We start from the raw sequence: 118,434 nt of genomic DNA, 5'->3' as shown, positions 1-118,434 counted from the left end.
CGAAATCATTTTTAAAACACAGTGTGTTGGAGTTTATTGAAATAAAATGGTTATTTTTAATGAGCTTAATTTTTTACAATGTTCTAACAAGCAAGTATTTACTGGATACAACGCCCTGTTGTTTGCAAGCTGTATGCGGATTTAATCCCCCAGAGAATAAAATAACGCATTCCTAACTTAACAACTTAATTAATTTCTCTCACTTGTACATTTTGTACGTTAAATGCATTCTCTTATCTGCTGAAAACTTTCATTAATTGTAGAATTTGCGTGTAAATGTAGCCTAATAAAGAAAGTACGTGAATTTCTGAGTGCAAATAGAAAATCATTTTTACACTTTTATTAAATTGTTAAGTAGTGAATACTAGAGTTGTTATTTTACAGAATAATAATTAATTAACGGTAATGGTATGTGTTTTTGTTCAGAACACTTATTTTGATTAAGATCATATAAATGGATATCTAGGTAGAGACTTTCTGTTCAAATTGTATAATTATGTGACCAAATAATAATTTTAACAACTGGATTCAATGTTTGTATTGCTACGATACTCGTTGGTTTTTCTCCTTACATTTTAGTAGGTAATCTACGGCTCACATATTATCTCTTTTAATTGTTGCCACTGTTTATTTAGTGTATGTACGTACTATATAGTGTTTTTATGATATTTGGTTTACGTTGGTTTAAGAAGTTAGTCTCAACTTAAAATGTATACACATTTTAAAATATCTTTTGTAGCTTCCGGCGAAATAGCAGCATCACGATAATAATATTATTCAATGAAATTACAAATTTATAAAGGAATATTGGTTGTAAGTTTGGTTTAGTTGTTAGGCTTATAAGGTTTACTATCTATAATTTACATTGTGAGTGATCACATATGTAAAAAAAATGATTCATAGATAACATATATTTTTTAGTCAATAAAGTCTATAATAATAAATTGAAAATAACTATGTTCTTATTTGCAAAAAAATAGATGTGTTCCTAGATCAATAGAAAGAGTGTTTTGCGCATGACGTTTTATGCGAAAATACGTCATAGACGTCTGACGCCAGTCTGCTACTATAGGGTTTATGATGTCACGTACAAATAGTCAATCACGCATCATAGTGACATTTCAGTGACCTGTTTTTGGTAATTCGACACCTTTACCATAAACGAACGAAACGGAAATCAATAGTTGTTTGGTAAACCAGAAGTCAGCTGCTCGAAGAGTCGTCAGCGGCGCCATTGTTGGTGGCGAATAATCGAAACACAAATGGCAGCCATTTTACCTCAAAGGAGAGTTCTTGTCAATCGTTGACTATAAATGTTATTTTTATATTTTACAGTGTGAATATTTATTATAATCCGTTTTTTATAGTGTTATTTATTTATATGCAGTGAGTGAGTGAGCAATCATGTCTGGAGAACGAGAAATTGCGGCTGAGGATAGCATAAAAGTAGTGTGCCGATTTCGACCACTGAATGACTCCGAAGAAAAGGCTGGAAGTAAATTTATTGTGAAATTCCCTTCTGGCGGCGATGAAAACTGCATTTCAATCGGAGTAAGTTACTAAATATAATAATAAAATTATACTTTCAACCTTAAACGCCACCTCTTCTAAAAGCTTTAGTAGGGTAGGCCTACGGTAGATGAATCTTCCACTTATTTTTAGAAGTGTTCATCAGACAATTGGGTTCATGTTAAAACATAAATTAACTTACTAAATTTAATTTGTTACTAACTTAAGTCCTTTGCATTTGTACGAAAAACTCAAAATAATATGTTTATTTAGTACAATAAGTTAGGCCTAACATTTCTCAGCTCATTCGCATTATTTAATTTTCATTTCCTTCCTACTCCCCATATTTATTGTCTACTCTCTTTTTTATTGTCTACTCTCTAGTGATAAACTGTTGCCTTTACTTCGGCCTAGGCCTATCTTTGAGACTTCCGGCAGTGAAGAGGTTTTGTTTTGCTTATTTGCTGTGGGATTAAGTTACCATCAGCTTCTTATCTAATTACAAGAACAAAATTGTCTAGAACAAAAATATGCTGCCCCTAAGTTAAATGCATCAGACAGAACAGTTAAGTTACGGTACCTAACTTTTATTAAAAGAAGAAAAAGAATAAAAGAATACTACCGCTAATCCTAGTTACGGTAACTAAGTATTAAATTCCATGATTTAAGCTCCTGAGCTGTATAATGTAACTAAAAATTAGGCTTTTTTTACCTTTGTCGAGCAGCTCAAAAGCTTGTGTCGGGTTCAGCTGTTTCAGCATCACAATGCCATCATCAGACACAAATCGTTAGGTAGGCTACTTTGATATTATCCGGAGGCCACTCTTATACAGCGCACTGCTGCGGTTATGTTAGGTTGGGTTTTAAGTTCCCGGTAACGTTTTTAGGACTTTCTGGGTTTCATTATGAATTAAACAATAGGCCTAACTTACCTACCAGAAGAGTCATACTTTTGCTCGCCAAATCCCCTCCAAATAGGCCAAGGTGAGGTCATTGACCGGAGCGTGCGCATCGCCTGTATCTGGTGTGTCAGCTAGAGGTGGCGACGCATTCAACTTAATCCTCGCCGACATCGATGCCTTCTTGGAGGCAGAACTCAAAGGCTGCTAAATGCAATCATGTCAAATTTGGACAGTAGGCCTAAGTCAATTAAAGTAGGCTGCCTATATTCTTTCCATTTATGATAACCCATCCTAACATAACCGCCGCAGTACACTGTTTAAGGGTGGCCTCCGGATAATACAGTAGAGTCCCGCAAACTTGGCACTCGATAACCCGGCAGTCTGGATAACTCGGCCATCAACTGGTTCAGAAAATAAGTGATTTTTTGAGTCCGAGTTAAACATGGACTCAAGCCAGCTCTTGTCAAATCATTCTCAGCTCGTACAAATGATTTGTTTTACTATATCTGATGACTTACTAACTTGTAATATAAATATAAATTAAAGAAGTAGGTACTGTACCTAGTAAATAAGTTTAAAAATTGTATTGTTCTTGTTTTTAACCCTAGTTCCCAATAACCCGGCATTTCACAAAGTCGGCACCCTTACAGTCCACATTACGCCGAGTTTGCGGGACTCTACTGTACCAAACAAATCTTTGCTTAACCTAAACTTAACTTAACAAAAAAAAAGTTTGTGTTGTTGAAGTTAGAAGAAAACATACCTAAGGTGCGGGAAACCGCATCTAAGTCTGAGACACGACCATTTTGTTGTTGTTTCGTGGCTAGCAACATGTGGGCCTACCAATCGGGTTGTGGTATTCTTAAATATGATATCAGGTGCTCTAAAAGAATACTATTTAATACGGTAGGCCTATTGAAAGTTTTAAAATTTGCTACGGTACATACGGTAATCATTGAGTTAGGACATTACTGTACCTAATTACAAATTCCTAACACTGAACTCAGATAAATTAATAGATATTCCAATACCTTCCAAGCTTTGACTATTGATACAACTTCTTTTCTTTATCCAATTGGATAAATTGGATTGATACCCGATTGATTGATTGATTGATTGATACCCAATTCAAGTTTTTAATCATGAATGATGACATTAAATGCGTTGAAAGCCAGCATCGGACACTGCCGATAGGTTTGGGTTTGTAATTAGTACTTTCGTTCGTCACAAGTGTAGACTAGGTACAATAAATTTTGTAGAACAATATTTGCAATAACAATTATTAAAGTTCCCCTGGTATAATAGTTTATCCAGCCCTCCAAGTGTCCATAGTTTAGGCCTTAATGTCCACCTATTTTTGGCGCATTTGCAAGGTTTTATTAAAACGGATCTGAGAAGCTTAAAACAATGTTAATTCTAATGTTCTATATACCATTTTGTTTGGAAAATCATGGGCTTCAATATTATATATAAAACATAAGGAACATTTTTTCAAAAAAAAAATTTTTAGGTAAAAAAAAATATAATTTCGAAAATTTTCAAAAAAAAAATAAGTTCGCGCTCAATGAAATTTTATAAATTATAGGCCTACAAATATTTGAAAATAGCCACTTTGTTCTAAATTTTATGAGGATTACAAATATATAATAATATAAGAAAGTAGATTTGCAAATAAATAAGTTATGGGCAAAAAACAGATTTCAGTACATAGCGTTTAGCTAAGAATGCATAGCCTAACCATAGCTAGGAATCTGGCTGATAATTTACATCAATATCACTACCTACTTCTTCAGGATCATCAACCAGCACTTCAAAACCACTTAAGTCTTCTTATAATGCAACATGTATATCACTACTTTTGATTTTTAATACTAAAACAATGATAAACGTAATAAAACACATCAGTCATCGGTCCGAGGGTAACCTAGCTGTTTACAAATACACGCACACGCACGTCAGCTGTCTGCTACAATTAATTACGATCGGCTCAGAGAAAAAAAAGCGCTGAGACAGACCTCTGGAGAAAGCTTAGAATATTACGGAAAGAACGATACCTAACTCGATCCAGTTCAATCCGATTCAGTCAGTCATAGAGCCTTCGCCGTAAACGATGTCTGCTTGTCGAAAAATCGACAAGTAACACTACACAAAGTGTGCTGCTTGTCGAATTTTCGTCAAGTAACACTGGGAGGGCTAGGCTATATACAAAATATTTTGGGGGGGAGCCATGACCCCCCTGACCCCCCCTGGGACTGCCCTTGTACCCTACTCAATATCAATATATATTATCACAGTCAAATCTTTTCTTGCATAAAATAGATAGGCTAGGCCTAAATCACATTCATTACAATAAATAAATACCGTAGTTGTACAGTTAAATATTTAAAAATATATAAACGTAGGCCTTATAGGTTTACTTCCAATCAACTGAAAATAAATTCCACGGGTAAATTATTAAAATGCTGTCTGTGACGTAACACTTAATCTCAATAACGGCTGAACATATTTTAGCCAATCTTACCAAGGTGGTTTTGTCAAATGTTTGAACAGGTTAGACGTAACCAATTTCAATTTTTGATACGGTAATTCCTATATAGGCTAATTTAAAAGTAGCCTTACTCAAAGTTTCTAAATTTTAACATTGGCCATGATGGTTACAAAATAACAAAGTAAATGTAAACAAAGAATCATAGCATTTGTTAAAATCAAGCTACGACCTAAACACATTACGGTACAAAGGAAAAATTTTGGATGATTTCAACTGATCAAATAATACAGAGAACAGCGAGCACATAATAATAATAATAATAGAGAGGACACGGCGTTTAACCAAATACACTGAAAGTGTGGCCAAATCTGCCATCTTGGTCCGTCATACAGCCTGATTACAAGACCCGTGAGCACAGTTCGCATTAAAAACCCCGCGACAAATACACGATCATAAACAACATTAATAGTTGACCAAAAATTCTGAAATTTTGCACACTTGTAGATCTGATACTGAGGAAAACGATGGTGTTAATATAAAATTATTAGTTATGATAGTAATTGATTTGTAAAAGATTTGTATAACTTAGGCCTATGTAGTTTAATTTTTCACATTCAGACATGAAAAAGTTGTATTGCGAGGAAATTTTTTATTTTTTGGTCAGAGTAATTTCGTCAGCGGGAAAGTTGTGGATAAATAACCAAATTTAACTATCCGATTCACCACAAATTTTTATCGTGCGTGGTTTTCTAAAAATATCAGGTACAAAAGGGGTCCATTGCCGCCGCTCCGCGCCACGCCCGCTGCCCCGCCGGGCCGTCGTCTATAAATTTAGCGTGCAGTGTTTTAATGTTTTATTTATACTGTTGTACTGTAATATTGTATATATTAAAGACATTTTCAAGTACAGAAAGAATGACAATAACTTAAGATTTATAAATTTCTTATTTGATTCTAGACTCAAACGAATTATTATTATTTTCTTCATAAATTATTTAATTATTTTTTAATAAATAATTTACTTTGTAACTTGTAACACTACTTAAATTAAGACCAGTTTTAATTTCTATTGTAGTTTACTCTTTTAATCCGTCCAGAGTACATGCTGGTTATTGTTATTTTAATTTATCATTAAAATAGAGTAATTATGTTTGTGTTTATTGGTAATCCGGAGGCTAACATCAACCTAAACGATTCTTAAACCATTACTTTGGAAATAGCCAAGTAAACTCTGATTAAACGAATTTGTGCTTGTCTAATCAGCTGAATAATTCATTATAGGAACTTAAGGGTAAAGGTTTTCATTAGATAAATTTTATGTCGGCAATAATACAGTAAAAACAATCGATTTACTACAAGATATTTCCAACAATATACTAATACGACAATGTACTTCCAGAAAAACCTAGGCTAAGTAATTTTTATACAAAAGTATTTTTACATTCAAACAAAGCCTATGTAAACAACACTGACTCGAAGCATAGCCGACGACCAGCGCGTTGCAGACGCCGGGACTAGGCTAGCGCCGCCATCTTTGTCCGTTTCGTCGGCTAGTCAGACTGCCACGCTCCTGCGCTCCGAGTAGCGCTTCTATTTTGTTATGTGTTCGCTGACAGAGAAAGTCTTTGGCTTACAAGTCGCAATGGAAACGACCATTGATAAAATAGGTACAGTCATAGATAAAATATATACTTTGTTGTATGGTACAGTATTTTACAGATTTGATTTACGTAGCTAAATGGTTAGGCTAGTAAAAAAACTGAAAGTGTGGAGTGTGGGAACGCTTTGGGGCAGTTGGATTAATGTGTCTAAGATGTTAAAAGGTTATGTGAAGGGAGGGAATCAGATCCACAACGTAGGAAGTGGTGAATGAAGTAGTAAAGGCTAGCAGTGGGGAGTGTGGGGCAGTTAGATTAATGTATCTAAAATACTAAATTGCTATGGAAAGGTTGGGAAGCAGGTCCACGATGTAGGAAGTGGTGAAGGCAGTAGTTAAGGCGAGCAGTATGGAGTATGGGAACTGTCTGTGGCACTTAGATTTATGTAACTAATTCTATAATGCTATGGGAAGGGAGGAAAACAGGTTGTAGGAAGTGGTAAAAATGATTTAGTAAAGGCTAGCAGTTTAGCTATTAACGGAGTTTGTGAACTCTTGTATTTAGTATTATATCTATAAAAATGTTTTTCATTTATTGCTTTATTAAAGACAATGAAACATGATTGCTCCGCTCAACTGGCTTTCACTGCTACGAAAGCAATCCTAATTATTATTATGCCTAGATTTTTAGAGGTTAAAACTGTAAGAAAGAACTATGAGATCCTAAGTTCGCCTCATAAAGAAGGATTTTCATTTCATTTCATTTCAACATGATGATTACCGTAGTTGAAGGCAGAGATGAACGTTGACTAATAGGAACACTGACTATAACACTGGCTAAGGTCAGTTGGATCTGTAGCTAAAAATTATTCATCAAAGACGACTGAAACAAAAAAGGAATCTTGTGTCCACTTAAGTAAACCCTTTCTTAAAACGCTTAAAATAACTTGGGCCTATTGACTTTTTAACCATTAGAGAAATTTATTTAAACTCTACACTAACACTTACTTTGTAAAAATATCTCGTGATGTCCATAACATCATTTACTAGACATTAACGTTTGAATATAGGCCAATATATTTTCTTTTACGCTTGACAGGTAAATTAAGGATTTAACATACCTTATTGCTGCTTTACAAACCTTACAGCAATCGTGTCTGCAGCAAAATGTCCTTAAACTATGTATGCTATCTATTTCACGTATTCTCAGGGTGGTAGGCTACTTGGGAAACAAATGATGACTTTCAGCCGCTGGAGTGTCACCTTGCGTACCCCCAGCTATGTCAGCTGGTACACAGATTCTGCGATGTTAATCCGCTTCTAATCGTAATAATTGATTTTGTTTTTTCAGGGCAAAGTTTATCTTTTTGACAAAGTTTTCAAACCGAACGCTTCACAAGAAAAAGTCTACAATGAAGCAGCCAAATCTATTGTTTCAGGTAAAATTTTGGATTTTTTTTTGTTTTTATAAGTATTCATGTTTTACCTGTACCTACCAAGCAATTGAAAGTAGCCTAATGGTTTTGATCCTCATCTAAATGTCATTGGCCAATAAATCTTTGAAGTCAAATTTTTTACTAAATATAAAAAAATGGCCAATATTTTACCATAGGCCTAACTTACACTCCTTTCTTCCATAATATGAATTTTCATTAATTTTAAATGTACGAATTAAACTACCTAACCTAACAATAAATCAATTGAAAATTATTTTAAAAATTATAGGTCTAATAAAACCAAAGAATTGTTGTGATGATTAAGTAAAAACTTTTCTGTTTTATAAAACAAAACACATTCACACCAATGTTTCAGCTTCTCGCATTTCCTTGCCTGTTGCAATATTAACACAGTCACTGCATTAATCTCTCAAAGTGCAAACTGTTCCACTGTTTCACCTGAGGTACTACCTAGCCGAGTTTTGTTCTGCCGTCTCACCGGCTCCTTTGTATACTTTATTTCCATATGAAAGGAAATTTTTGAGGCACTCTAAATTCTTGATGATCTCTGCAACCTGGTCATTCAAGTCCATCGAATTGACATTCATACTTAAGCTACTATAAATAATTTAACATTAAGTGTGTTAAATGTTTTCACATTCTAACAAGTCACACTTTTTCAATGTTTAACTGGAAAATGCATTTCCAGTTTTTTAGTAGCCCCTTCTCACCATTTCTATTTCAAATATTTTTTATAGCCTAACTGAGATTTTTGGACAGTGGTTTCTTGTATTCAAAAACAGCACCAACCTTATTTAGTGCAAGTTTTACAAAATTGATTGTTACTTGCCAGATAGGTATGAAACAAAATATTTCTTTAGAATAGTAGAAAAAAAATATTTGAGGAGAAATACATTTTGCATGGGTATATTATAAAATAATATTTCATTAATTTAATATTCTAAAAACATTGACACCAAATGTAAATAAGTATGAGTTGCGTCTTAAATGAGGCTCGTTATTAAACCCAACCCAGAGTCAAGTTTTAGACCCTAAGGGAACACTTGGAGAGGGTCGGCTGTTGATTTAAATACTTTGTTCTTTGTTTTGTCTTTATTGTTTTTGTTCCGAGTTTTAACTGAACTGCTGCTTATTTCAAACACAGAAAGCAGCATTGTCACCTTTAGCAAATTTTTTTTATACATTCTTGATACCTGGTTTCATGGTTAAACTTAAACTGAGTTGCTCCTAACTAAGAATTAAGATTATGTGATACAAACCCTATTTTACTAAAAGACTACATTTATGCAAAAAATACTCTGGATGCCTTTCAATTTTGTTGTTACTGTTTATATTTAAAACAGTAGTTGAACAGGGCAACACAGTTTTCTACTTTAAATAATAAAAAAACCCAATATTTTGAATTTTAACTTATTTGAGCCCTTATACTTGAAGGGGGGGGGGGATAGAAAGTGTACCATTTTTATTGATGGCTTAAAAATTGTCTATGGTATTTTAATTTATTAAAACAACCATGAACCAACTTAATATTAATGAATATGTCTCTTTCATTCTTAAGCGTTTTCTAAAAAAAAGTTTTGTCATGTCAATGTAAAATAGGTTAAAATAGTTTGTATTGAGCTACTATACTATTTCCTGCCGAGGCTTTCAAAGGGATACAATACTTGTAGGAAGCTGAATACGGACAAAGCACAACCCTGAAGCTGTCTTTTATCCAATCACATTCAGCATCTAATACACAAACAACATCCTTTCTACATTCACTATTTCATCTTTCTTAATTGGAAAGACACTTTAAGAATTACACTATAGGAGTATTTTTTTTTTTTTTTTTTAGAGAGAAGTAAACATAATTTTTTGTAGGTATCCTTATTTCTCTGTTATTATTACAGTATTAGTAATTTGAATTTAGCTGTGATAGTTCAAACAAAACGGACAATAGTTATCAAAAGAAACCAATTTGAAAGGTTCACTTAAATTAAAACTAGCTGTGTATTTTTACCATTTATTATTTTTTGCTTACTGCAGTAAAATGAATCACATGTTTAGGACTTATCAGGCTTCTAAAGGCTAATATTAGTAGGCGAGTTTTTAACATAATTTTTCTGTGTTTCTAATGTGTTTTCTACTACCCTAAATAAATTTGACATGAATAAATATATGCAGTACATTTTTTTTAAATTTTGAACACTGTATGTAATTATTATAAACCATTAGCCATACAACAATACTAAACTGTCAATATAATCAATGGTTAAACCCAGCCTTTTCTCATGAAGCCTGTTGTCACAGTTGCATGTGTAAATGTGAGTCGCTGTCAAGGCTCTGACTCAGAGTTACTGCAATACAATTAACTCAGACACCGGTGCCTCTCTCTGTTCTTCAGCCAATGCTGTTTGGAAGTTTAAAAACTTACTTAATTATTCAAGTTAATTAAAAGTTTTGCATTAATAAAATTAGTAGTTTTATTAGGTCTGCTTAAAGATATTTTCTTCTCTTTTTTTGTTAAATTTGTCATTTTCACTTTTTAATGTATGCCTACATTTGAAATCATAAGTAGAGTTTTTATTAGACCTACAGATATTTTCTTTTCAAACTTTTTTTGTTAAATTTGTCATTTTCACTTTTAATGTGCCGGTATGCTTACATTTGAAATCATAATATAATTTTAATATCAGAAAACTAACTGAATAATTGTTTACATTTAATTGCTCACATCCATCCCTCAGTTTATCGCATTGTGATGTTGAGCTTGCAATTTATTTCGGAGTTAAAGAAGTTTGCGAAGTTGGGTGGTTGCTATTAAGGAGAGTGTAAAGTTATAAAATGTAAAAAAGTACAAAACCTTAGTGTCTGATTGGTTGTATGAAGTTTTAATGTTTCCAGTACATTTGTTGCATAGAATGTCAGTAACAAGTAAAGTATGTTGGGAGCGGCCAAGCCATTAGGAGATCAATAGATTGACTCCGTACATTGGCCTTCCGTCTGATCCTGACAGACATGGCACATATACTGGCAGAGTTTGTTTTTTTTTCGGCTCGTGGAAAGATTGTTTTCTTACTAGTTAAGTTTTGTAATTTATTGTAAGCTTAATATGGATTTTCTTAGATCAATCACTCCATTAGATCAATATATTTTTATAAGATAAATTATTGTAAACATTTTAATTTTTTTTTTACTAAAAAGTAGGTTGCGTAAATTATTTATTCATGCAATTAAACAAGAATAAATCAATCAAAAATATATATTCTTTGGCAATGAATTAAAAAACGTATAAAATCTAACAATGTTAAAGTAACTGTTTGAATTTTTACGTAACTTAAGAAGCCCTGTTGTGTTTTATATTATTGGACTTAAGTCAATCTTTTAATGTTAATAAGAATTATGATTCTTTGATTCCTAAAATTATATAATTCTATTGCCCTATCATATCTAATAACCAGATCAGTTTAAATATGTACTCAATTGGCTAAAAAAATCTGTAATAACACTTCAATATTGATATTACATATTACATAGGCTAATGTATAATATGTATAAAATAAATATTAAAGTAGGTACATGGCAGAATTATTTGTTTTATTTTGTGCATACTGACAATGTGTAGTGCTGTGATTTAAGAGTTTAAACTTACCCAACTTGTATTAGAATAGGCCTATGCGTTTCTAATCTACGCTCTAAAAAACCTTTATATTGTTTTAACATTTTGAATTTACTACAGTAGGCCTACCCTATGTTTTTTTTACTTAATTAATGTGAGATACAAATATAACAAAATACAAATAAACATGAGAGAAAAAATATATTTGATTTTAAATAATAGCTTGAAAATACGTCTTATTAACCCCCTATTTTTAATTTTGATCATAACATTTCTGCTTTTATGTAGGCCTTGAGATGAACAAAAAGGGACATACAGCTGTATTAATTCAAATTAAATTAATTTAATTAAATTCTTGCCAAAAGGGAAGGAAATCCCTGGAGAGGAAATAAAATACTCATGAGTTTATCTAGAGTCTCCAAAGTTTGAGGTTCACTCTTCTTAAAGTTATTTAATAATTGACTTGATAGAAGTTTAGTTCTTTGTTCTTTTCCAACTAGACAAAACCAGGAAACAAAACTTTGAACTCAACATGTTGACTAAATAATTCACTTGATTCTGTCCATACAATTCTTCAAAGTTGAGTTTATATAATTTAGTGTTATTGGTGTTTGCAGTTTCTTTTTTCGCTGAGATAAACTATTGAGTTAGATCACTCGTGTTAGGCTGTTTTTTTAAGTTCCCTATTGCACAGGATAGCCATTTAAATTTGGGGTAAAATGGACTTTTTAAACTTTTTTGTTTTGACCACACTATATTTTGGAAGATGAGGGGGCTCCTGTTAGGTGTCATAAATATCTAAATTTACCAAATTCTTCTTTCTAACCTAATCTACCTATTTTTTTCTCTGCACATAGATTAGTTAACCTAAATCAATATACAACAAACAGTGAATCTAAAACATAACCATACTTACCTATCCGACAAAGCCTCCAAGCTAGTCTAGAAAAAATACAACATACTCGTGGACTAAATGTAATCCATGTGAAGAAAAACAAATTAGGTAGTAGCTTAAATAGGGTAATTAGGTAAATGTACATATTTAGGTCACAAAAACAAAAGAGTTCCTTATCCCCCGAAACAAGGTGAAGTGAAGCCTATTTTCCCTAAAATATTTTGACTGAGAGGTTCATTAAAAATTGCCCAGTTAACCGTTTACCTTTAAATCACTCGGTTTACTAGTCAATGAATATCCAGATGATTTAAATCACTCGGTTTACTAGTCAATGAATATCCTGATTATTTCAATCACTCGGTTTACTAGTAAATGAATATCCAGTTGATTTAAATCACTAGGTTTACTAGTCAATGAATATCCAGATGATTTAAATCACTAGGTTTACTAGTCAATGAATATCTAGATGATTTAAATCACTAGGTTTACTAGTCAATGAATATCCAGATTATTTAAATAACTCGGTTTACTAGTCAATGAATATCTAGATTATTTAAATAACTCGGTTTACTAGTCAATGAATATCCAGATTATTTAAATACTCGGTTTACTAGTCAATGAATATCCAGATTATTTAAATAACTCGGTTTACTAGTCAATGAATATCCAGATTATTTAAATCACTCGGTTTACTAGTCAATGAATATCCAGATGGTTTAAATCACTCGGTTTACTAGTCAATGAATATCCAGATGATTTAAATCACTTGGTTTACTAGTCAATGAATATCAGGATGTTTCAATTACTTAGTATACTAGTCAATGACTATCCAGATGATTGAGATTGTTGATGTTGTTTTAGACGTGTTGTGTGGTTACAATGGCACAATATTTGCGTACGGACAAACATCGTCAGGCAAGACCCACACCATGGAGGGGGTCATTGGTGACGCCGGCAAGCAGGGAATCATCCCTCGCATCGTCAACGACATATTCAACCACATATACGCCATGGAGGAGAACCTCGAGTTTCACATCAAGGTCTCCTACTTCGAAATCTACATGGACAAAATCAGAGATCTGTTAGACGGTGAGTTTGAAATTAAGATTTTTTGTTTGTAAATTAGTTGGGTTTTGAAAAATATTTTTTTGCGAACCTACTTTTCGTGATTTTTGTATATCTCTTTCTGGTCATAGATTATTTTATTTACATGATCACTAAACATCTAGAACTTTCTTCTGCCGAACCTCAGTCATGTAAAAATACTCTGATCTTAATTGATTGCGTTCATATTTTGAAACCACCATTTTGAATATATTACATAGACCAGACCACCGTCATAGTAAGCTTACGCTGTTGAAAAGAAATAATTTGCTTCTACTGTTAAACTAAATAATTTGTTAAAACTGTATTGTGTTTCGTCCTGTATATTAAATGTTTTGTTGCATTTCAGTATCAAAAGTCAACCTAAGTGTACACGAAGACAAGAACCGGGTGCCGTTTGTGAAGGGAGCGACCGAACGATTCGTTTCCAGCCCTGATGAGGTTTTTGAGGTCATCGAAGAAGGAAAATCCAACCGACATATAGCTGTAACCAGTGAGTATTTAGATAAACAAGTATTTAAAGGCAGGATTTTCTCAAGCCTCCTGTCTTGAAATATGTGGTTTGTCACCGTACAGAGAAATGTATTGTAGGCTATGTGATTGTTAATTATTGTTGACCCAGCAGCCTTTGTCTATTGTGCTGTTGATTAATAATCTTGACAGATGAGTCAGCCTGTATTCCTAGTCAGTAACAAAGGCAAACAAATGCACATCTCACATAAGCTCATTTCTCATCATACTTAGGCTATCAAGCATGTGTCATTATTTCAATGAAATTATAAAGTTGCAACTGAAAGTAGTAAAAAAGTTATGAAAGCTAAAAAATTAATTTTGTGGAATAAATTCTGGGAGCAATCTCAGAATTTATCTTTCTGTGGCAATTCCCATTGGACATATTGGTGTCCCCATCTTAAATAATTGATGTTGATATAATTGATTGATAATAGGTTTGGATTAAAAATCTTAATTCAGATGCTCATGCAGGCATTAAAAATACTGATTTTACTTCTACGGGAAGTCTTTGGGGGAGGGGTAAGTGTTGGGGAGCGAGCTGGTCTAGTGATAGAGCACAGGGCTTCGGTGCTTGAGGTCCCGGGTTCAAATCCCGTCAATCACCAATGAAATTTATCAATGTGATAATGCCGCAACCCACTCGGACTAGCCTAAAGTAGCCTAATGTGTAAAACAGTTTTGGGCTAGAACTAGCGTCCTAGGATGTGTGAGTAGGACATAAAAAAACTACGCTAAGCCTTTTCAAGTTAAAATCAGGCCTAATTGACTAAAAAATCTTTCTTTTTTCTAGATATGAATGAACACAGTTCAAGGAGTCATAGTGTTTTTCTCATTAATGTAAAACAAGAGAATCTCGAAAATGAAAAGAAACTCTCTGGAAAGCTCTACTTGGTTGATTTGGCAGGCAGTGAAAAGGTTGGTGGTTAAATTTGTTATCTTAGCTTAACCTAATACTTCTGTCATGGTAAACTTGCTGGATTAGTGGTGTCATCTTTGCTCTGATTATTGTAAAAAAAAGGGGCAGGAAAATGTATACTTAGACACACACCTGGTGCGAATAACAAGTACCTCAGGTTTGCTATTCTTGGTATGGCAGGAAATTTGCGTGATTTAAAATTATTTACCACATTAACATGTTGCCTACCAGCCGTCATACTCCTCTGTGTGTGAACTCTTGGGTGACCTGGTAGTGAATGTGTTAAATAACAATAAAGCATAGTTTGAAATTCAGGCAGTTTGGCAGAGCAACAATAATTTGGCTTTATTCTCAGTAGGACCAACAGGGGCCTCACTAGAAAAACAGGCCATGCTGCAGAGCGGGCAGTGTAACACTACGTCACTAAAATCTTATCATAGTTTGTACTAAAATCTATCCACAAGTGTGACGTCATGGATCCTGCAGCATGGCTTGTTTTTCTAGTGGGGCCTTGATAGGACATAACAAAATCATACTATTTTGTTTCAGTAATTTTCTTTACGCCACACTACATTATTTTGACGAACTTCCCACGCAAGGATTTAGTCCAGAAAACAGCTGTTTGCCGCCAGCTTATCCAAATGGGGTTTCATTGCGTACTACTGTACTGTAATGAGTTTTGCCGGACACCAATCAGCTGATTATACTATATTTAGGTGGCAATGAATAGTTATAAACAAAAACATAAGAGGTTATGACTAGTGATTTTTAGTTCTTTAGCTGGTGAAAATATATTAGGATTCATACAGATTTAGTAGTATGGCGTAAACTATCGTAGGTAACTCGTCCAAAATGTGTGTACCGGACTCGTATGGTAATCCCGTACTCGACTTCGTCTCGCACGGGAACGACCACACTCGTCCGGTAAACACTTATTTTCAGGACTAGTAACGTAATATACTATTGTTCACAATTACCAGATGGCAAGGAATTAATTGTTTTATATTAAGTGCTAGACTATAAATTACCAAGTCAAGTTATAGCTAATAACTAAAAAAACAAACCGGTTAAAACGCTACTGAAGTGGGTAGCCTTTTATATTGATCTGCATAGTAATGTTGTGTTTTATTGCCGTTTTTTGTGGGAAATAAACTTCTTTTATGACTTTAAATACGTTTGCCTGAGTAATTCTCTTTGTACAACTAACTGTACCCCCAAAATTAATTACGAATTTGATTTCAAATAGTAGTTGGCCAATTTATAAAACCGTATACCACCAAAGATTTTCTCAATTTTTACACGGGATGGACTCTTTCAATTTGGCTAATGTTTGACTGTTGGTGTTTGTTAGGTGAGCAAGACAGGTGCAGAAGGTACTGTGCTAGATGAAGCCAAGAACATCAACAAGTCGCTGAGTGCGTTGGGTAACGTCATCTCCGCGCTGGCCGACGGCAACAAGACCCACATCCCCTACAGAGACTCCAAGCTGACGAGGATATTACAGGAGAGTCTTGGCGGCAATGCTCGCACTACCATCATCATCTGCTGCTCACCTGCCAGCTTCAACGAGTCCGAGACCAAGTCCACCCTCGACTTTGGCCGGAGGTAGGTCGACACTAACATTACTAAGCATTTTTGTTGTTATGCCACTAATTTCAATTCAATTCAAATTCTCTTTATTCATTCACAGTTCAAGTTGTCATACAATGAATAGCGTCAAATAAATTTAAAGATGAATTGTGCCTTACTTATCGCTAAAACAATTATTATCTTTACAAAACAAAGCTTAAGAAGACTAAACAAAATAAAAATTAGTAAAAACATCAAAACTATTTTCCTCTATTGTAATTTTATGTAAATTAAATAAGAATTTTGCTTTATTTAGAGTGACGATGATGATGTCTCCAAAATTTTAGTAGATGTTTGGATTTTCCTACATTGGCGGTTAACAATGATGTTTTTTCTGCGATTGAAGGAGATGTTTACGATTTTGTCGATGTGGTGGGTGTGTCCCTGCGATTGCGGCGTAAAATAACAATAGTTTTGTCTCAAAAATGAAGAAGAAAATAAAAATTCCACATCGTCCTAAAATAAAAGTACATTACTATACTATTATATTCTTTAATGATCCTTGTTTATTTCACAGAGCAAAAACAATCAAGAATGTAGTTTGTGTGAATGAAGAACTGACAGCAGAAGAGTGGAAACGAAGATACGAGAAAGAGAAAGAAAAGGTGGCGAGGTTAAAAGGGAAACTTGAGAAGTTGGAGTTGGAACTGAGCAGGCAAGTACTAGATGTAGCCTTGTTTTTCAGCATTTCAATACTTTACGATCTTGTAGTGCTCCATCCAGATCAAATATTAACCTCTTTGTGACCTTCATAGAAATAAAATTGTGGTCTCCTGGTGACGACTGTGTCAAAATCAACAAATCACTATCGTAGATTTTCACCAGAACAATGTCGTCAACAGAAGACCACGATTCTACTATAAGTGACTGTGGAAGCCTATGCAGGGTCATAGAAATAAGCCGTTATCTGTAAAATTGTTTTCTACCTTAATTTAACTTATCCTATTCCTAGTCCTACTACAGTTTTACATCTACTAGAAAATAAAGTTTAAGGTTTGAAGCCATTGAACATTGTCAAAACTAGGATTACCTGACAGAAGTCCCAGTTATTTCAACCTTTTATTTATGATTTTTTAACCTGGAACAATGATTATCAATGATGTCAGAGATAGAAATGTAAATTTTTTATTAGTTGTGGTGTTTTTATAAGAAACGTCTTATCTTTGTTCCGTGCCCCAAAGTAACTTGGATTGACCTCTATGTGACCTGTGTTTCTGTGGCTAGGTGGCGCCAGGGTGAAACAGTGAACCCTGAAGAGCAAGTCAATTTGAACGAGACTGTAGAGGCGGTGACGCCTGTCGCACCTGCACCTGAGATCAAGAAAGGTAATTGAGTGGTTATAATGCTCACCTAGTAATCGGTAATCAGTAGGTTGCCTGTTCAATCCTGAGAAAAGTGAGAAAACTGATGGTTTGAAACTGGGCCCAGCTGTCCTTCATCAATATGATCCTGACTAATGAAACAGCTGATCTTGTTCAGTAAAGCTACACAGATCATCTGTCATCTCACTTCATTCTACACTCACCATGCGTTATATTGTTTTTAAAACTCGTAATGAAGTATGCGTAGCTGTCTTTAAGAATTGATATGTTTGTTGATTGAAAATTATATTGCAATTTTATTCATTGGTTTCAAAACATAAAGGCTTTGATATACAATATGCATGTTTGTCTAGATAAGTTTGAAAGAATTTTATTGATTTGCTTATGTTAAAGTTGGATCAAAGTATCATGTTGTTGCTGAACTAAGTTTAAATTTATTTTTTAAATGTACCTGAACACAACTACAAACCAAATAAATCTTCAATTAATTTACGAGGAAACTTTTAACCACCACTCAAAAGAAAAAATTTATGAACAGCTTAGTTCAATTAATTTAAAATGCTCTTGTCACTTTAAATTGATTTACCATCTTTCTGTGTTAATAAAATCTTGACTTAAAGGATGAAGGAATGAGTACTCAACTAACTTGGCCAAAAACTTCACATCAAAACTGACTTGATACTACCATTTTTCTAACTTTTATTGGCCGAGATATTTATGTATACATTTATTCTTCCTAATGTATTCCTAAGACCTTACTGCCAATAAATAAACCATCTGTTTTGAATGACAACATGTTTTCTAAGACCGTGGACAATGTCTAGATGTGGTGCTGGGGCCGATGCCAGCCACCCCTGGTGGAGGCATCATGGTCGGGTCTCTGTCCAACGAGGAGAGACAGAAGTTGGAGGAGGAGAGGGAGCGACTCTACCAACAGCTGGATGAGAAGGACGAGGAAATCAACCAGACCAGTCAGTACGTGGAGAAACTCAAGGAGCAGATGATGGAGCAAGAAGAGGTATATTTCACTGTTCTGGAGGGCTTTTAGATTATTGTGTTATGTGAGGGGTTATAGCAGATATTTTTCACCAGGGTAGAGAAGTTTTCACTACATTTTGGTATATGAAATCTCAACCATAACTACTATACTGGTCTCTGTGTGGTTTTCTTTTGTTATTTTTACAGCTTTGGCTGGGGTTGTGTAGTATTCCTGTTATGTTATTGATACATTTTTCATTTTTCTCCTAAAGACCGTATCAGATTGTCCTAAAGCTTTGTGAAAACTATTTTTTTAGTAATGGTAGGTAATAAAAAATCTCTGGAAATATTTCTTAAACAATAAAACGCAAAAATCTTAACAAAAAAATGAATTCCAAACAATATTTACAGCCTACTAGTTAAATAATGTAAAAAAAAGTTTCTTTGTGAATATATGTGTCCCAGTTCCGACAGTGGTAGAAGCTAAATGTTCTACTGCATCTGTAAATCATGTACAATCAATTCAAAATTTAAATATGAAAAATTATAATTTGGAAAGCTTAATTCATCCTCAACAATTTTTTTTGTGTTTTTCACATTCTTTAACAATGAAGCACATTATGTAATGGTGTTTCTTCTGCAGCTGATTGCGTCGACGCGGCGAGACTTTGAGCTGCTGCAGCAGGAGATGGCTCGCATCACACAGGAGAACGAGAGCTCCAAGGAGGAGGTGAAGGAGGTGCTGCAGGCTCTGGAGGAGTTGGCAGTGAACTACGACCAGAAGAGTCAGGAGGTGGAGACCAAGAACAAGGAAAACGAACAGCTTACTGAGGAACTCATGCAGAAACAGGTCAGTAGCCCTCGGTCATGCGTCATAAGGGTGATCACTGATCAGTCATAGAAAAAAATGTGTATTTTTATTCCCATGATGTTTGCGAATCCACATTTTATAAGTTAAGTAGTTTAAGAACTAAGGCTGCGCCTCAATAGGAACCCCTAATTAACAGGCTACTCCTCACTAATAGGCTACATCTCAACAATAGACTACTATTCTGTTACAATCTTGAATTTATTATAGATGAATTTTAAATATCTTAAATACCATCCTAAAACACAGTAATGGTAAATTTAAGCCATTGTCACTGCTATCAGCAACTGGGCTATGGGAACAAGTTGGAAATACAATTCAATTGGGTTTTTGTTGAGTGTCACAAAGTATTTGATACATAAATTGCTACATTGCTTTCGATGGCTCGGTCGTAGCATGAAATGTGTCAAGATTGTTCTGCTTACAAGAGGTGCCATCATTCTGTGTGACATCTATGATCGCCAAACCAATAGGCATGGGACAGGCAATTGGGTTAGAAGAGCGCAAAGGGTGTAAATTAGGGACACTTAGCTGCGTCTTTACATTATCATTCCCTCCCCGCGGTTGACCACAGGGGTGTAAATTTGGCTAGGAGCATTCTATGGTTTGTTATGATTTGTAATTGGCAATGAGTTGTAAATTATTCCGAATCAACTTTTTCATCGATAATTAGGTATTCAAATTTTGACTCAAATTCTTTTATTGAATTTTCTACCCTCCCTGTGCGTGGCCATCACATCTCAACAACAGGGTAGATCTCAACAAGCTACCTCTGCTCAGGAATATTTCGAGCAATCAACTGGCAACATAGGGTGTAGTGTGTTATTAGATGAGGTAGAAATTGCATTTGGTCTTTTGGTTGCGTGGTTATACTCCGAAGAAGGTTCATGGTAGTAATATAGGTTGATAGAGCAAAGGGGAGGTTTTGGTAGTTGTAAGAATTTAACAGAGGATTTAATTAGGATTATTATCAATTGTCCATCTTGATTTGATTTTCCAAATAAACGCTTTTAGTACAAATCCTAAGTATTTCTCTGTTTCATCTTAAAATTGATCCTAATAATTGTTTTCTCTTGGCAAAATTACCATAAAAACTGTAGTCGTTAAAGAAATTGTTAGTCCTTGCTGAGTGTTAAAATGGTCAATATTGAGTACTAGCTTTGTACTAGGTACCTCTTCTGAATGAGTCAATGTAATGTGTGTGTTGGGATGTTGCAGAGCACACTGAACACCACGTCGTCCGAGCTGCAGCAGTTGAAGGACATGTCGACTCATCAGCGGCGGCGCATCACTGAGATGCTCACCAACCTGCTCAAGGACCTGGGCGAGATCGGGGTGGCCATCGGTGGCGAGAGCGAGATGAAGGTATGTCTTAGCTATACAGTAGAGAGTCAAAAATCCATACCAATTGGGACTGGATGTAGTTTGGATTATCTGTCTTGTTGTAAATTCAAACAAAACAAATTTTCTGTAACACACACTGTACATCCAGAAAAAATGGAAGAAATGAAACCTAATGGTCTAACCTTATCTGAAAAACTGGCAAAATTTAACTTGCTTCAGCTTTATGGCTTGTTTTCTGCCAGCCAAATCCTTCACCAAAATCCAAATTAAAGAAGTTGACAACTGGTGTTCGGATTTTAGTATGCATCATGATAAACCAGTTGGTCAATCCAAACCAAGTGGCCAGGAGAGGGTTGCTTTGCTTCAATATTGATTGTTCAAATATATACCAATAAAATTCAAATGCATTGAGATTTTTTTCCCATTGGCAGCCTGTTTGTGAAATAATTGATTCCTTCTCAAGGATTTTTTTTACTTGAAATTAGTTGAACAGACCAACTACAAAAACAATCTTCCAGCAATACTAGCAATTTCATTCATGATAAGTTTTGAATCCAAATTAGACTTATTTAATGCTATCCCAGGAGAAAATATCTAATTGAGTTTTAGATCGTGACAATATCTATCTAACATTGCTGAACATTGCTCTGTCCAACAGCTGGCGAGTGACAGCAATGGCAAGCTGGAAGAGGAGTTTACAGTGGCCAGGTTGTACATCTCCAAGATGAAGTCTGAAGTGAAGAACTTGGTGCAACGCTGTCAAGGTCTGGAGACGTATCAAACTGACTGCAACAAGAAGGTATAGTTAACCTGTAAACATTAGGTTATATCTTTTTTAGGATATCATACATACCTGATTAAGAAATATTTTGGCATAATAACACAAAATAACTTTATAAACTAAAGTTAAACTATTTCACTGTCACTGACAGCATAATTGATAAGGAAGGTTTAAGTTGGGAATAGGTTGGACCTGAAGACTCTCCTTTCCAACTCTCAAACCCTCTTGGTCAAATGCTGTCAGTGACAGTAAAATATTCAAATGTTTGTGTTTTGTTTCCATTTGTTTTACCATCTAGATAAAAAGTCTTCTATCCTAACAAAAATGTGCTTTAATCATTAATTTAGTGTGTATTAGATGGTAAAATTGTGTGGTTTTAAGGGAGTGGGAATTCACATTGGAGGTAGATTAACTCAAATTTAAATCCTGCAAAGCTAAAATGACATTTTGCTGTGTTACAATGGAGTAACATCTACGTGTAACAGCTATGTTATTCATAAAAGAAGTGTTTCTGTATCAAAACTATCTCTCCTGCAAAAAGTGTACTATTCAAACCAACAAACGTGTCATAAACATGTACACAATGTTAACAGATCAGTGAGTATGAGAAGGACCTGGCAGAGTGTCGTCTGCTGATATCCCAACACGAGGCTCGTATGAAGTCGCTGCAGGAGTCTATGAGAGAGGCGGAGAACAAGAAGCGGGCTTTGGAGGAGAATGTGGACGCCTTGCGGGAGGAATGCGCCAAAATGAAGGCTGCCGGTGAGTGGCTGACACAATACAATCAGTTTAAAGAGACACTTTTGCTTATCAGTATTCAGTTAATTAAATACAGAGCACGCATTTAACCATGAGTCTTCGAAACGTAAAACTAACTGTGGATTTTTTCAACCACTAAAGACTTTGGCTGTGAATTTTGTGGTTAAATCTTAAAGGTAGGGATGAGCCTATTGTGATTCCAAACTATATAAATTGCTTTTAAAATTGGTGATATGGAAGAGTTGGAGACTTGTAACATTGTTACTTTGGATTCAATGCAGATTTCAAGGACTCCTGTGATCACGGAAAATTTTTGAATATCTACCTCAATTGCAGGGACATTGTAAATTTCCTCTTAAAGAGTCCTTGGAGTCTAGACATTCTGACTCGTAAAACAATTAAAGAACTACAAAAAAATTTCTAATCTCACAGAATACTAGATATTAAAATTAAAATCACTCTGGTGTTAAACAAAAAATATTTTTGGATGGTAAATAACTCATCAGCGGCTGTTTGAAATAAACAAAATTAACATTGCTCTTATGGCGGGCAAATCCAAGATGGCCGTTAGCTTCCATGGACTCTCTTGGAGAACAATCCAAAACTACAAAGAACATTTATAATCTCACAGTATACTAGATATTTAAATTATAATCTTTATGGTGTTTGAACAAAGATTTTTTGTCAATTAATAACTCTTCAGCAGCTGTTTGAAATTATCCAAGATGGCCGCTAGCCTCCAAGGACTCTTAATATCCCAAGATACCAGTTCAAAAACTGATATGAATAAAATCTTACCCAAAGGAACGATGATAAAAATTTCCTAGATCAATTGTATTCATGCAGATCCCAAGGCCTACTGCTATTTCATAAAAACTATGATTATCTACTGCAATGGCATTGACTTTGTAAATTTCCACTTTAATATCCCAAGATATCAGTTCTGTAAAACCGAAATGATTGAAATGAAATTGAAATACCCAAAATTATGGTGAAATTTCCTGAATTCACCCTAAACTTTGCCTGGCCTCTGAACTTCACTTAATTGCTTTATTCAAACTTGACTGTGAAAACTGTGAATGGATGTGAATTTTGTGTTTTGATTTCTTGAAATGTCAATGAAATAATTAAATAGTTAAGCTTTAGTTTGATTACCAACGAAGATTAAAATTTTTAATTTTGAAGTTGTTTTGTCCATATATAGAATTTCTCTGACATTGTGTTTGTTGTTCAGAACAAGTACACGCAGTGTCTACCAAGGAGAAGGCTGAGGCCACGGAGAAGGCGGCCACCATGAGGGTGGCGCTGGAGGAGCAGATGGACCAACTGAGGGATGCTCACCAGAAACAGGTCGGGGAGCTGAGGGACGAGATCAGCGAGAAACAGTCTGTCATCAACCAGCTCAAGGAGTGAGTCTATCATTAAACCAGTTGTGAAATGTTGAATAATTAAAACAAAATTGTCAGTGCATGCCAAAGTTATGGTAGACTAAAATTTTCAAATTCTTTATTAATGTAAGTTAGGCCCCTTCTAACTTCCAACAATAACTGAGCTGATCAATTGGTCATCATGATAGATTTTTTAATAAGCTTTGAAACAAATTCTTGAGAACAAACTATTGTATTGCCCTTATTATTTCCTGATGTGACAATTTTCTACACTCACGGCAACATCATCATTGTCTCCAACAATTGTGGCATAGGCCTAACTATGAAAATAGTTTAATGTTTTGACTTGGTCCCTGAACTCAAGCTTTGCTTTGCAGGGACCTAATTTCAGAGTGTTGTGTTGTAGATATTCTATGTAATGTTTTATTATAGGGAATAGAATTGATTTGATTTTATATGATTTGTGATTACTAAACAGTGTTAGTTGGTCAAAATTTAAGATACAGTAGTTAAAAAAGTGATAAACTGAGCTGTACTTTTATTACTCTATTGTTTAATTTATGTTGCATCTTTGATAGCAACTTTATTTCAGACTGCTTATTTTTGAATGTATACAATAAACCTATGTTCTATTTCAGCCTCAACCAAAAGTATACTCTGGCTCAACAACAACTACAACAAGAGTATGAGAAGCTGAAAAAGGACGAAGAAGATAAGAGTCATAAGCTCCAAGAACTAATGTAAGTGTTAAAGTAGTTTAATAAACAATTATATATATATATATATATATATTGGCTGAGTAATGTGTTAACGTTAACGACCAGTGAGTAAGCGAGTGAGCGACCTGTCCTATTAAACCCTGATTTCTTCCAAAATTATAAGTAGAACAATACGGCATTGTTCTTAAATTTACAGAATAATTTTCATAAGTTAGGCTAGAATGTCTGGGATTACTCAGTTTACGTGTAAACTATTTTTTAAATTTATAGGCCTACACATTTAGTTCTGACATTTTTTTTTACCACTTCACAACACTGCCAGGTAATATACTTGATGGGTTGGTAACAGTGTTGTGCATTGTTGCAGACTGACCAATGAGAGGAGAGAGCAGGCCAGGAAGGATCTCAAGGGGCTGGAGGACACTGTCGCCAAGGAGTTGCAGACGTTACACAACCTGCGCAAACTGTTCGTACAGGACCTGCAGGCCAGGATCAAGAAGGTAATGTACAACCTTTGACTTATGATTCAGTATTTGAGTCAATGGTACAACACACATAGTGCAACAACTGATCTGTGTGTTTTTGTTCTGCTTTTCATTGTGCTGAGAATGGAGTCAGCTCTAGTAGAAATTATGGAAAGCAATGCATATACAGTAAAACCTCGATAACAAATCTTATTTCATCATCACCATGAAAGACTTCTTATCAAAGTTTACACTTTGCAATAACATGTATTTAAGGGTCGTATGAAATCAATGGAATTAGAACATCTCTCTTATATCAAGGAGCACTTTTTTTATCGATGCGCCATTGAGGATCAAACGCTAATAGTTCATCTGTTCGCAATAACTTATTTTATAAACCAGTTAAGAGTCTTCATCACCCTCGGTGTAGTTGTGTTTTGGAGGTATGGCCTTGGGGGGAGGTGTTGAGGACGGGCGGGTAGCGCGGGGTCATTATGCGCGCCAATCTGAAAACATATTAAACACACGACTACTAAACCGACACGTCGGTAATTCATCTGCCGACTGAGGCAAGTTTTGTAAAAGGCTAGCAGTGCAGTAGCCTCCGACTTAAATAGTTATTTTAAAACTCTTATGCCTCAAAAAATTGAAAATGGAATAAGAAATTATTTTATTAATGTTTTAAAGTTACCTACTCAACTTTTTGTTACTTTTAAGATTTTGTTGTACTCATACTACATATTGATTTTCTTTTAAACTTCAAGACATTATTGTTCTTTCCACAGTTAGACCAGACCAAGTGTGTGAGGAGACGTCACTTTGTCAGAACCATGGTCCAATATTCCCTCCAGTACCTTTCCTACTCCCAAGTATACACTATTTTTTATTTATCCTTTGTTTCCTTTAAGTTTTAACTATACAATATGTTTGAGCTATTTATAAGTAAAGCAAGTAATATGTCTGTTGTTCATTTAGCATCATAAATAAAAAGGTTTGAAACCACCCAGTTCAATTGGTTACACAAGCATATTTTTTATGCAAATTTTACCTTTAAAAAGGTTAAGTTTAGTACTTTGCAAAATGTCAGTGGTTATTAAATTCTTGTTACAGATCTAGTAATTTGCCACACTTGATTGTTCCATTATCTAATTAAATGCTATTCCATTTCATTTTATCAACCTGTAGCAATTTAATATTAATATAATTGTTGATAAGCAAATAAATATAGGAGTGATATCTGAGCGGATTATTCTAGTCAGAAACTAAAATCTGGCTTTATTAATCTCCAACTTAAATCAGCAGATTTTGTGAATTATTCTCGAGGTTGATTGTTGGAAGTAGTAACCAGAACGGTGTTTACAGTCGGTGAATGCGGAAGACAACGAGGACGACGGCGGCTCGTTGGCTCAGAAGCAGAAGATCAGTTTCCTAGAGAACAACCTGGATCAGCTGACCAAGGTACACAAACAGCTGGTCAGAGACAACGCGGACCTGCGCTGTGAACTGCCCAAACTGGAGAAGCGACTGCGGGCCACCATGGAGCGAGTCAAGGTACTCGTAGCACATAGTGACAAGAGTTATCATATAAATTGTAGACTTTGTTTTTTCACAGCTTAACAAAATGAACATAGGTTAGAATGTCTGTAAAACCTTGCAATTCATATAAAATTACTAAGATACACATATAATTGTTTTACTTCTGAAAAGCCCTTGGCTTGGGAATCGGTTTTCAGAGAAAAAGAAAAATGTGTACTTACCTGAATAAAAACAAATGATTGAGAAAAAAGACCAATTGAAAATCTAAGTTTACTTTTATATTATGTGAACGTGAACCTTTCGTGTCTATTAAGTATTAACTCCCTAGTAGTCAATTACACAAGTTACTTGATATTTCGCAGCATAAAGGGGGTGACTTCAAAAGCTAGAAACAGTGGCAGCCAGATTCGTAACTCTGTAACCACTAGTTCTTCTGAGCATACTTGGAGAGGCGAAATATTGAGTTAATTGTAAACATTTTATGTGCTTCTACTGCCTGAACTTTGTTGTAGGAGAATTGGCTGTGCATAAACAATATATATATTGTTCTCACAAAAAAAATTGTATTGATTACACTTTTCATTGTGTCAATTATTGATCAACGCTGATTGTTGTCCAGGCTCTAGAGACGGCTCTGAAGGAGGCCAAGGAAGGAGCGATGAGGGATCGCAAGAGATATCAGTTTGAGGTGGATCGCATCAAGGAAGCTGTGCGGCAGAAAAACTTGGCCAGGCGCGGCCCCAGTGCACAAATCGGTATGTTATGACTTGCATGAAGTTGTGTATGCTTAAAGTGTTTCTCGTGTTGAAAAAAATTAAAATGAATATGAAGGATGTATGTTGAAAACTAATTTCTTGTAGCTAGTTTTAGTGGGGTGGATTGGGAATCATTGACAGTTTTGAGAAGTTTCAAATTATTGAAGTTTTTATCAAACTTTATTATGTTAGGAGAATATAAGCGAATTTCTTATACATTTCTCTATTTTGGAGTACACTGACATACAGTTAGTCCACATCAGGCTTATAAGCAAAGTTCAATCCACTATAATGTTAGGAAGGTTATCACAGTTGTACGAGTTCTTATTCATACACATAGCAGTAAAGCTGTTAGTCAATATTTAATTTATTTTTAACTTGAAGGTTTTTCATTCTTGCAATTGTATAATTTGTTCATTTAGAGTTTTGTCCAGACATAATAAAATGTATAACTTTGCACCTGGTAAGATAAGCACATTGCTATTTCAACGCAAAGGAAGTGTTTGATCAAAATAGAGAACAGACACAAAGAATCAGAATGAAAATAAGACAAATCCACATTGATGTTTTGACATATCTAACTTTTGTGGTCAAGTGAATGGTACTTTTTATTCCCAGCATTTGTACAGCATATTGTGAACTACTGATTGTATTATGTATTTGTGATTGTAGTCTGTCTACAACTGTGTATTTGTGTTTAGCCAAGCCAATCAGAGCAGGCCAGCAGCACCTGCAGAGTGGGGTGAGGCCAGTAGTGATGAGCCCTGGCCGCATTATGGACGACGACACTCCCAAACGCAAGAGCATCATGGGCGGAGGAGGCAACAAGGGTCAGTACATGCAAAGATACTACTTTAAACTTTTATCAACCCATTGATTTAGCTTATAGTGTTGAGCTGTTAACTTGCCTTTTGGGAAATTCCTTCAAATATGTATAAAACGACACAAGTTTTACTCAATCTAATAAAATATTTAAAGTAAATAGAAATTTGTTTCTGCAGGTTTACTGTAGCTGTGGTATTTTTAGCGAATTTCCCTATAGGGAAGTAGCTATTACCGTAGGTCTCATGGTAAGACTTAGGCCCGGGACCGATTTACTTTTTCATTTTGATGTCCCCAGAGGCCAGAAACACCATTCGTTCAAATTTTTATATATGTATATATATATATATATATATATAGATTTATATATATATGTGTCCGTGAACACGATAACTTGAGTAATTTTTATCCGATTTTGATGAAATTTGGTTTGAAGGTGTAAGGCGGGATAAACTTGAATGAGTTCGCGATCCAGCATGATCGGACCATGGGAACAGGATTTTATGGGGGGTTTTATGGGGTAAAAATTGGTTTTTCTCACTTTTGACCCTCAAAACACAAAATTTTCCAATTTTTCTCTAAACCTTCTTAAAGAGCTTAAAAAAACAAACAATTCAGTATATCATAGTGTTTTTGTACGGTTATTGGTTACGAAGAAAACTAAAAAAAAATTAAATTTAAAATTCCCATGTTATTCTTATGGAGAATATTGTAAAATGTTGTAGTTTGCTTGTTTATGGATATCTTTTGATCAAACTTGGCAAATATATTCATTTTATACTAAGCAATAATTATTTTACTTAAAACACACTATTTATTAGTTTCCTTGTAGCAGCAAACCTAGGTACTCGTTAAACCTAATGTTATTTAAATAGATCAATTGAAAATCAATTCAGCCAAATGGAAATTCGCTTAGACGGCAGGTTTGCTGCGGCGGGGGTATTTTTAGTTAGATTTTGAACATACACTTGTATAAGATAAGCCCCAAAATCAACATGTTTGTTTTTTACTTTTTTTGTTTTACCAGATGAATTACTTCTACTGTCAGATTGGCCAGATGTAATGCATTTTGAGGAAACGTTCTGATAAAGTTGCTTTGGCTGTCAAAACTCTCCATTCAAGCACATTTCCAAATTTCCTGCTTCTTAATCCAGATAGTCTGTAAATAATTTACCATGTAATATAATAAAATATATCTATATTATCAACTTTTTCATTTTCAATAATTTTAAGTAGTTCAAAATAAGCAGTTTATTAATTATTCACTTAAAAATTAAAACAAATTTATAAGTTCATTTGAATCTGTATAGAATAGTTAGTTTACAGGAGAAGTAACATTAATTAAAGGTTTTTGTAAAGTTAAAATTAGCCTTAGTAGATTTAGTTTGGGGATGTTTTAAGTATAATCAATTGGATGATATCAATCAAAGAATGTTTTAACTAACTACAATATTCAAAAAACATTCTTTTAATTCTTTGCAAACTATTTGTAGGATTTTTTAGACAAATTTTATTGGAGGTTTTATAATTCTTATAAAAATGAAAAAAATGTTTATTAGAATCAATTAATCTCTGTTTAAATAAGTTTTAGAAGATTTAAAACAACTTAAACCTAACAATGAAGAGAGATGCATCTTCCTTAAAACAGACAGTTGGTGCAAGGCACACTAAATAAACAGGCCTTAGCTCCTCTGGCATGACATCATCATAGGCGACGGCAATGACGCAATGTTTGCCGTTTGTGATCAGCTGCTCGTTTTAATATTTTCATGGAAAACAAAAATATAACAAAAAAAATAACATCAAGTCATCGCCGTCGCCTATGATGACGTCATGCCAGATGAGCATTACGGCCTGTTTATTTAGTGTTGCCTTGATTGGTGTTATAGTTTTGTGTTGTTATGATTCAAGATTTAAAGAGTCTTTATTCACACAGTACAAATTTTCATACATGAATAGTGTGTATTGTTACTTACTACCTAAATTAGCAATAAGAAACAGTTAAACAAAATACTATAGGCAACATTATTTAAAATTGAAATTACTATAATCTTCTATTTTGTACGGTGCAAGGTCAATAAGAATGCCTTCAGTTTCTCCATAAATTTAGATTTGTCTTTTTCGTTTCTTAAAAAGCTAGGAAGCTTTCTAAAAAATAGTTTCCAATATAAGAAGGTTTATTTTTAAAAAGTTCAAGTCTTGGTTTTTCTTTAACTAAATAATTTTTACCCTTTGTATTAGGGGTGTGCGAGTATTCGAACATCGAGCTTTTTCGAGCCGAATAGGACGCTATTCGGCTCGGCTCGTGATTTTCAAAAAGTTCGAAATGTTCGAGCCGAATACTTATTGAACTAGCAAATAAAAATTAAATTAATAAATAAGGAACTAACTTTCATTTAAATTTACTCTCCTCCGTTTCATAATTGTGTCTTGATAAGCACGAACCTCAGCTCAGTCAAGACGCAATGATTATCGATCGTAATTTTGAGGAAACTACCACCTATCGCGTTGTCTTTCTAACACAACTATTCGTATCGTAATATACAACGCAGTGCGAGTGCGTGATTGGCTAAGTCGCTATGACGACACACGGTTGCCATGGCAACCTACAGTGCGCACTGAGCACTGCGCCTTGTGTGCGAGGGGAGATTATACCAACAAACTATTTCAGGAATTCTATTTTGGGACGGATGAAAGATAAGGAAGAAACAAAAAGTGGTCACGTGTGCAAATGTAGTGGGCGAGACAATAAGGCTGTAAACGAGTATCGTCGTGTCGTTGTTCCTTGTTTGTTTACTTTTTCAGATTCCTTATCAAACGCCCCTATCTGCTATCTCTCTTTCTCTCTCTCTCTAACAATGTACTGATTAAACAGATTGTGGTTGACGACTTTTCTACTTATAAGTTTCCCTGCGGTTATTTTAGTTCAATCAATCCCATAACCTTTCTAATGTTTATCAAAATAATTAATTAATATGTTTTGTATTTTATTTCCTTTAAACCAACTCCTATTTACCATCTGTATTTTATAGAATAAAATGTTTGTTTATAAAGTTTGACTGGCCACACAATTTTGTACCTATTTTATTTTGTATAAAGTAACAGTTACTTTGAGGATTTTATATATCTATATATATATCAATAAGTGGCGCGTGCTGTAATGAGTGCTTTTTATTATCAAAATAAGTAATGAGTTATTAATTTTTGATAGTACATGGGTCATTGAATACCATAATGTGATGTAGTTTCCTATTTGTATCTTGCAAATAATAATTGATAGTTAATTCTGGAAATGAAAAATAGTGATCTCATTCATAAACCTGTTGTCAAAACAGCAACGAGGGTGTAAGGGTTTATTGTTTCAGACGCAAGGGTGTTTCAAGGACAAAGTGTTGGGCCACCCGGATTGGGGGGAGGGGGGCGGTGAGACTGTGTGAAGGGGAGGAAACTGGTTTTGGCTATTTATTGATTAGTTCGCCCACCCTTCTAGATAACAAAATTGAGTGACAGTGTTAAATCATCGTGTTCTGCATTTCATTTCTTGTTTACTTTGTGTGTTATTCTATTAATTCTAGTGCTTTGGTCTATTTCCTCTATATGTCAATTATATATTTTTAATATATAAGTAAAACTTGTCTCTCCACCTTTTTGGATCCAAACCAACCATGTTCTTTTTTGATTAATAGGATTCATAAAACAAAAATATTTTGTGCATGGAAAACAACAAGAATAATCACGTGTTTTTAAATTTATTTTGTATTTATTTATACAAAATAGAATTAAATATTCATAGTAGTTACAATATACATATGTAATCGACTTACTAGTTGTTTTGTCGTCATTCAAGGTCGCGTTAATGTTCTGTTATGACAATCTGATTGTCTCAGTCTGCACTGCATATCTCTTCAGGCCTTCAATCGATATCCTTTTATTTCTTGCATCTTCATTTAGTTCAGTTCAGTTCTTATCGTGATTATCTACTATTTGATGTCTTGACAATTCTCAATGTTTTTAAACATATTAAAATAACATTGTGTTTATTTAAAAATTGACTGAACATTATTATTATTATGCACCTTTTTAAGAAAAAAAGTTTAATAATTAAGATAAGGTTACGCTAGGAAAAGCTCGGCTCGAAAAAGCTCGAGCTCGAACATTTTTTAAAAAGCTCGGCTCGGCTCGAGGTTGAAAATCACTATTCGCACACCCCTATAATAATTATGCACAGGTAATTCTTGAGTCTCAGCAATATTTAAAAAATATTTAATTGTTTCAAAAATTTATAATGAAAGATTACAGCGGAACTCAATTTATCTGAATTGATTGAGTCAGTACCACATTTGGATAGTCAAAAGTTCAGATAATTAGATTTTAATCCAAATGTTTGGTAATTTTACGCATGTAAGATGCAAAGATTTCTCCTTTGGAAAATCATCCACTCTTTCGCCATGATTGCCGAGGGTTCTGATGTTTTTGTGACCGCAGGAGACAATAGTGATTTCCCTTGACAGTGGAAAACTATGCTAATGTCTACAAGACCACAAAAAATGATCAAAAGTTTGCTACGAACGCAGAAGACGGTTGTTTACGTGATTTCTGTATCAAGAATAAATACAGCATGATGTTGCCGTGACCACGAGAGATGATGATGTCTACAAGACTGCGGGAGATGTTAAGGATTTTGCTGCGATCACAGCTTCTGCCTTCTTAAATAACGACTCTTATTAATGTAGTTTAATTTTTTTTATTCTTTCTGTAAGCAATTCGGATAATCAGGTAGTTAGATAGCGATCGGTTCAAATAGTTGAAGTTTGAATAATTGGAGTTCCACTATATTTATAAAACATTAAACTACGGTAAATGAGTGTTTCTCCTATTTTATGAGTTACTATCCAAATATATAAATTTTAATTTGTCATATATTAGGTGGTTAGAAGTTTACTAAGTGTGTTGTGTGTGATGTTTCAGATGAAAGCTGAGAGGTCTGCCTAGTCGGAGAAATGCGCTGATTCACCACACTGACCGCCCCATTATAGTTTATTTTCCTTTGTTCGGTGCTCTTTGGTTTGGGGTGCAACGTCGTTTATCTCATTTTGGCAGTACTGATTAAAAAATAATTCCAATATATAGTTATATAAGTAGAAGCTTGTGTGAGTGTGTGTGAAAATCCGTGTGTGAGCGAACGAGTGTGTGCGAGAGCTTCGACTTTCCTCCTAAAACGTGTCGTCGACCAAAGATGTCTTACGAATTTATAGATTGATCCGACGGCATTACTATTTATTTTTGTTTGCGCCGTAAACAATTTTAAAATTCGAGAAAAGAATGCCTTCGTTGGGTATCAGTGCAATAACAGATTTGTATATACGAGCTTAACTAATTAAGCCTAGCTTATATTTCCTTAGACATTTAACTTTGTCTTTCTTCAGCACTTAATGCCTTTCTGTAGTTTGCAATGAAATGATTGTAATTTATAGACTTAGCTAAGCTACTGCATTTTCTCTGGTCGAACGAACATTAAATGTTGTTAATTTATTCGTAAAGATTTAATAGTACCTGCTTGTCTAATAGTGTAAGTCAAATGCAGTTATACTTTTGTTTACATCTGTTCCAATTTTAACCTGTTGTATTTAATGTGTGTAATATTTATTTGCATGACAGATTTTATATTTGTTTTGTTATTAGTGATACTTAACATGTTTGTAGAAGCTGCATAAAAAATATCTTGCATAATATTATATTATTATTATAGTTGCAAATCATCAGACAAACAATTAGATTGTTTTACGATTTGAAATATTTTTTAATTGAGTTTTACATGTTATTTATACATTTTATATACATATATTAAATGTTGGATTGATTTCCGAGCCTCGTCTCGCCTGTGTTGGTACAGTTAAGTTGCTGGGAGTACAGACTTGGGGCATCCAAGTACTAATGTAAGTCCCAGCTCTTCACTTATGCCATACGGTATTAAAATCAAAGTAAATACATATAGATACTCTTTCCTGTGAATTATTTTCTAAGATTTTTACATTTGATCAACATAATAGCAAAGAGGTGACTGCTCAACTGCAAGTTTGTAGAAGGCATTCTTTTCTATTTTCGGTGAGATCGCATGCGAAGATGGAAAATATATTTTGGTGCAAGATGAATTCTCTTACCTTTCTGCATCAATGTGCAGCGGTGATGTACAGATTTAGATTAATAGATTAATTTATTTAACATATTTAGTTGGTCAGGCGACCGAACATCCTAGTGTGATCTTATTATTAGATTGTTACTTTTTTTATTGTTTATAATTAATTATCATTCTCGATCGGGAATAATTGTGGTGTTACTATCGCCCACTGAGCTTGAACATAATTTATAATCGCCTGAAACTTGTTTTATATTTAATTTGAGATTTTAACATCATTAAAATAAAATAACTTTTTAAAAGCTTGTAGCACAGTTACAGAACACTTAACACTGTCAAAAGCTCTGGCTTGACACGCTTGTGTGCAGTCTGGACTTGACAATGTCTTAGTTCTGTCCAGTCCAGTGTCCTCTCTCTCATTTGTCTATCATATTTTTTTATTTATCATTCAACTTAAATTGCCTTTCAAACTTAACTCAAAGTTATCATTTCAGGGCTCTAAACTTGAATTCTTTCAGCAGATCACACTCTGTTCTGTGTTTGTGGACTGGCGGAACTAAGAACACAATCTGTGTATAAATACATTGTATAGCTTGTGTATACATTGATTACGCACTGCATAGTTAGCCCTGACAGTTTTTTATAAAGTGTAACTTTGAAGAGTTTTAAGTTGTGAGGGAAAGAGAATATTTTTGAGACATAATCGCACTGTTTAGAGGTTCTGTACTGCTTGGTTTCGAGGTGACAACAATAATATACAGCTAGCCATGCTGACGAGACTTTTATTTCATCCTTTTCCTGTGCTTGTTACTAAGTTTGAATCGGAATGGAAAACAATAGTTTGGGTCAAGTTGAGAAAGTAAACTTATAAGTTGAAATCTGATTTGAGGTTTTGTAGTAAAATCATCATATTTGTTTGTGGGCCAAGTCGAGTAGAGAAAGTTGTACAACTCAGTTAAAATCTTATTTGAGGTTTTGTAAATCTGTCTTTATATATCTTTTCCTTTGTAATTAGATTTTTATAACCTGAGTTGTTTGGATAGTAGTACAGTATAAAAAGTTAGTAGCTCTTCTGTGGTTTATTTGAGTGATATTAAATCATCTGTTGATGACCCCAAAACCAATTCAGCTGGTTTGAATTATGAAAAAAAAATTATGAAAATTGCAAGGAAACGCTAGTGCATAGAGGCAACTGGCAACTGCATTGAGAGCAAGGGAAAGTAAATTTAGAGGAAGAGAAAATCAGCTGATTATAAGAGCTAAGGAAACAGTTATTTTCACTGATAATAGCTGTTATTATAGAATATTGCTACTTTTCGTACGGACTGTGGAAAATAAGTTAATTCAAATTTATGAATTTTATTAATAAAAACTGCATTACATGTTATAGCCTATCATTCATCTAAATACAGAGAAGCAAAATAACTGGTAGTTCGTGCGTGGCTATCATAAGAACTGACAATTGAGATTAGATTTATGGAAATGTATGTGAGATCGTAATAAATAATAATAGTGTATGTGAAAATAATACACTGTTAGGATATATTTGCTACACTCATGTTTGGAACAGAACTTTCCTAAAGCTGGGTTTTCCTAGACGCGGAGTCGGCCAGCGGAGAGCGGACAACGGAGAGCGGACTCAGCTTGTCTTAGGTAATTTAATGTTACTGTTTTCCTAGCAGCGGAGCGGAATGCCATGTTAATTTCAATTCCGCTCTCCGTTGTCCGCTCTCCGCTGGCCGACTCCGCGTCTAGGAAAACCCAGCTTAACAAGAAATCAGCAAAAGGTTCTCTGTGTACCAAAAAATATTTTTTGAAACCATCTTTTATTGTTGTTTACTAATTTTGGGATTTTTTATGACTAAAAATTACTATCAACGGTTATTCGGAGTTCCACGTTTTCCTTATCGTTTCCGTTATCATTTGTAACGCCTGTATCGTCTTCGTTAAAGGGGATTCGTCCATTTCTTGTTTTTCCAACTCTTCAAGATGGTGGCCCCAACATGATACACCTGGCTTTCCTAGACCAAAAGGAGCTTCTGGCGCTGTTCTCAAATAGTATGTACCTTCCGCTCTGTAAAAAATCAATACTAGGAATAGTAATATTTTATTACCAGTACCGGTACTAACTGTGGCATTTTCCAGGGCTAGCTTAGTTTCATGTGTGAGGCAAAGCTGAACACAGGAATACCAAATTGCACAGAGAAGAAGCCGAGCATGTGAGAGTTATTTTTGCGTGCAAAGCCAATGAGTACAGGTTATGAATGATACTTTTCATCAGCTAGAATACTCATATACAAATAACAGACCTTAGTAAAATTAAAACTATTATATTTCCTAATTAAACTTTTTTAGTATTCAAATAAAGGCAATAGCAAACCTACATAACAGTGAAAATTATAAGTTCTAGTTCAAGGTTATGTTCATTGTTTAGTAAACACACAATACAAGCTAAAACACAGCAAAACTAGCTAATGCATTTTTCTCAGCGAGCACATAATAATAATAATAATAATAGAGAGGACACGGCGTTTAACCAAATGCACTGAAAGTGTGGCCAAATCCGCCATCTTGGTCCGTCATACAGCCTGAATCCAAGACCCGCGAGCTCACTTCGCATTAAAAACCCCGCGACAAATACACGATTATAAACAACATTAATAGTTGTCAAAAAATTCTGAAATTTTGCACACTTTTAGATATGATACTGAGGAAAACGATGGTGTTAATATAAAATTATTAGTTATGATAGTAATTGAGTTATAAATATGTTTAATACTTATGTAGTTTAATTTTTCAGATTCAGACATGAAAAAGTTGTATTGCGAGGAAATTTTTTATTTTTTGGTCAGAGAGATTTCGTCAGCGGGAAAGTTGTCGATAAATAACCAAATTTAACTATCAGATTCACCGAAAATCTTTATCATGTTCGGTTTTCAAAAAAATCAGGTACAAAAGAGATCCATTGCCGCTGCGCCGCCGGGCCGTCGTCTATACATTTAGCGTGCAGTAATGTTTTATACTGTTGTACTGTAATATTGTATATTTTTTTTAAGAAATTTTCAATCATACTGTCTATGTAGAATTTTCAACCGTTTAGCACAACTTTTTAAGGATTAATTAGCTTTCAATATCATCCAAGATAAACTAAAGATAATTCTGTAAGTTAAATTAAACTTCCCAAATATATTTGTAAAATTACACTCAATTTATTGTCCCAGAAAAATTTTATCGAGTGTTAAAATTTTTATTGAGATGTTGCCTGATTTTATTTTTGTGAAGACTTTTGTTACTTATTTTACAGTAGTAGCGAACTCTAACATTGAAATATTTTTGAGCAATAATTTTAATTAGGTACTAAACAAAACTGATTTTTGTCCATATTGTTTTATATCCTGAGAAATATGTACTATTTGGAAACAAATTTACTCCTACACATTGTCCAAGTACTTTGTTCGTCAAGTCCTCAATTACATGGTTTTCCTTTACACTAATATCATTAACTTTATATCTACACTATTCTCATCAAGCATAGCAGACGACTAGCGCGCTGCACACGCCGGGACTACTGTCGGGGAAATAAATATGTGCTTGAGTTTGAGCCTAAATATCTCTTGAGATTAATTATCCGATTTTGTTGAGACAAAAATTAAATGTAAACTGGTTTAAATACATTTTACATGGTAACAATTAAAAAAATTTCCGTTTACCAGAAAAATTTTTATAATTGAAAGATTCTAAAAAGTACCGGTTTTAAGAAACTCTGCACTAACACTGAAGTTTAAAACTTAATTCTAAACAAACCACTAAGCCAATCTTTCTTAAATTTGTATGGCTTATTGGTAGATTTATTGTTAACAGTTCCATGCATTTTAAAATTCTTACTCACGATAGTTTTTATGCTGATGTTTATTTTTAAAACGTATGCTAACATCGTTAATAAGACGCTAAAAATTTCGTTCAAAATACCATCGTGTTTGTCGTGACACAAAAAATAACACCAATATGACAGATTAATAATGCGAACAAAGGTGTTTTTTAAACAGATATATATTTGTAAAAAAAAATTTCTCCCGCAACTGGCAGGCCGATTGGCTCAGTGGTTTGTTTACAATTAAATTTTAAACTTCAGTGTTATTGCAGAGTTTCTTAAAACCCGGTACTTTTTAGGATCTTTCAACAATATACATTTTTATGCTAAACGGATTTTTTTTTATTGCTACCACGTAAATTTTATTTAAACGAGCTTATATTTAATTTTTGTTTCAACAAAATTAGATTATTCATCTCTGAGATATTTAGGCTCAAACTCGAGTGCACATATTTATTTCCCCGACAGGTAGGTTAGCGCCGCCATCTTTGTCCGTTTCGCAGGCTAGTAAGACTGCCACGCTCCTGCGCTCCGAGTAGCGCTTCTATTTTGTTATGTGTTCGCTGATTTTTCTGTTCACATTTGTATTGTTGAACAATAAACAGCTGATTTTATGAAAGGAATTGTAAACAAACACACACACTTAGTTGGCAAACTGGAGTGTGAGAACTGATTGAGAGCAAGGGAAAATCAGCTGATTGTTTTTTTCTTGCTCTAAATTAGAGCTTGGGGGACAATGATAACTGTCTTTGATATCAGCTTCTTAAAAAAATAGCTACTTTCTGTACTGAGTGATAACAACATTATTTAACAAAAATATTGTATCTTGTTGTGTTGGTAAGGCAAAGTACCACCTTGCCAAAAGCCACTGCAGTAAATAAGCAAGGGAATGTAATTTGGTGGTAGACCTGGGCCTAAACTTTAAATTTTCGCTATACCTGGTATCAACTGGATACTTGAGGATAACTTCAGGTTGTCCTCTGCATTTGCATTCCTTAAAATCTGCTTGCGTCCCACACTTGAGAGCTTTTAGTTTGTTGTCTCCAAGAATGATATCAATGAAAATGAAGAATGCTCTTTTGTGACTGCATTTCGGATCTAGAACAAGCAATTAGTTATAAATGACCAGAAAAATTAAGTTTTAAAGTTCTTAAGTTATACCTTTGACTATTAATACAACTAGACATCCCCATGTTAAAATTGTCACTATTTTTTTGTATCTAAATGGCCATAGTTGATGTGAGCCACCAAACAGATAGTGCTGATCTAAGTTGCTAATTTGAATTTCTGCCGCATACACAAAAATTTTTATCAATTTAAACTTGTGAGCTATAGCAACTGTTCGCATCAACTTAGTCAGCAACAAAAAATAAGGTAGAAAATTGAACTTAGACACGGACACATTCTGTGACTGGTTCATACAACTAAGTTCTTTTTTAATACAAAATAGGCGACATTTCATTTCATTGATGGGATGTCTACTTCAGTATCCAATAATAGGGTTATACCAATAAAAAAAAACAGCTGATTTTGGAATTTTACAACTTAGGAAAAACTCAACCTTTTAGACTAGAGGCCGAGTGTGCAACTTTGTTTTCTACTTATTGAGTGTTTAAATTTTTAAAAAAGTGGATTTTTATGAGTATCAATATGAATATCAATTTTTGCGTAGGTACGTCAATACTGTTTTACGTATAAAGGTTAAAAATATATTAAGGGACTTCTCAAACACGCTGTACACAAATATACTAGGGATGGTCTCAAAAGGAAGTCTCGAAATTTCGGGAAATTTTAAATCTCGTTTCTACACGAGACGAGATTTCTTTTTGGCCGAGATTTTTATCAAGACGAGAAATAAAACGCCTGCAGAAAGTCAATGCAATACCCGCAATACAGGAGCGTGTTGTAGTTGCGTTTCCTTTGCGAAGGCGTTCTTATTTAATTAATTCTTTAAATGTAAATATTACTTTAATTATTTTAATAATATTACTTTAATAACATTTGAGAAGTTTTGTTGAGTGTAAGCAGTGTGAGGAATGTTTAATTACTATAAAAAGTCAAAACAAGTAACTATTTTATAAAAAATAATATTGCTTTTATTTTATGATTTATTTGATTTTAGGACAAGTTGAACTCTATACTAACTGATATCACTATGTTTCCTAATCGTAGGCATTTTTAATAAGTTAGGCGTGATTAATAAAAAAATGTTATGCTGATGTTTTTTTAATAAAAGATTGTAAATATTCTTGCCTATTATCATTATTTTTGTATTTAAACAGTCATCTAACAATGTTACAAAATCAGGTAAAAATTTTGAACGTGCATTTCCCGTTGTGTATGAGAAGAGAAATCCCGTTTTGATTTTGTCTCGAAATTTTATGAGAAATAAAAAATCTCGTCTCGTCTCGAACTAAAAATCCAATCTCGTCCATCCCTAAAATATACGTTGGCGGATGATACACACGTGTAAACACTCACCGATAGACATTGCGCATCCAGGCTGACTAAAACCCTCGTTAAACTCAAAGTCTGCTGTCCCTAGTCTCTGGTTTGTTCCGAAGGTAACAGAGTTTGTGTGGTACAAGTGAACAAACTGAGCGTCTGACTTGCTCACGTGCTGCAGCTTCGTCCAGTTTTGAAACCGTGAGTCAAAACCTGGACCAGCTGGGTCAAGTCCTGTAAAATAGCGTTTGAACCAATGGTATTTTAATTTTCAAATTATAATTGGGTCGATTAACCTCAAAAATTTAATTTTTGTTATATTTTTGGATTATTACTATTATAAACTCTATGTACCTACATAGCAAACCTGCAGGCTAAGATAATTTCAATTTGTTTGAATGTTTAATCAAATACAGGGTGTTTTTAAATGCAACTCAAATTAATAGTACTGTGTGACACATTTTAATGACAAAACCATCTAATATGTTGAAATCAGGCCAAGAAGGCAGTCCAATGAAGCTCCTGGAACTCATTGAGCCAGTGATGATGAGACAAGCAAATCTTTAAACAGCAGCCAAGTTGCTTGGCCCACCACACTAGCAATCTGTGTGCCATGGAACATCTTACCACAAAGACGAACAGCCGCGTGAGACCCCAGGTCCCCTCCCACCAATCGTCTGTTTGACCACTTACCACGATCAATGACCTTGGAGTTGTGGACCTCGGCGAACCTTCTCGGTCCCCTACTTCATTTGTGCTGGAGTGCAAGTACTGATCCTTGCTGTATCAGAAGATTTATTCCAGGTTCCACCTCTTGGTGAACGATCACTCATCACCTCTGACGGATTGATTGAATGGCTCTGCACCACTAGGCCAACTGGCCTCAAGGCAGCTCTTTAGACCAAAGAGCACAGTAGATGAAAAAATACATTAGTTCGCACCCCTGAAAGATTTCCTGAGGGCACCCCTCTTTCCAGCACTTTTATGCTACCTGTAGGAAAGCAAGTAAAATTGAACCCATGAACACAACATCACGTACCTACTATGGAGTAAATCTTCCCTGTCACTGCTCGGCCTACATATCCACTCAGCTGAGCTCCCAAACTCAGGCCGACAAGGTTGATTTGATCTGCTGTAATCAGACCTTCCTTGATTGCTCCATTGAACATGTCTGCGATGGATTCACCAAGCATCTAAATTCCAAGTGAAATAGAAGTTTTTGAAGAATATAAAACGAGTTTGAAGAATATAGAACTGTAAAATAATATGTATTCTGGTGCAACAATCATTTTGGCAGTTTGGTAAGATAGTTTGATAGAGATTTCATGTGAAACTTTCTCATTCTATCCATTCTACGTTTCTAATTATTGTTGATTACGTCATGTTACAGATATTTGGTTGTTTATCAAATAAACATATTATTTCCATCATGAACCTACATGGTGGTACATTTGGTAATCGAGGAAGCTGAAGCGTGTAATTATGTTTCATGCGTTAGGTAGGTGCAGACTAAACTCAAGACAATTGCTGTTAGTCACATAAGTTATTTGGTGACAGTAGAAAAGCTCTCACCGGTCTTTTGTTTTTTTGTTTGTTAAAACAACTTTTTTAGTGATTTTTCTTATCATTACTGTTAGGAATTTGTATTAATTCATCCAAAAGATATTTGCTTCTCCAACATTAAACAAAAAATTTCAAAACATGTAAATAAGTTCAGATTATCACCTATTGACTACCCATTATTAGTAAATATCTATTATTCGAAAACACATATCAGTATTTTTATACTTGACTACAGTATTATAATATAGCCTAGCACATGAATGAATCATATGTAATATTAAATTATTGCTATTTAGTAAAACCTTGCTAACTCAACAACTTGTGGAATCAGAGGTTGTCGGATTATCCGGAATATTGAAATTTGTAATGGGTTTTAATAAATGAGAATACATACCATACTAATTTTTACATGTTAATGTATTACATGGTATTACTTACATAAGTATTCAAAGAAATTTGGAATATTCAACAATTAAACAAAATTTTCTGGGGGTTTTTCATGCACCCTGACAGCTGTTGACTGTCCAGTTACACTGAGTTAACCAGGTGTTGAGTTATTGAGGTTTTACTGTAGAACAACAACAGTAACTATGTAACTTAACTATGTATGTTGTATTCATTATACGAATGGAAGCAACATTACCTCTAGTTTGGTAAGTAATGTTGTTAAATACAACACATTTGAAACGGGAGAATCCATGAAATACGGTGAATCCAAAACCATTATATTCATTTTTTCATAGAACTTGACCTTGAATATTGCTGAAAAAATGAATTCATTATATTTTTTTCTATAAAGTGGTTTAGATACCTTTATAAATTAATCTTCAATAGCTGTGGTGGCAACTATCAATTTGACTCTTAGGTCTTTGTTTGCTCTTGGGTTTTATCTAAGTTTAAAAAAGAAAGGTTGACGATCCACTTTTACCTTGAGTTTGCCACATGGGTCACAAAGTCCTATGTACATGGAGTGTATCCAGAAAAGTAAGGGGTGAGCCAGTGCAGTACAAGGGTGAACTGTACTAATAAAAAGTAGTGGCAGGTACTAGGAGCCGAACCGACTTGGCCAACGACTCACCGACCTTGTTGACAATCTTCAAGTTAAGAGAGTTTTTCATTCTTTGTAGGCCTCAAGATAGTTCAACCTACAAACTAAAACTAGTTGCCGCAACAGCAACCGAGGATTACTTTATGCAGATAACTAAACCATTTTACGATCGAAAGAGTAATCCGCTAAACCTATATGCTCAATTGATTTTTTTTTCATCGGACAATATCATATTGAATTAAACAGCTAAAAATATTCTACAGACTGACTATTCAAAAGGTATGTAATGATTGAATAAAAATGAATACCATCAATAACATTTGTCGTAACAAATTGCAACAAAATGTACACTTGCGTACAATAATTAATTAACTATCCAAAGTCTTAGTCTAATAATTGCATGCAACGACTATATCTGGAATTATGTGTACTATAATTTTTTGTGTTCCGCTAACTCAAAATAATTTCTTTTAACGACCAGTCATTCCATACGGATTCAGAATTTGTATAACATGAAATGTATTTAACTTAAATTTTGTCTTGAAATCTTAAAAGACAAAGTTCACCTTCCTTCTCAATTACTCGTATGCTAAATCTCTACCTACATTCCATCAGCTCGACAACAACGGGGTCCTCGGCATGTTGGAACCATCCATGTGCTATCAGCATTGTCGGCTGGTTACGATTATATGACTGATCATGAAATAGTTGCAGCCCATCCGACAAGTCCTCTGCCCTCCAACTCATCTTATTTGCTTCATCTAATCTACAATCAATCGACACTCATCAAATACTGTTTGTGAGAACTGGAAACAGTAGACTGTTAGAAATAGAATATATAATGTTTAGTGATTGATTCTGTAAAAGTCACAACAAATATTTTTACACTGCGCTACCCACATTTTACAGACAGGGAAGCAAGCTAGTGAAGCAAGCGGGACTTTGGTCCTTGAGGTCCCAGGTTGAAATCCCACCAATCACCAATAGGTTTCATTTAAGTGATAATGCTGCGACCCCTAAGCATATTAAAGCCTGAATTATGGCAAAAACAACCCCAAGCTGAGCCTAGGACAAAAAAATAACACTGTACAGACAAAAAGTTTTCAATTAGATCTATGTCTTTGTATGGCATTCATCAAGTGTGCATTTTACACTTAATGTTTCCAGTATTCTATGTTTGTTTCTGTTTTGAAAACCCAATCTAATAAATTGGGATTTCATCATTGATTGATGTTTTCATAAAATTACATAGTTTAAACATTTTTTTAATGGAGTAAACTGCAGGTATAGCAGGAGAGAGATAAACTTGTCAATTATTTTTTGTCCAACCAAAGATGAGGAGGTGAACATTTGTTCTGAACCTCAAACCATTAGAAGCTATAAATGTATTTTTTTTAAACACAAACAGACAGAAGCTTAACACTGAGTTGAGACTGAGATAGAAAATGTTTATGATAACATTTTTTGCTTATTTTGACCAAAGGATCAAAGTAAATTATGTTCCCATATTTTTTTTTACACCATGTATATATGAATTTGAACGGATGTGGTTTTTTACCTCAGAGGACATCAAAACAAAAAAATAAATTGGTCCCGGGTTTAGATCTTACCATGAGACCTACAGTATTATAGTTCGGCCGCTTAGAAAACGACCTGCGCGCTAATGCTAAACCAATGCTGGAGGAGGTCGCTTTCTAAGCGGCCGAACTATAGCTTAAATTCTCTTTCCCTACATGTGAAATTTGCTAAAAGTAATCACAACAATAATTTGATTAATTAAGCAGTAAAGGATGTAATCAGATGTTACTGTATATTTATTTTTTGTTTATCATCTTATTGGTATTTTAATCAAACAACTTACTTATAAAGTCTTATCCGTGTGTTTGACGAATCTGGAGGTTTTGGCATTCCATGAGCAAAGTATCCTGGAAAAAAATTTCTGTAAAGCTATTAATTACACTTAATTTATAAGCTAAGTATGCTTTAAAAGCAGTCAAGTTAATACAAATTGTTTGAGGCATATTGTCCAGAATTTGTGTAAAAAATTAGTTGTAATAGATTCCCCTATTGGGTCTGATGATTATGGAGTGGCCAATCAAAATCAATCCCCACTTACAATCTTTTATATCTATATGTCTTGTGAGTAAACAGTATGAGTGTAAATATATTATTACACGTGTTATTTGACGTATTTTTTGTACTTTCATGTAAAATAAGTTGTTGGTTAATAATTGCTCTAGAGCGATGTAAAAAGGAATGATGCAAAACAGATAATTGATTGACTATGACGTCAACACACCAAAAGGTGACGTGTGTTATAGTCAGTGGGTTTTCATCTGTAGCTGAGAATTGACATTTAAAAATGTGTATCGGTGAAATATGAACAAGGATATACTTTGTAAAAAAATTAACAATTTAGGAAACAATAAAATAAAAAGAGAAAACAATAAAATAAAAAGAGAAAACAATAAAATAAAAAGAGAAAACAATAAAATAAAAAGAGAAAACAATAAAATAAAAACAGAAATAAAAACATAACTCAATTTTCTCCTCACAATGCCTGTTATTGGATAAAATAAAAGGTTTGCTTCAGTGTTGCATTTTACTATTTTAATACTTTATTAATACTTTGCACATTAAAAAATTATCATTAGTAAAAAATAAGTAAATAAATAAAGTTTATTTTTTATTTTTGTTTTTCTTTTCAATAACATTTCTTTCGTTTCAATAATATGCATTTTTTACTAGAAAGATTCTGGATAATATCATAAATAAAACATACTTCCTTAGTAAATTTCTCATCCTTCTACAACAGCTTAAGCCATAATATTTTATTGTTAGTTCTGTCCGGTGCACTGTAGATGAAACAAATTGTAAACAATACACGACCAATTTGTTTCTTGTTATTTAAGTAAATGAAAACCTAGACCAAATAAAAATAAAAATCATAAACATTAACTTGTCCCCTAGTTATATAGCCAAACAGTAAATCACAAATCATTAAATGAACCCTGAAATAATAGAAACAAAATTTTGTCAACAATAGCAATCGAGTGCCACCGGACATAATCTGGAGACGAAAAACGAGCTTAAAAATTTACAATGAGATTATGAAGTCTTCTTGTATGTTTGGTTAATCATGATAATATGAACAGCTTTGACAACAAATACAAAAATGAGAGGATAAGGATATGTTACAAAGAGCACAATGGCTTTAGGGTATTTTTAAAAATTTGCCTCTCTTCAACTAAATCTTCTTTCGGATGAAGGAACAAGGGGTCAAAATGCTTTCAGAGCATATCCTAATTTTTGTGTACGTACAAAATTTTGTACTTCTTGTGCCAAAGTGGACTTTTTCCAGTAAGCTAGACATCATCACAAAAGTGCATACTACTCTACTTAAATTGGTAACATTTATTTTCAATTATTCATGAAATAAATATTGTTCTCGAATAGTAATCACAACTCAGATTTCACGTTTAAACTGAAACAGATTATAATCTTTACTAGAGAAAAAAATCATGTTGGATAACAAACACACATAAACATTGCTAAACTGTTGCAAATTGAAATCAATTAATTATTAAAAGAAATAAACATTATCAGAATATATAAATTCTAAAATAATTACCAACTATACAGAGGTGAACTAACAATCCTGTGATCATGACGGACAATGGTAGAAATGGTTGTTCGATTGAAATGCGATGAAACGTGTAATGTATGTACGTGATAGTGTACTGCAGAATCGTTAATTGGTCTCTTGATCAAATACAGATGTACACACCGGCTTGGCAATAGAATTGCGAAAATTGCAACATGTTTAAATGTATTGCAATTAATTATTTACACTGGACTTTTTGTTGTAATATAATAGATGGGTTTTTGGGCAAGGTTGGTTGGTCAGTGGAAGGAATCGTTTGTTTTAAGGTATTAAAAAAATTTTACAGCGGGAAATGCTCACAGATTGGAAATATTAGTCTTAGATATACTTTTGAATACCATTACTTATTATCACTAGCCTGTATAGAAGGAAATGTAGTCCCTACCATGGGCGCCCGCAGGATTTGGAAAAGAGGAGTGCAATATATAGGTCTAACGAACATCTTGGAGGTCCGGGGCCTTCCCCGTGAAAATTTCTATAGATAGTTACCAACATAACATTATCACACTATTTTTTGTTTTGAATCTTTGAAAATTTGAACGGAACAATTTCTGGAGCCAATCTAACATCTGTTATTTTGTAGTTGAACGCTGACAATGGGATAAACATTACTTTTAGATGTCAGATGCTGACTTTAACCGTAGCCATCAAGCAGAAAATATTTTTGTCTGGAACTGAAAGATCGTCAGTTAAACAGTTGGCTAAATGTATCCACAACCTTAAATGCACTGTTATCATTCAATCAACTGAATTCTTGCTTTCATTTCAATAAATACTTGGTTGTAAATTATTAATATAAAATTAATTAATTAGGTAGAGTCATTGTTAATTTGTCATGGAAGAAAGAATAAATACAAAATTAGTTTGTAAGGTGCGGTTGACATATTTATTTCAGATTAAATAAAAATAGATTAAACGAGAGCTCGCCCCGTGATCGAAAACTCGACCAAAAGTATGTATTGTACAAACTTCTCTATTTTCACCCCACGCTGTAAATAAAACATGTGATTGGAATTTCTTCCATTTGTTTTGATTTTCTGTTTATATTTTGTTGTTATTTTGTCACCAGCATGGCAACCAATATAAGACCCTTTCAAATTTGTTTTTAATTTCAAATTCATTTGTTGTGCTTATTTTTGGGCCTACAGTAAATTTATAAAGGGATTCTGCACATCTACAGGAAAATATCTTTCATTTTTTACCAACTGCGTGTAATTCGGTCCAGTAGTATGGCCAGGCTAGCTGTCATAAGTTTTGCAAAAGTTTTTTAGCATATAAGATAAAATGCTACATGCATCTAAATGTAGGCTAACCAAACCATCTTCTTGTAAGTAATAGAGGTGTACCCCAGCTCTTCCCTTATTATTCTACAAACTCTTTATGACAGTTGAAGACTTTATACTATAACTCCTATAGGTCATGCACATTGATTTTTTTCTAATCCTTTTTGAGACTACTGGGGTAATTCTCTTTAGTTCTGTTAAATTTCAGTTTAAATTTTTTTTATTCATGCTAAAAAGTGGTGATTACAAGTTTCCATGCACCCCATCATGCTGACCATCTCTACTCTCCTTTATTTCCTCTTTTAATAGATGTGGTTAGGGACGTTCTGATACCGCTTTCGATACGATAGTTGGTATCGATATGGTATCGGAAGTGTGGTATCGATACCATCTCAGTATCGGCACAGAAAACATATTACTATACCCAGAATGCCAACCGCATGGTAAAAAGCATCAAGTGTTTTGAGTGAGCTTTGCCTGTCAATCGTAGGCATGGCCACCAGCGTTGCCATGCACTCAGCATAGCAACGCTGGTGGCGCTGCCTACGATTGACAGGCATAGCTCTCTCAAAACACTTAATGCTTTTTACCATGCGGTTGGCATTCTGGGTTATAGTAGTAGGTTTTCTGTGGTATCGGACCAAAAGTATCGGAAAAATAAACTGGACAATGAACACAGAACGAAAGCTTGAAAAAACAGGTTGCACTTTCATAAGCGGCACAAATGAAAGCGCTAGTAATTTATCAATAACCCAACCTAACATAACCGATAGCATACCTTCATTTGTGCCGCTTATGAAAGTACAGCCAAAAGGCAAATTAATAAATATAAAATAGGCGAATAAAAATTACAAAGGTGTTATTTATTTAAACAAATGTAAACACATTTTGACTTATGCTGGCTATTGTGGCTGGCGTTCAGCAGAGTAATCTATTAAGTCAATCTAATAAGGGAAGTTTTTAAAAATCTCAACGTAGCCTATATTTTATATTGTAATTTTACCCGAAAAAAACATGTAGATAATTATTCATGACCATTGAACTTAAAACAAAAATGTATTTCTTAAATAAACTCCGTAAATAAAACGGTGCTTTTCCGGGAAAATGACAATCATTTTTTAATTCAGGACGTTATTTAGCATAAGAATAGTGACAAATATAATTTTAGCGAGACGTCCGTGATCGTTATAATTACCAATAAACGGTATCAGCATTCTGACACATACTTTCTCCCATAAGTTTGTCAACAACCCTTATCATGTGTAAGCGGTGAGAGTAAATATACGGAAATGGGATTTATACAATTTTTTTCACAATTTAAAGGACTACATACTACATTTTTATCAAAATCTTTGGGCCATTTTTGTGAAAATCGGATTTTTCCGTTATTTTATGGGGTTTTATGGGAAAATAACATAATTTACAATAACTTTTGAACCATAATTTTTACAGAAATGGCAATTGTACCATTTTGTTCAGAATATAAAGAACTATAACATACAAAATTTTTATCAAAATCGTTCGGGCCGTTTTTGAGAAAATCCTATTTTTCCGTTATTTTATGGGGTTTTATGGGAAAATTCCCATTAAAAATTAAAAAAAATTTAAAATGAAAAAACTATCAACATTTTAAGGACCATATCATACTATGTTAAAATAAAACCGGATTTTTTCTAAAATCCTATTTTTCGTTATTTAATGGGGTTTTTATGGGAAAATAACATAATTTACCATAACTTTTGAACCGTAATTTTTACAGAAATGGAATTTTGTTCAGAATTTAAAGGGCTACAACATACTACATTTTTATCAAAATCGTTCGGGCCATTTTCGAGAAAATCCGATTTTCCGGTTTTTTACGGCTATTTATGGGAAAATCCACATTAAAAATCAAAATTTCAAAAAAATGAAAAAAAACGCCTGGAGATACCATGGATTAGAACCTACATACCAAATTTCATCGAAATCGAACCACAGGTGTAGTCCCTAGCTCTGTACACATCCAGACACACCTAGGAGGATTAAACATTAAGGAGAGGACACGCTGTAGTTTCGTTGAAGCCAGCGTACTGGGGAGGGGGAGAGGTAGCGCTACTCTCCCGCTCCCCCTCTCATACTGCGTTGTATGGGTTACTGGGAGTGGGAGATTTGGTAACAGAAATATCAATTAACTATTTAAAACTTAGACTACATCATGCTACGAAAATTAAAAACTTAAATTCTAACCATAATATTAGAATATAAAATAAGTTTAAATCCTTTAAAAGAATGATAAACGCACTTTGGCGTCAGAAGACGCGATGATTGTTGAACATTTTACACTATTTACTTGAAGTTTATTTGGGCAAACAGATCAAATATAGTTCAATATGATATTAAAAAATCTAGAATTTGATTGCCAAGAAATTGTTTTACATTTTATGTTTGTAATTTAATTGTAACGGCTGTTGGTGTAAAAAAAAGTTAGAGCTGCTTTACATTTTTTCTTAACTTTAGCTATTTAAAATCACCTGCCTAGCACATAAATCTCTTAAAACTAGTAAAACATGGTATTAACAAATCGAGATAACCATGAAAAATGCAAATTTAAAATGTATTTCACCACCCGAATAAAATTTTTCATTTTAACCTATAATTAGTAAGATTGTTTTATAAACTGGAAAAAATAAAAAAAAGATTTATTGTAATTATTTTTCTAAATACCACTCTTAAATATAGGTAAATATATATGTTTTATTTCGCGAAACTATTAAGGAATACGAATAAATTGTTAATTTGTATAGATACATCATATTTTTTTCAAAAACTTTATTAAAGTAATGATATGTTCAAAGTCCAGGCCAATTCTTTCAAATTTTATCTTCAGTAATAAATAATAAACAATAGTTTTTATAGAAATGGTTGACACCGTTCGATAGGAAATTTAATTTACTTTAAGAATGCCATCGGTGAATAACACAGGTGTTTTAGTTTAGCGACAATTTTAATTCGAAACAGCGCGCGTCGCGTTTTTCCCTATCTCTCCCATGTTATAGCCGCGGCTTTTTGCCACTCTACGGCTCCGCGTGAGGTCCGTGAAGTTGGCGTACCCATATTAGCGTATACACTTTTGATCATTCCAATCGTTAGTTCATCGTTAGTTCTCGATAGTTCCCAAATTTTGTCGTTAGTTCTCAAAAAATAAAAAAGTTATAGCCGATAATAAGTGGGTACGCTAACTTCACACTTCCGGGTTCTAGCGCACGCCGTTTCCTGATGAGAAATGTTTACATCTATATATCAATCGTTAGTTCTTCGTTAGTTCTCGATAGTTCTCCAATATTAACGTTAGTTCTCAAAAAATAAAAAAGTTACGAGGCATACAAAGTGGGTACGCCAACTTCACAATTATAGAATTTGCAGCGGGCACACTTTTTTGAATAAAAATGCTTACATTTATATACCAATCGTTAGTTCTTCGTTAGTTCTCGATAGTTCTCCAATATTAACGTTAGTTCTCAAAAAATAAATAAGTTACGAGGCATACAAAGTGGGTACGCCAACTTCACAATTATGGAATTTCCAGCGGGCACACTTTTTTGAATAAAAATGCTTACATCTATATACCAATCGTTAGTTCTTCGTTAGTTCTCGATAGTTCTCCAATATTAACGTTAGTTCTCAAAAAATAAAAAAGTTACGAGGCATACAAAGTGGGTACGCCAACTTCACAATTATAGAATTACCAGCGGGCACACTTTTTTGTATAAAAATGCTTACATCTATATACCAATCGTTAGTTCTTCGTTAGTTCTCGATAGTTCTCCAATATTAACGTTAGTTCTCAAAAAATAAAAAAGTTACGAGGCATACAAAGTGGGTACGCCAACTTCACAATTATAGAATTTCCAGCGGGCACTCTTTTTTGAATAAAAATGCTTATATCTATATACCAATCGTTAGTTCTTCGTTAGTTCTCGATAGTTCTCCAATATTAACGTTAGTTCTCAAAAAATAAAAAAGTTTCGAGGCATACAAAGTGGGTACGCCAACTTCACAATCATAGAATTTCCAGCGGGCACACTTTTTTGAATAAAAATGCTTACATTTGTTATGCCTGACCAGCATGGTTAACTAAGTTAATAGGATAAAACCAAAGAAGAAATAAAACGTTAAAGTTTCACACAAGTTTAATTTTACATTTTAAATTGAATCAAGAAATTTACACTCAAGTAAGTTCATATGCTTAAATTAGATACGCAAGTTCATCTCTAAAAGGATTAATTATTATTTAATTTCCAGAATCTTAAATACTAACATAGAAATACTACATGATAGAGAATACCTAAGTGAACCAGAAAGTGAGAGAGAGACTAGAGGGGGGAGGAATTACTTACTAGTTCGAAAGTTGATGATGGAATGATTGTCTAAAAATTATAAAAAGAGTTCTGTGACAGTTATCCCCTCTACTGTTACTTATTAATTGTATTTACCATATATGGAGTATCCTTGAAAAGGAAAGCTCTCATTGGTTGTGGGTTTGCAGGACAGTGGGGGACATCGTCACAGGAAGTACACTTCCTCGAGACGAGCGCGTGTCAGCTGATAAAATGTTTATACAACTTTCAATAAATTTTGAAAATTAATAAAAGATTTATTTTGACTTATTATTGTTCCCTTAGACTGAATTTAATAAATATACATTGCTTAATAAATATACATTGCTCGTCATCACATTCGCACCACCGCAAGAGAAAATCATACCCTTTGGGTTTGATTTTCAAGACTTTAAATTCCAATAACAGCCTGTTAGTATGGTGATGTATAATACCAGTTGTATATTAGCTGTCGGTCGCAGTCTATCGCGAGTGGGTTGTTATCAGTAGTTGGATAGCGACCTCCTTCCGGCGGTCCCCTCAAGTCTCTGTCTAATGAAGTAATTTATTTCAACACAATTAATATTAGCTACATCACAAAATAAGCAACAATTAATTAATGACTCAATACTGCAATAAGCAAGATGCCTAGGCTTTACAAGAACATGATTATATTCTAGTAAAGTCAACAAATAATATACTGTATGCTAAATACCAAATTTCACGCATAAAATCTTAGAATATAATTGATACATTTTGTTTATTTACATTTTCAATTACATTAAATTTATTTGTATATATATATATACATATTAATATATTTTCAAAAGCAAAAAGTTTAAAATTAAGGTTAATCATTGGCAATTAATAAAGTGCGTACAAAATGGTTTCATGTCCATACATATTACATCTACCACATTAATATAGTAACATAAGGGTACACCCTTTTTATTTCGTATACAAAGTACATCAGCAACCCTATTTCATGAATACTAAAATAACAAAATCAAAATATATAAATATCAACGCATATATATATTTGAATTTTCAGTTAGGCACTAGAGTATCTCATGGTTTTGAGCGAGTGTGGGTGCCTTATCAAACCCTCTTCCTAACGCCTCCGCAAGTCACTCCCTAACCAGCACTACTTGTCCTCAGTTGCTCCTAGTCCTTGCCCGTGTTTGACTGTCATCATGCCTCTTGTAGAGCTTGGCGTAGATTGCTACACCCGCGTACCTCCGAACACTGAGCCGGAGTGGGTACACGTAGTCATATCACTAGACACTGAGACTTTGGCTGTCCGTCGATACATCTATCCACTGGGAATCAGAGCAAACCCAAGTCCTCCATGTGCAGCTGGAACCAGAGCCAACTCAAGTCCTCCGGGTGCAGCTGGGTATCTCCCTCTCTCGGTAATCCGCTGCAATGCTCCATCTTCAGCGTTTCCGGTGGTGCCCATCCCTGGAATAGGCCGTGGTCGGCCGCGGTCAGCACCAACTTCTGCTGGGGCTCCTCATGCTCCAAGGTTCGTGCGCGTTCCATTTCCAGCACGCTCATCAGCTGCTCCAAGCCCGCCCCGACGGCCTCCTCCGTCCTCAGAGCCACCGCAGGAGTACGACTACGTGACACTGCCAGATTCTCCACCAGAAGCAGATCTACCTGCGCAACACCCACGGAGCCCAAGCCACTCATGCTGTCCCCAGTTGTGAACCACCAGGTATGTGCCTTTAACTCAAACATTCATAATATAATGTCTTTATGAAGAAATGGTATGTGACCATGTGCGAGGCATATTTGTGGTCACATGACTCCAACAGAGCATATATTTACATCCATTTGACTAGACTTTACACTCAGTATCACGTAAAAAAAAGGCAAGTTATTTTCATAAGTAAACTGAATAGAGTGAGTATTTCCATACTCGATACTCATGGTAAAGAATGATCATTTTTCAGTAATTCTCTCCCATTTTTAACTGCCCTCCACCTCTGTGTTCACCTTACATTTATTTATCTAATTAATATTATAAGCAATGGTCTTTGTTCACACTACACACGAGTAAAATTAAGATGTCTACAGCTAATAGTAAGAATTTAAAAAAATACTTATAATCGAGTAATGTCCTGTACACAAACGTTAAATGTTTCAAAATACGCTAAACAAGGTAACTTATTACCCACGCTAATATGGTTGGTTCAAAATGTCCCATTATCATTGCACAAAACTCATCATTCTTCTAACACAAAATCATACAATAAAATCGATATGTTATGGTCAAACAATTGTGAACACTATTAATACATTTCTAATATATATACAGTTGAGTGTCTAATTTTAATATATAATATTGAAAAATATCTGGAAAGTAAAGTATATATATATATATATATATATTTAATGTTTACTAATATGAGACATAATTCTTAGGAGACCTCATAATTCATTCCTCTACATAATTACCCTCTCTACCACAATGTCGTCATATCTCGGACCAGATTACACATATAATAGTAATTTTGTCAACTTAAACTTCCTAATAGTTTATTGTTATGACTATTGTCTAGCGCGCGCTCTTGTGTTATATGCGGGACCTCCTAACTCATCTGGTGGTAATACAGGTTCCACGGGTGGTTCCCAATCAACATCACGGTGATCATCCGGGGGTTCGTACATGCTGTCATCCGATTCAAATTCGACCGGTTCAATTTCATGGACAACGTCATCAATGAAGTTGTCCTCTACTACAATCGGTCCATCAACCCAATTTAACTCCCCGGGTACGACACCATCGGCCTCTGGCGCGTCATCACCCGTGACGTCGTCGCTTATCTCAGCTGGAACAGCTGTGGCCTGTACCACCTCGTTATCAGCCACGGCGCGTGCCTTATCAGTCAGCTGAGTGTTCCGACACTTCTTTAACCTATTAACATGTAGATTTACTGTCCGTCCATTTATGTCTATTTTGTAAACTAATTCACTTAACTGTCCAACCACCTCGTGAGGTCCTGACCAATAGCGTTTGAACTTAGACTGTGGGCCCTTTTTGATGTCGGGATGATAAACATAAACAAAGTCGCCTACAGTAAATGTTATCAACCGAGTATTTTTATCATAGTGCTCTTTGTTTCTTAGCCGCGCCTCTTCAGTATATTTTGCAGCTAGATCGTTAGCCTCCCGAATTTTATCAGCTAATTCCTCCACTGGAGTTCCCTTGTCACCTGAGAAATCGTAGTCGTCGTCAGCTGGTAGTCGCATCTCACGACCATACATAAGATAAAATGGCGTGTTCTTTGTCACCGGATGTTTGGCATTCCTCAGTGCCATGAGTACGTAAGGAATAAATGTGTCCCAGTTTCTACTATCTTTATTTACATAATGAGACACCATGGCAGCTATGGTTTGATGCTGACGCTCACATAACCCGTTACTCATCGGATGCATCACGGTAGTCTGTAATTTAGAAATTTTCAATAACTTACATACCTCTTTAAACAATTTTGAAAGAAAATTAGATCCACAATCAGTTAATAGGTACTTTGGAACCCCTAAATGAGCAATTATATTCGTGACAAACGCTTTTGCTACAGTTTCTGCAGTTTGATCCGGAATAGCTATGGCCTCTACCCAACGGGTTGCAGAATCAATGAAAGATAAAAGATACCGATTTCCTGATTTTGACACAACAAGTGGACCAACAATGTCCATACTAACTAATTGCATCGGTACTCTAACAGTATCAAAAATACCCATGGGTGCGGTATAACGCCTGCCAGGTTTCCGTAAGTTACATGAATGACACTGACTAACATACTCTGTGACGTCCTTGTTTATGGTTGGCCAATAATATCGTGCTTTGACTGTATCTAGGGTGCGTTTGATACCTTGGTGACCACTAAACACACAATCATGGTGTGTCTCTAATACTTTTGCTATCATTCCCCTCGGTACAACAAGTCGGTTTCCGGTATCGGACTTTTGATACAATAACCCATCCAGGTCATGGATAAAGTTGTTCTCTTCCCCAGTTTTAATTTGCTTTGAGACCTCCCTGCAAAACATATCCGTCCCCTGTCCCTGCAGGACAGCATCCCGTGACCATATAGGTCTACAGATAGTTCTGATCCGTGATAGCGCATCAGCTGCCTGATTCAGGTTACCCTTCCTGTGCTCAATTTCGAAGTCAAACTCGGATAATTTCAAAGCCCATCGAGTAAGCCTACTGTTCGGGTCCTTTAACGAAAATATCCATTTTATTGCGGCACAATCGGTTCTTAAGGTGAACTTGTTACCGTAAAGATAACATCGCCACACCTTAGTTAATATTACCACGGCAAGCAATTCCCTTTCAGTTGCGCCATAATTTTGTTCAGATTTGGAAATAGATTTAGAATAGTAGGCCACTGGCCTCTCTCCATCCTCATATTGTTGACTCAATATGCCGCCAATACAATACAAGCTTGCATCGCTTGTAACCAGAAATGGCTTATCAAATTGTGGAAACGCTAAAACTGGTGGTGTGGTGAGTGCCTGCTTTAAGGACTGGAAAGCCTCTTGCTGCTGATCACCCCACTCAAACTTTTTATCTTTACGCGTTAAATCAGTTAGTGGTTTAGCTAATTTGGAAAATCCCCCAACAAAGCGTCTGTAAAATGAACAAAGTCCTATAAATGAGCGTACGTCCTTGACGTTGCGCGGAACGGGATAGTTCACTACGGCGCTAATCTTATCTGCTTCCGGTCTCACTCCATCGGAACCGATAACATGACCCAAGTAATGTACCTCCTTATGAGCAAATACGCATTTCTCTGGTTGGCAAACCAAGTTCGCCTCCCTCAACCGATTAAATACTTCCCTCAATCTACTGGCATGCTCCTCAATGGTTCGCCCATAAATTAGCACATCATCGAGGTACACGAGAGCACCTACACCTTTTAGGCCTGTTAATACCGAGTCCATAACTCGTTGAAAAGTTAGAGGGGCTGTACTTAATCCAAACGGTAACCGCTTAAACTGGTAAAGTCCCTCCTCTGTCACGAATGCGGTCTTGGGTCTATCCTCTTTTGCCACCTTTATCTGCCAATACCCGCTCATTAAGTCACACACGGAAAAGTATTTACAGCTGCCAAGGGAATCCAGTGTGGTTTGAATGTTAGGTAATGGATATCTATCCATGCGAGAAATGGAATTAAGACCACGATAATCTACACATAGCCTAAATTTAGGTTTATAATCAGGCCCAGCATCGACTGGACGCTTCTTGAGGCACAAAACAATTGGAAAACTCCAAGCACTATCGCTTGGTTCAATTATGTCCTTATCTAACATGTCTTGGATTTGTTCCCTAACAATTTCTTTCTGTACATGGGGTAGTCGATACGGTCGCCTCCTTATTGGTGGAGCGTCACCTGTATAGATATTGTGTTCGATTTTGCTAGTACATCCTAGAGCCCTCTTACCGTCATAGAATATATCTTTAAATTCGCACAAAACAGACTTAATTACCTCTTTTTCCTTCCCTTCCAAATGCGCCACTTTTCTTTCAATAAGTTCGTCTACATCAATTACACCCTTACCTAAAACTGCAACTAGAGCATTTGACCTTTCGATCTCGGAGTTATCCACGGACTCCTGAATACTTCCGGTTACAGCCCATTGCGAGGTCGGACCGAGCTCCCGTGCTGAAGCGTCGACGCCTACCTCGTGGTAATTCGTATTTCGGCTGGGAAGGATGAGCTCTCTGCTCCATCCCTGCTCCCTAACTGTACAAATATTTGAAAAACCCTCCAAGTTTTCCACCGGGGTTGCTATGGCCACTTGCGTCCCCTTCTCTAGCGCTAATACTTCCTTACTGGAATTCAACATATGTATAGCTACACAATACGTCATGACATTGCCTTTAACACCTTGTTTCTCTATAACTTTACTAACCACATGCGCGCCCTGTATTCCTGAAACATCACTTTCAATCGGCTGAACATATACCATGTCCGGAATTACAGCTCCACGGCTGCTCGCAAAAGGCTTTAATACGGCCCTAATCTGAAACTCACTTTCCGGGTCCAAACTCAACCTCTCCGGTACTACCACTTGCCACACGACTCCATCTGGCAGGGGAGGGTTCGCGACGTCCTCCCGCACCATCACGTCATCCTCTTCACACCGTTCGTCCCCGAAAGTGATACAGTCTTTCTTAAGGTCTATAACTACGCCAATTTGTCTTAAAATGTCTAATCCTAAAATACCTCCATAAGGAATCTCCATATTACAAACTCTAAACACAATTGGAAAGAACCTATCCCCCATGTTAATAACCATCTTTTGAATTCCTATTATATTTAGACTACTCCCTGTGTGGCTAAGCCATAAGACTGTACATAACAAATGTTTTTATTTTCATATGCTTTATAACACAGATGATATTTTGTTGATGATTGTAAATAAACTAATACTAAAGAAAGAAAGTTGATACAATTTTAACTCTTTTTTTATTCTACATTTATTAACTTAAAACTTATTTTAAAGCAGGAAAACCAAACATAACTTTACTTATCCACGGATATCACTATATGGTAGCAGAGCGTGGTTTCCTGCTTTAACTTTTTACAACTTTCTAAACTTAACTTCTTTACTCAAAATTTTTACAACTTCCAACTTTGAACTTCACTTTCCCAAATAACTAAGAATGACTTCAAGATGGGACCTTCGATTGAAATCTGCCTTACTACGACTGAAGACTTATACTACTGATACAAATGCATTCTTGGAGACTACAGACTTAACAGAACTACAACTTCAAACACGACTACGGACTTTGACAAGCTTTGTAAAGAGAGTGGAAGAAATTCAAAAACGTTTGGACACCGAGCCTATTACTGAAGATGGACAAACTGAAGGACCCACCATAGAGGACGACTTCATAAATACTATGATGGACTGTGAGGAGGTGCTTGCACAGCTTACGGTAAGACTAGATATTTCTCAAACTAATAAGTCACAGGCAACAGTGCCTGATACGTCTACCGTTCAGCCAATACCAACTATACAGCACCAGTATGTTCAACTACCAAAGTTGGTATTACCAACCTTCCAAGGGGACATGCTACGGTGGCAGGAGTTTTGGGATAGTTTTGAGTCTGCCATTCATAGCCACCCCACACTCAGTAACGTTGACAAATTTAACTATTTGATTGCACAATTAAAAGGTGACGCTAAACGTTGCATCGCTGGACTCCCCATTACAGATCTAAACTATGATATTGCTATTACCTTGTTGAAAGACAGATTTGCTAAGAAACAGGTAATAGTGAATTCTCATTACTGTGCCTTGAGGGATATGCCACCTATCAAGTCCAGTGACACGGTAACACTAAGGCGAGGATTTGACAACATTGAGAAACATATGCGTTGTCTTCAAGCCTTAGGTGAAGACGTTACTTCTAACTACTTTGTTTCTCAAATTTTCAGTAAGCTGCCCTATGAAATTGTTTTGAAAGTTGAAGAAATGAATATTTCTGGGGAATTGGATGTTAAAACTTTGTGCAAATTTGTAAATAACTTAATTTCGATTCGGGAGAAAGCAGAGCAACTGACGACCTCAACACCTAGCACTTCATCTTACTCTAATAGTTTTGTTACTGTTCCCAATCCACAGGCGGACACTAAGAGGTTGACAACTACCCACTCACTCGTGGGAAACGATAAATTAAATTGTATTTTTTGTGAAGGAACACATTGGAATGACCAATGTACAAAATATCAATCTGCTGAGGCACGTAAGAAAGCAATTCAAGGTAGGTGCTACGTATGTTTAAGTAAGGGACACACTGTGAAATTTTGTAAATCACATAAAAGGTGTGTTTACTGTAAACAGCAGAATAATCACAATAGAAGCTTATGTACCAAACAGTTTCCTACAGACCAAATTTCTAGAAACACCATCAAAGTAGACACCCGATCAACTAATCATGCCAAAGCTTTGCCTGCAAGTAACTTCAACCCGAGCAAGGTACCTATAAATACCGAAGAGTCTGCTTTAATTTCTATGTCGGAGAGTGTTATTCTTCAAACTGCAACTATTACTTTGCGTAATGCTGATACTAAACAAGAAACGCGTTGTGGTGTTCTTTTTGATAGTGGTAGTCAGAGGTCTTATGTGTCCAAAGGTTTGGCTTCTAAACTGAGTTTGAATAGTAAATATTGTCAATCATTGTCTTTATTTACGTTCGGCAACCGTGAATCTAAAACTGTTGAGACTCAAGTAACAGATGTTCAATTACTGCTGAACGATGACACATGTATGGATATTTTAGTAAACATTGTTCCACATATCACTGGGAAGGTAGTTTCTAGTACCAATATCAACTTAAATACAATTGCTTCCTCCTATCCCAAATTAAAGTTAGCAGACTAGTGCAGTAGAAATAATCTAAAATATAGCTGAAGGTGGAACTAATTGCAACACAAATGATTCTTGCTGTGAATGGTAGGTAGTATGCTTCTAATCAACATACTAAAAATATACATCCGTACTGTGGCGCAAAATACGTTTTTTGGCCGCCATCTTGAAAAAAGTGTCAAAATTTTAATATTCGTAAAAATAACTTTTTTTGTATCAAATTATAGGAAATTTAATGCTGAAAAATGTTATAATAGTGGTTATAAGCACTATTTAGAAATACGATCGTAGTACAAAATATCCCCGCCGCAGCAAACCTGCAGACTAAACGAATTTCCAATTGTCTTAATTGATTTTCAATTAAATCTAGTAATTCAGTTTTAAAAATCTTTGTAGAACTAAATCTAGAGTTCTACTGGACCGATTTTATAACCTTATGGTTTATTGAAAAAGAAATCGTGTAGATTTTCAAATAATTATTTAAGTTTGATTTTTTAAGATTTGCTAGGTGAAACCCGTCAACGTCGAAAATTAGTTTAGGTACTGTTGAGTTTGCAAGTAAGATCTTTATAACTATAAATCGATGATAGATAACTCCATTTTTAAACAATTTGGGTCGTTTATAATTTAGCGTGTGCTTTAGGTACGTCCAATCTCAATAATCAATAATTCCAATGGAATCTGGTATTTCACTGAAGATTTTTAGATAAAAACATATAGGATAATGTAACTGCTAGAATACATTTTTAATTGAAGTAAAAATTGAAAAAATCCAATTTAATTGTTTTTGTAGGGTTATACATTTGATAGATTAATGATGACAAATATGTGCTTGCATAGCTTTGAGACCAAAATTATGAAAATCGGTCCGGTAGAAGAGCCAAACGAACTCGAAAAAAAAAACCAATTTAACTCCCGTAAGTAATGTTCAGGGAGGCAGTTTGTGCATAGCTCAAAATATACGTCAAAATGAGTGCTGATGCTTAATAGCAAATCTATGGTGCGTCTATAGCTTTAGTTTAAAGCCGAATTTACACTATGTAGCAAAACCTGCTATATAACTTTTGCTATATAACATTGCTTTATAACTTTTGCTGTATGAAATATTTACAAACAATTTTAGTGATTCTGGTGCTTGTGCTATATGCTATATATAGCACAACCGCATTCGCATTCCGTATCGAAATGTGCGCTGAAGAGACATTGTTCGTGGCAGCTATCGTGGTGATCTTGGAAGTCAGAAAGACAGACAGGAGCGAAGATTTTAGCAAGTTTTAGGTTTGACCGCTTCTTGCTTCGAGAAATAAGTACACTGTAGCAGATTTATTACGGGACCTTAATGATGATGAATACCTTACAATCCATAATTAAAACACTAAATAAGGCGACGGTAACTTCAAAAACGTTTTACGTATGATCACAACGCCGGTTGTCCACGGAACAGTTCAATTAAGTTTATAATATCAATAGCCCCGATAATATCATCCCGATCCTAGGCACTGCCACTTTCCGTTTCCAGTCCTTCCATTGTAAACAAAGATCGCTGAGCAAAACCGTTCAGCGCTACAAATAGCAGATGCTAGACGAAAAATATATGTATATCATTGCTACATATGGCAATGTTAGATGTAGCACGTATTTCTTTTGATATTTACCGACTCCCGATGGATAGCACAATTTTAGCTATATATAGCAGGATCTGCTACATATAGCAGTGTTATATAGCACTTTTGTAAAGTTACTTTTTCTACTTCTAGCAAATGTTATATAACATTGCTAGATGTTACACAAATCTGCAATGTAGCAGGTTTAGCTACATAGTGTAAACCCGGCTTTAAGGCCAAAATTATGAAAATCGGTCTGGTAGAGCTAACCCGACTCGGAAAAGAAAAACCAATTATTTTTATAGATGGCAATAATTGATTTACCAGTATGCATAATCTAACCATACGAAAAATGAGTTGATAATTTAACAGCTTATTGTTATATTGTTATTTAATTAAATTTTCTTTGATTAAATATTGTTGTTAACAATTTGCATTTGTGTTTAAAGTGTGTTTCTTATGTTAAGTGTGTGATTCTAATGTTATGAGCTTAATATGTACCAAATATTAGCGAGTAAAGTGGTGTATGGATTTCATAACCATTATTTTACTAGAGACCGTTGCATTTATTTAACCACAATGGGCTCTGTTGCTAGTCTATTAAATAAATAACATTAGGTTTAACGAAACGAGTACCAAGGTTTGCTGCTACAAGGAAACCAATTAAGTGTGTTTTAGTAAAATATTAATTGTTTAGTATAAAATAAAAAAATCTTCAAAGTTTTATCAAAATATATCCATAAACAAGGAAACTACAACTTTTTACCATATTCTCCATAAGAATAACATGGGGATTTTAAATTTCCAATTTTTGGAATTTTCCCCGTTACCAATAATTGTACAAAACCCCTTTGATATACTTAACTATTTGTTTTTTAAGCTCTTTAGAGAGAAATTGGGAAATTATACGTTTTAAGGGTCAAAAATGAAAAAAAACAAATTTTAAAAGTATAAAATATCTTATAAATAAAAAAAAAATTTCAAATGCCACGTTTTTAAACGCACTTTTTTTCGCCCATAGTGCATCACTGTTAACAGTATATTTTAAATTCAACCATTATATTCTTTTCCAGCATGAAATGTTCTAAAATTTTATACCAAACCAGATTTTTTAACAATAATTTAAAATTTTACACTTTTTTTAAATGGCGACCAAAAAACCGTATGTTGCGTAACAGTACAAATGTATATTTTTAGTATGTTTTTTATAATTGTATTACCTACCATTTCTAACTGGAATAATTTCTGTTGCAATTAGTTCCACCTCAAACCCTATTTCTACTGCACTAGACGGCCAGTTTACTTCACAAAATATTGATCTATTAATAGGGAACGATTATTATTTTGATATCATTCAGGGTCAGAAGATAGAAATTTCACCAGGCTTATTCTTAGTGAATAGCAAATTTGGTTGGATCGTAACTGGTAGGCATAACGATAACAATGATCATTTCCCTCTGATGTACGAGTCATCTTTTCTTACTCTAGTAAAACCCAACAACCTATTTCCTAGGTCACCACAAACTTTAAAGCCAGATATCAATATTTGTGAAGGTGACGACATCAAAAACTTGTGGCAATTAGAGACTATTGGTATTAAGGATGACCCACACGTGAAAGATGATGACATCGCATTGATTAAATTTAATGAGACTGTTAAATTTGAGAATGGTCGTTATTCAGTTTCCTGGCCTTGGAAAGATTATCCTCCAAATTTACCCACAAACTACAATCTTTCTCTCGGTCGTTTGAAATCTTTAACAGATAGACTTTCAGACAAACATAATCTTCTATGTGAATACGACTCGGTAATTCAAACCCAATTGAAAGACGGTATAATCGAACGAGTGAGTTTTTCAGACAGAAACGATGGAGTCCTTCACTATATACCTCATCACCCTATTATCACTGAGTCGAAAACCTCAACTAAACTTAGGATAGTGTATGACGCGTCAGCCAAAACCAGAAAAGGCAACAATAGTCTTAATGATTGTCTTTACCGTGGACCTGTAATTTTGGAAAACCTATGTAGTTTACTTTTACGTTTTAGAATGAATGCTATTGGAATTATTGCTGATATTGAGAAAGCATTCCTTCAAATAAATCTTCAAACTCCAGATAGAGATGTAACTAGATTTCTGTGGCTCAAAGATCCTTTGTCAGCACCTACTAAGGATAATATTGAGGAGTATCGATTTTGTAGGGTTCCGTTTGGAATCATATCCAGTCCATTTTTACTCAGTGCTACTGTTTTTCATCATTTGTCAAATTGTGAACTTGATAATCTTAATGAAAGGTTGAAGTCTTCATTTTATGTTGATAATGTGGTTACCGGATGTGACACAGATCAAGAGGCCACAACACTATTTACAACTGCTTCTAGTTTGTTCTCTGATATTAACATGAACCTTAGATGTTGGTCTTCAAACTCAAAGACACTAATGACACAAATACCAATGGAAAAAACTACAACTGAGAATCCTACTGATGTTAATGTTCTTGGATTAAGATGGAACACCACTCTTGACAATCTTCACATAAAACCTGTTAACAATGACAGAAACAAACCTATTTCAAAAAGACAAGTTTTAAGTACTATATCATCCGTTTTTGATCCCTTAGTGTTATTATCCCCTGTAACACTGAAGGCTAAAATCTTTCTCAAACAGTTGTGGGAAGACAATTTGGATTGGGACGAATTACTAGATGAGCCTAAATGTAAAGAATGGAATATTATATGTGATGATATTATTAAAGTAACTGAAGTTTCTATTCCTCGATTCGCAGGATTACGAGCAGATCATGTAGAGCTCCATTGTTTTACGGATGCATCAAAGGATGTATATTCGTGTGCTGTGTATATCAAATTAATTAGTAAGGAGACTGTCAAAGTGACTCTCATGTTTTGTAAAAGCCATTTAACTCCAAAGTCAAAGCCGAAAATTACCCTTCCAAGACTCGAACTTTTAGGAGTGTTGATTGGAACAAGAGCATTACGTTTTGTGGAAGAATCCTTAAAATTTCCTGTTGTAAATAAGATACTGTGGACTGATTCACAATGCGTGTTACGTTGGATTAGCACAACAAAGCTGCTTCCTAAGTTTGTGGAGAGAAGAGTAATGGAGATCAAAACCAACACCGAGACGCAATTTAGATACGTTCCTACTAACGAAAAAAATGCTGAGTAGAAAAGTAAAGCTTCTACAGATGAAACTCAAAAAAGTAAAACTTAATAATTCTCTGTATGTTCCGTGGGAGTGTGGCTAAGCCATAAGACTGTACATAACAAATGTTTTTATTTTCATATGCTTTATAACACAGATGATATTTTGTTGATGATTGTAAATAAACTAATACTAAAGAAAGAAAGTTGATACAATTTTAACTCTTTTTTTATTCTACATTTATTAACTTAAAACTTATTTTAAAGCAGGAAAACCAAACATAACTTTACTTATCCACGGATATCACTATACCCTGTGACCCCTTTAGCTATGTCGTTACACGGCAGGATTGGTAATGTACTGACGCCCTCTTTTAACAACGACATCACAGCCCCAGTATCGATTAATAATGTTACCTTTTTACCATCAATTTCCCCTACTACAGTCAGGTCCCCACTGGTGGTGGAGAGGATACTAGGTACTATTATATCGTTGTTCGCTGGTCCGACAGTTGGACGCCATTTTAGGCTATCGGACCGCGCCTGTTTTCCGAATTAGTTCTCGGCTTAGTGCAGCGATTGGCAAAATGCCCTTTTTCTTTGCAATTAAAGCATTCAACCTCCGATAACGGACGTCTAGAAACCAAACCCTCATTGACCCCTTCACGCCCTCTACCTACATTGTGAGACACAGAACCATAAGTTCGTCCTCTGTTACCGCCCTGTCCTTGTGATGGACCCGTATGAGAATACTGGCCACGCCCCCGAAAACTCTGACCTGGCCCATAGTTCGTACTCCTGTCATATCTACCTCCATCAGCAGTATTACCACCCTGTCTGGGAGCCCTACAGTCACGAGCCATATGACCTGGTCGCTTGCAATTGAAACATGTTGCCAGGGTTGAAAACACTGGTCTCGGGTCGCGCGAAGGGTGGCTTCTTTCATCCGCGGCCACCATGACTGCGTATTGGACCGCTTCTTCCCATCGCTCAGGGAATTTGTGACGAGTTACCTGTCCCGTAACCCCAGTCAACCCATGCAGAAAAGCATGCAACATTCGTTTCTCAGCCTCCTCCCTCACAATACGCTGTTCCGCCATGTCCTCCCTCGGTGTTATAGTTAGTGTGCCCAACCGCCTAATCCTATCAGCGAAAGCCTCGACACTTTCATTTTTCATCTGAACTGCGTTAGTAAGGTTGGAGTAATGATAGTGTTGGGTATGCTTCCCTGTAAACCGTTCAACAATTTCCCTTTTAAGGACTTCATACTCAACCTCGGCCCCATACCGGTCTAACAATGTGGACAAAAATGTGGAGGCAGAACCCTTAACTTTAAGCTGTAAAATCCTCACCATATTCTCCTTCGCCCATCGCCCTGTGGCGGACGCGCTCTCAAACAAACGGAAAAATTCTTTCACGGTAGGGCCTGTTCCATCACCCCTAAATACTTCGATAAGGTTCGCTACCGACAGATCGTATAGTCTTGCCGGCACCAGTGGTGCTACTGCCGGTGCAGCGGCTTGATGTGCTGCCTGAGCTAACGGTTGCCCTAATTGGTTTGCATTGTCCTCCTCATTCGCTTGCTGATTGTTGCCCCTTCCTGGTGGAAGTGGTAACGGCGGGGGTGTTCGTACCATCTTTCTCTCACGGAAAATACTAATCTGTACAAGTATTTAGTAACGCGGTGCACTGGTAGTCGTCTCGTCACTGATAAAAATACGGTCTCCGAGATAACAGGACAACGCACAGCGATAACAACCCAAGCCCACTATAGACCAGATAACTAATATAATGGCTATGACTAGACCACCGACAAAACAAACAAGATTACAACACAGTCCCATCTGACACGACTAGTCTAAGAAATCTATCACGATCTGTGTGACTTTTACACGTGATACATTAGTTTCATTCGTATAATTGGTTCGCCCACCGTTTATGTATTTTTCGATGATACGTTGTACTAAGGATCGAAGTAAGGACTCACAACCTTCTAGAATCAGGTCCGGATTTTGAATAGGCAAATAATAGATTGGATCAGACATTGAAATAAGCTCTTATTTTGATCTTGTACAAAAGAAAATTAACAAAAATATGCAAATATGAATAATGGCAAGAGCTACCCAAAACTCAAAAACCCATGAACCCATTAAATCCTTATCACCGTCATGCAGATTATAATCCTAGAAAACGTTCAAATATTAAAATCGTCTTTACGTATTCCCGTATTATTTCCCAGAATCCCGGAATGCCAGTAACTAACATTAGAACATCTTCATACAAATAAACCCTAAGACAATCCAAGTCTATGTCCCCCAAAAGGGATGCTATTTGGAGTAAATCCTCCTCAGATACTAGTTCCGCAACTACCCTAGAAATAACGTCACTTACATTAGGCAAATTCTCAAAAAGGTGTCGACTCTACCTCTTGTACTATGCCGAGAAATTCGTCCAGGAAGTTGTCCGACATTGACTACAATTTTGTTATTTGCTTCGGCACGTCATATATCACTTCGTCTTTAGATTCAAAATCAAGCCCTGAAAAAGTAACGGACTTTACATTCCCACCTGAGGCATTACTCCCTGTCGGCTGGATATGCTCGTAGTGTGCCGTAATAACAGCCGATCTAGTTCCGATCTTTGTAAAAAGTTCTGATTTAATCTCGGTTACGCTCGTTGTTCCTAACCCCGAATTCGGCGGCCGACCAAACGACCTCTTTTCCATAAAAGTTTTTGATTCACTTTTTGAGCTTTTGTTCCCCAGCTTAGCAACTTACTACCTGTCGCCTGTAAACCTGGGCAACCCACGCGGCATTACCCTTACAATATGACCAAACCGAATCAGCCTTGGATCTTATCAACACCTTTCCAGAAATTTTCCTTACATCTACCTTTTTACGGGTACAACCAAAGCTTGATCTTACCCAACGGCTATTAGCAATTATACCATCCAAAGTTAACACCCAATAATAAAATCCCGAAGGTAATTTTACTCCCACCCAAAGGTCAATTTTTACGTCCTGTCCAATGTACTTATAAAAATACTCCCTTTGAACTGACTCTAAATGCACCAAGAGTGTAGGGGGAACCCCTGTTCTTAACAAATTTCTCGATACAGACTGACTAACACTCATTGACAATCATAATACTTAATTTAATATAAAAGACCAAAGAACATTGCTTAATAATACTGCTTTGATATCTGGAAATCAAATACTAATCCACCACTTCTGACACCAATTGTTATGCCTGACCAGCATGGTTAACTAAGTTAATAGGATAAAACCAAAGAAGAAATAAAACGTTAAAGTTTCACACAAGTTTAATTTTACATTTTAAATTGAATCAAGAAATTTACACTCAAGTAAGTTCATATGCTTAAATTAGATACGCAAGTTCATCTCTAAAAGGATTAATTATTATTTAATTTCCAGAATCTTAAATACTAACATAGAAATACTACATGATAGAGAATACCTAAGTGAACCAGAAAGTGAGAGAGAGACTAGAGGGGGGAGGAATTACTTACTAGTTCGAAAGTTGATGATGGAATGATTGTCTAAAAATTATAAAAAGAGTTCTGTGACAGTTATCCCCTCTACTGTTACTTATTAATTGTATTTACCATATATGGAGTATCCTTGAAAAGGAAAGCTCTCATTGGTTGTGGGTTTGCAGGACAGTGGGGGACATCGTCACAGGAAGTACACTTCCTCGAGACGAGCGCGTGTCAGCTGATAAAATGTTTGTACAACTTTCAATAAATTTTGAAAATTAATAAAAGATTTATTTTGACTTATTATTGTTCCCTTAGACTGAATTTAATAAATATACATTGCTTAATAAATATACATTGCTCGTCATCACACATTTATATACCAATCGTTAGTTCTTCGTTAGTTCTCGATAGTTCTCCAATATTAACGTTAGTTCTCCAAAAATAAAAAAAGTTACGAGGCATACAAAGTGGGTACGCCAACTTCACAATTATAGAATTTCCAGCGGGCACACTTTTTTGAATAAAAATGCTTATATCTATATACCAATCGTGTGCTCTTCGTTAGTTCTCGATAGTTCTCCAATATTAACGTTAGTTTTCAAAAAATAAAAAAGTTACGAGGCATACAAAGTGGGTACGCCAACTTCACAATTATAGAATTTCCAGCGGGCACACTTTTTTGAATAAAAATGCTTATATCTATATACCAATCGTTAGCTCTTCGTTAGTTCTCGATAGTTCTCCAATATTAACGTTCGTTCTAAAAAAATAAAAAAGTTACGAGGCATACAAAGTGGGTACGTAAACTTTACAATCATACAATTTCCAGCGGGCACAGTTTTCTGACTATAAATGCTTATATCTATATATACAAGTGTCTACACACATGTGTTGTTTTCCCACCAACTGTTAGTTTCGAGAATGGCAAAAATATTCCTTCACTTTGATGTGTGCAAAAATACCGGCAATGAACGGAAAACTCGAGCACGAGCATTTGCTGTCATACTACTCGCGATTCGGCGAGTTGCTGTTCTCGTTCTGTACTTTGCGTTGGTACAGTCTGGAGCCGGCTAAAGGCATGGAACTTGAATAAAATCCCCTTTTTTCAAATCATTAAACTAAATTTCAATTAATATTTTATTATAATTAATTTATCATAAGATAACAATATTTATTCTCGGTATATATTAATAACCTAACACTTTTAATTTTGAACGTATTTTGAAACTGTTTAAGAACGATGCTGTGAATGTTTGAAAGAATAGTTGAGGGTACGTTTTTGAGAAAAATCGAGAACTAACGAAGAACTAACGATTGGTATATAGATATAAGCATTTATAGTCAGAAAACTGTGCCCGCTGGAAATTGTATGATTGTGAAGTTTGCGTACCCACTTTGTATGACTCGTAACTTTTTTTTATTTTTGAGAACTAACGTAAATATTGAAAAACTATCGAAAACTAACAAAGAACTAACGATTGGTATATAAATATAGACCTAAGCATTTTTATTCAAAAAAACTGTGTCCGCTGGAAATTGTATAACTGTGAAGTTAGCGTACCCACTTTGTATGCCTCGTAACTTTTTTATTTTTTGATAACTAACGTTAATATTGGAGAACTATCGAGGACTAACGAAGAACTAACGATTGGTATATAGATATAAACACTTTTAGTCAGAAAACGGTGCCCGCTGGAAATTCTATAATTGTGAAGTTGGCGTACCCACTTTGTATGCCTCGTAACTTATTTATTTTTTGAGAACTAACGTTAATATTGGAGAACTATCGAGAACTAACGAAGAACTAACGATTGGTATATAGATGTAAGCATTTTTATTCAAAAAAGTGTGCCCGCTGGAAATTCTATAATTGTGAAGTTGGCATACCCACTTTGTATGCCTCGTAACTTTTTTATTTTTGGAGAACTAACGTTAATATTGGAGAACTATCGAGAACTAACGAAGAACTAACGATTGGTAATGTAAGCATTTTTATTCAAAAAAGTGTGCCCGCTGGAAATTCTATGATTGTGAAGTTGGCGTACCCACTTTGTATGCCTCGTAACTTTTTTATTTTTTGAGAACTAACGTTAATATTGGAGAACTATCGAGAACTAACGAAGAGCACACGATTGGTATATAGATATAAGCATTTTTATTCAAAAAAGTGTGCCCGCTGGAAATTCTATAATTGTGAAGTTGGCGTACCCACTTTGTATGCCTCGTAACTTTTTTATTTTTTGAGAACTAACGTTAATATTGGAGAACTATCGAGAACTAACGAAGAACTAACGATTGGTATATAGATGTAAGCATTTTTATACAAAAAAGTGTGCCCGCTGGTAATTCTATAATTGTGAAGTTGGCGTACCCACTTTGTATGCCTCGTAACTTTTTTATTTTTTGAGAACTAACGTTAATATTGGAGAACTATCGAGAACTAACGAAGAACTAACGATTGGTATATAGATGTAAGCATTTTTATTCAAAAAAGTGTGCCCGCTGGAAATTCCATAATTGTGAAGTTGGCGTACCCACTTTGTATGCCTCGTAACTTATTTATTTTTTGAGAACTAACGTTAATATTGGAGAACTATCGAGAACTAACGAAGAACTAACGATTGGTATATAAATGTAAGCATTTTTATTCAAAAAAGTGTGCCCGCTGCAAATTCTATAATTGTGAAGTTGGCGTACCCACTTTGTATGCCTCGTAACTTTTTTATTTTTTGAGAACTAACGTTAATATTGGAGAACTATCGAGAACTAACGAAGAACTAACGATTGGTATATAGATGTAAGCATTTTTATTCAAAAAAGTGTGCCCGCTGGAAATTCTATAATTGTGAAGTTGGCGTACCCACTTTGTATTCCTCGTGACTTTTTTATTTTTTGAGAACTAACGTTAATATTGGAGAACTATCGAGAACTAACGAAGAACTAACGATTGATATATAGATGTAAACATTTCTCATCAGGAAACGGCGTGCGCTAGAACCCGGAAGTGTGAAGTTAGCGTACCCACTTATTATCGGCTATAACTTTTTTATTTTTTGAGAACTAACGACAAAATTTGGGAACTATCGAGAACTAACGATGAACTAACGATTGGAATGATCAAAAGTGGATACGCTAATATGGGTACGCCAACTTCACGGACCTCTCCGCGTGCCCCTCTAGTGTTCTGCTAAAGCTGGCTTCACCGCAACATGTGTATTCCTATTCGCGTGCCCTCTCCTTAATGTTTAATCCTCCTAGAGACACACAGACACAGACATCACTTTGAAAACACTTTTTTGGGTCCAAGGGGACCCAAAACGGATATATCCACTCAAAACTCATGCTCGAAAATTTTGACGAAAACAATAGACTACTTTCTCCATATACTATGGTATAGGGGGAGAAAGTAAAAAGAAAACCTCGTCATTGCCTTCCCTATCAGCAAACCCAAGTAAGTACTCATTAAAATTGATGTAATTTAAATAGGAAATAAATCTGACGATTAAGGTATTTTTTGGGGAATCTAGTCAGATAAAATAATGGAAATTCGCTTAGTTTACAGGTTTGCCATGGTTTCATATATATGATGTTTTTTAGAAAATATTAGCTCTCTGAGAACCTGTAGTAGCCTCTATGGCCGGGTCACTGAGCTATAATTCTAACGCTAGAAAAAAAATACACAATCGCATCGCAATCGCAATCAGCCAACACAAAATGTCAAAAACAGTCAACAAACAAACGAAACGAACAAACCAGCAGGAGGAGAGAAGAGAAGAACTCTTTCTCCGTTTGAGTTTTGTTTTGAAAAAAAAAACTGTAATGGTGGACTTAGTTAATTGTTGAAAGTGCATCACGGTTTTCATCTATTTTCTTTCATTATCATTACAGACATATCTACATGAACATAGAAAATAAGTCATTGTGCAAGTTTTGACTATTGAAATCCAAGGTAAATGATTTGAAGTTAGGGCCATAAAACGTTTATGCAGAGATTGTTATAATTTATAACCTCATTAACTTCAGTGTTGGTTAAAGTAAGTTTAAGACCTGTGGCAAAAGGAACTTAATGTGATTTTTTTCACTAGGCTATTAACATATTAGTTATTGAATTTTATCAAGCACTTGGAAACCCTATTTAACTTAAAAAAAGTTAGCCTATAAACAATCTGCACTAGGCTAGACCAAGGCCCTGCCTCTTAGTAGGCCAATTATTGTGTTAAACCGGGTTTTCTTAGGCGCGGAAGTGGAGAGCGGAGAGAGGAACGCGGAGAGCGGACTCCACTTGTCTTAGGTAATTTAATGTTACTGTTTTCCTAGAAGCGGAGCGGAACACCATGTTAATTTCTTTTCGCTCTCCGCGTTCCTCTCTCCGCTTCCGCGCCTAGGAAAACCCAGCTTTATACAGTCAAACCTCAGTAAACTAAAGGACAAAGGGTTAAACGTGTGTCTCAATCCGGGTATATGCTCATTGTTCACTAGGCTAGGCTACTTCACTGGTGATTCACCAGTTTATTTTGATTCTACAGTGTTTCATGCAAATTGGTCAATGTTTATCTTAGGCCTAAGTACTGGTACCCATTTTATTAGTGTTTAGGCCTACAGTAGGCCTACTTATTCTTTGCAATAATAGGTTACGACTGATGAAAATTACTTGTTGCTATTGGGATCCCTTCTGAGGGTAGTGTTAACTTAGTCGAACAGCAGTAAGTTAATAAAGAAAACGACCACCTCACCGATAAGTTTAAATTAAGAACAATATGACAAATAATGGTTAAACATATCTCGTCAGACAATCATTAACATGTAGTGTTGAAATTGCTACATATGGTTCGGCGGTTAACTTATTTAAATATCTCCGCCATCGTCAGGCAAAGAAAAGGATCCACTTGATGTGTTGTCAGAATAAATAAATAAAACACACATTATTTACTTAACATCACCGATAATGATAGGCCTATCAACTACACACACTGCCGTTGACATGGCAGGAAGCAGACTGAATGTTATGTTGTGATGTGACTTGACTCTGGGCTGTTGTCTGCGTTATCAACCGCTGATATTGGTCTATTGTAGTGACGGAAGAGAGTATTGAAAATATAATGAGACTTGAGTTTTTCTTTCAGAATTTGTGTGCTGTCCTTGGTTTTTATGTCTTTAAGTATATATATTTTGAATTCCAGAGTATTTAATAAATTTCCTTCCCCGCATTAATGAAGGATATCAAGACCATACTTTATATCTAGCATACCGGTAGGCTATCATGTTTATTGTCGATGATGTGTTTAGATTTCTGCATTTTGAGTTTAGGGGCTTAGGGGAGTTTAGGGGTTGTGGTCGGTGTTCTTTATACCTGGTTTTAAAAGGCCTCCCACTTTGTCATACATAGGTGGTTTTAATAATTTTTAATGGTCCTTTCATCCCAGTTGAGTTAATAGCTTAGGCTATGCTAAGTTACCTAACTTATTATTTCTTTTTGATCATAGCCTATAAGTTAAGTTAGGCCTATGAAGTTTCTAAATTCTTTTTTTTATAATATTTGTTTAAACATTTTTATGAAACCTCTAAACATGCTTACAACAATGTATTATGCTAAATAAGGTAAATCTTTCTAGACCTCTAGGGCCTACTAGTTTACTTTTCCCTTTTACTAAGTTCTTAGGTAGGTTTTGTCTCAGAAACTGACGTGGAATAACTTAATACTACAGTAAACCAATTGCAAGTGTTGAATAGTTCCTAACTTGTAAATCACTGACTTTAAAACAGAAAACTGGTCCTAGACTGTGAGATTTGACTACCCTACCGGTAGCCAGAATCTGATCCGGTAGGCTATCTGATAGCCTAGACTGTTAAAGATCAACTGATCTTGGAAACTTTGCGTTGTTTGTCAGAAGATTAACTGAGGCTACTATTCTAGAATTAGCTTACCAAAGTTGTATTTTCAGGATTGGTCAATAAACATAAACATGGAAAAAACAAAGGAATGGGAGCTTGAAATGCTGATGGAGAAATTAAGAGCAAAGACTGGACAGTTTAAGTCATTCTTTGAAAATGCCAAGGCTCTTCGTATGGCTTTGTTGGTAAGGTTACTCAAAACATGTGTAATAAGTTAAGGCCTAATCTATGTTTTGAATATTTATTTGAATTGATTATGAACTATAGTCCTCGCCACCCTAAGTTGAGGCAGCCAAAGGCTGCACTAGGTATACGCTGTGCGGCCTTGGGCTGCCTCAACTTAGGGTGGCGAGGACTATAGCTGAATGTGGTGGAATTGCTAGTAGCTTATCAGAGTTGTCTTTGTGGTCCACTACAACAATTTGCAATGTCACTGTTATTCCACATGTGTCTAACCTAACCCTACTAAACCTTATCGATGTCCCAATTAAAATATGCAAGGATGTGAAAACAAAACCAATTTCATTTGCAAATTTGTTTGTAGAACCTGTCTGTTTAACTCATTAGTAAATTGTGACTGTCTTGGTTAATCACATTCCTGAATTAAAAATTATTGTAAACATTTTAGCGAATTTCCCTATAGGGAAGTAGCTATTACCGTAGGTGGCACGGTAAGACCTAGACCCGGGACCGATTTACTTTTTCATTTTGATGTCCCCAGAGGCCAAAAACACCATTCGTTCAAATTTTTATATATGTATATATATATATATATATATACTTATATATATATATATATATATATACGTCCGTAAACGCGATAACTTGAGTAATTTTTGTCCGATTTTGATGAAATTTGGTTTAAAGGTGTAAAGCGGGATAAACTTGAATGAGTTCGCGAACCAGCACGATCGGACCATGGGAACGGGGCTTTACGGGGGGTTTTATGGGGTAAAAATTGGTTTTTCTCACTTTTGACCCTCAAAAACACAAAATTTCCCGATTTCTCTTAAGACCTTTTTAAAGAGCTTAAAAAAACAAATAATTTATTTTATAAAAGTATTTTTCTTTGATTATTAGTAACGGAGAAAATTAAAAAAATTGTAAATTTAAAATTCCCATGTTATTCTTATGGAGAATATTGTCAAATGTTGTAGTTTGCTTGTTTATGGATATATTTTGATCAAACTTGGCAAATTTATTTATTTTGTACTAAGCTATCAATATTTTACTCAAAAACACACTTTATTAGTTTCCTTGTAGCAGCAAACCTTTGTTCTCGTTAAACCTAATGTTATTAAAATATATTTAACTGAAAATCAATTCAGACAAATGGAAATTCGCTTAGTCGGCAGGTTTGCTGCGGCGGGGGTATTATATAATTAAAACTTTGAACTTTATTATGGTACGGTAGTAAAGATCATTGTTTGTTTTGTAACAGGAAAAGCGATACCCTGTTGACAGTGTGGAGAGGGTCCAGCTGCACAAGTGTTTGGACACGCTCCAAAACAATATCAAAGTGACGACTGTACAAGCAATGGTCGAGCGACTTGAGAGCGTTTCACGACAATTAGGGTAATTCACTCATCTACTTTCATGGTTAACTTTTTGACAAGGTGTTTGCATTGTTGTAATTTTAATCATACAGTTTTTGTCTAGGCTAAACATTAGTTTTACATAGTCGTCAGTGGATTGTAGCTTTGACTAAGGACAGAAGTAGATGTTTCATTGCCTTTAAGGTTGTCGCCAGTTGAGAATCAAACGTAAATTAATTGAGCCTTTGAGAGTGTGATGTTGGAAATTACACTAATTTATGTTGTTAACGCCAAATTTTAACCAAGCCCATCTGAAAGAACATTACTTTTCCTAGCATTAATTTTTACTTTCAATCTAGTTCCCAATCATCAAATTTGTGGTATAGTAAATATACATACCTATATACGCTATCATAAATATTTCAATGTAATGGTTGGTAATTCATGTTAGAAAAATTATAACCATCCAAATCAAATGTACTTTATAAAGAACATTTTGTGTAAATAAAATATGTCTATGTCTGTTGCGTAGGTTGAAGTTTGTCGCAGGACACTCAGGGTTGGACTTCTTCATCTCCAGTGACATGTTCTACCTGGAGCTGGTGTTGGAGCCGTCGGGTGGAGTGAGGGACGTCAAGGTGCATCACGAAGGCAAAGTGGAACAGCCGCAGGTCAGTTAGTCCCTCTAAGTAGCATCGGCTTGGAAAATATAGTAAAGTCCGATTGACCTAAACCGGCTGCGATGAGTTGTCTAAATAAAAAAATACCCCATTGTAAACATGTAAGAAATCATAAAGTTTCTTTGTTCTATTTCATGCTTTAAGTTGATCTTTCACTTCAACTACTAACTTTTCTATTTTTCCCTGTTCCATCTCAATCATTCCTTTATTGCCTGCCAAACTTATTTTTACATGCATAGCTTGCGTAACATTTTACAAATAAAATACATACTAAGCAATGACACAAATGTACACTAATACAGATAACCTCAGACCTAAACTACATGTTTACGAGATCTTGTGGTTCACATAATATTTTAGGCCCTATACTATAAAAATGATTTTCTACTAGGAATAATTTATGTTTCTGTTTTAATTCCCTAATACCACTTACTGACTTTAACTTTTTTGGGCAGTGAGTTAAACAGTATGGTGACATCATTATAAAAGACGTGGTTTTTTAAAGAGGAGGTTTTATGGTATGGAATTATCTATTTCCATTTTTGTCTGATGTTTTAGGATTGGAGAATCTAAGGTTAACAAAAAATAAAAAAAATCAGAATTTCCCTACAGAATTCAAACATCATTAGGCCTATGTTTAATGAGTACTTTGGTTTGTTTCTACAAGGAATGTTATAAAGTGTGTTTTTGTAAAAAAAAAAAAAAAAAAATGTTAATAACTCTTTATTAAATAAATAAATTTACCCAATTCAAGCAAAGTAAGTAATGTTTATTCTCATGTTAATAGAGCTGTGAAGAGTTGGTCGCTTGCCTCAGTAGACGAGACTTCTCCGACTTCACGTCCCAGTTGGAGGGTCTAGCTTCAATTTACCAGCTCAACGCAGAGAAAAAGGTTGGCCATGAACTATAGTGAAACCAAACTACTTGCAAAAACTCAATAGTAACCACATTTGCTCCAGTTAATTTAACTTTGTAATTTATTGTGTAGTAATGGGTAAACACAGAAATCATGGTTCTCAAGTTTGAATCCAAATTCTGAAATATTTATTTCCGAATCTTGAATCTTGTTTATGATTTTGAATGCAAGTAGGGCCTACAGTTGTTAAAAATAACATAAAGGTTTTAGAACAACTTACTGTTGAGATTGATTCTCACTGTTTACTTTATTTTGAATCAGTTCTGAAAAACGTATAATTGGTAGGCCCTACTAATAATTTAAAAAACATAATTTCAGCTCTGTCTTTCATCTTTCAAATTACTTAAATCCCAACTAATGGATAAAAGTCTGAGTTTCCCCTTTAAATTTATAATTATTTCTACTTGAAAATTTCTATTACGATTGCATTTTATTCACTGCCTTGGAAATATAAGATACGAGATTCAAATCTCAAAACTAGCCAATCAAATCTCATGTTAAAATTTCTTGAAATTCGTTGGTTTTGAGATTCAGGTTCCATACATCACTTTTCTAAAATGAACTATATTTTAGCCATTTTCTCCGAGTGAACTTTTGTCTAAACAATTCATATGTCTTCACCTCACCATTGTCAATCGAGTGATTTAGTTGTGTTGTTTGTCGATAGGTGAAGTGTAAGGCGTACTCTGCGCTGACATCGTTGGAGACCGACCTTTACACGTTGTCCTCTTTACATCCCTACAGCAAGGACCCCCAAGCTCAGGTTCACAAGGGCCCGGTCGGCATTTTACACAAGCGCAGAGGAGGTATGTTACAAACATAGATAGGACTCGTAGATATCAGGAGGACGTTGTCTGGTAGTTTTACATAAATGTAGTCTTAGTCACGATAGCACTGCCTACTTGAACTATAGCCAAGTAGGTACGAAAGCCTAGATAGTAGCCAAGCCTAGGAAGCCCCTAGGTACTAAAACTAAAGCCTTTCTTGCACTGTTTGTGTCTGTTTACAGGTCACTGTATGAAGCTAGTGTACTTTGTACATCCGTACGACATGTTGGACCCAGTCAACAGAGTAGCTAAACCACTAGACCCGGCCACGCACACTGATGGCCACAACGTCACTGTGTGTATGGAGGGATCCTCTGCTCACAAGCTGCAGACCACAACTCTAGTCTCGCCAGGACTAAGGTTTGAGCATAGCAAATTAGATAAACTGTAGTTGAAATATTTATTAGGCTATTAAGATTTTTTAAAACAACATACTACTTTGTGGAAGGTTTTCTAACAAGGCTTGAAAATTCAATTTTTTAAATCAGGTTTTTCATGAATCGGGGCTTTTCTTTATTCAGGGTGCCCATTACACCATGGATCCCTGATATTGTCCGTAAATTTTGTTGATTAGGAAGTTTCTTGAAATGTACTGAAATTTTTACTGGAACAAGAATTCTTTTGTAATCATGAATAGCATTTGGTCTGGTCATTAATGGAGACTCTTTGGGTCTCTTTTTATGTCATTGTCTGTATTAAGAATATGGCTATAGCAGGATGGGTGTTGCAACGATTGTGGGTTAAGACCATGCTGTGATTCTGGTGAAAACAGTTAACAAAATCAATTTCTAGTTTTAAATCATAATAAGTTACATTTTTAAACATAAAATATTGGAATTTTAAACTAGGAACACCTGGAATCTTGCTTGAATTAATAAAAACACACCCTTAATTAAATTGAAAACAATTTACAGTTTTATGAATTTGTAAGGATGGTTGTGATCAATCTCTTGTGTATAATTTTACAAAGTTTATGATGCTCAATTACCTTGATTGCCCTTGGATCAATAAAATAGTTATAGTGTGACTCGTTGTTGGAACCCTCATCAGCCCACACACTGCCAACTTACTTACACTTTTGCTTTACTTGAAAGTTTACTGTACTACAATCCGTGTTTGTTCAGAGGCGTGCCGGTGTATGCGCCATTGACCAGTGCCAACAGCGCCAGTCTGCCAGCGTGTTTTGTCCTGCGGCTACGTGAGCCGGTGCCTGTGTGCGTGGCCGTGACACGGCGCATCACGCAGGTCACAGACATGGAGTGTGGTGATCTGTCCAGTCCGGTGCCTCTACTCACACTCATCACGCAACATGTGAGCAAGGGCAAGCTGGACACCCGCGGCTTGCTTGTGGTATGTGTACTTTCTTTTATTACTACAATTAAAATGCTATACAAAATAATAATTAGTTAGTCTAGTCGTGCAGTTGCCAGCTTGACATATTTCACTAAGACAATGTTGTTTGTGAAGTCTGTTTTAAATTTTGAACTTTCAAGTTTAACTTTGTTGTGATTCAGTTCAATTATTTTGTTTAGCTGAGGATTGGCAAGGTTTTGTTGTATTGTGTACTCATGTTTTGTTATTGCTTGTTTTGTTTTTGTATGATCGGCTTTGAGGTCCGTGTTCATGGGTTGATACAAAATATGAATACCCACTGCAATCTCGCTTGATATAAAAATAACTTCAGCTGATTTCTAGTGTTGCATTTATTAGTTTACAGTGGGGTTTGGTTAATAATACAAACATAATGTAGGCCTAATTTGTTTCGAAAGTTGTTTGGTAAAGTTCAGATTTTGTACAGTCCAATATTCAATGTTCTTCCTTTGGCATCTAAAGAACTATAGAAATTGAGTCACAGCCTCATAGAAGATATTAAATATATGGGTAAAAAAGTTATCAGTCCTTAATTGGATCTCCAGTGGGAAACCATCAGCCTTGCTTGAACTCTGTTTTACATACTATCCTCTGGTTGGTTGCAGAATCTGCCTGACCAGCAGCACCGCTACTTCATGACGGACAGTCCTGGACTGGAGGCAGTGTTGGTGAGGTCGGTGCCGTTCACTCTACCCCAGCATGTACCTGCAATACTGAACCTGCTGCGACAACAGGCACTGTTCAACTCAGTGGTGGCCTCCTGCATAAGGCCCAACTCTAAACTCGGTACTCTCCCACTTCTCTAAACTAGTCTGAAACATTAGAGTGAATGAAAAATTGATACTTACAATCGAACCTTGTGTGTAAAGTTGGTAAATTATGCATTACAAATTTAGCTGGCTTAACTAGAAACCGTGATCAGAAAAAATGAGACTCCTATCACCACACAAATTGAATTATAGTTAAACATCAAACAATGTCTCGTTTAGTACAGCATCGACTCATCGAGTTTACCTGATTAATAAGTGTCATATTATTTAAGTGTTTTACTATCTCTTCAAAGACGGGCTTAAAAAGCATATAAGTAAACCTAGAGACATAGATGTTCCTTGGTTTGCTAGCCAACTTTGTAGGCTGTGCAGAAAACACCGGTGACCTCTTGGCCCCTTCTTGGCCGAGACGTTTGGAGTATAGAAGTGTGGCCAGACTGAGGGGGCTATGTCTGATTATGTTACTGCCGTTGGTGGGGGCCTTTGAACGTGACACATGTTAAAAAAGAAAAGCCACTTGTCTCAACATTTAGCGAGGTGTCACACACTGCCTGCTCTGTGTGGTTCATCTCCTATACTCCACACATCTTAATCTTAAGCGCCACAATCAAGTTATATTTCAATTACAATGTGACTTGTTGTCTACGCAGGTGAACAAGACAAGACAGTGATGCTGGAGGTGTCTGCGTTGTCATGGCAAAGACTTAGTGTGTCCCTAGAACATCCTCTAGAGGAGAGCATGGCCACTGTGGAGATGGATCTGTCCGACATCAGCAATCCCTCGTGTAAGATATACACAGCCAACGGCGACACCAGCTCTGACTACGCGACCAAAGTCTTTCAGAGGTTAGTCAAGTGCTGTGCAAAGAACTGAGAAACTTTTTAAAACTATTGGTAAGTCAGAAATACATTTGTTTCAACCATTCTCTATTTTTACAGGTGTCTGTCCATTCCAGTGACAATGAGAGCCCTTATCAAGTGTTGGCAGCGAGATGGGTCTGTAAAAGAGGCAAGTGACACCCCCACTCCTGGGGGGATGGGAGGACTGCCAGGGGGAGGGGTGGGGGGAGATCCTGACATAATCATCAAGCAGGAGCCTGGTTCCAATTTGGATTCTCCGTTTGAACCGTTCTCAGGGTCAGACGGGGGTCCTGGAGGTCTACAACTGGCAGACGACAAGACCAGTCTTCTAAACCTGCTGAGTGACAACAAGCAAGGCAAAAAACGCAAGCGAGGTGACTCAAAGAAGAAATCTTTGGAGGATTGTGATATCATCGTTGACAGTTCCAGTGATGAATCGGTTCTTTCTAAGGATTTGGATTTTGATTTGGACCTCATTGATAAGAAAAAATCGCCACCTTCTTTATTATTAGATTTAGAAAATAAAAATCTAGTTCCACCATCTGTTAGTATAACGCCGATTACTTGTAGTTCGTTGATATCACCCTCACAAAATTTAAACTCAGTGTTGGAACGTAGACCGGGAATAGAAATCATCCCTTTAGTGCAGACTTCGCTTCCCAGTTCCATTACAATAACACCTATCGGGAGCAAAGAGGACAAGAGTAGGAAGAGTGGCAAGAGTTCGAAAAGTGACGATAAATCCAGGACGGAGAAGAAAAGAAAGAGAAGGAAAGAGGATTCAGGAATGGGTCCTCCTGAAAAAGTTCCTGCGAAACAAGACCCTTTAACAAAACCTGTAACGGTTTCTATCAAACCGACTGATTGTGAAAGCCGTCCCCAGTCCCCAAACTCCAGTATTCGCAAATACAGCAGCTCACCCACGCCGTTATCTTTAGTCAGCAGCAAAGGCAGCCCTAAATCAGTGAAGAACAGTCCAAAACACTCTCCAAGTCCTGCATATTCAGTATCTAGTCCCAAAAGTAGCCCTAAACACGGAACATCATCGCCCAAACATCAGGGAAGTTCAGGAAAACCGAGTATGTCTGCTTTAAAGTCAGCTGTTAGTTCTCCAAAGTCAGATTCAGGAAAAAAGTCCTCCGGTAGCAAAGATTCGAGTAGAGATAAAGAAAGAAAGTCTGGAAGTGCTGGACACCAGAGTCCAAAACTTAAATCGTCCAGTGTGAAATTAAAACAGTTGGATCTTTCCAGTGGAGAGATTACTGTAACAGCTCACAGTGGGGGATCGACTCCTCCTTCAGGTGAGAAGGCTCAGCCGATGATGCGTAACAGAAAAGGTTCTCTGTCTGCAATTGTAGACAAGCTGAAATCTGCTCAGCACTGTGGTGATCCGTTTGTAGAGGGAAATGGTAAACCTAGTAGTAACAAAGATAGGAGTTCTACAACCATCAGCAAAACCGGCGATAAAAGCAATGCCAGTGGTGCAAAACCTGGAGAAAGCAAAAATCCTGGAGAGTACATGGTGAAACCTAGTTCTGATGGGATGAAAATCACCATCAACAAAACAAGGACCAAAGATCCCAATAAATCGGGAAAACAGAGTTCTAGTTCTGGTGGAGGAAGTAGTTCAGGAAGTGGGTCTCCAAAAACACACACTGGTCTCAAACCAGGTGTTAACAGTGGTCCTGCTTCGAAGAAACCACAAGCACCTCCTGGAAAAACATCAACGAAACCTAGTAGTAAAGTCCCTGGAGTTTCCAAAAGTTCAACAAGTGGTACAAAACCGGTAAAGTCAAGTAGTAGTAGTAGTAGCAGTAGCAGTAGAGATAGTAGGGTGCGGATACCGAAACCTGGTGATAAGTCAATATTCAGTTCTTCTAAGAGTGATGCAAGAAAACTGAGTCCAAGTGGCTCAAGGGACGAGTCGGAAACATTTAAAATCCTAAACACTGCTCCAACGATATCCCCTGAACTTGTGGTTCCGGGATTCATGAAACAATTGGACACTAAATTTCAAATTCCTAAGCTTTCCCAGAGGACTGCAAACGTTGATGATATCAAGAAAGATAAATTCGATGGAACTAAACCTGTCGACCAAAATAAGTTCATCGATCTGTCGATGAAGTCTGACTCAAAATATCCCTTGATTCCAAAACTTGATGACCTGATAGTGGATGCTAAACAGCTTTCGTCTCCTACCCCGAGTGTAAAATCTCTGGAAATAGACATATCCGATGAAAGCCCTTTAGACACCTCCGTATCCTCGGGGAAAGATGATATCATGAGCAGTTTGAAAATAGAACTTCCGATCGGATCTATGTCTTTTGCGTCCGATGAACCTTCACCAGAAGTGTCCGAGCCTATTCGTCCCCCTGATCCACCAAAAACTACCCCCACTCCCCAAGAAGCAGCAGAAATTCTTCTGGACTTTTCCACTCTTCCAACCAAATCTATTCTTCCTGATAAGTTGATGTCGGTTACTGAAAGAGCGATGGCTTCTATGATGCCTCTTCGCAAGAACCCCACACCTCCATTGCCCCCACCGGTGTTCCCCGCGTCTCCGTCAGTTTCTGTTCACATTGTCAAGTCCCCCGCCCCTTCCCCTCTAGTCATCCCCTCCCCCCATTCTGCTTCTCCTTGCATTACAGACGATGAACTGATGGACGAAGCATTAGTCGGTATAGGCAAATAGCAACTAGGAGTCCATAGTCTTATCTATGTATAGTTCCAAAATAGTCTTATTATCTTTTATATACTTTTTATCATGAAGTATTTGCGATATATCATATATAGCCAGTCAGTAATATACATACTTATGTACAGTATTATAGACTTTTAGGAAATGAGATTATATAGATTTTATAATATATTGTATTATTTGTTAATATCGATCGTTCGATGCATTATTACAAGGTTGTTATGGTTTTAGTATTTTGTTACATTTTTTAATTATTTAATTTCTAGATTAAAGTTAGGGAAATATTTCTTGCCATAATAATGTATATAGTTTTTGGTTGACATGTTTATTTTTAAATTTTTAGCTTGCATTCTGGGAGAGGCATTATTTTACTTAAGTCATGTAAATAGGTTTTAAAAACCATTGTATTATAATATACTTCTTCCAGTTATTAACTATACATCATCTCTTTACAAGATTAAAATATTAGATATATATATATAAAATTATAAAGATACAACTACTGTATTTTGCCTTTTACGATCAAGAAAGTTAATTTGAATTGAATGTCATGTTTATTTTGGGTAGCAATGTATCCCAATCAGTTAGGAGTTTTATCACTATGTTTGGTATTATTTGAATTAGTATCAGGTTGCTGATATTTCTGTGACTGTTGTTTTGATCCATATAAGTGAAGGTTTTAGTATTTTTTCCATTTTAATCCTCATTTACATGGGTTTAGGGTTTAGGCTCATGTGAGGAATGCATCTAAGCTGGCAGTTTGAGAGGTTCACTTTTGACAAACGTCCGAAAACAGGGTGGCCACAGATTGGGAAATATGTACAAAATTCTTGTATCTGGGAATTATGTAAAAAGTTTAGAAAATTTCATTGGGAATGTCTGAATTAAGACTGCGATCACGGCGAAATTACATCTTTTGTATGAACATCTTCCATGATTACAAAAAAATCGAGAACATCTTCAGAGGTTACAGAAAAATCGTATACATCTTCCGAGATAACATTGACATCATCTTCTCCCACAACCACGACAAAACCGTTAATTTTTCATCAATGACCAACCATTGAGATCTGGCGCCATCTAGGTGCATGTTTACCCAAATATGAGTGTAGAATGGTGTGAGATAGTGGTGTATCTTTTGTTACTGACTAAAATAAGCTGTTTCATTAGCCAGGATGTTTATATTAAAGCCCAATAACCAGGGACGGCTGGGTCCAGTTTCGAACCATCAACGCACTATTGACTTCTCTCAGGATCAAACCGGTGACCTTTTGATTGTTAGGTGAGTGCTATAACCGCCCGACTACACAGCCATTGCGCATCTTTGCTAGAACTCTCCGCGGCCAAGAAAATATGCACTCGGTTCGACTTTACATGCCCAAGCTTGGCCCGATGATCAATTTCGGCCCGTAACAATATCTTGGGCCAACTTTCATGGAACCCTCATATTCTTAGTTAAATGTACACTTGGCGACTAGAAATCGTCACCGGTAAAACCAGGTTTTGCTGCTCAGAAAACGGGTAAAAATTTGTTAATGTTTCTCTAGGAGTTCTGTGGTCACCCTTGAAAATGTTCAGTCTAAAAATAAAAATATGGTAGCTGTTTGTGATCTGGTACTGTTTTATTTTTGCTAAATGCTACACTATTAACTCAAAAGTATGTTAAGATTTTATTGGAAAAAGCAAAAAGCTAAACTGTCTTTAATGAAAAGTTTTAGTTATTTTATTCATGCGTATCACATGTTACTGAGGCTTTTGTGAAATTCGTCGACAATCGTAGTTTGATGTATTTTCATGTCATAAGCAATATACTTTGTGCAATTAATTGTAGCAGAAGATAAACGACTGAAGTAGGCCGGATTGAAATTTGTCTGATAGAAAGTGTTGGTAACATAATATTTAATTATCTTTTACTACATCAATGGGTATATAGATCTACTTAATACAATAAAGGATAAAGGTTTTTTCCGTATCATCCCTTTTTCATCCGTCTTACCCGTATTTTTACGACCAAGGTGTTATTTTAAAGCTCATGATCTAGCGGTAGCAAGCGGACAAACTAATGGCAAGTAAAAGGGTAATTTCAATTAGGGCTTGGCCCCCTAGCCTTTAATTTATTCCTAGAGGTGCTTTCAAGAGTTAAGTGCTGCTGAACATCTTCCTTTGTATCAGTTTTAAATGTGAATTGTAATCCTTTTGAAGGTCTTCAGTTGAATTTTTCACTACAGTCATATTGTAAAATCAGATAACTGTTTGGCATTTTTATAACTTGGAAGAGTGGTGAGGAAAGTAAATAATTCATTATGTAGTCATGCAATTGATAACCATCTAATATTGTTAATTATTTAGTGATTCATTTAATGACAAAAAACATTTTATCTGTACAAAGTGATGTTTTTCTTGATGTTAATTTTTGATTACTTAGTAATCTTTAACATGTAATTGAGTATTGAAATATTCGTTTTGTTTTGGAGGAGTTTCTAACCTTATTAAAAATATGAAACTTGTGCATGGGCACCATCGTTTCAGTATTATTGCCTTAAGTATCCCTCAGGAATATCCAATTCATTACCAAAATACTGACACTATTTTTGTATAGACTACAAAAAACATCTAATACTTAAAAAGTACTACCAACTACTGTTAAAATAAGCATTTGAATATGTTAGATTGATTATCTTGCAAGTGAAAAACAAACATACAAACATGAAAAGACAATTTTTTTGTTTGTTTTCTACACAAGTGAAATTTTTCTATGAAGGAACCGCAAACACATTTGCCATGAAAATTTGTTGATATCAAATGTTATTTGCACGAGCAGAAGACAGCTTAGCAACATTACTGCCTGCTCTGGGTGCTAACCCTACTCTTGACAAAAATTGTTTCTTCATGCAGTCCAAACTGTTCCTTGATATAAAACCTTGTCATACATTATAACTTTATTACAGACTTTTATTTTTGTCCAGATGTAAACTTGTTAAAAATTAAACCCATGATATTGCTAAGTGTAATTTTACAACAGCTGTGGCTGGTTTTTTCACTTGCAAGACAATTTTTCAATGCATTAGAACTTGTATGAAGAATCCAAACCTAGTAGGCAGTTGATTAGGTGTCCATAAAATATACACTGGTCCTGTGCTTAGAGAATATTTATTGTCGGAGTGCATCTTAAAAAAAATATATAATTGAAGTCAAGATAGATTAATTGTATCTTTTTAGATAGTCACATTACATTCAAATAGTGTTGATTTAATGTGATTCTAGTAATACGGGAATATTTAATGGTATTAATCCTTAATAATGTAGAAATAATTAAATTTAACAATTTGTTTATTAGCCTTAAAATTTGTACACTTTTGCTGTTGTAAATTTAAACTACAGGAGAGTTTGTAATTTAAAAAAAAAATAAGAGCTTTTAGTTCAGTTGTAAGTAGTTTTTGGAGTCTTAATAGTTGAGGTTGTTAAATTTTTTTTGTTAGAAATATCTTTTAAAATTGACAATATTGTTTTTAGCATAAAATCAATGATCATATTGTTGGCATACATTTTAATTAATTACCTTCAAGATAGATTTATTTGTACTTTTTTTATTTACCCACTTTTGTAAAAACCTGTATTCTAAATACTGTAATATATTCTTTTGCAGCCTATTTATAAAGTGTTTGAAAAGTCTAGAAAAACTTAATGTTAGTTGAGAAGAAATAATTATGATAATCGAGGTAACTTGGGGAATATTTTAATTCATTTAATTTGCTTATGGTTAAAAACATGTATCGACAAGATTGTATGTAAGAAAATAGAAGGGAGTGTGCAAAGATTTTTTTCTAAATCAACAGATTATTATTTTAAAATAACAATTTAATCCACATTATGTCTGCAGCTGAAAAAGTCTTAGTGCTCTCTAAGTAATCAAAAGGTCGCTGGTTCGATGTGGAGAAATTCTGTAGCTTTTTGGTTGTAAAATCTGGCCCAGCTGTTCTTATTCATTTGGCTTTAATGCATTGCCCTGGCTGTAGAAATAGCTGGTCAGTAACAAAGCAATTTGTAATAATTTTAAAACATTTTCAAAAGTTGGTCATAGCATGGATAATAATCTAGACTTTTCATACACACTTTAACATACTTAACAAACTGATATTTATTTCAGATTAAACGACTGAAGATGTTTTCAGATATAACAAAATAAAAATGTGTAAATAGTAAATATTTGACTGATTTTCTTAGGGACTTTGGTACAAACGTTGATGAAATATTTATTGAAGAATAAAATTATTACTATTCATTTTTTGTACTTATGTGTGAACCCTTTGCATTTTTCAATTACTTAAGGAAAATTGTTGGAGCAATATCGTTTTGCAAAAATAAATAATGGCCCAACCAATAAAAAATATACATTAAGTTATTTCATACTGTAGCAAAGGCTCCTAAAGTAATCCTAAACCAGCGCTGATTTTGTGGCAAGTATTTATCTTTGTCAATATTTCAAAAACTTTTTTCATGTTCTAGTTGTTTTTCTAGGCCACTTCATGCAAATCAAAATAAGAAGGTTACAATACCTGCAGACTGCCTTTAGTGGTCCTTAAATATCCAACAGGATTACGCGTTTCGGTATTTGTTATACCATCATCAGATCCATGGATCTGATACCATCATCAGATCCATGGATCTGATGATGGTATAACAAATACCGAAACGCGTAATCCTGTTGGATATTTAAGGACCACTAAAGGCAGTCTGCAGGTATTGTAACCTTCTTATTTTGATTTCAAAAACTGTTTTGTTGGAGATGAAAATGTGAAGTGCATACGTGTTGAAATCATAATTGCAGGATTATTATGGCCAGAGAACAGACCATGTGTCAATTACAGCAGAAATGATGCTGATGACAGCAACGTCAATAAGTGATGTGTGTGGCAAGACAGAACATGGCTATCAGTTTGATGTTACATTCAAATTAACAACCTTCATTTTTCATTGCAATATGTGCTGGCATCTATAAGCTTTAATCATTGAAAAAGTACAAGTCTAAAAAGGTGTTAGTTAGGGTATTAGTTTGTTAAATTACCTAATTTAAAATTTTTTTTTACTGCAGCAAAAACAGCTGTTTTTTAATGTATGTGTTATGGGTCTAAAGTAGCATTTTTACTCTCTAGGGAGTAAAAATACTTTTTAGTCTCTAGGGAGTAGTTGTAAATTTTGATTGTGGAAATCCTATAGATCAAAATTATTTTTCGATTGATTTATTATGTAAGGATTTAGCCTTATTGTTGAATAGCAGGATTGAAAACAAGCTTGAAGTCGTTTTGAGATGTTACTTTTTTACACAAACATTATTTCGTTTTCTAGCTTTGTTTTTTAATTAATGATGCAGTATGACGAAAAATATAGTTTACCTGGTTCACCACACGGGCAAAAAGTGACTTTTTAACCCTCGCTCATTTTCTGACCTTGGCTTAGTGATGAATAATGTACTATTGTATTTAACTATCATTGTGCTCTTTCTATGACATCTTATTAGTAAGAAAAATTCTATGGAATGGAAATATTCTAATGTAAGTTTGATTGGTAAATTAAATGGACAAAACTTTTTAAGTATTGTACCTGCGAGTAAGGAAAAATTTAGATACAGGATCGGGGTTGATCCTTATTTGGCCCATCAATTTTAAAAAGATGGCTCTTTTATTTGTTCTATTAGTAAAACATCTTCGTTTAATTTTCCTTCTAGCACAGTAAACTTTTTCGGAATAATTTCTAATAATTTATTTGTTAAATTAAAAGGTTCTGAAGCAGTCGAGTGTTGTCCAGAACAGGTGCGACGCATTATACAGTGTCTCGGCGTTATTGGTTTAGGCCTTGGTTTTAATTAAATAAGCAGAATAAATAACTGCCTCATCTGAATATCAGCTGTCTTGTGGACCCGAGCCGAAGCAGAATCAATTACACACTGCTGCTTCATTGCAATACTGCTCCGCGGATTATTAACTTGCTTTATATAAGAAAACTATTGTAATTCTTCTACACAGTTTACAAGGTGGATAAAATATAAATGCAATTTAATTTTTATGGTGTCTAAACTATTGGAGACATCAGATTTTTAGTGAATTTGCATCCCAATTTACTTTTTATTCAACTAGGAATAGTTACAAATTACCCGCCAAATTTCATACAGCTAGTAATCGTAAAAAAAACTAAAAAGTTTTACAAACTATTATGATTTTTTTGCATGATTATTATACTATACCAGTAACATAAATATTTTATTTTATTTTAATGTTTCGGAGCTTTTGATTTTTTTTTTATAATTAGTAGTATGTAGTACCGGCGCTAAAAGTAAATAGTTGTGATAGTTGTAGGGACTACTAACTGTCTACTCCTTTTATCTATGCTACTACCTATAAACACCTAAATAGATAGAAGTAAACATTAAACTATGAAAAATGGCAACAAAATAAAAAAAAATAATAAAAAATAACTGATATCTCAATATGAAAAGGTATTTCATATAATTGATAACATAACACTGTCAGAATCATAATAATAAAAACTAGTCATGTTGATCAAATTATAAAAATTGAATAAAAAGTGATAAAACTGGTTAAAACTGTAAAGGCTGGCCAGCACTCTTGTATCACTGTCACTGACTAAAAAAAAAGGTTTAAGGTTTTTTTTTAGTCAGTGACAGTGATACAAGAGTGCTGGCCAGCCTTTACAGTTTTAACCAGTTTTATCACTTTTTATTCAATTTTAATAATATGATCAACATGACTAGTTTTTATTATTATGATTCTGACAGTGTTTTAAAGGATCTTTTGACATACCACAATGTATTAATGCATTGATGATGTGGTTGCATACAATGACCTGACGATGTTCTAAGGATCGAAACTAGTTGTCATACTAGCAACTGTGGTTGGATAAGGTAATTCTTCCATTTTATCAATTATATATTCCAACCAAAGGGTCACAATGAATAACATTTAATATTTAATATAAGTTAAATACTTAATTGTAATAGGTAGTACATTTTAAAACAATCGTGCGTGGCCTGAATAATTGTATAGTAAATATTTCTCTTAAATATCAATATTTAACTTGATTATCAATGAAATCATGAGTTAGCAGCTTCACAAAGTATGAGTAGATATAGGTATCTTATGCGGAGCTATCAAAGCACAGAGCCATAGAATGTATTCTATAGCCCCCTATCTTGTGTATGAATACAATAAAGGTGCAAGTGTATAAGTAAATATCTCATTCCAAGTGCTACTTCTGCCCAAACTGCACTTTTATGGTTAGTATCACTTAAAAAGTTGCCCCAGCTTTTGCATAATCTCTGAAGTCTTTCCTCATATAAATGGAAATTTTATATTTCTGAATGAGTGTTGAACTTAAGTTTGGAGTGAATGCACCCCATTTACTGAGCAGCTTAGAGTTTTGTACAGTTTATAGGTGTTGTTTATTTTTTTGAATGTCACATTAGTTTGGATGTAGTCAGAGTTTGTACATGAACATTTTATTAAACCCATGCATTTAAACATTGTGTATCCAACACAATCAATTTTTTCATTACAGCCATCGTGAACAAAAAAATAACGAATTTATTGCACTGAAGCTTGTTGTACAATTAAAGGTTTCGGGGAAATCCGGAATATAAAAAAAACACACTAATGTTATTCTTTAAAAAAAGACACAGTACTGTGTTACTCATATGTTATTCTTTAGCAGAAAAGAAACTGTCATAGTTTAATGTATATATTTTTTATCAAATTCAGAAAATTTATTTATTTCATCCTAAACTGTTAACATTTTATTTAAAAATACACTTTTCCTTTCCTTCGTAGTAGCAAACCTATGTACCTACTTGTTAAATCTATTTTACTTAGAATAAGAAAAAAAATAAGAATTTGTTGTTTATGAAAATAATTTACAGTACTAAAAACTCAACCAGACAAATTGAAATTCATTGCTGGCTGGGGTAAGGATTTTTGTAGCTAAGTATTGGTACCGTAACAGCTAATATTACAATTCAAATTGTAATATTTTGTACACATTTTTGTCAACAAACACAAAAAATCAACAACAGTAATCAAATAAATAGCATTTCAAATCTAAGTTAGCAAGGTAGACAGTGCCATTGCCATAGTTGTAATTGTAGTCCCTACACATTGCACACTTTAGACAATAGCTGTGACACAACTCCCTACGATAGTTTCTCAACAATTCACTAATTGTTCAAGTTGATTGGAAACCCTTCAATCCGGCGAACTCGGAGTCGGAACCATTGTCGTAATTCTCTATTCACTAACATAACTTGTCCTCACCTAAGAGCACTAAGGTGATTTGGAGCGTCTGTATCACTATCATTGGTGTTCTCTAGAATGGAACAGAATGGGACTTTGACCTGTGCGGTTCTATTGGGATCCGTCTTTCATCTTTGACTTGTTATCTGATAGCCGAATTTAATTGGGTAGCTAAGTGGTTTAAAAGCTAACTCTCTTATCCAAAGGATGTTGGTAAAAAAACTGACTGGGTAGCTGAGTGGTTAAAGTGCTAACAATCAAAAGGTGGCCGGTTCGATCCTGAGAAAAGTCAGTAGGTTTTTGATGGTTCGAAACTGGAGCCAGCTGTCGCTGTTGATTGGGACTTTAAAATAAATGGTCCTGACTGATGAAACAGCTGATCGTAGTCAGTAACAAAGCTACGAAGATCATCTTACTACACTAATATTAGAGTTAAAATGCGCACCAAGATGGCGTGAATTGAACCCTACTCATAATTGAAAAGTGTTAATTTTACACCCAGTTTCCATTTTACTAACGATGCTTTGTAACAAAAGGACAATGTTAAGTAAAATAAACGGTATTAACAATCTAACACTTATGCGACCCCCATTTGAATATCGACAACCTTTATCAATTTATCATGGTTAAGTGGTGTGAATATCATAATATTTTATAGGGAAGATCACAAAAGTTGCAATAACGTTTAAACCGTAATTGTTTGAGCAAAGGAGGATTGCACTATTTTGTTTGGAATTATAAGAACCACAACAAATTTAGTTTTAATCAAAACCGGCGTTTTAAATCAATTTCTTTTATTTTATTGTTTTTTAAATGGAAAAATAACATAAGTTACGATAACTTTTGATTTAATTTTGTTCAGAATCTAAAGGACTACAACATACTAAAGTTTCATCAAAATCATTCGCACCATTTTAGAGAAAATCCGATTTTTCTGGTATATTATGGAAAAATCACCATTACAAATCAAAATTTCAAACAAATGAAGAAAACGCCTGGAGATACCATGGATTAGTGCCTACATACAAAATTTCATCAAAATCGGACAACAGGTGTGGTCTATAGCTCTCTACACATCCATACATACAGACAAGACACACAGACAGACATAACTTTGAAAACCACTTTTTTGGGTTCAGGGAGACCCAAAACGGATAACTACTCTCAACTCGAAAATTTTGACAAAAAATACTTTCTCTTTATAGGTCCTATGGTATATAGGGGGGCAAAAGTAAAAAGGTGAGTTTGAATTTACATCCAACCAAAATAAAAACAAGAAAGGGGCAGGTAAAGTTTAGCTCAGTTATACAGGATGTACTTACTGACAAGTACAACTTAGTACAGCTTACAAGTACAACAGAAATAGTTTTTATGGATTAAAAAACAGAAAAAATATTATCAACTTGACCCTGAAATTTCTTTTACAAAATCAGAGTTTGTTTTTCTAATTAAAAGTTATAGATATATACAAGATGTGCCATCTTGTAACAAAGATTATTTCTTAATGATTACATTTTCAGAATTAGTTTATTTGCTGCCTACTTTAAATTTCATAAAGATATCTTCAATAGATGTATAAATAAAAAAAATAAAAATGACAGCCATATATCTATCGCAACAAACAATGTGTCTTTGAAAACAAAAATGTTATATTAAATTGTCTTTTTATTTTGACCCATCTTTTTATTTATTTGTACTTACTGCTATATATGGAACAACATGTATAAGAATGATTTAGCTACAGAACAATGCAAGTATAGATAGTACCTATTAGGATTTTATTTTGAAAACTAAATAAACCATAATTTGAACAAAAATGAATAGAACAGCCCTAACTTATAGCTATAGGAACTTAATATTAGAGATTTGTTAAACTTAAATCATCTTTAACCTAATCTAAATCGTCAATATAAACTTCAAACATATGTGGAGTGTCAGGTATTTGAATCAAACACATAAACAGGCTCTTTCATTTTGAAATTTGATTCAAAACAGTTCACATCTAAGAAGATTAGGAGATTATAACACAAACTTTGCACTGAATATCAGCTCTGTTACTCAGGAAAGTTTTGAAAGCAAACAGGTTTGAATCTGGGCAACATTAATGGTCTGTTTGTAATTCTCAAGTTTGTCTTTTAAGCGGTTTACACCTACTTCAGGATCCTATTGGACGGCCATGTTCAAAATTCAATAGAACGATTATTAGCGTCAATGTGGAGTACTTAACATATTATCAATGGCACTTAAGCTTCTTTGCAAGGGGTGTTTGGAGTGATTTCCTTTCCACAATATATTACTTTGAGGCCTGAATAGTGGAGATCTGTCAGAGAATTTGAAGATGGAGCATTCAACATGGATTGAAAAAATCCAAATTTTTGTAACATTATTTGTAAATTTATATTTATTTATCTTGTAATTATTAATGAAAATAAAGCATTTTTTTTATCAATTGGTGAAATAAATTACAACAACTAAACAAGTAGTTAAGAGTACCCCAATAACCAAAACTATTACCTTAATAGCTTTCAATTTTTTCTATTGTTTGCTATCTTTTAGAAAGGGCTAATTTACACAATTAACAACTTTTTGGGTTGAAGTAAACATTCGTTAAACATACAAACTAATTTATTATGTGTGTGTCTATGTTACATAAGTTTGATTAAGTTCTCACTTTTAGTTTACATTGTGTGAATTTTCAAAGTAAGATATGGTTTTTGAAACTTTTAGAAACAAGGGTTTTTACCTTCTGACTGTCTAAAAAAAATTTTAACAAGCTAAAAGTTTTTATTTGTGTCATAGGAATACGTAGAAAAAAAACCAAAAAACATGTTTAATATACTCTAAGTAGCTTAGTTACTTTTCTGTGGAGCTTAAAACAAATTGTTTCTAAACTAAATATTTTGTTTAAGCCAAAAAAAGTGAAGTTATTCTACCTACCATCGTATTTAAAAACAAAGTTTGCGTGAAGTAGTGGTACCTTTGTACTTGAAAACATCTTGTTTTTGAATCTCTACCTCTTGAGTCCAGCACCAATTTAAATGCAAAATGCCCAGGTGTCCTCAAGTGCATGGAAAAACAAAACTCAATTAGCTCAACAATTAGTTTGGCCCAAGCACTGGCTGCGCTTGTTCTGTAAGTGAAATGTCACTAATTGTTTTGGCCAGTAGCAAGTGCCTTGTAAAATGTGTTTATTAACTCTGTAATAATTGTTAATAAGTATAGGTAAATCTTCTGACATGACAAACATTTTGAGAACATTCAGTTACGATGCTTTAATACACAAACTGAATTGTGAATAACATTTGTTTTTCAGAGAAAAGCAGTTGTTTCAAGGATTTAAATTGAATTCAGTTTTAAAAGTTGCTATCCGTGCCATAATTTAAAACTTACAGTTCCATGTAATTGTTTGATTAAAAACATCCTTTTCATGTCATGTAAACTTAAATTTCAAACTACTATTTTTAACTACTTGCTTTTATTAGCAGCTCTGATAGTAAGATTTGAATGTAGAATAAGAATATTATGTAGGCATTGAGTCGGAGTCCTTATAAAAACAAACAAAAAACTATAATGATTAATCATTTATGATCTGTACATAAACAAGTGTGTTTTAAATTATATTGTAATACATTTAATGTTAAATGAGTTGCTGTTTTCTACTTTTACAATATCCTATAAAAGATTGATTCTGACAAACCTTCAAAGAATGTTGGACGTTAGTACAAATATATTTAAGGTTAGTTTTAAATTTTAAAATCTGCTGTTTTATTGTATAATCATATAGTAAAAATACAAGTCACAGTGAACTGAGTAAAAATGAAAATCCACAATATTTTTACCCCAGGCAAAAGCTCGGTTACCACATGATTTTTAACAAAAACAAATGAATCCAGAAGAGTAATAAACGGAGACTGGGCTGGTATTTATGTGTATTATTTCAGCTGTTATTTGCCGAGAGACAGTGTGTAGTGTTAGACAAATAGCAGGTGTTACTTGTGTGTTTGAGTTGGCGTAAAAACACATGTCTCTTGTTAAATCTACAGTAATACAATTATGAAAGCTGTGGGTAAATTTACAGAATGTAATTACATATAGGGTGTATTATGAAGATTCAGATTCTCAGATACTGTGTTGAAATAGAACGAGCTGTTTCCTTTTCCTTTTTCATGTCAAAATATATCATCAATACTGCCGGTATTATTAATTAAAGTAATATTTTAGAGGAAAGCCAACTGGCTAGTATGGAATTTTTTTAAACGAATAGAGTGTAGCTATAGCTAGCTTACCTGAGAAAATTAGCGTCCAGGGGCTAATAGACAGGCAGTAAAAGAACACAAAATATAATACTATGATATCTCGTCCTAAATGTAGGAGTTCTTCAGAAGATAAGTTGAAAAGAAATGTTCGGAAATGTTTCTCTTAAACCTACTCTCTGAAGAAGTTATCTTCTTCTGTTTTCCCAGTACTTACAGTACTTCTGTACAGGTAAGTTAGCTATCTCTTTTCAAACAAAGTTAAATTCCTGTTCTTCCATGGAGGCTATGCTATAAGCCACGTAATCGTGTAGTTGTTGCTGTTTCTTCGCCTGTTTTTTATTTGATGTATCATAATCATTTCCGTTTTTATTTGACCGTTAGAAATTTAAATGTCCTTTTGAGAGGGGAAAAAATTCATAATAAAACATTACAAAATACAAAATAACATTAAAAAATATTTTATGAAACAAAATTTGTTAAGTTTTAAAATACTTGTATTATTTTTATTACACAATCCCGTCCCATTCTGTTTTAATAACACGTTTAGATTGATAAATTAATAAATTATAAATAAATACCGGTAAATTAATAAATGTTTTCAAAAATGTAATGGTATTATATACTAGATAGTACTGATACTTTAAAGCTTTTATTCAAAGAGTTTTCTTAGTGACCATCTGTTGACAAAATAAGATTGGATAAGTGCAATAAGATTATTCTGAGACACTTGCTAAGACGTTTAGCAGCCGAGTTCCAAAAGTTGTCGCAGCTTCTACTGTAGCTGTCAGCAGCTTAATTAAATTAAGCCTGCCCCAACAATCCGGTCAACTTCTGGGGAGAGTCGCCCAGCTGTTACAGCCATTATAGCTGTCAAGTGATTGGGTACAAGTTTTCAACTTAACTACTCTACTGATTGGGCTTATACGACAGTAACTTTAGTTGAGAAGGGAGGTTGGTTTTGGAAATGTTTTCAAGTAAATCACTATGGTAAAAGATCACAATTTTACGTAACATTAATTGCTAACATTTTACCTGCTAACTCTAAAATTATTTTTGATATAAAACTTGTTATACAAAAACAAAACAAACTTAATGAATATGTATTTAATACTTAGGTACATATAATGAAGTTTATAGTTGAATTTCTTTACTTTACTTCAAATTAGTTGAATTTATAAACTTTTTCTAGGTGGACGAAAAATTGTACATATCAAATAATTATTCAGTAATCACTTAACCATTTGTTTGTTATTACTTACATAATAAGTGCAAGAAGGTTTACAGCTTTAAAAACTAACAGGAACTTAATTCTTCACAGTTGTTAGAACGTAACAGTAACATTTAAATCATCAAGTATAAAATTGGTCATTCCACCTCTCTGCGTGCCACATGCAGGAATGAGTGTTTAATTTAAACGAGGGGTTAAAACAGCTTCCACCCTTTAACTCCAGCTCTATACTTCACATGCATTAGAACCATTAGGGTGGAATAATAATGTTCTAAATGTGTCTTACGCAAAGACTTGTGTAGGGGTTTCATTTTCTGGCTATTTAAAACAGTGGTAACAAATATATTCAAACGTTTTCTAGTTAAATACATTTTATTCATAAAGATGCATTTATTCGTTCCAGCACTGACTAGTAAATAAAAATTTGATTTTGTCTGCTAAAATTAATTGTAAATATCGATAAATTTGTATTTAAGTTTTCTGATTTTCAGTTGCCATTATTTTATTAAATATTTTAATAAAATTTAAAATAAATAAATTAAAATTATGATATTTTAGTGATATTTATTTTTCATTTTATTAGTTGCTATTTTAATTAAAGTGTCATATTACAATTTTTTAGTATCAAAGAAGACAAATCTTTGTTTTGATATTAAAAAAAAGTTTTGTATTTTTAATATATATACTTACTTAACTTGAAAACTAACTAACATTTAACTTTAAAAAAAACTCTACTTACACATTCAGCAAAGTGCTTGATAATTAATTACCCTATCAAAACTATTCAACCAGTTTTTTTAGTTTCAATTGCTATTTAAGTATGTTACTGTACCTAATTATTCACAGATCTCTGGATATTAAAATATTGTACACATCTTAATTACCTCACCATTTATGTGTTTTAAAATTACATTTTTTACTTCTTCCCTACAAAAACTTTGAATAGGTACTGTAAAGTTACATGTTTTAAGTATGGGTATCTCTTGAGAGGTCTATTTCCAGTTAAGCATGTTGTTACTTGACTAGCTATTTACTGACAACTAACAAACTTACAATCTTGTCTAAGTCTAGTAACTACTTGGTAGTTGTTTGACCTTTGAGACACATTAACACTTGTGTTTTCTCAACTGATGTAGAGGGTAAACTAGAAACTATTAACACTTGGAGAGTTAGAAAAGGCTCAAGAGACTAACTAGCTAAGCTAAAGATACAGAAAATGTTAGACCTAACATTCTACTACATACAAAAATGTAAACAAATTCCTGATGAATTTCAGTTAATGTTTCTTAGGAGAATAATAGTTTGGTTACTTATTGTTGCCAAAACTTTCTAATCATATTCTACCGTACTCTAATGTAAAATGGCACATTTCACATTTGATAAATAAATACTATCTATTAAACAATATTCTAATATTCAAGATCCACAATACTTATGCCTGGGAAAAAAACACACATTTTTTGTTCCCAGAAGATAAGATAAGTCTTTTTCATAGGCAAGGTAAATCTGATAAAAGTTTTTCGATAAAATATATCAATGAGTAAAGCAACACCTGTTTGAACTTTGAAATAATTCATGAACCAGCCTTTTCTGACTATTACAGTGGAATCTCCTACCACCAAAATTAATTTCAATGCCTTATGCTTGAAATACACACAGTTTTAAAGGTTATATAAATACTCTACAGTTATTGGTTTCCATGATACTCGAAGTGCTCAAAGTAACTCAATGTGTTTAAGTAGTTTTACCACTAATTTTAGCTACGACACACTCATTCAAAAATAGAAATTTAAAATGTATTAATAAAATTGTAAATTGAGGTTTGTAAATAAAAAAATATATACGCACATTTTTTAGTGGGTGCCTAAACCATTTTATAAGAAATACGAAATGATTGAAAAACAGGCTAACAAAATATTATAAGTGATCAAAGTTAATCCCTCTACAACAAATATTTTTTTATTTAAATACTGATTGGTGAATAATATCAAACAGCAGTTGACAGTTACACTCACATTAGATCAAGCAAATTATAATGAGTGGCCGGGAGCTAGTATTGTATGATCAGCAATGGTCAGAACAGCTGTCAATTAATAGCTTCTTGTCAGCATCAGCATCTGTCAATAGCTGGAGACCACACTCATACTGTCACGAAATGCTGAGGTAGAAAATATGATTTAAAATATCCACATTTCACATTCTCCCTGAATTTGGTGACACGTTGATTTGGCAAATGGTGCGTATATGCAAAAAATACAAGTTTGAGAGCTTTAATTGCTGTTGCTGAGCAAAACGTAGTTCCAGGACCATCAAATAACATTACATCCTTATTAGATGTAAAATAAAAATTAAATAGCAATACGACTTAGTGAACAAGTTAGTATATTTATGAATTAAAACATCGATTATAAAAATAAAGCAGTACTGTAAGTTAAATATTTTATAAACTAAATTATAGGAAAACAATAACAAAAAAAGAATGGTATTTTTATAATGAATTCAATCGTTAATCCAAACACTAAATTTAAGGATTATTTGGGACAATGGATAGTGTGTAAAATAATGTAAATGACTTTCTGTGTTATTTCACAGGAAATTTTATTTTGTAGTTTGATGGTCACCTCTTAACTAACATTTAGACACTTTTTATGGCGAAAATATCTCTTGGGGTTTTTAAACAGGTTTTTCAACAGTCATTATGTAACCGGTTTTAGAAGTGCATATACCAGTATATAATGTTGGATATAATGTTGGATATAATGTGTGGATATAATGGCACTATCGCAAATAGCTGCCTATTGCTTGGACAGTTCTATTTATACTTTGTTCACAAGATTTAGGCGGTTTTAGGAGAAGGAATGTATTCCTCCACTTGTTCTTACCTTTAAAACAACAACTCAACAGCTGAGATTTGCGTAAACGTCAATCAGTAGCGAGATATACATTGAAAAAATTGGGAACTTCCGGTCAAACCGCCTAAATTTTGTGATCGGTCTATAGTCTGTTTCATTATTAGTGTCTATGACACAGAATGAAATAAATTAGCTGAAAATAACAACTTGAAGTTACAATTAAAATTTAAAGACAAAGTTAAAAGACAAGAAAAGCTGTTGCAAGCATGGTCGTTTCCCAGCAGATGTTACAATTTATTGTTTAACACAGATGCCTTCTTACTAACTTCGCCAAATCTCTTCTCTTTCCTATTAGAAGTAATGTTTAAGTTTATCAAAAAAATAGTATGGGACCGTTGGGAAAACATCTTGTCTTTCCTATTTAATGTTTAAGTTTATCAAAAAAATAGTATGGGACCGTTGGGAAAACATATATAAAAGTATCATATATACTAAATCAGTACGAAAAAATTCATAACTGATAAATGTAGAAAATGAATTAATTTACGCTAACACAGTTTATTGAAAACTTAACACAAACACAGTACTTGTAGGTTTATTCAGAGGGAATTAATAAACCAAAATGGAAGTAAAAAATAAATATATTTCGATACAAAACTTTTGATTTTTTTAAAAGTTTTTTTACAGTTTTGAGAAACCTAGCTAGAATTTGAGCTGAGGCTAGAAATTCCTATCTCATTCATGTTTTTTTCTGTGTCTTGTGTTGGTCGACTAGCGTAGCCAAAATCTTCATCATCATCAATATCTCTCAGTCTATCTTTGTATCTGTAAGAGACGAAATTGAAATAATTTAAAATTTTTCAACTGTCATATCACTCCGAGTATGTATATACGTTTATCTAAATGTGTGGATAATGTTTTAGATGAAAAACTTAAACCATCAAGTTATCATTGCTGTAGGCAAGTTGAAAATTCAGATTTTTGTTTTAATTTAGTTGCAATTTAAAGAATGGTTCTATAAGAGAGTAAATAAATGATAATATTACAGAATTTCGGATGATTGTCACCCCTGTGGTTATAGTGTCTTCAAATCTGAAGGTCGCTGGTTCAAATCCAACCAAATGCTATTTGTCACTAGGCTGTCAATGAATGACGTTTAACGACAGAACAATTTACAATTTATTTATATTTATGTTAGACAGTAACAAGACTAGGGTTTGGAACATTTTCTTTAAAAAAATGTTACAAATGCCACTAGCAGCGTAGATAGGAAAATTGTTTAGAAAGTCAAGCAAAATCTGAGCAAGATGGATTCTAAGGTACCATGATGGTAGAAGCTTCGAAACCCGCCTGGCCAGTGATGACCAACAAGTAATAACAACAAGTCTTACAAGTAATAATTGAATCTATATATTAATTTGAAACTGTTTTTCTTTGTGACAGCTAATTTGAGGAAACGGCTGGGCGTAGAAACTTGGTAGAGGTGTCTAAAGAAAGGGCTTGGTCTGTAGATGAGCCATCAAAAGAGAAACGTGGTAAATTCCCTTGGGGCTCTGCCCCAGTGGCCTTTAAATTCACATCCCATGTTATTCTTATGGGGGGAAAACGGGTTTTTGACACAGCTAATTTTAGAGAAAGGCTGGGCGTAGAAACTCGGTAGAGGTCTCTAAAGAAAGGTCTTGGTCTGTAGATGAGCCATCAAAAGAGAAACGATGTAAATTCCCTTGGGGCTCTGCCCCAGAGGCCTTTAAAGTCCCCTCAGCAGATTTGTTTACATCACGACCATATGCATACATTTACACTACTTTTTAATGAAACAGCTGTTAATATTTAAATAGTGATTTACTCATAATTTGTCAAAATGAAGTATTTGCAATGAATGGTATTTGCTGATTTTAAAATCAATTTTCATCTGAATCGTGCTATGTTTTGCAATATAATGTCTTTTACCAAATCAGTGGAAAATCCTAATATCACAGTAACTCTTAAAATTATTTCTTATGGAGTTAACTTATATCTATTGTATGGGTTGGTTTCTGTCTTTTTACCACTTCTTCGAGATTGCACGTAGACGATATTCTTTGGCGCATTGCATCTGTAGTAGACGATACTTGGTTGGTGTCATTTTTAAAATTACAATGGAAAAAAGCGAGAAATTGTGGACAATTTGATATCCTAAATACGCCAAAATAAAACTGAATTAACACTGTGCTACATTTCTTGAGCAATAATTGAAAGAGCCGATTTGCAAACAATGGAAACAGGAAAGTCATAGAACACAACCAAGTACAGTAGTAGAAGAAATAGAAATATTGTTTTTTTTCATTTATAATCAAAAACAGTTTATAATTTTTTCAGTTATTATAGACAACCTAATGCGGCTATGAGTGGGAAGCATTTGTAGAAAACACTAAAAAACGAGGTCAGCTTTTGAAAAAAGATAAGATATTTACAAAAAATTTTAATTATATCTAACTGTTGTGTACATCTTGAGTATTTCCATAATCTTTGAGTTGACTCTTATAAAGTCATCGGAAATTATTTAAAAAAAACGCCTGTAATGCTTCGCAATTGCTCGAATTCGAGCAACAGGTAGGTACACTAGTTGATCTGATTTCAAAATCTGCTATTTAATAACTGAACAATAGAATTGGGTTTGTTAACCAAGGTTTTTGTTTCCAAAATATTGATGGACTTAACTCACATTTGACTGTCTGGGTTATTCTCCTGGTTTCGACATCGCTCCACTCGCTTTTCAAGACTTCTGATGACATCTCGGGCAGGAGGTTCGAAACTTTTTATCATGCTGCGTATTTCTGTAAAATGCATTAATAGCGAAATTTGTAGTCCAAAACATGTTATTACTGATGTTAATAATACAATAATATTCTTAATCATTCAAAAGAGGACCTTTTATTTATTGAGAATAAAGGGGTTAACATTGAGAGTGTCAAATACCTTTAAGACATAATTACGAGTGAATGTTGAAAATTTACTGGGTCTAAAAACTAAATACTTCTTTCAATATATGGTTTGCAACAAATAATTTGTTGAAATATCAAAATAGTCAAATATGCCTATTTTAAAGATGTAGATAACTTTTCTTGTATAGGACATTCATACAACGTGAATCGTCTTTTGGTAATGTTATTGTTTTTATTTTATTTTATTGGAATCAAATCTACTGCCGCCCTCAAATTGAGTAGGCCTACTACACTCTTTACAGATTGAAATGAAAATTTACACCAACCCTGCAAAGAGAAATAATTCTCTTGTGCCAACAATCTTTAAGTTTCCGATATTCTTTCTTTGTAAGTATCACTATTATTCTTTATTGTATCAATAACCTTGTACATTTTTCAGTACCGGTATGTAACTTCAATTTCAACAAACTACAAAAACTCACCCGTTTAGAGTAGCATATAAATTTGGAACCAAGTAACGGAGGAGCAATAGGAAGGAGATGAGATTCAAAGGATCAGGAAATCTACACATCAATAATAGGAGCAGAACAGGTTAGTCAATAGAACTGAACGTACATGTCTTACTTATACACATACTCTTAGCAATATGGGAGTGCGCCTAAATGGCATTTAAAAAACCATTTCCAAGTGCACTCCCATATTGCAAAGGGTATAGCTAAAACAAAATACTACCAACTGTTAATTTTCTGTCATCAGGTAATCCTACCTCCCAATTCATTGATAGCTCATATCATATCATGAAATCAAAGAATATAGAACAGCTAACGAATGTAGGCCTATACTTTCATGTTTTCATGCATTCTTCCTCTCACTAACAAATTATCTCATTTCAGGTGATAAGTAAGAATACTATGGTCACAGTGAAGAATTCTCGCAAGAAACTGTTACTTTTATTTTGCAAGAAGCAAGAAGGTGAGTAAAAACTAATAAGCTATTATTTTATAGCCATTTATATTAATTTAATTTATTTGTTGCAGGTAAAAGTTGTCAAAAAGATGCAACAAGCGCATCTAGTGAGGACTAACTTGAAAGAACAAACAACCAAACAACGAATTGTCAAAACAAAACTGTAACTTGCAGAATAAAAACCAAACAGCCTTTTTTACTTTCTGTTGCCAACTATACTACAAAGGCACAAACAATCTCACCAAATCAGGGATTATGTGGCTAAACAACTTCTGTAAACTTACTTCTGATGATTTCAATGATGTGGACAATGTAATCCTGATGTGTCGGTCCCAGCAAGATTTCCGTTACGAAAGAGTCAAGATTCTCCTGCAGTTTGCTGACTGCGTGGAGAATCGCTGCCAATGCTATCTGGGACGGAGCGAACAACAAACAGGCGTCTGTGAGGAACAGTTTGTCCAACGCGTCCTCCACACTCGGCCGCAGTCTCTCTGCATTAAGCAGTTGGCTGCGTGTCTGCGCACATATCACTTCATATAATTCTGTATCCTTTACACTCATTACTTCTAAATATTGTGCTGCAATACTCACATGCTTAAAATTTATTGGTAAACTTAGGCTATATTTATTTTACTAATAATTCATAGCACATTATCTAGGTCTGGCCAAAATCTATTCTTTGTCACATGTTAAGTTATTCATTTCATAACAACAACAAAAAAAACTTTTGAACCATTTTACAATTGTTTTAATTCACCATTTCAATAAAATAATAACCAATTGATCAGCCTTATGAATTAAAAATGTCAAATGTCCCAAAGAAAATGTTGAGAGCGATTGATCAGTAGTCTACATTTCGCACACTGTGTGAACTCTTTATCTAGGAAACTCTTTTGTGACCATTGAAATTCTAATGTTGCGAAGACATGGAATTGGTATACCTTACCTTAATATCGATGAGAGCCCCCTCTACCGCTCTGAACGGGTTGTGAACGGTGAGTTGGTAATTTAAATGTCTCATGAGCAACATCTCATTGTTGATGATAATATCGGATGCTTTCTCTCTGTCACCTGAGACAAGTGAAATAATTGATAAAAATATATTTTAAGGCAATCAAAATTCAACAGCTGTAAATTCTGTAGAGATGCGGTGACATTCCATTAGTTCTCATCAGTACATTATTGTACGTGATTTTCCCTTGTATGGTTAAATTCCAGTGGCATATAAGACCTTACATAAAGGCGAACAAGGCTGTGCCTGGGGCCCGCGATTTTCAAGGGGGCCCCATTCAGACGTATTTCAGGTATTAAGGGAGACCCCGCAATCCCTAGGGCCGGCACTGGCATGTGTTTGTGTGTATATATATGTTTGTTATAATATTTGTAAAAATATATTCAGCAAATAATTTAGAACCACTGAATTTTAAGATTTTAATTTACCTGCCCTTGTAAAATACGGAATAAACAAATCGGACATGGTTGATGAAATACATAGACAACATAAATGCTAAACAAAACTTGTGTACTGGTACTCACCTTTAATGTTGGATACGAACTGGAAAATAGACACATTGAATTCTTCTACTTTACACGCTAAAAATACACAGGTGACTCTGAAATTGAAGAACAAAAAGTTAGATATATGAATGAAATAACATTATTTAACATGATATGCAGAAGCAGAAACTATATTTTATTTTATGCTTGCTTGTGGAAGAAGCATTTTAAGTTGTGTACAAAAGAACCACGGAGAAGTAAGGTACAGAGGAAACATTCAATGGTACAATTAAGTGGTGTCTAGCACTAGTCGATGGTGTCTAAGGCAAAGTCCAACACCCCAACAAGGAAGACCCCGGGTGCGATAGGAATTTTCCTGCTCTGGCTCTTCCTTACTAGTCAACAAGTATTTCCGGCACAAGTTTTTTTTAGTGTTTTTTTGTGTTTTTAGGATTTAAATCGCTTCAGAATAACTTACTGCAAGATAATTTTAAGGCCCTAAAGAGTTATACAGATATGGCTTTTAGAAGCCGAACTCTTGATCATTCAATACACGGACGAATCAGAGCTGTGATAGAACATTTTCTATGTACCACACACTTACCAATAAAAAGCCTTAAGCATGTTTATAGATCTAAAACACTAAGTGAATTAATGACAGCAGCTATGTTAGCCTACTAAATTTCTTACAAAATCTCCTTAGGGTGATAATCCATAACCGAGTTGTTGAGGTAGAACCGTTTAAAGTAGTTGAACGCCGTCCCTGCCACAGCCCTGGGCATGGCTGGGTGGAACTTGCGACAAAAATCTCTCAGCTGCAGCTGATAGTGAAGCAACAACACTCTCTCCTCGGCAGACGTTAAATACACACTCTCTTCACCCTAAAATAAAAAGTACAGTTAAAATATCAGGGTAGACTTGCATAAGCGGGGCCACAAACAACCGAATGGAAATATCGTATCGATTATATACGATATATCTGAACTGTTAAGTTAAGAACCTGGGAAATGTTGTCATAAAAAAAATACGAACAAAGTACTGTAAGTAAATAGCCATAGTTCCAAATACTTCTGTCAAATTCCAAGAAAACCACAACTCATGTATGTAGCCTAGGCCTACTGACATAATGTTGCTCTCCTATGTTAAGTTAGTGGGCTCGAAATTTGAAAATCAGAGCGAGGCGGATCCTTATCGTGGTACATACATTTGGGTTGTTTGGTTTGCATTCCCTTAAAAGATTTTAACTTAAGTAAGTTAAGTTAGTGTTTTGTTTACAAAAATGCCGCTGGATTTTTTAAGTTAAGTCTAGACTAGATAATGGCTTCGCATCTTGCTGAATCAGCTGATTTGAAATGTTTATGGTACGTGTTTGCGTATCATTTTGAGGCATGACAAAAATAGGCTATCTAGGCAACTTTGAACACATTCTTCAAATTTGATTTTTTGGTAGGCCTACTTTGGTATTATACGGAAGCCACATATCTTACAGCGTGCTGTGGCGGTTATGTTATCATAAATATGTTTGTAGGACTTTCCTCGTCTTGTTACGAATAGGACGGTACCAGATGAGTCATACTTTCTATTCATGATAACCGAGCAGCACATTGTTTAAGGGCGGCCTCCATATAATCCTACCAAAGGTAGGCCTACAGATTTTTCCACCGTAGGTTATTATGATAGGCAAGATAGGCATTGGAAACATTAGCCCTTGTTCCCTTTCATGAATAAATATAATTACTAGCCTAACTTATGGAGTAGCTACAATATTCTTACCTCTTTCATCTTATGAGAACTGATATACTTTCTATTTGCTTCGTCTCTTAGTTTCTGTAGTCCAGCTTCGTCTGGGAATGTCCAAGATTTCCGTTGTGTACTACATGAATACATTGTTAAGAAATTAATATTATCACTGACAGTGACAGATCATAGGCCTAAAATTTAAATCAGGCAATGTTATACCTTTCAAAGAAATTACAGAAAAATAAGTTATAAGATGAATTTAAGATAAGTCAGGGCATGCATGCAGGTAATTTGAAAGTTTAAAATACTACACTGACGAATTGAATTAGGCTATTCTTCAATTTTGACAAGTTAGAGGTTGAGGTTAGGTTAATTTGTTGATTTGATTCTTGATCTGGGCTCGGTTTGATTTTAGGTTATGTTTTTTTCTTGATCCAAACAAAACAACTGGCAACTGGCATAGCTTTGCTATGTAACTTCATTGTTTTTGAACGGGTTTGACTGTTAAAGGTGGCCGTGGTTAACAGAGGCATTGAGTGAGGTGAATAAAAACAAGTGATAGCTTGAGAGTGTTCACTAAGCAAGTCTAGCCTACTCTTAAATAGCATGTGAATAAACACAAGAGTTCACTCGCGAGAGTTGTCTTGTGGTACGGAGGGTTCCCTCTTGCCCCGGCAAGTGATCACTTGTAGTGAACACTGGTTTTTTAAAGAGAACACTCGTTTTTCATAATAAAAACAAACAATTTAACTTGGGCAATTTAAATGTTTGCAACAGCTTAATTCTGTGGCCAAAGTAATCAGATTTAGAATATTCATGAACAAATTACACAGGCCTACTAATTTATAAGTTTATTTATTGCTCTGTGTATATAAAATTTTGTCTAGTTGTTTAAAAAAAAAATTGTTTTTATGAACTGTTTAATCAAAATACTCAACTGATAAATGTGCTTTTCAGACTAAATCTTTATTATTTTGTGGTTTTATGTATTTATTATATTTTTTTTGTGATCTGTCAGCAGATATTCGTATAATATTCAGTTTTAGATGTTCTTAAGATATTGTAAATCTAATATCTGCTGAAAGTAGAAATTAGTGACATTTAAACTTCTTCGCAATATCTAACAAATATAAATATCTGGATATTGATAATCTATATATATCTTAAATATCCAAGTTATATGTTTATAGTTTATAAGATATTCTATAGATAACTCTGTGCTGTCTGGGCACTTGCATCTTCAAATCTGAGCAATTGTTTGCACTTGTTAGGGCTTATACTTATTCTAATCCCATATTGTTTTCGTTCACGAATATGCATGAAAGCAGCCATTTTGGGCAAGTGAACAGTTACAAGTGTGGGTTGACCCTGACTTGTAAATCTAAGAGTGTTCTCTTTCTAGACAAGTGTTTGTTTTTTCTTTATTCACATGTTTTTAAGAGTTGTCTTGTGTCAGAAAAGGGTTCCCTTGTAGTGGAAGTGAACTCTTCCTTTATTCACTTGCTGACAAGTGTTCACTCAAAATAATACAAGTGGGAGGGTTCTCTAGTTTTTATTCACCTCGCTCTGACTAAGGAAACAAAAGACTAAGGAAACATAACTGAATGGCATTGACTAAGGAAACAAAAATTAAATAATACATTTAAACAAGTTTATAATGTTGTATTTATAAAATATACGTTATTTTTAATAATATTATCAACCCGCAGTGGGCCACGGTCCGAATATAGGCCATTGCAGTATCGTAGGTCAATGTTGACATTGTGTTCAATCTATGTCATCCATCTGTTTATCTTTGTATAAAACCCGGCTGAGGTTGTGGTGTTAATTTAAAATCAAGATTCCGGATTATTCTCGATCTTCTTTTAATGACATCAATATTTCCGGGCCTAATCCAAACAAAGTTAAAGCAGACAAACATTAATTGTAAAAAGAAAGCTACCATGAAGAATTACAACATATAAACATATTGTTATTTTCTAATCTTTCCTTGAAAAGTGGAGCAGTAAAATAATTTGCATTTATCCTTTTTTATTAAGACTCGTGTACAGAGCCTCGATTTGTACTGTGGTTTAATTAATTTTGGTCTAAACTATTTTAAACTGTGGTCTAATTATCTCTACTAATCTTACTTATTTCCTATAATCAATGAAAAAATAAGAGTAAATAAAATAACCTCATAGTTTTATTTTAACCAGCTGTTAAAACAAATTATATTGCTCTAAAACAAATCAAAGATTACAAAGATTGCTTTAAGAAATAATTTGAACATCCTAGTATTTGACTATGTATATTTAATTAATCTGTCATCCTCTTATAGAAGAATTGAACGTATCAATGATTAGCATTACACATAGTATAAATAAGTCAACCCTGAGTATATCTTTACATTTTTATCCAAATGCTGAATTTGTGACACAAAAGCTGAATGTTTACAGCTGTTATGTTAAGCAAATTATTTTATGCCAAAAGCTAGTTTAGAATCTTAGCGTCGGCTGCTAGACTTTTTAAAAATTAAAACTTAATTTCTAAAAAACTGGGACCCTAAACTAAAATTATGGCTTCGACATTCCCTAGTTCTCAAAATTATCTTTCTTTCAACACAAAAATCATGAAAATCCGTCGAGTGGTTGATTCAGAAATGTGAAATAAAAAACACTGTTTCGTTTTAATATTATAGATTAATTTATGTGAGCACTTGGGTTTGCTGCTACGGGGGTGTGTTTTTATGGAAATGTTGATAGCTTAGATTAAATAACAAAATTGCCAAATTTGATTTAGGGAATCCCTTGCGACATTCAGTGTATAACCCCTTAAAAACTTATCATCCCTGTATATTTATTTCTGGTGTATAGAGTGTACTTCATCATTATTCTTTTATATCAACATCCTTTTATCTATTATAATGGATGACTTGTAAACTTTCTCTTCTCTGGTACTACTGGTAATATTAGGATAAATAAACCAAATACTGAAAAACTTATTTAAAATAGAATGGAAGGGAAGTATTTCGTCGACATGACATATGTTCCAGATTTTACAAAAGAGCAAAAGAAGTCTACTCGTAGTATCTAAAGTCAATGATTGCGAGTCGAGAAATCTGGACGAGACGCTATGTCAGACGAGACATTCTGGACAATACTCCTTGATTGTGTGATTCGATTTCCTTATCCTGCCGAGAAACCCTAAACAAACTCCGTCCATTGTATAAATTCACTGGACTTTTGGTTATCAAACCGAATAAGCTCCTTACGGTAAACTAAAGTGCAGTATACATTATTGTTGAGTGTTTGTTGTGGCCTGTACTAGTATAGACAGCAAATGGCAACTTTGAACATTATTTGGAGATGAGATATATCATACTAACCCATATATATTGTGCGATTGATTCCTTACACTTGAAAACAATTATGTCAATGTTAAAAATGTCCAGAGACTAGATTTTAGGGAAAGTTGTTTTTATAAAGTGAAAATTGATAGACCACGATATCAATGTAAACGAACGTCACACGAACGCACACAGACTAGAGTGGAGATGTAACTTGTATTTTGATTAAATACTGTAATAAATAATTCATTAAAGATTGCTTATCTCTAGATAGGTCTTTTAGTAATGATCTTTAAGGTATTGTTTGACAGAAAATACACAGATGTGATTGATCCATAAATAGTACGTTAATTAAATGTACCTGTTTTAAAATTCTTCATTCATTTGGTAATGAAATGTTAGCCTGTGTGGCTTCACCTAAAACTCACGTTAAACAAAAATCATTCAGTACAGTTAAAAAATATGATTTCTCAGGACTTTGTAATGGGAAAAGAATTAAATAAGATATAATCAATGACGCATCGTATGGTAGGCTACTTATAACGAAATATTACGGCTTTTGGTTAATCGATAGCTTATTACCTACTCGTATGGGTACAGTTTTGCGTTGTATAGAAATACAACAAATACAGTTGTTGTTGTCAGAACCGTACAAATACAGGTTCAATAGTAGCCAACGCATTAATAGGTTAGTCGATATCATGATCTCATTATATGGCAAGCAATCATTCGGCCAATTACTACTGTACTCGTACTGTACTTTTTTTGTAAATCATCTCAACAGCGTTGGTAGAGTTTTTAAATTTATTTACGAAGCAAGAAACTATTGCAGGTGTCAAGCGAAATTGACATAGAATCCACTTATTTTCACTCAATAAATAAGTCACATAACCCTACAATAAAATGTCGCTTAGTGTATAGTAGTTTATAAAATGGTAAAACAAACTGTATGCTTCACATACTTTACTGGATTTATGGACGACATTCACGTTAGATATAAAATACACATGGTAATATCCTCTAAAATAATGCAAGTCGAGTTTACTACTTGGCAACAGGGAGTTTTATCGTTGCTGATATTGCTCGGCGACTCTTTGACATACAACATACAAAATGGGGTACTTATGGACATACGGTCGTTTGTGGATATTGTGACAAAGTTGCATTTTCAGTGCATTTTCCATGTAGGGAATAAGCTATTACCGTAGTTCTCATGGTAAGATATACACGCGGGATCGGTTTACTTTTTCGTTTTGATGTCCCAAGTGGCTAAAACAATGTCAGTTCAAATTCATATAATGTGTCCGTTAGCACAGTAGCTCGATTTTGTACAACTTTTATACAAACGTGTTAACTGTGTGTGTGGATGTTACAGAGCTACAAACAACAACTGTGGTCAGATTTTGATGAATTAATCCCTCGGAGTTTTTTCAAATGTTTTGGGTTAATTATTTTTAATGGGGATTTCATTACACAACTTCCATAAAATAGCATTTTCAACAATATGGTTCGAATGATTTTGATAAATATTTAGTATGTTATACTCTTTTTAACTCTTAACAAAACGATACAATCCCCATTGATGTAAACATTGAAAATTTTCTGATTATTACCTTAAAATGTCATTGTTACCCCCACCTCTTAAGATACACATGATAAGGGTTGTTAACTAGCTAATGGAGAAAGTATGTATCGGATACCTGTTACAGTTTATTATTTTTAAATTAGAGCATGTATTTTTTTTAATTTACTCAAATTTACTTTTGTTGTTAAATAAATAAGTAGGCCTAGTTGACATAAAGCATTTTCGATCAAGTCGAACGATTGGACAGCAATAATCATAATAGCCATTCCTTGTGTATTATTTATTTGAACACACTCATACTTGTCACAACAAGATGATTGTGATGATAAAAATAACTTAACCTACTTTATTAATAATTTATTGTGAGTAGTGTTCTTCATTGCTGGTTATACTCTAGAGACCAATGGATGCGGAATTAGAACTCGGGTTGTTGAAGTACTTTTACTACGTCAAATCGATATATGGCTTGACGTCATTGAGCATGAGAACCCTGAGGAGAAGTATTTTCAAATTGGTTTATATCGGGTTGATACTAATGGTCTTCGGGATTGAGCTGATGATGCATTTGTATGAGTATCAGAAATCATCTCTTCATAAAGGCGTCATCATCTTCTCAATTTTAATCAAGATGATAACATATTCATTTGCTATCATCAGTTTCACCACCGCTGCTCTCAACCCAAAGACCCTAATATCCTCCTGGCTTGGCGTACTAACAGCTGAGAAAATGCTTGAAGTAGAAAACTTCGCGACCTCATGGAAGTCCGCCTTCGGTATTCTTCAAGTTGTCATAATGGCTACAATCATCTTCGGCCAGACTGGAAACATGTGTGCGCTATTTTTTGCACAGAAAATATTTTCCAAACTTAGTTATATCACTTGGCCTCTACTGCTTGGTGCTGGTATCATACAGACTTCGGAAATAGTGATGTTTGTTGCAAAACTGACAATCGTACAAAAAGACATAACCTCCACCTTGTCCCAGCTAACAGTTGCTGAACAATTTCCCAGGACGAGCAACGTCTTGATCAGAGTTCAACAGGCTCTGTACCATTCACAAGTTGATTTCCAAACATGCATCTCACTTTGTTTCATATTTAATAGATTCATGATTGAATATATGACGCCCCGATTTATCTTAACAGCCACAATATCTACTGTAGCCCGTGCTGTCATTTACATGATCATCATCCCGATCATGTTTGTAGCAGTTTTTGCTGGGTACGATTTCCTGCAATCAGCCAAAGAAGATCACAACTTTATGTTAGTGAAGAGCCTTTACAAGCCCGACATGCTGCAGCACCGGAGATCAACCAAACATCAACTGTTGGCCAACATACATCGGTCTGCTCCGTTCTCCTGCAGATTGTTCGATGTTCGTCTTCGAGTCATGTCTGACATTGTAAACAATGCCGTGTTGATAATTACTACATTGTTAAGTGATTAAAACAGTTGAGAATCACTCACCGTTGTAGCATTCTTCTTCATGTTTGTGGAAATATACCTTAGTTTCCTCTTACTCTCACTTTCCTTAATGTCATGAATCATTATTTCCTAGAATTCTCGCAGTGCTTTGGGTTGTATTTGATGTGTAGAGGGTGTTTACCGGATTTCTCAAATTTCATTCTGAACCGTTCCCGACTTTTCATTACCATTTAAAAAAATCCCGACCAAAAACTTGACCTATTCTCCTTGTGACTACACCTTCTTCCGATTTCTTAAAATTTTTTACCTAAAACCCCAAATTTGTTTTTATATCTTTTACATGTAGTATCAGTATCCCATAAATGAGTTGGCTTTCTTTACATGCGTTAACTGTTAAACGTTTGCAATCTCACTCCATACACTTCAAGACGAAGTGACCTCAACTATGTCTAAACTGTTGTTAAGTTAATGTTGTGATCTTAAAAGTTATTTATCCTTGTAGAAACCGACTTTTTTTCCGTATCTTAACGCGTCTGAGCGAAATCGTGGCTTCCTCAAATACAAGGCAGCAGCGAGACCAAAGTGGCAACGCCGCAGTGACGGCCTACTAAAACATCAGTTGGACTTCATTATGGAGCGTCTGCGCAATGTTTATGTTTATACGTTTGTTATCACAATGGCAACTAGTACGTTGTGTACAGGGCCATATATGGCAAAAAGCTGCACTTTTTGATTGAGATATGGCACTTTCAGTGGTCATAGCTGATACCAAAAGGGAACTTTTCAGATAGGGAGCCACTTCAAATTCCGTGTAGGACACCAAAATGGCGGCCATTAAAGATGGCCGACATATGCCCTAGTACTGTTGCACAATATTTGTTGTATCTCAGCTTCTAATGGTCTGATTTCAATAATTATTTTTTTATATTAAAGCTGTTTTGTAGAGAAAACTTTTTTATATTTGACATTTAACTGTAAAACCTAAGCGTTCTGCAGAATCTTTATAAAAACTAAAAAGAAATAATATTTTATGAAAGTTTTGGTCCGTAACATTAAAGTTGTGCTAAGAACTCGTCTTAAAATGAAAAAGGGACATGTAAAGCATTAAGTAAATAAAAAAGAGATAGTAGGCTTTAGAAAAATCACATATTTTACTACAGTATGAAGCAGGAATTAAAAGGAGGTAACAAACTATTATGATAAAAAAAAAAAAACAAGGAAGAGTCTACATGTAAATTGAGTGCTTCTCTATAATTTCGGATCACGTAGTCATCTTATTCATCTTACTTATCGATACAAAGTCGACACCCGGAGCAGTTCTTGCAAAGTAGCGTGCATGGAACATTAGCCTTCTAACAGGAGCATCTTGTTGGCATTCAGTGGAACTACACTTAACTAATTCTATGCAGGCTGCCATAATTGGAGGAAGAGAACACCAAACAGTCTGACATAATTGGAGGAAGAGAAGACCAAACAGGTGTCCACTCCTCAGCAACCCTGGTCCATATCCCATCCGTCTGGCTCTGGAGTGTTTCCTTCACTGAGCATGCTCGACCCCAAACCTGGACTGCCCTGATGCTGATTGAAGGCAGTGCTGCCTTAGTGCCTCTCTAGTTGGGGGTAGACTTTGTAAATCACGATTCTTTGAGTAAAGAGAAACTTTCTAATACCATTAACTGAGAAATCATCAGCATCTTTGTAGTAAAGCAAGAAGATAAAATTCTCCAGGACTTGTAAAGTCTTGTCATAAATTGACTCTTGTGGTAGACAGATTGCATGAAAGGCTGTAGTAGCTTCAGGAAATGATTTCCACACAGTCCAAGACGGTCATTTTTCCTTTCATTGCAAATTATAAAGTCACATCTGATCCTGTGAATGCATGAAATCCTCTCAATGCAACGGCTTTGAGCTCAGCCATACCATAGACAATTTTTTTGTTGTCCATCCCCATACTCTCAAATATTGCATTAAATATTTATAAATCTTTGACTCTTCCCAGCACCGAAGAGAACCCACATCTCCTGAAGTCCAGGAGTTTTGAGGATGTGGAAAAAAGATATTGCTAAAACAACCATCAGTATCTGCTGTAAAAATAAAGACATTTTTGCTCCATGTTCGACACTGTCTTTGGCGTGGTGGAACGTCCTGCCGTCAGCTTCTTCCTGTTGCTTGCATTCGACTGCATCAATTGAAGATTCATCAGGCCGAGCCACACGAATAATGTCATCGATCTCAGTGATGATAACAATGTGTCCTTTGAAAATTGGAAAGGGCACGTTCTCCAAGTAACTTGAAGATTTCTGTTTAACACGTTGGGTGCTGATGACGGGAATTCCCGCAATTGCTTAACATTGAAATAAATGCAACTTTTATGTTCAAACATGTCGACATCACAAATAGTGTTAATTTTGATCGTAGCGGAGGAAATCGCTCCAATTGATTGGTAGCATATTTCCTTATGTCACTTGCTGACGAATACCAACGCCTCTCTTATTTCGAACACCTTTCTTGGGACAGGCTTTTGAGTAAGTATCCCATGACATATGTATTCTATTTACATGGAACCTCTCAGCATAATTGAAAATTATGTTTTTGAATTCCGAACTGCAGTATTCTCCAAAGGTGCGTGATGTTTTTGGTGGAATAGCATGTACTAGTGCTGCTCCATCGAAAATAATTGTATCCCCAAATCCTTCAAATTGTGGTTGGTCAATGGTTTCTTCAAGGATTTTCAATAGCTGAGATTTTGACATAAGAACGTCATTTGAAGAAAGCGATGATGGTGCACTAGTATTTTTCGTGTTGAAAAAAGTTTTCCAAATCCAACCTTCTGTTATGGCTTACAATAAAAGCCCTAGAAAATAGTTCAACATCATTTTTTATGTCAGTAGGCCTAATATTGGGGTGAGAACTGTTTTTGGTTCAAAATTGGTCCATTTTTTTTAAATAGGAGCAACTACACTTACATTTGTCAGTTGACTGTTAGAGACACGAAGAAAGCGAAATGCCACAATAATCATAGTTTAAGCAATTTAACTATTGACATTTCTAACAGAATGAAACAAATGGTATGAAATAGAAACACCCCCCCCTGCAGAAAACCTGCAGAATAAGCGAATTTCAACTTGTCTGATTACATTTTCACTCAAATGTTCCATAAATAAGACATATTTATCCCAATTTAAAAATAACATTAGATTTAACGAGTGCTTAGGTTTGCTTCTACGGGGAAAGTAAATAGTGTTTTTTGACCAAACGTTAGTAGCATTGGATTAAATAAATAAATTTTACCAATTTAATCAGCATAAACAAGTAAACTACAACAGTGTAAATTTACTCCATAAGAATAACATGGAATTTTTTTAATTTACGCTTGTTTTTAATTTTCTCTATAACCGTTAGGCATACAA

General features: G+C 34.6%; 5 protein-coding genes across 7 annotated transcripts; 3 read left to right on the top strand and 2 right to left on the bottom strand.

The window, feature by feature from the left end:
* Positions 1-1,092: 1,092 nt before the first annotated feature.
* LOC129002240 (kinesin heavy chain) lies at positions 1,093-35,255 on the top strand. Of its 3 annotated transcripts, none has more exons than XM_054429900.1 (21): positions 1,093-1,551; positions 7,848-7,935; positions 13,311-13,538; positions 13,903-14,046; positions 14,857-14,981; positions 16,334-16,587; positions 17,129-17,266; positions 17,836-17,936; positions 18,758-18,951; positions 19,555-19,761; positions 20,998-21,144; positions 21,782-21,922; positions 22,498-22,666; positions 23,898-24,072; positions 24,690-24,791; positions 25,138-25,270; positions 26,020-26,103; positions 26,597-26,785; positions 27,390-27,525; positions 28,227-28,355; positions 29,375-29,496. In XM_054429900.1, exons 1-21 carry the CDS (start codon positions 1,405-1,407, stop codon positions 29,431-29,433), a joined length of 3,090 nt encoding a protein of 1,029 aa, XP_054285875.1. In that variant the 5' UTR covers positions 1,093-1,404; the 3' UTR covers positions 29,434-29,496. The 3 variants fall into 3 exon arrangements, with proteins under 3 accessions (XP_054285875.1, XP_054285876.1, XP_054285878.1); XM_054429901.1 differs by lacking the exon at positions 29,375-29,496 and adding an exon at positions 33,316-35,255 and having other exon boundaries at positions 1,094-1,551; XM_054429903.1 differs by lacking the exon at positions 26,020-26,103 and having other exon boundaries at positions 1,095-1,551.
* Positions 35,256-35,826: 571 nt separating this feature from the next.
* On the bottom strand, positions 35,827-47,160 carry LOC129002242 (phospholipase A1-like). Its single transcript, XM_054429906.1, has 8 exons — positions 47,042-47,160; positions 45,272-45,335; positions 44,016-44,176; positions 43,006-43,124; positions 41,839-41,992; positions 40,836-41,033; positions 39,293-39,452; positions 35,827-36,557 (listed from the first exon to the last, which is right to left on the bottom strand). The coding sequence occupies exons 1-8, from the start codon at positions 47,076-47,078 to the stop codon at positions 36,365-36,367; spliced, it is 1,086 nt and encodes a 361-aa protein (XP_054285881.1). The 5' UTR covers positions 47,079-47,160; the 3' UTR covers positions 35,827-36,364.
* A 6,722-nt stretch (positions 47,161-53,882) lies between these two features.
* On the top strand, positions 53,883-69,619 carry LOC129002245 (uncharacterized). Its single transcript, XM_054429909.1, has 2 exons — positions 53,883-54,429; positions 69,553-69,619. Exons 1-2 carry the CDS (start codon positions 54,061-54,063, stop codon positions 69,610-69,612), a joined length of 429 nt encoding a protein of 142 aa, XP_054285884.1. The 5' UTR covers positions 53,883-54,060; the 3' UTR covers positions 69,613-69,619.
* A 3,581-nt stretch (positions 69,620-73,200) lies between these two features.
* LOC129002237 (mediator of RNA polymerase II transcription subunit 1) lies at positions 73,201-86,592 on the top strand. The gene is made up of 11 exons (XM_054429896.1): positions 73,201-73,322; positions 75,316-75,450; positions 76,707-76,840; positions 77,333-77,471; positions 78,268-78,372; positions 79,064-79,202; positions 79,406-79,583; positions 80,348-80,573; positions 81,200-81,380; positions 82,015-82,210; positions 82,304-86,592. The coding sequence occupies exons 2-11, from the start codon at positions 75,337-75,339 to the stop codon at positions 84,915-84,917; spliced, it is 4,026 nt and encodes a 1,341-aa protein (XP_054285871.1). The 5' UTR covers positions 73,201-73,322; positions 75,316-75,336; the 3' UTR covers positions 84,918-86,592.
* A 15,590-nt stretch (positions 86,593-102,182) lies between these two features.
* On the bottom strand, positions 102,183-109,068 carry LOC129002243 (cyclin-H). The gene is made up of 7 exons (XM_054429907.1): positions 108,720-109,068; positions 107,637-107,827; positions 106,986-107,062; positions 106,396-106,520; positions 105,734-105,965; positions 104,264-104,375; positions 102,183-102,384 (listed from the first exon to the last, which is right to left on the bottom strand). The coding sequence occupies exons 1-7, from the start codon at positions 108,831-108,833 to the stop codon at positions 102,258-102,260; spliced, it is 978 nt and encodes a 325-aa protein (XP_054285882.1). The 5' UTR covers positions 108,834-109,068; the 3' UTR covers positions 102,183-102,257.
* Between the last annotated feature and the right edge of the window lie 9,366 nt (positions 109,069-118,434).

Source organism: Macrosteles quadrilineatus, unplaced genomic scaffold (assembly GCF_028750875.1).
Source record: "Macrosteles quadrilineatus isolate MER2022 unplaced genomic scaffold, UCM_ALF_1.0 Scaffold_9__3_contigs__length_116548681, whole genome shotgun sequence".
In the NCBI taxonomy this organism is placed as follows: Eukaryota; Metazoa; Arthropoda; class Insecta; order Hemiptera; family Cicadellidae; genus Macrosteles; species Macrosteles quadrilineatus.
The sequence above is the reverse complement of the archived record's forward strand: the minus strand, read 5'-3'. Positions and strand labels throughout refer to the sequence as shown.

Bases quoted from the DNA above. Each gene is read 5' to 3' on its own strand.
- LOC129002242 (XM_054429906.1), bottom strand. From the start codon at position 47,078: ATGATCACAGGATTGTTAGTTCACCTCTGTATAGTTG. The intron at 44,177-45,271 runs GTAAGTTGTTTG...GATTGATTGTAG, and splicing joins ACACGGATAAGACTTTATAA to ATTAGATGAAGCAAATAAGA. The intron at 43,125-44,015 runs GTAGGTAGAGAT...TCATTTTTTCAG, and splicing joins TGTTGTCGAGCTGATGGAAT to CAATATTCAAGGTCAAGTTC.
- LOC129002245 (XM_054429909.1), top strand. From the start codon at position 54,061: ATGTGCAGCTGGAACCAGAGCCAACTCAAGTCCTCCGGGTGCAGCTGG. The intron at 54,430-69,552 runs GTATGTGCCTTT...GTGGGTTTGCAG, and splicing joins CCCCAGTTGTGAACCACCAG to GACAGTGGGGGACATCGTCA.
- LOC129002237 (XM_054429896.1), top strand. From the start codon at position 75,337: ATGGAAAAAACAAAGGAATGGGAGCTTGAAATGCTGATGGAGAAATTA. The intron at 79,584-80,347 runs GTTTGAGCATAG...GTGTTTGTTCAG, and splicing joins CTAGTCTCGCCAGGACTAAG to AGGCGTGCCGGTGTATGCGC. The intron at 81,381-82,014 runs GTACTCTCCCAC...TTGTCTACGCAG, and splicing joins AAGGCCCAACTCTAAACTCG to GTGAACAAGACAAGACAGTG.
- LOC129002243 (XM_054429907.1), bottom strand. From the start codon at position 108,833: ATGTATTCATGTAGTACACAACGGAAATCTTGGACATTCCCAGACGAA. The intron at 105,966-106,395 runs GTAAGGTATACC...ATATGTGCGCAG, and splicing joins GGGCTCTCATCGATATTAAG to ACACGCAGCCAACTGCTTAA. The intron at 104,376-105,733 runs GTAAGTTTACAG...TGCATTTTACAG, and splicing joins CATCATTGAAATCATCAGAA to AAATACGCAGCATGATAAAA.
- LOC129002240 (XM_054429900.1), top strand. From the start codon at position 1,405: ATGTCTGGAGAACGAGAAATTGCGGCTGAGGATAGCATAAAAGTAGTG. The intron at 7,936-13,310 runs GTAAAATTTTGG...ATGTTGTTTTAG, and splicing joins AGCCAAATCTATTGTTTCAG to ACGTGTTGTGTGGTTACAAT. The intron at 16,588-17,128 runs GTAGGTCGACAC...TTTATTTCACAG, and splicing joins ACCCTCGACTTTGGCCGGAG to AGCAAAAACAATCAAGAATG.